Source organism: Centroberyx gerrardi, chromosome 23, assembly GCF_048128805.1.
Source record: "Centroberyx gerrardi isolate f3 chromosome 23, fCenGer3.hap1.cur.20231027, whole genome shotgun sequence".
Classification (NCBI taxonomy): Eukaryota; Metazoa; Chordata; class Actinopteri; order Beryciformes; family Berycidae; genus Centroberyx; species Centroberyx gerrardi.
Window position 1 is genome coordinate 2,131,573 of NC_136019.1, and position 144,179 is coordinate 2,275,751.

At 38.8% G+C, this 144,179-nt stretch overlaps 8 protein-coding genes across 8 annotated transcripts in view; 5 read left to right on the forward strand and 3 right to left on the reverse strand.

The window, feature by feature from the left end:
• Window positions 1–5,555: 5,555 nt before the first annotated feature.
• Window positions 5,556–20,023, forward strand: LOC139922549 (uncharacterized). Its single transcript, XM_071913062.2, has 12 exons — window positions 5,556–5,724; window positions 8,539–8,726; window positions 10,440–10,580; window positions 12,924–13,062; window positions 14,191–14,368; window positions 16,380–16,521; window positions 17,751–17,897; window positions 18,265–18,317; window positions 18,428–18,508; window positions 19,014–19,052; window positions 19,518–19,628; window positions 19,856–20,023. The coding sequence occupies exons 1-12, from the start codon at window positions 5,602–5,604 to the stop codon at window positions 19,903–19,905; spliced, it is 1,392 nt and encodes a 463-aa protein (XP_071769163.2). The 5' UTR covers window positions 5,556–5,601; the 3' UTR covers window positions 19,906–20,023.
• Window positions 20,024–23,739: 3,716 nt separating this feature from the next.
• On the forward strand, window positions 23,740–62,628 carry LOC144537888 (butyrophilin-like protein 2). Its single transcript, XM_078281793.1, has 13 exons — window positions 23,740–23,972; window positions 36,797–37,132; window positions 37,860–37,925; window positions 38,213–38,299; window positions 44,258–44,392; window positions 49,036–49,371; window positions 50,055–50,117; window positions 50,405–50,500; window positions 50,684–50,707; window positions 59,924–60,259; window positions 60,963–61,028; window positions 61,310–61,426; window positions 61,610–62,628. The coding sequence occupies exons 1-13, from the start codon at window positions 23,822–23,824 to the stop codon at window positions 61,732–61,734; spliced, it is 1,938 nt and encodes a 645-aa protein (XP_078137919.1). The 5' UTR covers window positions 23,740–23,821; the 3' UTR covers window positions 61,735–62,628.
• A 3,125-nt stretch (window positions 62,629–65,753) lies between these two features.
• On the reverse strand, window positions 65,754–70,137 carry LOC139915728 (low affinity immunoglobulin gamma Fc region receptor III-like). The gene is made up of 5 exons (XM_078291855.1): window positions 70,091–70,137; window positions 69,368–69,634; window positions 68,141–68,389; window positions 67,187–67,291; window positions 65,754–66,623 (listed from the first exon to the last, which is right to left on the reverse strand). The coding sequence occupies exons 1-5, from the start codon at window positions 70,119–70,121 to the stop codon at window positions 66,565–66,567; spliced, it is 711 nt and encodes a 236-aa protein (XP_078147981.1). The 5' UTR covers window positions 70,122–70,137; the 3' UTR covers window positions 65,754–66,564.
• A 5,367-nt stretch (window positions 70,138–75,504) lies between these two features.
• LOC139915725 (butyrophilin subfamily 1 member A1-like) lies at window positions 75,505–80,057 on the reverse strand (the record flags this gene model as incomplete). Its single annotated transcript, XM_071904425.2, has 5 exons — window positions 79,865–80,057; window positions 77,986–78,333; window positions 76,538–76,748; window positions 76,043–76,107; window positions 75,505–75,581 (listed from the first exon to the last, which is right to left on the reverse strand). Coding segments are annotated over exons 1-5 (750 nt in total), but the record flags the coding sequence as incomplete, so codon positions are not given.
• An 8,518-nt stretch (window positions 80,058–88,575) lies between these two features.
• LOC139915726 (butyrophilin subfamily 3 member A2-like) lies at window positions 88,576–92,531 on the forward strand. Its single transcript, XM_078281794.1, has 4 exons — window positions 88,576–88,684; window positions 89,307–89,648; window positions 90,896–91,174; window positions 92,362–92,531. The coding sequence occupies exons 1-4, from the start codon at window positions 88,576–88,578 to the stop codon at window positions 92,529–92,531; spliced, it is 900 nt and encodes a 299-aa protein (XP_078137920.1).
• A 12,532-nt stretch (window positions 92,532–105,063) lies between these two features.
• On the forward strand, window positions 105,064–108,345 carry LOC139920343 (butyrophilin subfamily 3 member A2-like). Its single transcript, XM_078281795.1, has 4 exons — window positions 105,064–105,160; window positions 106,253–106,594; window positions 107,180–107,467; window positions 108,179–108,345. Exons 1-4 carry the CDS (start codon window positions 105,064–105,066, stop codon window positions 108,343–108,345), a joined length of 894 nt encoding a protein of 297 aa, XP_078137921.1.
• Window positions 108,346–135,960: 27,615 nt separating this feature from the next.
• LOC139916181 (butyrophilin subfamily 2 member A1-like) lies at window positions 135,961–142,523 on the forward strand. The gene is made up of 6 exons (XM_078291579.1): window positions 135,961–136,045; window positions 137,107–137,224; window positions 137,799–138,140; window positions 139,252–139,530; window positions 139,631–139,750; window positions 140,357–142,523. Exons 2-6 carry the CDS (start codon window positions 137,116–137,118, stop codon window positions 141,118–141,120), a joined length of 1,614 nt encoding a protein of 537 aa, XP_078147705.1. The 5' UTR covers window positions 135,961–136,045; window positions 137,107–137,115; the 3' UTR covers window positions 141,121–142,523.
• A 714-nt stretch (window positions 142,524–143,237) lies between these two features.
• LOC139912378 (Fc receptor-like protein 5) overlaps window positions 143,238–144,179 on the reverse strand; it is a 4,645-nt gene continuing 3,703 nt past the window's right edge. Inside the window, exon 8 of the mRNA XM_078281796.1 lies at window positions 143,238–143,309. Within this exon, the coding sequence (XP_078137922.1) occupies window positions 143,281–143,309 (29 nt within the window). The 3' untranslated portion in view covers window positions 143,238–143,280. The remainder of the gene's footprint in view (window positions 143,310–144,179) is intronic.

Here is a 144,179-nt window from a genome sequence, read left to right on the forward strand (position 1 = left end):
ACCACCTGTCTACAGGCCCGGACTGGCTGCCTGGCACTTCTGGCAAATACCAGATGGGTCGCCTCACTTTTGGGCCGTAGCACCAGAGGAGAGAAGAAATAGGAGAAATTGAGAGTTGGTCTAGCTGATAAACTTTCCCAAGTTTGGCTGCTTCAGTCCCACCTGAATCCCCAATGAAGATGGACCGGCTGATTGACAACTGAAATATGAATATGATAATTGACCTGAACAAATTATAGCCAGAGGTGTTAAGATGTATGGCACGGTGTATGTCACAGTGAATTACAAAAAAATATATGCCGGCACTCCCCTTATTCACATTTGGCCCGTAGCTATATCGGCCGGTATCAGCAAATCATTAAGTATTACATTTTGAATTTCTACAGTGAATTAAAGATACTAGGAGATATTGCTGATGTTCAAAACATACACTTATTTCATCAAGGAGACAACCATTTCTATTATTAGAGTCAAAAATAATTGACCATCCATACTAGCAGGGGGCGATGAAGACAAGGCGACATGTGGTCTCTTGCTATTAAACTGGCACTCCATGTTGCCTGTGGACTCACACAACAGACACAGACACGGATAGAAGAGGGAGTTAGACAGAAAAAAATTAGAGAACAGCCTAGTTATGCAGGTGGCAATGAATTCAGTCAAGCGATATAGCCTACTGCTGTGTTAGATTAACCAAATAGGCTATTCTAAAGAAACAGAAGACTGTTAGGTTATATTATCTGATTGAATATTTGATGGTAGCACAAATTCAGCAAGCACTAGACATTTTTGGGAGGACAAACACTGTTATTCATTTATTGTCCGGTTCTTTCATCAGCATCTCTCTCCTTTAAAGATTTACGTTAGGATCTACTCTTCAATTCGAAACCCATCCAACAAGAAACATTTAGTTGTGGCTCGCTTCCCTCATTCTTGAGACTTACTGACGCTCTGAACTGCACTAGTTTACTTTTTAAGTCTTTTATCTTTTGTATCTCTTGTCTGTACTTTTGCACTTTTTAATTACATTTTTTAAAAATCTTTTACTGTATTTTTTATTACTCTGTAAAGCACTTTGAATTGCCTCAGTGTATGAAATGTGCTATACAACTAAAGCTGCCTTGCCTTGCCTTGCCTTGCCTCTACTAGCCGCCGAGAGGGAAAAGCAGGCGGGCAAGAGGGGAACATGAGGGTGTTCCGGTTTCCGTCACGCAGTGCCCCCTGGGTAATGTAGTTTATTTAGGGCCATGATTGCCCAGAGGTCCTGATTGGGAGAGGGTAGAAAAGAGTACCGGCAGCGTTTGAGAAGTGCCGGTGCACAAGAAAAAGTCACGGTAGGCCAAAGAGTAAAATGCAGAAGTGCCAGCACTGCTTAAAACATCCTGAACTGGCAGATTTTTTTTTTTTATCAACACCTTTAATCCTTTGATGAATACACAGGCTGCATTTAAAAAACAACAGAGTAAAGAATAGATTTAAACCCTCAAGAATTAACAGCTTGTTTTTTTCTAGGAGAAAAGCATGGGCACCCCCTTGACATTCAAAGCTCCCCTCTCATTGGCTCACTTACAGAAACAAATGTGAGCCAAATGTGAATATTCCTTAAAAAATGACTGAAAGTCCTTTTGTAAACCCAGCAAAGTTCTGGAAGGTTATAAACTCTACTAAGAAGAAGAGTTTTATCTCATTCATTCATTTTGGCACTATTTTAACTAATGAAAACCATATCAGTTCAGCTTTTAATAAACACTTTGCTGCAATCGGTCACTTGCTTGACAAACTGTATTGGAACTGCTCAGTCTGTGGATGCTCCAGGGCCTTTTCCTCAGGTTGCGTGGACTCCTTGTCTTGTAGGCGATTCCCCGAGTTTTGATTTTTGTCGTCTCACTCCCACTGAAGCTGCAGACGCACTTTTAAGAACAGACAATAAGAAATCAACTAGTGAGGACAGTTTGGATTCCGTGTTTTCTTAAAATCATTTGACTGCAGAATATGTTGCCCATATTTTCAATTTATCGATTGTATACTGTATTTATCTATTGTTATCTATTGTATGTAAAATTACCAAAGTCTGGAGAACGGCTCGTTGTTTTACCTTTGCATAAAGGTGAGGATAAGAGTGATCATAACATCTTTCGCCCTATTTCTAAACTGTCATGTCCGGCTAAAATCTTGGAATCGTTGGTGAGTGAACAACGCACCAATTATCTTTTCATAACGTCAGTCAGCATGTACCAGCTTCTCTTTCGGGTTTTTCTACAAGCCAATCACCCTATCACAGCTTTTAGCTATTGTGAGATTGAAAAGGTGGAGGCCATACTGTCTAGACTTGGGGTGATTTAAAGGAAACACTCCTTAAAAGACAGACATGCTGGAGCTGTAAACATGTGAAACTAGCTTTGGTTTAAATGATGAACATGACCTATCTATATTTTTGTAAATGAAAAGTAGTAGAGTAATGTTGCATCATTGTTGTGTTTCATCACCGTAATTAAGCTATTTTTAAATACTGATAGTGTGCCAGTGTTGAAAAACCAAACATTGGTAATGGTATTGCTGGTATTGCTCATCTATCAAGGGTTTGGCGATTTATGGGTTTGTGGGTTGCAGACTCCTAGAGGTTGTTGCACATAAAAGGTTAATTCAAATACCTCAAATGAAATAGTTTATATTTTGTGACAACAAATGCACAATACCTACCCAGGGCAACAGTTTTTGTTAACTAGGTATAGTAGCCCAATGCCCCGACATATGAGTCATATGCAAAATCTAGGATAATGCAGGAGGGAAGCAGGTGGAGACTGTGAGCGGGTCAGACTGGCTTGGCATCTAGACACAGCATACTTAATAGTGAGGTGTGTATCTGTGTGTCTGTGAGCGTGTGTTTTCTTGTATTTATATACTAAACGTTCTCACTATGAGGAAATCCTCCAGAGTCCATACACATCTCCCCCTTGATAACAGAGAAAGAGAACGACAGGTGACATGTCTGGATACGTCTGCCTACAATAGAAACATTGTGAGTGCGAGAAAGAAACGACAACACCATCGCCCCACCATGCCCTACTGCAGATTAAAGAAAGTGAAAGTGAAAGTAAGTTTCACTGTTGCAACCACACCCAGTGAGGCAGTGAAAAGTTACATTTAAATGCTACTTACACTACATGCAAACACATAAATCATGGTATAGTGGCCCTAAGTATATACCAAAGTCCAGTAAATCAGCCACATAACCAATCTGTGAGCTGTGCTACAACGGTTTAGGGTTACGTCAAAGCAGATAAATCACTCTTTCTATAATTACATGTTCATGGTGTGTCTACTCTTCTCTATTTTTAAAGCAATGACACAGTCATGAGTGATATCAATAGAAATTCTGCTGGAGCTCATCAAAGATACAGACTGTCAATTGACTGGCTACAGAAAACAACATGCCCTTGGTGACCATCCTGATACTTTAGGAAAGGAAATAAGCTGCTTTATTATCTCCTTCGTAGCAGCTTTGTCGGAAGATGACTTGTCTCTCCATAGCAGTAGTAAAATTTCCAGCAGCAATCAAAATCTAAAAAAATAGCTGCTGGTTATCACGCCTCATCACTTTATATACACTCACCGAGCACTTTATTAGGAACACCTGTTGTGCACCTGCTTATTCATGCAATTATCCATTCAGCCAATCATGTGGCAGCAGTGCAATGCATAAGATCATGCAGGTACAGGTCAGCAGCTTCAGTTCACGTTCACATCAAGCATCAGAATGGGGGAAAAAATGTGATCTCAGTGACTTCGACCGTGGCGTGGCTGTTTCTATTTCTGAAACTGCCGATCTCCTGGGATTTTCACGCACAGCAGTCTCTAGAGTTTACACAGAATGATGCAAAAAACAAAAAAACATCCAGTGAGCGGCAGTTCTGCGGCCTTGTTGATGAGAGAGGTCAGAGGAGACCGGCCAGACTGGTTGGAGCTGACAGAAAGGCAGCAGTAACTCAGATGACCCTCTTTACAACTGTGGTGAGCAGAAAAGCATCCCAGAATGCAACACGTCGAACCTTGAGGCGGATGTCACTTTGGTAGCCGGTTGACACTGAGCTGAAAGCTGATACCTACCCAGTAGTAGTAAGGTGTTCCTAATAAAGTGCTCGGTGAGTGTAGCTTACCTTATTAGGCTATAAGCAGATTCACCTGGTTGACAGGATGACAAACGATTCAAAATATACGACTCTTTTCCAATTAGGGCCGGGCAATATAGTTGAAATCAATATCATGATAATCAGAAGGATTTTTTTTTATATCAACATACATCACAATATGGCTCACATATGCAAAATCACATGTAATAATAAAGTTAATGTTGAACCGAATGGTAATGGTTCAATGGTGCAATAATATTATATTATAATAATATTCCTTAAATGTTTCATACCTCGTTTTTGCTATTAAAATTTGCTTGTTATCATCGGTTTAGACAGCAGAATTGTGCGCTACGATATCCCAAAGTCAAGTCAAATCAAGTTCATCTTTACTATCCATTTAGGAAATTCATCTGGTCTGGTGCACAAACATACACAGTACATACAGAGTAAAACATCAACAACAACATCAGCAAAAAACAAATGACAGCAGCTCTAAAAATACATTTTACAGGTCTAAAATAGCTAGTTAGGTCTCAAGTAGTTACGTATAGTCTAAAGCAAATAAATGGGTTGGTAGCAATAAAAATATTTGCACAGTGCAAAGCTTATGAGAATGCAAAACAAAAATCAGTACTGACTGTTGAATATATTAATGGCAGCAGGAACAAAGGACTGCTTGAACGTGATTTGTTTTAATGTTGTGGTGCAGTATTCTGCCTCTCTGACTCAAGATCAAATCACCATGCCATCACTATATAATTCCACTGAAAGACGATAAACGATAATATTGAATTATCACCCAGCCCTGTTTCCAACTGTGGGGTAATTATGGCCAAAGGTATAAGGGATTGTGATATGCAGGATGGGCTAATATCTCACAAAAGCAATGTTGCAGGGTCAATTTGTTGGAATTGATCGATCAATGTCAGCTGAGGAAAAATCTTCATCCATGAATGTGTGTTAAGACTATATAAACTGACTCTATAGCCTATGTTAATTATTAAATGATAAGGATAATATGATATTATTTCATATTTTGTGCTGGGTGTGCAGAAAAACTTTGATTGGTTATTGTTAGTTAGGATAGGCCCACTTCATGTATGTCTGTTTTTTGATGATAAATAAACCGTCCCAACTGGCCTCGACGTTCCCTCGCTCCCTCGTCTCCTCCACTGCATTCCTCCCCTCGCCTCCTCCTCCTAGTTACTGCCAGGTAGGAGAGGAGTGGTAGTGAGGGACGGGAGGACAGGAGGAGGAGGAGGAGGAGGAGTGCCAGTGTTTTGGGACACACCCATCACTGCTTTATTCATTGTTTGATTTCAGTGTAAAAGTGTTTGTCCTGTGTGAGAGAGCCAGATGGAAAGAGATGCGAAGCGAGAGAGAGAGACTGTCATTAAGAGTGTGTGTGTGTGTGTGTGTAAGTGTTGGGAGAAATCGGTCTGTGTGTAGAGAGACTACTGCAGTCACTATGTCTCTTTCTCTGCTGCTGCTGCTGCTGCTGCTGCAGGTGTGCGGCTCCCAGGCATCTCATTTCTTCGGGACCATGATGACTTTCAACCCCAAAAACGTCACCGCAGATGGAGCTGTCACGGTAGGTGCAATTAATAACTGAAGAGTATCACTCCAAACTGAGATAAAAAAAAAAAGGAATGAATAAATAACAAGACCTAAACTTACCAAATGATTGGTAGCACAAAATGAAAACAAATTATGGTATGTTTTTGAAGAATGTTTTAGTTTATGTAAATTATGTAACAGCCGTCAGGTCCGGAAGCAGGCTGTTCTGGAGTCTGCTTTAATTTTTGGTAAAGCCAAAAGATTGTAGTCTGTGGATCTGGCTCTAGCAGGAACATATTTTGGTAGGTTGTAATTTAAAAATAATTAAAAGAACATTAAGCCAGTGCAAGGATCTTAAAATGGGTTTTATATGTGCTCTCTTCTTTTTTTTTTGCCTGTTAAAGCTCTAGTGGCTGCATCTTATTGTCAAAATAATATTGTCAAATAAATCAAATAACTCAGGACTTCATGTACAGATACTGGAATTCAGAAACTCACATTTTCTGTAGTGCACAGGGAAGAGATTTTGTGTTACATCCATAATGACGATAATTGATAAGAAGGCAATACAAAGATGTGATTCCACAAATCCATCACTATTACATACAAAGTATGTTCATCAGAATCTATTTTAACATTTTTTTTTCTTTTTGGAATTGGGAACCTATACAGACAATTTACCTTCCATTTAAAGATTTCACGCTTTGTTTGACATAAAATTAACTGTTAAACATCCCGTTCGTGGATTTTGAAGCTTTTATATGCCCTAATAAAGTAAGTTGCGAACAAACGTCTTAGAAATTGAACTGCAGTGTGTTTGTTGCAAAATCATCACGTCATTACGCCGAATAGTGCACCTTACAGCCTCTAAGATCAGCTTTTTATCATCGTAAAATATTTTATAATAAAATAATTATAGTGAAAATAAGGGTTCTTGTGTCAAAATCCGACTTAGAACAGCTGATACACACTTTCATCACCAGTTTTTGGGCCGGTGGTGTGGGGAGCGAGAGAAAAAAAGTTGATTCTGATTTGTAGATTTTCCCACGCTCATTTTACCCCTCCCAAACCCTTATGCCGCGCTCATACCAGAATTTGCCCCCCATTTATTTCAATGGAGGAGGCCGCGAAATGCATTTGCTTCTGCCTAAAACTAAGAAAACAGAACACATTACATTACATCAGTTCTTATATCGCTGTGTTGGCTTCCAGTGTGCCATAGAATTGATTTTATGATTTATGCTCCAAAATTCATCTCTGACCTGGTTTTAGGAGATGAGTCAGTCAGCTGGGACTGGTCTGTTGGTTGTTTCCAAGAGTGAAAACAAAATAATAATAATAAAAATAAATCGAAAAACAAAATGGTGAAGCTGCTTTTAATTATTATGCTCCAAATTGCTGGAATAAACTTCCAGATGCCCTGAAACGGGACTCCTACTGCCGCCACTGTTCAAAGAAGGCCCATAACATTCTTTTTCTTCTTGGCTTTTTACTAAATCATCTGGTTGTGGCCTCGGTTTAGAGTTGGGCGTAGTGACTAGAATCATTTGTGGCCATGGTACAAAGTAAATACTGAAAGGCATGGTCATCTGAGGACAAATTGTACAGAGGGCTTTTCCTGTAAACATGAAAGTTTCAGGAACATGGAGGATTGTTTGTTCCAAGAGGGCGATTGATTGTTGTATTGGCATAGAGGGTTGTTCCTATGCCAGTGTATTTAATTGTATGTATAACAGGTATTATTTGCTTTATTATTATTTATTTATTAATATATATCTATTTTATTTAACCAGGTAAACTCCCGTTGAGATCAAAGGTCTCTTTTTCAAGGGAAACCTGGCCAAGATAGAAAGTTACAGACAGGAGGGCAACAAAATCTTAGAAGCTAAAGCAAAAGACAAACAGCTTACAACACAGAAAACAACAAAGGACCATAAAAGAGCAAAAGCTATGTACTAAGTGGGTCATAAAAAAAACAAAAAACAAATCACAAGTCACAAATTCTCTTAGTTTAAAATCCTTCTTTTTTATTATTGTCATTACCTATTTTATCTTTCTTTCTTTCATTTTAATGTGTTATTTTACATACAATATTCATTTTCTGTTTTAGCGAATCACTTTGAATTTGCCCCCTGTGTATGATGTGCTATGTAAAAAAAATGTGCTATATAAATAAAGTTTGTCTTTTTACTTTTACTCACGCTCTTTTTAATATAATGATATTCCATTGATGATTTACCAATTTACCAGCTGTGGCAACTGCAAAATCATGCAAAGAGACATTTGTATACAGCTGTGAGGAATGACAGAGAGTTAGGGCGGGAAGCATCAGTGGGAGGGGCTTATTTGAATATTAATGAGATATTGGTGGATATAAGTGGACGGACAGCAGTGGAGGAACATTCTCCGTCTCCTATGATGACGGTTCCTCCCTGACCACAGCTACATAAAAACAGTGTGTAAAACCTGTAATGACACTTTATTTTCTTTGTACGTCTTTTTTTTTTTGCTGCACTAAAGACACTAAAAGAATTTCATCAGTCTGGGTTTCAGTGGAGAGTTTTTGTGTCCCATGATGGTCTAAATGCGGGTTTTCTACCCAGAGAAGAATAGTCATTCTTAATACTTGAAATTTTTCAGCATGAAACTGTAATTATATAAAGATAGTGAATACTGAAATACAAAAATATCACCATCGGTATCAGCCTTATATTATTCAATCTGTTTTGTTTTAACTGCATCAAAGTGATATCTTTCCCAAGCTAACATCAGCTAACATCCTTGTATCATAAATTGTTATTAATAAGAATGATTTATAATGTATTCATATATTATTGTAATATTGCAGGTGGTCCTCCGCTATAAGCTTAGCTTTCGCTCATGCACAGACGACGACACATGGGACTGTGTCAGCGGGGATTGTGGGACTGAGAGTTTGTTGCTGGACGTTGTGGATCAGGAAAGCAGCGAGGAATGGTGCCAGATAGAGGGAGTCATGATTCGGCAGGTTTCCACCAACGCACCGTTTCAGCTGCGGTTAGTGCTCCATGACACGGCAAAAAAATCAGCTCAGTAAATTGGTGCTGCCGGGTGAAAATCTTGTATCTCCAAAATGTCAACTGTTCAGGAAGAAAAATAAACTTGTTTTTAGCTTGACAGCCAACCATTTTTGAATTTATCCAAATGGCTGTGAAAGGGTTTCCCAAGGGTGGTAAAAATTTCTCATCCCATAGAGGAACATGTGATTCTTCAATTGATGTTAAAACATGCAAATCCCCCAAATTGTTTCTGGGGATTTACATGGGATTCTGGGGTTTTGAGGTTTTCCTCCAACAGCACTGAAATACTACTTTGATCTGGTCTTCTTATATAATATTGTGAAATGTCATTCATAAATGGATTGGGCTACTGCCACCATGTTTAGAGATGAGATACATTTGGTCCCTAAGTTAATGAATCAGTTTACACCCCATCATGCAATAGAGTTCAGATACTTGTTCTGGTGGCTCCTGGTGGACCAATGACTTATTAACCCACTTTATGTTGGTATTTCCTATATTTTGTGAATTACCTGTACTATGCACCTATATACATATACAAATAAAGTTTATTATTATTATTATACACTGAACAAAAATATAAATGCAACACTTTTGTTTTTGCTCCCATTTTTCATGAGTTGAAATAAAAGATCTAAGACTTTTTCTATGCACACAAAAGGCTTATTTCTCTCAAATTTTGTTCACAAATTTGTTTAAATCCGTGTTAGTGAGCACTTCTCCTTTGCCAAGATAATCCATCCACCTGACAGGTGTGGCATATCAAGATGTTTATTAAACAGCATGATTATTGCACAGGTGTGCCTTGGGCTGGTCACAATAAAAGGCCGCTCTAAAATGTGCAGTTTTATCTTGAAAAAAGACATTTATTAGGCACTGGACTGTGGATCTCACATGACTAGGGCTACAGATATGCATTTTTTGAAAACCAGTCAGTATCTGGTGTGACCACCATTTGCCTCATGCAGTGCAACACATCTCCTTCACATAGAGTTGATCAGGTTGTTGATTGTGGCCTGTGGAGTGTCGGTCCTCTCCTCTTCAATGGCTGTGTGAAGTTGCTGGATATCGGCAGGAAGTGGAACACGCTGTCGTACATGCCGATCCAGAGCGTCCCAAACATGCTCAATGGGTGACATGTCTGGTGAGTATGCAGGCCGTGCAAGAACTGGGATGTTTTCAGTTTCCAGGAATTGTGTACAGATCCTTGCAACACGGGGCCGTGCATCATCATGCTGCAACATGAGCTCTGGTGGACATTCCTGCAGTCGGCATACCAATTGCACGCTCCCTCAAAACTTGCAACATCTGTGGCATTGTGTTGTGATAAAAACTGCACATTTTAGAGTGGCCTTTTATTGTGACCAGCCCAAGGCACACCTGCACAATAATCATGCTGTTTAATCAGCATCTTGATATGCCACACCTGTCAGGTGGATGGATTATCTTGGCAAAGGAGAAGTGCTCACTAACACGGATTTAAACAAATTTGTGAACAAAATTTGAGAGAAATAAGCCTTTTGTGTGCATAGAGAAAGTCTTAGATCTTTTATTTCAACTCATGAAAAATGGGAGCAAAAACAAAAGTGCTGCGTTTATATTTTTGTTCAGTATACATATACATTACATGCATACACACAGGTTCTGAGCGAGACAATAATAAACTCATCTCTCATGAACTTCGCCAAAGGTTGGATGGTGGAGACTGGATAAGTAACATCCAAAATGGCGTCAGCAGCTGGAGAGCCTTGACTCTGGTGGACCTGAGGATCCGGTCCGACACCGACCGAGTCAACAGATCGCCTCAGACCACCATCCTGCCGGCTCTGCGGTGAGCCTCTTCACTACTCTTGTTTTCTCTTGTTGTTGTTCAGCATTTTACATTATATGAATTCAAGAAGTGCTACGTGCCGTATTTTAACATCAATAAATCATTACTACATAAATTTTGAGACATTAATAGAATTACCGTAAACAAATGAGACCATTGATTGTTTGTTTCTAGCGGCCTCTCCATTGCATTTTACATTGTGCATATGGTAATGTTTTTCCCACTGGAAATGACAAATTAAAATTTAACACTGAAATACGAACTGTCTCCTAAAAAAACAATGAACGCTCCCCCCAGAGAAAGCTGGACTCACCAATGGTAGATCTTTGACATCTGTTATTCCTTTAGTATTAGGAAATATCACTGCCTGACCATGTTGGTAAACATGATTGTGCAGTTTACTGATGACATGTTAATATGATTTCTCTTGCTGGAGTGGATAGTGGTTAGTGGATTCCAGTTCCACCAGTGCATGTGTTTTTGCACAGGCTGGCCCCAGTGGAAACTGCTCACAGTTTTTTTGTTGTTGGGGGATATGAAGAGCTGAATTTTCCTACAGAACCACACACATACTGGAGTTTTCAAGTATCACAACTGCAAATGGCATGAATACCAAGGCAGTTCCTCCATGTCTAGCCACACAGGAAGCATGAGCCAAGCCTTAGACAGAATATTGGTCCTGAATGCTCCCCTGCTGGGATGTTTTTAGACATTGTGATAAGTTCATAGTGATTTTAGTTTGGAGGTTGTTTCCTGGGGATGACAACACAACCTCAGATCAGTCCTCTGTCTAACAGGAAAGTCTAAAGCCTGCAGGATATATTACCCTAACCAGATTCTAAATAATATAGACTGATTATGAGAAGCCTCACCTGGCCTCTAACTGCCTAGATCCTAAAGCCTACCCTTCTAACCCCTTAGCTTTTCACCAGCAATCAGCCTAGATACTAATTTCACCGTAGTGCTATTTTCTGTGAAACGCTGTGGGTGTGGTTGCTAGTGCTATGTTCAATAGATTAGTATACTTTAACCCATTAGGATACATTTAGGGGACCACTTGTCCCACTCCAGACTAGAGTAACCTTTAAGAACCTGGTTGTCGACAAGACTTAGAGTTTACTAAGTAGTTAAACCTACCCAAAAGGTAAATAACTCAAACGAGTGCATAAAATTAAATACAAATCATTATTGGAGAGTGATACCTCCTACGGTATCAAAAGGTGATCCAAGCAAGGGAATACCTTTCAGGGTATTAGAGAGTTAACCCTTTAGGCACCGGTCAGCTCCTTGGCCCATGCAATGTGATAGTTTATATGATAGCAAGGTCAGGACTGTTACCTATCATCACCACCTATCTTCCAATGATAGGTCTTTCTCATGTATTTCTATTACTGGTATATCATTCTCCTCCCCTGTTCTTGATCAGCCTATTCTTGAGGTCTCCCTCACCTGCTCCCCCATTCTGTCTCTTACTCCTAAAATCCTCCCTGTATTGTTCTGGCCTGGTTTCAATCTCAGACAGGCATTGCCCGGTCTACACAGTAGCTTACCGGAAGTTGTTCTTTGGAGAAGGTACGGGCAGAAATTTTCAGCTCCCTCCAGTTCCCAGCCCCCTTCATGCCTCATTACACAAGCTTTACACCTAAAATCCTCCGTACTGTTCTATATTGGCCTGGTTTCAATCTCCGGGAATGATCTCAGATAGGCATTTTCCATACTCCTCATTGCCCTTTCTGACAGAATGGGTCCTATTTGGTTAGACCGTGTTTTCTACTTCTAGCCGGACCGTCACTGCCCTTTCTGACAGACTGGGTCCTATTTGGGTAGACGATGTTTTCTACTCATAACCGGAACCTCATTGCCCTTTCTGACAGACTGGGTCCTATTTGGGTAGACGATGTTTTCTACTCCTAGCTGGAGGCTTTCTGACAAACTCAGCCTTAAAAGCATTTCTGACTGCATTTCTGTATGTATAATAGCGTCTCTTGTTCCATTCACGATTCCCCCATTTCTCCTTGCCCTGTGTGATTCATGGCAGTTATATCCATATGTTCCTATTTCTCTCTGCATCTGGTTAGTGCTATAAGTCTCTCTCTGCACTGCCACTCTATCCTGATGTTCATCCATATCACACACTACCCTCTCTGGTTCTGCTGAAGGGGACCTCATACCTGAGCCAGTGCTCCCATTGGACCCAGATTTTCGACAAGGGCAATTTATTGCCACTATTATAATCATTAAAACCACATGATCAAATGCTGACTCTCTGAAGCTATGTTATAATGAGTAGCATACATGCCGTTCCCCCTGTGATGTCTGTTATTCTCTCTCTTTCTCTCTCAGAGTTCCTTCAAACTGTCAGAGAGATTTCAACCTGTTGGCGTTTGACCCTGATGGAGACGAGGTTAAATGCAGATATGGAAATACAGCAGAGGACGAGTGTAGTCCTTGCACACCACCGTCTGTTCTGAGCATCTCACAAGTGAGTAGCCATTGTCCACTAAAACCCTTATCCAACCCTTATCCAAATATACATATACATATATATATATATATATATATATACATATATTCCACAGTAATCAAAAAACAACTTTTATGTCCTTCCCATACAAAGAAAGCTGCTGTGCAAATTCAACAATGTGTGCACATACTGTATACATGTATTGATCTGTGGAAGTATTATGCATTTGAAGTTTCAAACAATAAAATGTCCACCATTTTGAAAAAAAAGTGACACCTACCCTGATAAAATAATTGTGGCTATTAAAGTAAAGCTCTTAGAGCAACTGGGGTTGTAATTGGGATTTCAAAAGTTGTTAGCTATTCAAAGAAGTTTGCTCACAAAATATTTTTGAGAATGGAATCATCTATGTTTTTGAACTACTAAGTGCTAAATTTAAATATATAGGCTACAGTATATTTTCCTAACAATGGATATAATTTTGGAATAAAACCCTTCATAATTGTCACAGTTTGTTACAGTAGCAGATTTTGGAAGATGAATTTCACTTTAACAGAATTTGGAATGTAAAATTAGGATTTAAAAATGGATATGTAGCAATTCAGAAAATTAACTCTTAAATAAAACAAATGCAGTAATATTAAACCTGCAATAAGCGATTTCAGACCCTGTAACCAATCCTGAAACTAACGTGTGCTACATGGAGATTTCCGTGAGACGTAATGATATTAAACAGCCACACACACGGACCAGCTGTGTTGTTTTCACCTCTTTCCTAAAGCTTGTTGTCAAAGTCGGCCTGAGAAAAGGCGAATCGATAAACCGAGCGACTAAACGTTTTCAACTAGTAAACTTGCTACCTGCCTCTTCACTTGTCATTGTGGGACATGTAACCTTCAACGTGAGAAAAATCTGGCAAAGCGAGACTGGTAACCGGAGATATTTCTCCGTAGGTGCGTTTTAGCCATTAGCCTTTTGCAGATTATACATGTTTGTCTTTAAGGGCTGCCGTCGCCCAGTAGCTTTGCTGTGTGTGTTTACAAAATGTGTTGAGGTCTCTATCACCCTTTAGTGGTCTAAAAAAAATCGCTTAGTGTAGCTTTAAATTATGTTGAACTTATCTCTTTTTTTTTTTTCTTTTTGCAGCCTTGTACTTTGTCATTTCACACCACCAGCAGCAGTAATGAAGGTCCATATGCGATACAGTTAGTACTGGAGGACTTTCCCAACCAGGCTATCTCCCTCACTCAAACCAATGGTTTGGAGACAAGGAGAACTACTGACGACGCTCTCAGCAAACTACCTGTCCAATTCGTTGTCAAGGGTAGGATATCTCTCACAAACTTTTTGGAGATTGCAGTTTTAGCTATACAAACATTTCTCGAAGGCAGAGCTGCTCTGGAGGCAGAAATAATCTCATTGGTTGAGTTAAACAAATGGGCGGAGCCAAAGAACCACAGTTTTGTGGAGTATTCGAGTTGGCTAACTGGCAAACTCGAATGGCAAAGAAGGAACTCTAGTCGAACTATGAGAAGGGTCCAACTGCAGAGTCTGCTGACGGACACGTTCTCTCCGTCACCAGACCAACCAATCAAATTCCAAAATGAGACATCTTCTTTGTGAGTTCCACGAAAGAGAACAAACAGTGTTGCATAGAACAATATCCTATATACTGCTGTGGTGTCCTACAATTTGCTGAGGTAGGTTAGCTAATACTTATAATACACTAAACTGACACAAAACTCATTACATCCATATTACTTTAGACAAGCCTATATCATTTATCAAGCAAAGGTAATGTAATGTTACAAACTACTACAGTTAAGGCAAAGTTTAGCTGAGTCATTGCAAGGTAAAGCAGCCTTCATCTATTATAGCATATAATCTCAAAATAACATATTAGAAAAGTGTAGCTAAATGTCAACCAAAGACCATAGCACACTTGGCTGTAAATTTTGACAGAAATGTCCTGACATTACCTTTTTTCGGATGTGCATGTAGATTATCCAAAACATAGGTGATATTTCCATTGATGTCGATGGGTAGTCTAGCTAATTGGCTAATGTAAGATGATAGCTAACACTTCAATCAGGAGAGACAAGTGAATGAAGTAAAGATAATTGTTTATTATATTATAACAGATGATATAGTGAAAATTAAGACTTGACAAGAAAGTCTTTGGCGCTTACACTCTACAGGGAGATTTTGTAATCGAGGGGCAGCAGCCCTGAGCAGCAGCAAGATAAATCCCCCCATGGAGTCCAGACACTGGTGGTGGTGGTGCTGAAGACTCTGCTGAGACTGATAGGCTGGTGAGGCTGATGAGTGATGAAGCTGATGAATCTGCGAAGACTGGGCGGTGACGGGGAGGTGGAGGGGTGCGCATAACAGCAGCATGAACGGACTAAAGCGGAGAGAGAGAAACATATTTAAAAAGACAGCAGCAAGATGATAGGCTAACGATGGAGGTGTGTCGCTGTGCTATTGGATAGATGTGACCAGCTGATGTGAACAGCTGATATCTCAATTGACGGCCCAGGAAAAGACAGCAAGGAGATAATGAGTGAGCATGCGTGAGAGATGTGAATTGCAGAATGGTATGAGAAGTAAAACTACAGCCTAAGCATGCAAAAGATATTCTTCCAGACTGAACCTTTGCTAAAGCTCCATTTGTCTCACTCTTGCTGAAGGTTAGTGTTCGGTTAGGGTTATAACAGTTAGATTTAGTTGGGCTATCTGTGAAGATGCCCATTATTTGTCTCGAATTATAGAATATATTTTATCAAAAGATAGCTAGCTAATTCAACTTGTTAAAAAATGGCCAGGTTTTTTTTATTTCTGCACCCTTTGGTAGCTATAGTATCTGTAATCATCGGTATTGACAGAATTTGATTTGAAATAGAAGGACAACATCTTGTACTTCAAAATGAAGCTACTAATAAATTACATTTGTCAATAGTTTTTAATAGCTATAATTTTCTGTAGGAAAATTAAATTCAATTAGTCTAGCAAGTAGTTTTGTGACTTTCAGTAGTCAAATGTACATGTATACTGGGGAATTGAAACAACGTTGATTGGCTGGTCTGGTGGCGGAGAATGTTGATTGGTGGGTCTGGGACGAATATCCCAAGATGGAGATGTAGCAACAGTGTCTACATGCTACGGTAACATTAGCTAAGTTAGCCTAGGTTGTTCACGTGAGTCTAATCCCCTCCCCAAAATAAAAGCGCTTCTCAGACTTGCGTGCAACATGTGCAAAAAGCAAAAAGCGTCATCTGAACACACCCTAACTGTGCAAGATTATACAAAAATTGTATTTTTCTTCATTGTTCCAGTGGACTCTGCAGCGCCATCTTGTACAGAAGGACATTATCTGCCCAAGTTCCTGCCTCCAACCCCAGCCGACAGAGCTCACCTCTACGCCCCTGTCAATGAGTCCCTGGAAATCACTATCAACGCAGAGGCAACTAACTCTCAGTGAGTAAAAAGCAAGCAGACAAAAAACATTCATTCATATTAAAATACCATAGGCTATAGATGCCCTGTGTACTCTTCTGAGGTGCTGGTTAGGGAAGAAATAATATAGGAATAATATGAATAATTATCCATTTAAAGACAAAGTATTTTTGTATGTGAGCTGCCAATAGCCGATATTGCTGATAAGTAGGAGTTCAAGTCTCTGAAGGAGCTTCCATTCAAACCCACACTAATTAAACACCTTTAGAGTTAGCAGGGTGAAATATTTGGGCTAAATTACTGGCTGTAAATGAAGAATTAGGCTAATTTCCAAGAAAATATTATTGAATACAAACTGTGCCAAGAAAATCAAATTTCAATGCAGGTTTTATGGACTGTTTTTCTGTAGCTGTGGTCAGGGAGGAACCTCCATGATATCAGAGGTGGACGTCACTGACTGGCTGATCTCTAAAAAAATATATAAAAAAAATTAATGCATAGCTTCAATAGAATCTGGACGTCTGTCTTCAAACACATCAATTTGCCATTGAATTAATGCCTCATGCACATACAGCCACAGTGACACACTGATCCTGAACATACAGTAGTTGTACATTAATTATTATTACCATTAATTACTTATTACTACCTCTTTCCATCAAATTCCCTACTTCAAATTTTATAGCCAGAAACGACTACGCTGTACATTAGGCTACATTCTTGTTTCTCTGTCTATTTGTCGGTCTGACTTTGTCTGTCCCCATCCTGTCTGTCCTGTTTTCTGGTCTGTGTGTCTGATCGGTTTGTCTTCCTGTCTGTCTGTCTATCTGATTGGCTGATTGACAACCTGATTGACGACACATGGGGTAGGGCAGGTTTGAAATTGAAAATAATGACCTGTTTTTTTCTTTCTTGCAAGCTGTTTGTTTTTGTTTCTGATTGTTTATTCTTTGTTTTTTTTTTTTGTATTTCTTTTCTCTGAGTAGCGGCATCACTTGCATGGTGAAACTGAACTTACAATACAAAAAGTAAAAGAAGGCAAGCCAATTGACCTATCAGAAGTCAGTCATACAGCTGTCATGAGTGAAAAAAAGCACTGATCCCCCCCACCGCCAAAACAACAGAAAAGCGACACCCTTGTTGCACTAGAATTTAGATTTAGACTTAATTTGTGAAGACTGGAATATTCACCACAATGTTTTGGGAAATGCTGGTTTAATTTGGCATGCCCTTCCTTCTGTTTGTTAAAGGGTTTCGGAGATACTGTACAGCGCGCCACAGAACTCAGTAAGCCAGCCTGGATCCGTAGCAGGACAGTTCATCCTGTCTTGGACACCGACTGAGGGGGAAGAAGGAGAAGACCATCCCATCTGCTTTGTCGTCCAGGCAGTTAACGAGTCAGTCTCTTGTTACTCCACTTTATTAATTAGAAGTATTGTAACTATAGTAACACTGTTGATGTACTTCATGAAAATCTCCAGAATGCATGATCTTACAAGGCTGTAATATCACAATGCAATTACAAAGTGTGCAACGTAATTGTTTGCACTTGCGTTGTTTAGATCTATAGTATGAGGCATTAAGACACTACTTGAAGAGTATATTTCCGAAATGGTTTCCTAAATGACCTTAAATCTCTTAAAATGTTATCCATCAAGGAAGTTACATCATTTGCTTCATTTTTGTGTAATTTTGTAACAATTTATTTTTTACTTTAAGATCAGTATCCCATTTTATAACCAAGCTCTTGATTTATGTCCTCAGCCCAAATAAGTATCACTCGGAGCTACGATGTGTGATTGTAAGCGTTATAAACCGTGAGTACAGTCACTTCCTGGTTTCACCATATTTAAATATCAATTGTTGATTTCCTGGATTGATAGTGTTAATGTGAAATAAATCTCATGTTTATGACTTATGTTTGCAGAATCAACAACCACGGCCCTACCTTCAACTTTTCCTCCTATAACTACAGCTGGCATAACAACTAGAGCAAATACCACACAAGGTACAACCACAATTCCCTCTATAACAACTATACAACTAATCACAACAACCATCGCTACAACTACTAAGTATGAAAATGGAAAAAAATTAAAGATATTGAATATGACATGAGTAGTGACATGTTAGAAAATTAAGAGTTTGGTTCCAAAATGAGATATCCAGTATTTGATAAACTCACACCTGATCTTACAAAATTATTAATAGCATGAAATTAAATACATTTGTGGTAGTGTTTTTAAAAATTGTAAGTGAATGAAGTCCTTGGTTGACAAAATTATAACACTTTTAAAGACTAACGGTGAATGTCAGGTGATGGCAAAATACACATGTAGCATTTTGGAATAGAATACTCAAATATAATCATCTGCATTTTTGAAAAACTGAGCACATCAGGTATCATTCTTTCCCCAGAATGGATATAAGGTGTTTTGGAATGAAATCCTTCAATGATAGCCTGTGTGTCTGAATTAAACCAACTTGAACACTTTTGTCTATGTCATTTTCAGTCAACCTGACGGATGTGCTAGATGAGTCCAGAAGACCTGGTAAATATCTTCAGTTGTTCTGTAGAAAACATAAGTAGGCTACAATTTGTTTACGGTCCCATGAAGTGCCTGATGTTTCATTCTTTCTGAATACAAGAAGAGGATTGTGTGAAAATGTGCAACTGCAGTGTGAAGATGCATAGTTTGCATTGAAAGCTTCACAATCACAGAACTTTAACTTCCTTTCATTAGTTGATTAAGTTAGATGCACAGATATGGAGGAGTGACGTGTGTCAGCCCTCACTGACTCACCTGAATTTTCCTCTTAATGCCCACAGCACTGTGACAATAGAGCCATGGGACGAAAGAGATACAAATATTGACAAAACACAAGCACAAATAAGCAGCACACTAAAGATGAACTAGCAAAATTTAACGAACGCGTTATCTTGGACACATGCCTGCAGTGCAGCACCTTGAGCTCACTCCGCTTCCCAACTAAACATCTTGCTTATATACTTTCAGATGGTAAAAACAGCGATGTTGGCAAAGTCATTGGCATTGTCTTTGCCGTTGGCATTGCCATCGCTTTGGTTGTTGGAGGAGTATTGGCTGCGAGGAATCATGCAAAGACCCGTAAGTCACAGGTTTCTGTTCCGCAACTTTTTATTATTGACATTTAACCCGTTATCATAACAATTACTGTCTTGTGGAAATATATTGAGATGTGTTTGTGCTTTAACCACCTCCTTAGCAGTATACCATCTACTCCTCAGTACTATACAACCACCTCCTCAGTGGTTTTCCACCTCCCTTCAACGCTATAAACTCAGTATAACAAACTGTTTTCTCTGTTCTCACAGAAAGTGCTGTGCAACAGGCAAGACAAGAGATGCAAAGACTGAGAGCCTAAGCAACAGAGGGGGATGAGGAACTCTGCACTTCAGCTGCAAGCAAATTGAGAAAACAGCTGCAAAATGTATAATTATTTTCTACTACCAGAGAAATATCCATGAATTATCCATTTAATAAAGACCTTTTAACTTTTTCAATTAAAGAGTTGAGTTCCTTCTTCATTGATGAAAACTGAAAGTTTGGCACAATAAATAGAGATCATAGAATATCCTGATTATTGTGAATAGAAACATACATAAGTCAAAATAGTGCATTTCCACGCATGACAGATGCAGGTGGGTCTGGAAAAATTGATACTTTGCCAAGAGCCATTTTCAGCAGAATTAAATCACTTTCTATACCACAAAGTAAGGTGATTTAGGCTTAGGAATGCCATATGTTGAGATGATGATAAGATCCACGGTGGGGCTGCTCTAACCGCTGCCCAAGGACGGCGTCAACAAGGCAGGTGGATGAGCTGGCCTTAATGGTTGCTGCTGAGGTTGAAAGGGCTGAGTCTGCTACGAGGCTGGCCCTGACTGTAAAGAGGCAGAAGAGCAAGGAACATCCTCGTGTACCAGCTCTGATGGTTTCAAGTGACAGAGCCTAGTGACAAGTCTCTAAGATCTCGGCCTGAAGATGATGAATCAGAAGGTAAAGTGACAGGCAAGTGATGAGACCGTGAAGACTGTCCTGAATGTTTATCTAGAGCTGGACGGCCTGTCTGCAGTTGGTCTTCATCCTGGCTTAGTGAGAAAGGCTGCTGCCCCGAGAGGTCCAGGACTGGCAAGGTACATTGCTGTTACTGTAAGTCTCTATATGGTGAACCAGAGAACCAAACTAACCCTAACCCTAACCCTAACCTCCATCTGACAGGAGCAGCAGGTTCATTGCTGGCTGCTACACACAACCTAGTTTCATCTAAGTGACAATGTATACATGCTGTACATACTCCGAAACCCGTGACCATGGCAGTTTTCTTTCTCTTGCTGTGGGGCATGAGCTCCCTCAAGTGAAAGGACTGTGACTTATGGGCCTTTGGTGTTGCTGCTACAAAGTCGTAGAAGTCTCAACCTTACATTGATAAAGAAAAGGGGCTATGACATTGGCCTCCCCCCAATTTGATCTCAGCCAGATGGAGCTGTCGTTTCCACTCTAGGTCCTTTGTCAGAGCTTCTCTCTCCTCCAAGGCATAACGAGTCCTTCAGTCCTGAAGTCTACACCTCTCATTGGCTTCCTTGTCCTCACTTATCTGATGCTTGAAGATTATTCTGCTTTTTTGTAGAGCCATAGCCTGTGCATCACTACAAAATAGAATGATTGGTGAAATAGCCTATTGAATAAAAAGGTTGAAAGCCAAATTCCATAATTACAGGTGACATTTGCCTATTTGCTGCAACTCTACAGACTATGTAACCCTAACCCTGACCTTCACCTAACCCTGACCCCAACCCTAAGATTAACCCTAACCCAGACATTGAATATCTGTGGAGGAAAGTGTGTGCCTGATAGTGACCAGTTGCTGGTTGTATCCAAGCTGACCTGATTTCCAATTAGGCAAATGAAGCTTGCAATTTTGAAAATTTATTGCAAACAAGGGTAAAAGCACCTTTTTTTTTTACTGGGATATTACTCAGTAATTACTAGTCATTCTAATGCTATAACTAATTATTACATCCGTTTTACTCATTGCCTGTAATTTAAAAGGGTTACCTGACTGTCAAGTGGGGTGTGTGTTGATATGATTTCTACAAAGGAAATAATGGTATACATAACTTATTAATTGGCAATTAATTCGAAGCACACAGGAATTAATGACAAAACTATCAATATCACTACAGCTAATACCAGTACAGTGATAATTGGAGCAATTTATGTAAATGTCCACTAGGGGTCAGTTTAAGACCATAAATGAACAGTGTAGGCTCTGAAGCTCTGTGAGCAGTATTGGTATGACAGCATGGAGTTTATGGAAATATGTCATGGTAAATGCAGTTACTAACAGTAATGTCATGCTATACAATAGAAATACATTTACATAAACAGTAAGAATGCATCTATTCCTTCTTTTAATCGAACATTGTTCAAAGACTAACATTTGTTTAAAAAAGTGCTATAAAAATAAAGTTTATACTTCTCATTATTATTATTATTATTATTATTATTATTATTATTATGTGTAGCTGATATGTGATGCATGATGACGTGATGCCCAGTGCATTACAGCAGGGAATTATACTTAATATTTATAGACTACATTCCACAATATTGCCAATATCACCTGAAACTCAATAGATTAATAACACATTATAGTTACTTGATAGAAAGTTGAGTATCAGTGTTCGACCATCCAAATAAAGTGTGACCAAAGATTTTTCTATTTGGTAGATTTATTCAAGTGAGAGTAGTAGGTGACAGTCTATCATCTAGATACCAAATTGAGACTGGAACCCACAGGATAGAGTAATTAGTCCAGTTTTGTTTTCCATCATGACAGATGATGTCTATTCAAGGGTTGGCACAGCCATTAGATGATACCTTTACGTAGATTTTGAGGCTTTATGGAAAAGAGGGAGAAATGTTGAATATATTGTTGAAAAATTACAAAAATCATTTGATAGTGTACAGGACTAATAAATGGGGGCATAAATTCACAGAGGAGAAGACACAAACTCTATTTTCATCTGACGGAAGACAGGATGTTTCTACCAAATAGAAACACTCTGCCAGTGGGTGGGTGAGATCATCCCACTTGTTTCCAACGCAGTTTCACTTGTTTCAGCAAGTGTCGGAAAGTGGATATTAAGGATTAGATCTGGTGACTCAAGACACTGTCGACTCAAGACACTGTCAGGCAATTGGTGAAAATATTAAATCTCCATAGAGAGCAACTGAAATCATACATGTTAAAATCATAGTTAAACTACCCCTCACACACTTTTGCCTATGCAAACTTAACAAACCAATGAAAATAAAACTGGATTAAATTACAATACCATCTCAAAATTATGAGATCTTTTCTCTGAATTATGAGTAAAAGTATAATTAATTCAGGAAAAAAAAAAAGAAACTGGGATGTTTTTTGTTTTTTTTCAGGTGAAAACAACCGCAACCTATCAATGAATTAACAACCAACTTCCTTGATTGACTCACGTCAGCCTGACAAAAGTGTTATGACTCTGGTCATTTGTGTTGTTTGTGTGGGTTAACAGCTCTCTTCTCTCCTCTTCAATGTGTGCATTCCAGTGTGTGTGTGATGAGATTCAGGTGTTGGTGTTCTCCTGGATTGGCTTAGGGGACGGGATTGCTGCTGGCTGATTGGCTAACGTGGATGATTTAAACCAGCTGATGCCAACCTTCCTCCCTCTTGCTTGCTCCCATTTCCAACAATGGAGGCCGCCCTGCTGAACCTTTGAGCTGTGTGTTTCTGTAGCTGGTAGTATTGTGAGCAGGCCTAACGTAGTGGGTTCAGATGTAGAAATCTCTGGTAAGATGTGTTTAGATAGTTTGTAAACCTGTAGATCTGTATTTACTATGCACTGTGAATATTCTGCTCCAAAGTAGCAGTTTTCTTTTTGTAAATCTTTTTTCTCCTGTTTTTGGTTAGGAGTTAGGTTAAAGCCTTGTCTTTTGTTTAAACTTTATTTCTTTTGTTAGGGAAGTTTAAGGTTTGAAATTTAGAATTGTTTTGTTTGTTATTTTCAGCATTGCTCAGCTCTGAAGCCTTAAAAAATAAAACTGCTACATTGTGAACTTTGGTTGTGGTGTAGCTGAACATTCTTGGAGTGGGAGGAGGGTGGGGCACTGAACGTGTTGTGTCCTGGTTTCCAGGGGTGTAACAAAAGGAAAAGTGAAATCTGTCTGTCGCGGCAGGTTGGCATGCAGAATGGATCTGCTTAGTTTTTGCCGCTGATAACATTAAAACACAGTATTTCATGTTTTTATCACTTAAAAAAAAAAAAAGATTGCCGACTACACACAGTAGGTTGGTGAGAACTTCATCTTTCATTCAGTTTTCTGATTTGATAATGAACGGGAAAGTGGGACTGATCGTGCTGATTATTCTCAATGTCACACATGGAGCAGGTAAGCCTACATTCATTATATTAATTATCATGATGGAGTTGCTTCCACATTGAAATGGCTGATATTCATTTCCTCACTATGTTATTTTAGTATTTCTTGCTTGATTTTTTTCAACACATTGTGTTGTCACACCCCTATGCACATTGTGTGTACATTTTGTGTGCAAATGATTTAATGGGCCTAATTTCACAGGATTCATCTTAAATAAGTAGGAATATCTTGATAAGCTTTATTTTTCCTTGTCATAAGAGAATATGAGTCTCTTTGGATCTTTTAATTTAACCAACAAAAACCTCGCCTCTGTCTCCTGGCAACAGGATAAACCTAGACAAACCAGGGTGCTAAACCTGTATCTTGAGCATGTGAATGGATGATGGGAGAGAATGAGATCCTGGCTGATATTTAATGGCTGATATTCACCTGATAATCAATTGCAGCATCACTGAATTCAAAACCACAGATTCCTCAACTCTGTATGCAAGAAAGTATTTAAATGTTTTAAAAGTAGGTTGTCCTTTTTGTACGCTGGTACAGATAAACGGGTTAAGGTGATTTGTTCATCTCCAATTGAGGCACAAGTCGGCAATGACGTCATTCTGCCGTGTCACCTGGAGCCACAGTTGGATATGACGACTGGGACAGTGGAGTGGAGCAGGGCTTGCACGGCTAATGCAGCCGCAGCCTCGGCCTCTCTCCGCTGCATTTCTCGGCCGTATACTCTGGCTCGAATAAATACAGCTGAATATCCGAGTCAGCTAAAACACTGTAAAAAGCATCCTCTGCACTCCTATTTTCGGATGCCATTTTCGCTGTTGGAAACGTAGTTAGTTTGCAATACAAGCGAAGAGAACAAGGAAGTTTTGTTTTTGAGCGGCATCTAGAGCACGCCCCCTGGATACCCAGCCAGAGGCGGAGACTAGAAATCCAAGCTGAAATAGCCTGTAGTTTTTCAGAGAACCAATGACGTCACTGGTTCACAGAAGAACAACACATTTTGAAGCTGTGCCCCAGAGACACAGAGAACATTAAAAAAAAACTGTTGTTGTTCACACTGTATCCCTAATTTGGATAACTCTGAAGTCTTCTAGCTTTTAACCTGTGTATTAACATGTGGAAAGTACACCGTAATACTGTGATAGTAAGTAATATGTTTCTCAACCAGAAAGGTGGATCAACGTTATGTAACTGCAGGCTAGACTCTTGTATTGTATGTAAATTTTGTGGTACATTTTGTGAGCAAATCAACTTCACAGGCTGCATCTAAAATGAGTAGTAACATCTTGATATGCTTTATTTTTCCTTGTCATTAGAGAATAAAGGCCAAATTATACTTACTATACTTACATACTGTGTCAAAACAGTAGGCACGTCACTTTTTAGCCATCATAGTATTCTTACCTGTTGTGTTTTAATGTATTTTGTCATCTGTGTGTCTTGGCTGCTATGATGACTCAATTTCCCTTCTGGGATCAATAAAGTTTTCTATCTATCTATCTACTGTTGCTATAACAGCAATTTGATGCAGAAGTATAATTTTCCCTTAATTGAGTCTCTTTGGGGACTTGAACCAGCAAAGGCTTAGCTGTTGTCTCCTGGTAAACAGATAAACATAAACATCTAAACATAAAAACACAAACCAGGAAACTGAGAAAGTATTTAAATGTTTAAAAAGCATCTTACAGATGACTAGATGGAGGCTGTAAAAATCTGGTCTAAATGTAATATTTGTTTCTGCAGGAGAGCTACAGGTGATTTGTTCACCTCTGACAGAAGTGGCAGTAGTCGGTGATGACGTCACTCTGCAGTGTCACTTGAATTTCCCCTTAAATGTGACAAGTCTGACAGTGGAGTGGAGTAGAGGTAGCATGAAAAGCATTGTCCACAGTTGTCGAAATGGAAAGGACTATCTTGATGATCAGATGGACGAGTTCAAAGGAAGAACATCTGTCTGCCATGGACAACTGAGCAGAGGAAACCTTTCACTGAAACTGTCAAACGTAAATCGGTCTGATGCAGGAGAATACAAATGCTTTGTTCCAAAACTGGAGTGTCAGGACAACATGAGTAATGTTACCCTCATTGTTGGTAAGCACAGTGGAGCATACTGCTGGTTCAGATTAATTTTGCTTTTGTAGGAACCTCATGTTCAATTTTGAAATATGTTGATGACTATACCAACCATTTAAAAAAATGGACTCTGACACAAATGATTGGTGATGATTGAAGTTATTAGTCATGTTAAGACCCTTTCTTCCAAAACTTCTTAGAAAATGAGATATCCACCATTTGATAAACTGACACCTTCTTTTACAAAATCAATGATAGCATGGAATTTATCCTACTATTTTTAAGATTAGTAGGTGACTTAAGTCCTTGGTTGACAAAGACTTACAGACTTGATCCTTCGTATTCCAGAGATATTTAATGATGAACTTCAGGTGATAACAAAACGGATATAAAGGAGTAGAATTCCTCAAATGCATTCATGTGCATTTTTTGAAAAATTCAGCAAATTGGATATCATTCTTTCCCCAGAATGGATATAAGGTGTTTTGAAATTAAACCCCGCAATGGTAGTCGTGTGTCTGAATCTAGCTAAATTGAACACTTTTGTCTGTCATTTTAAACAGTCCCAAAAGTAACAGAAGACAAAAGCAACAGGACGGAGGAGCAAGATGAGTCCAAAGAAGCAGGTAAATATCCTTTTAGCTGTTCTCTAGAAAACAGAAGTAGGCTACAGATTCTTTACAGTGTTTGATCTTTCAAGAGGATTGTAGGAGTTGTGTGAAAATGTGCAGCTAAGGTGCGAAGATTCATAGTTAAGTTTTCACAATAACAGAACTTTAACTTTGATTTGTGCTCCTCAAAGACAGCCGTTGTTGTGTGTGCATCACAAGAGACTGACAATCTGCAAATTCCAGTTGTTAAATGTGCGCTACTCAATATTTTCATTGTCATTTATGATTGGAAAAATCTTTTACTGTGTCCCCAGCTTTACTTCCTTTTAATAGTTGATGAAGTTAGATGCAAATTCGAAGAGTGCTGAAGACTGCGATTCATAGGGGCTGGACACCAGGCTAACAGGCTGCAGCAGCCAGTAACTTAAGAACATTTACTCTCAGATAGCCTAGGTACTCTCTTTAATCTTAACTTTACTGGGATTTAATGTTATTTCCAAAGGGAAATTCTTAGAAAACGTTATAATTCTAAGAATTTTCTTAGAATTTCATCACTAGGACTAAACTCTTAGTAGGAAGCTTTGTGAATACTGCTACTCTACAGAAACTAATTAAAACGTCATGGAGGGACATTTTATGCACTGAAACATTTCAATTTTAAAATTCAAAACAGTAGTCAGTTGATGATGCTTGGCCTGTCTTGTGTTTACCGGTACAATAATTACAAGGTGGACTAACATAATGTAACTACAAAGTGTACAAATTAAATTGTTTGTAGGCCTATTCACATTGTGTTGTCACACCCCTATGCACTTTGTGTGTACATTTTGTGTGCAAATGATTTAATGGGCCTAATTTCACAGGATTCATCTAAAATAAGTAGGAATATCTTGATAAGCTTTTCCTTGTCATAAGAGAATATGAGTCTCTTCAGGTCATTTAATTTAACCAACAAAAATGTAGCCTCTGTCTCCTGCAACAGGATAAACATAAACAAACCACAATGCTAAACCTGTATGTTGAGTGTGTGAATGACTGATGGATGATGGGAGAGATCCTGTCTAATATTTAATGGCTGATATTCAGTTGCCGCACCACTGAATTCAAAACCACAGATTCCTCAACTCTGTAATTCAATAAAGTATTTAAAAAGCAGGCAAGCTGTCCTTTTTGTACTTTGTTACAGATGAGTCATGACTACAGAGGCTTTATTGGGTCTAAATGTAAAATTTGTTTCTCCAGTAGAGTCACAGGTGATTTGTTCATCTCAGCCAATAAAGGCAGCAGTCGGTGATGACGTCATTCTGCTGTGTCACCTGGAGACTCAGTGCAATGTGAAGGAACTGACAGTGGAGTGGAAGGTCAATAACAGCTTTGTCCATGTTTATCGAAATGAAAAGGATGGTGCTGATACTCAGGATGATCGATTCAAAAAAAGAACATCTCTCTTCCATGAGGAAATGATCAAAGGAAACATTTCACTGACACTTTCCAGCGTAAATCACTCTGATACAGGAACATACAGATGCTCTGTTCGAGGACTGCCCGGTCAGGCCAAGAAGTGTTATGTTACCCTCAATGTTGGTAAGCACAGTGGTTCAGATTAATTTTGCTTTTGTAGGAACCTCATGTTCAATTTTGAAATATGTTGATGACTATACCAACCGTTTAAAAAATTGGACTCTGACACAAATGATTGGTGATGATTGAAGTTATTAGTCATGTTAAGACCCTTGCTTCCAAAATAGTGACATCTTAGAAAGTGAGATATCCACCATTTGATAAACTGACACCTTCTTTTACAAAATCAATGATAGCATGGAATGTATACACATTTGTCATACTATTTTTAAGATTAGTAGTGACTTAAGTCCTTGGTTGACAAAGTGATAAGACTTACAGACTCGATCCTTTGTATTCCAGAGATATTTAATGATGAACTTCAGGTGATAACAAAATGGATATAAAGCATTTTGGAGTAGAATTCCTCAAATGCATTCACGTGCATTTTTTGAAAAATTCAGCAAATCGGATATCATTCTTTCCCCAGAATGGATATAAGGTGTTTTGAAATTAAACCCTGCAATGGTAGTCGTGTGTCTGAATCTAGCTAAATTGAACACTTTTGTCTGTCATTTTAAACAGTCCCAAAAGTAACAGAAGACAAAAGCAACAGAACGGAGGAGCAAGATGAGTCCAAAGAAGCAGGTAATTATCCTTTTAGCTGTTCTCTAGAAAACAGAATAGGCTACAGATTCTTTACAGTGTTTGATCTTTTCAAGAGGATTGTGGGAGTGAAAATGTGCAGCTAAGGTGCGAAGATTCATAGTTAAGTTTTCACAATAACAGAATTTTAACTTTGATTTGTGCTCCTCAAAGACAGCCGTTGTTGTGTGTGCATCACAAGAGACTGACAATCTGCAAATTTCAGTTGTTAAATGTGCGCTGCTCACTATTTTCATTGTCATTTATGATTGGAAAAATCTTTTACTGTGTCCCCAGCTTTACTTTAATAGTTGATGAAGTTAGATGCACAGTGCACAGATACTGAGGACTGTAGTGTCTCACTGTGATGATGGAGATAGAATATTGACAAGACACAACACAGGCACAAGAAGAAAGAAGCAGTTATGAAATATGATTATTGTCATTTTTTTTTGCACCATACTTAAAATTACAGCAATCATTGCACCTTTTCTTAAATCACAAGTGGCACACTAAAGATGAACTAGACAAATTGAGTAAACAGGTTATTTTGGAAACAAATCTGCAGAGCAGCACCTTGAGCCCAACCTAAACATCTTTCTCTATACTTTCAGGTGGTAAAAACAAAGTCACTGGCATGCACAATCAACCTGTCATTGTCATTGTCATTGTCGTTGTCCCTGCCGTTGTCCTTGCCGTAATTATTGTTGCTCGAGTATTGGCTAGTATGAGACCTGGAACGACCCGTAAGTCACCAATTTTTGCTCCCCAAATGTTTTTTATTGGCATTTAACCCCATTATCATCCCGATAACAGTGTTATTGAAATATACTGAGAAATGTTTTTGAACACCCTAAACACCTTAGCACTAGGCCTATATATCCCCTCCCTTCAGTAGTGTAAACTCAGTATAACAAACCGTTTTCTATGTTCTCACAGAAAGCGCGCGGCAAGAGGCAACAAGTGGAAATGAGGAGGACGACTCACTCGAGAGGGAAAATCTGACGCCCCGAGCAACTCCCGCTGCAAGCAACTTGATACGTCGCCAAACTAGTTCTGAATGAAAACCTGCAGATTTTCATGGCACATGGTTGCCTGTATCCTGGACTCATTTTCCTGCAGCGTTTATGCTATCAAAATGAATTTGAAAAATTATATATTGGGTAAATGTTCTACATAAGGCTTTAAGTAAAATAATTTTAACCTTTTCAGAAATAAAGCTTTAAAAATTGATATGATTGAGATGATAGATTTGCATAACAAAGTGGCAGGAAGGAAAACTACCTTAAATGTGGAAAGTAGTAGTGACTGTTCCAATAAGAAAGGTAAGGATCCAACAGTATCAAATAGCATTACAAGTAGGCCTAGAGGTAGGTGAAATGCATTTGGTTAATCTAAATGGACGTATAGGCCAGTGACGTGCACCCAACTAGAAAGGTATACTTCATCTATGCTGGGAGAAAGAAAGACAAGTTACAAGAAGCTACAGACTAATTGCTTTAACTTCCCACATAGGTGAACAGGAAAGAATGATAATAGATAGGTTATCTCATTATTTAGAAATCATCAGTCGTTTGTCTCAGCACCAAATACCAGCAAATACCAATACAGTGAAGTTTGGTGTAATTTATGTAAATGGCCACTAGGGGTCAGTTTAACACCATAAATGCGCATTGTAGGCTCTGAGGCTCTGTGCACAGTACTGGCAGGACATGTGTCTGACGATATTACTAGCTCAAGTGAGTCAATTAGTAATGAGATGTTTATCTGGTACAGAATGGGGAGCTGACAGATTGATTGGCTTTAAAAACAATCTATTTTGGCCTAATCAGTGTTAGACTATAAATCAATCAACACAAGTGCGTGCACCAAACTAGAAAGATATATCAAACCCCCTTTTGAACGGCTCGGTGCATAGCAGGAAGAAATTCTTCTTTTGTTTGTACTGTGTCGCTGGCCCATCGCTAAAGACGTGCAGCCGTTGCACTTGGGGGAACTTCTCCTTTACCATCTCCATCACCGGGTCCAGGTGTGCCCAGATGGCCGGTGGGTCATGCCTCCGAGAAGGGGAGATGGAACAAAAGCTCAGAGGGGACTGCGATGTGTACAGCACACCGGTGTGGAGGGTGGCTTGCTGATGGGATCCCCCAAAGTGGACAGACTGGACCTCATTTGTGTACTTGCACACATAATTCTCACTTAAGTCAATGTGAATGAGGCATTCGTTGTCCGTGAGTTTCTCCCTCAGCTCCCTGTACGCCCTGTATTGCCACCGGATGTTGAAAATATGTTGACGAAATTTTGCCATCCGATTTTGGAACTGTTCTACTGCTTCGTCCTCTGTCAGCATTATCTCTTTTTTGACTGTCACAGTGGACTTTTTTTCATCTTTATTGACTTCAGTAGACCACTGGGTGAGAGTAATAGAATTTGTTGTTGTGGGCCTAACCAATGAAACAGCAGTTATGTGGCACTCTCCACAAACACCATAGGCACAATCCTTCAAATTGGGATCGCAGACGATGGTATCTGCCATCTTTAGTGGACAGAAGCCCACTACTGAAAAGGCTAGTAGACATGAACTGCAGGTTCTCATGCCTCTTGCACTTACAGGTTTCCCTGTCAGCTTCAGTTGATGCTACAACCCAAAATGGCCTTTCACTGCAGAAAAAGGAGTACGAAACCTGGTGTGTACTTTCAGAGACAAATTTCATGTATATGTTTTTAACGGTGTCTGTCAGCAACCTCTTCTGCATTTTTTTTTCTGAAGAGTGACGGTTTGCTTTTTGCCAGTTGTCATTCGGCTAACGTCGTCTCACAAGTAGTACACTACTACTGCCTGTCTTTTGGTTTGTCTCTGCTGTGTTGTCCTCTGGTAGATGCAGAGGTTTCCTTGCAGCCGTGCTCTTTTCTTTGAGAAGCCCAGGGTTTGCTGAGCTAACCTCTGAAGCCTGTATTTCTTAATTACATTCCCCATGGTGGCTCTAGCAAGCACCTGCTTGTCTTTTTATTTTCTTGTATTGTGGTGCTTCTTTCTTAGTTCTTCAACCACAGAGGCATGTAGCAGCAGTTTTCTGCATGAGCTGGGAAGGACAGGATGCTTTAACAACTGGTTAAGTTGTGTGCGAGATGACTGGGTTTGTCCCTTTGTCTGACTTCTTTGCCACCTCTTCTTGTATTTCTCTTTTTTCTACTTTTTTCTTTAGCCAACACACACATTTTATCTATAGCCGCTTTTCCACCGCATGGTACTGGCATGGGCGGATATTTCATTTCACTGTTGGGGGGGGACAATAAACAGAAAAATTTCTCAAGAGCAATTCCTGAAGGGGACACCAAAGGTGCCGCCAAAAGTACTGTTGTATTAAATGTATATAGAGGTCCATTATGAAACATTTCCATAAGCACTTCATTCCTTTCTTATGAAGATTTTATCAAATTGCCTTTGATATTACTGGGGTCTTTCTACTTGGCGTTTCGGTGCACTGAAAAATGATCGGATGTCTGTTTTTCTTTTCTCTGCCATTTTAACTGACCTGGCTGGCTGACAAATAGACACACACACACACACACACACACACACACAGCATGTAGGTTATTTACAGTAGTAGGTGAGATGCAACACCCATTAACTGAACTAAAGCTAATATATGCCTAATTAGATTTTGTTTTCCCGAAAAAGCAGATCTCTAATGTTTTGCTGTCAATGTGTAAAAGTCCAGAACGCTATGAAGCCTGCCAGAAACGTACTTATATTTAACATAATGTTTGTTGTAATTATGTCTTTTTTATTAATTAAGTCTTCATTTATTTCCAAAATTATGAACAAAATAACATAGTGGCAGCCATTTTACATGCAGTAAGAAAAAAATAATATACTTAGAACCTAATTACATAGGGTAAGTTAATCTTAAATATTATATTATAGAAATATTACTGTTACCATCTACAAAAGATAAAGTATTTTGGTATGAAATCCCGCATTTTAATTTAACCAAGTATCCTGTATCATAAATACATGTCTGGCATTTGTAACAAACCAAACCGCTTGAAAATCGGTCGAAAATTCAGTGAGTTATGATGATTTTAATTGTGGATAGACCTCCTGTCTCCATACACATACATGCATTAGGAGACGCGGCTCCGTACCAACACGTTGACGCACAAGATTCAACCGCAAGGTAACGGAACAAAATGTAGTCTGGTTACAGTTGTGAATGTGTTTTATTCTATTGAGTGGTAGAAGTAAAGAAAAATGTCTGACACATCCTTTGTTTTAAGTTAACCTTTGCAAAGTAGCTTCTTACTGGAGGTCAGCCACCACTGACACACTTCCAGAGATCCTCCACAGACACTCGTACCGAGGGCTAATGTGCGTGTGTGGGGGTTCGGGGAGGCAGGTAGGCAGTGGACCAAACCACTGTGAGGCATATGAGGGGGGACTCAATCTTTCGAAACTTAAAAACGCATTGTTTTGCGTCTATAATTATCACAAGTGCTTTCAATGCATATTATTATATTATTTAAAATTATATAGTTATGTTTACAATGATATATTGAGGGGGACAACTCTCTGTTAGTCCCAGGAAGGGGGGGTCCGGACCCCCCTGTCCCCCCCGTGATTTCCGCCCCTGATACTACTGCAGGTAAGACGGCTGTTTATTTGAAGTTTGTGTGTGTCTTTTCAGTTGGGAATGTATCTGGAGGTAGGCTCCTGCACAGTGTGGTTATAACTTTTTCATGTGCTGTCCTCTGGTCTACTGGTGATCTATACTAAACAAAAATATATGATCAACTCTATGCGAAGGAGATGTGTCGCACTGCATGAGGCAAATGGTGGTCACACCAGATACTGACTGGTTTTCAAAAAGTGCATATCTGTAGCCCTAGTCATGTGAGATCCATAGTTCAGTGCCTAATAAATGTCTTTTTTCAAGATAAAACTAGAGTGGCCTTTTATTGTGACCAGCCCAAGGCACACCTGTGCAATAATCATGCTGTTTAATCAGCATCTTGATATGCCACACCTGTCAGGTGGATGGATTATCTTGGCAAAGGAGAAGTGCTCACTAACACGGATTTAAACAAATTTGTGAACAAAATTTGAGAGAAATAAGCCTTTTGTGTGCATAGAAAAAGTCTTAGCTCTTTTATTTCAACTCATGAAAAATGGGAGCAAAAACAAAAGTGTTGCGTTTATATTTGTATTTTCACTACTTTATTACTTTGCATCGTACGGTATTGAATTAGGCTATACAGATGTGTTCGTCGGTTGTTGTCTACTTTGTAATTTGTTGTGGTGTATAGGCTGTGATCCTTTTTGGCATTGTGTGTGGCGTGGTGCAGCATAGTTGGGAATTGACAGAGGGATACTCAAACTCCGCCTATGTTACCTGAACCTCATAACAAAACAGAAAGAGAAAGTGGTTTCATCGCCGGCAGCAGTGTGGAGAATGTCTCCAAATATAAATTAAACATTTAACACCTTTTTAAATATTTAAAAAAGCAGATTACCGACTACACAGGTGGTTGGTGAAAACTTCAGCATCTTTGATCCAGTGTCCTCTTTAGAAAATGAACGGGAAAGTGGGACTGATCGTTTTTGTGCTTGTTTACTCTACCACAGACGGGACAGGTAGGCCTGATTATAATTAACTTATATTAATAACGGACTTGCTTCTACACTGACATGACTATGTCCATTTGCTTACTACTTACTGGTCATGTATTTCTCAAGAACTTTTTCTTTTTATCTTTGTAGAGCTTTCTGCAGCAAACATGTCTGTTATTTTTCCGCCTCTAGATTTTTAATTTTTTTGCGCTTTTGTTTATCCATTTTGACGCCCTCATCCATCCACAGATTGTTGGCTCTGAGCCACGGCATCTGACACGAGAAACAGAGGACAGAGAGGACAGAGAGGACAGAGGGGGAGGGGTGGGGCCTAGTAAGAGATGTGATTGGGCCATCCCAGTGTCAGTATAGAAAATGAACCAATGGGCCGCTGTCCCTGCTTTATGGGCCGGTCGTTGGCCAAAAAAAAAAATATATTTTTTAAATTAAAAATTATAAATGAAATTATATTGGCCCCAAGGTGCGTCCAAGGTGTGTCGGCCCACCGGGAAAATGCCTGGTATGCCGGATTACCAGTCCACCTCTGGGTATCAACATTAGAAAGGCCAGTGGGTTTTGTGGCTCTAAGGGAAAACGAACAAGTGGAGCTAGGGTGAATATAATTAAAACCACTTTATCTGCTTCCTCTGCTCATTTCGAAAATCTAACAACACTGGGGCCGCATTGACAAACACTGTGAAGATACTGTCAGAGATACACTCCTCTTAACTTCATTAATTCCCTGTAAGTCCCAGTTAAGGGCAATGATGCTTTGTGAATTGCTTTCATCTTTACAAAGATTTACTGTTATTTGGAAGGGAGAAATTCCTTGAAAACGTCATAATTCTAATTTTATTAGAGTTTCATGACTAGGACTAAACTCTTAAGCTTTGTTTGGCCACTGGTTAAGTTAAGTTTGATTTTAAGTTTCATTTTATTTGTCATATGTAGGTTAACACAGGGTCAACAACACAATGAAAAGTACTGGACGAGAGTCAGGTCAGCTCAGCAGATAAGGCGACACGATAAACACATTTTTTTTACAAAATATAAGCAAAATACTAACAAAATATAGCAAAATACAAAAAAAATCAAAATATTAACAGAATATATACAAAATACAAAAATAGCAAAATATTAACAAAATATATACGCAGCAATGTTGGTGTGGTGTTGATGTTGGTGTTGCAGGAACAACAGTGCATTTGCGTATGTGTGTGTGTGTGTGTGTGTGAGTGTTTGTGTATGTGTTTCTACAGAAACTCATTAAAAATCAATGTCGAGTTGGGTGTGTGTTATGATTTCTATAAAGGAAATAATGGTATACATAACTTACAATTTGGCAGTTACCGGGAAGCACACAGGAATTAATGACAGAACTATCAATATCACAGTCAATATCAATATCAGATTGTAGGGGCTCCGAAGCTCTGTGAGCAGTACTGGTATGACAGCATTGAGTTTGTATATGGAAATGTGTCATGGTAAATGCAGTAACTAACAGTAATGTCATGCTATACAATAGAAATAAATGTACAGTCAGTGATACACACCAGAACGCAAAGGGAGAAGAGTTAAAGTTTACATCTATTCCTTCTTTTAATCTAACATTGTTCACACATTTTGTAACGTTTGTTTAAAAAGTGCTATATAAATATAGTTCAGGGAGGGACATTTTATAAACTGAAACATTTCAATTTTACAATTCAAAACAGCAGTCAGTTGATGGTGCTTGGCCTTTCTAGTGTTAATCTGTGTATTAATGAAAAGTAGACAATAATATTGTGATAGTACTTAATATTTCCCAACCACCTAATTTTCAAAGATACAGAGGTGGACCAACCCAAATGTAATAGTCTGTAGGCTTACTCACATTGTGTTGTTACACCTTTGTATGTATATTATTTAGCTATGTTTTGTGTACAAATCATTAAATATGCCAAACTTCACAGGCTGCATCTAAAATAATAGAAATATCTTGACAAGCTTTACTCTTTCTGGTCGTAAGAACATATGCAAGTCTCTTTGTGTTCTTTAATTTAACCAACCACAACTTGTTGTCTCCTGGCAAACGGATAAACAAACAACAAACCACAATGCTACACCTGTATGTTGAGTGTGTGAATGACTGAGGGATGATGGGAGAGATCCTGTCTGATTTTTAATGGCTGATATTCAGTTGCTGCACCACTGAATTCAAACCACAGATTCCTCAACTCTGTAATTCAAGAAAGTATTTAAAAAGCAGGCTGTCTTTTTTGTACTTTGTTACAGATGAGTCACGACTACAGAGGCTTTAATGGGTCTAAATGTAACATTTGTTTCTCCAGAAAATCCAAAGGTGATTGGTCACCCTAAACCAATAGAGGCAGTTGTCGGTGATGACGTCATTCTGCCGTGTCACCTGAAGCCCCCGTCAGATGTGACGAATCTGACAGTGGAGTGGAAGGTCAATGGAAGCGTTGTCCACGTTTATCGACATGGAGGAGACAGCCATGATATTCAGGACAAGCGATTCGAAAACAGAACATCTCTCTTACCTGAGGAAATGACCAAAGGAAACATTTCACTGAAACTCTCCAGCGTGCAGCTGTCTGATACAGGACATTACAAATGCTTTGTTCCACACTGGAGAGACAAGAAAGGTTTAGTTGACCTGACTGTTGGTAAGCACAGTGAAGCTAATCCTGTGGTTCACATTTTCCAGAATTAAAGTCACAATGAAATGATATGGCTGCATTTGTACTGAAACAAAAAAGTCAGATTTTTAACCCTTCCGACACAGATCTGGCCTTTCTGCTGCTGCCTGCACTATATTCCAATTGTTTTTGTATGTGTAGCTAAAGAATGTTTTGCAGCATTTGAAAAATTGGTCTCCTACTCTGTCAGAAATGATTGCTGGCCATAAAATTCACTGTGGAGCAACATTATTAAATCCTTAAATCCCTTGCTTTCCAAATGGGGGCATCTTAGAAAATTACAAGTTTCATTCCAAAATGAGATAGTCACCATTTGATAAACACCAGCTCTTGCAAAATGATTGACAGCATGAAATTAGCAATTATAGTATTGTTATATAATAGCAATTTGCAGTATTGTTTTTAAGAATTGTAGCTGACTTAAGTCCTTATTTGACAAAGTGATAACACTTTTACAAACTCAATTCCAGAGATATTTAATGACGAACTTCAGGTGATGACAAAATGGATATAGAGAATTTTGAAATAGAATTCCTCAAATGCATTCATTTGCATTTTTGAAAAATTTAGCACATCGGATACCATTCGTTCCCCAGAATGGATATATCGTGTTTTGGAATGAAACCCTTCAGTGATAGTCTGTGTGTCTGAATTTAGCCGAATTGAACACTTTTGTTTATGTCATTTTAAACAGTCCTAAAAGTAACAGAACACAAAAGCAACAGGACGGAGGACCGAGATCATGAGAACAAAGAACCTGGTAAATATCCTTTTAGCTGTTGTCTAGAAGACAGAAGTACAGATTCATTACAGTCCCATGAAGCATTTGATCTTTCATTCTTTCTGAATACATGAAGGGGATTGTGGGAGTTGTTTGGACATGTGCAGCTAAGGTGTGAAGATTCATAGCTAAGTTCTCACAACAATAGGAATTTAACTTCCTTTTAATAGCAATCATTGCACCTTTTCTTAAATCACTATCTTGGAAACAAACCTGCAGTGAAGCACCTTGAGCCCAACCTAAACATCTTTTTTATATACTTTCAGATGTTGAAAAAAAGTACATTGTCTTTGGCGTCATTGGCATCCTCCTGCTTGTTGGAGTAGTAGGCCTATGGGCTGTGAAGAGACGTCGTAAGTCACATATTTCTGCTCCCCAACCTTTTATTATTAACATTTAACCCCTTATAATCCCATTTACTGTATTATTGAAATATATTGAGACATGTTTGTGCTATACCCACTTCCTCAGTAGTATACCACCTCACTTTGACAGTGTAAACTCAGTATAACAAACTGTTTTCTATGTTCTCACAGAAAGCACACAGCAAGCGGAAACAAGCGGAGTTGCGGTTGACCCGCATGAGATGGACAATATGATGCCCCAAACAACTGAGACGCCCGCTGAAAGCAACTTGACAAACGAGTTTCCAGAAGTCTAGTTATTTTTAATCACCAGAGAAACGTCCAGCCACTGTTCCTCGTCTGTCGGTTGGCTGCAGCTGAAGTTTTGGCCAACATCGTCAGTCCATGGCCAGTCGTGTTCTCACATACTGAAGCAGTTGGCCGTGTTGCATGACTGGATATTCAGAGCTGGACGTGGAATAAGGACAAGTCTGAAGCAGAGCTGCAGTACTTGAGTCCAGTCTCGGTCCAAGTCTGGGCTCAAGACCACTTTCTTGATGTTTTGTATTTGTCTCAGTCCAAAGCCTATTTTGGATGTTGATTCGACTTTTTAACACCTACATAAAAAAATTTCAAACATGTTTTTCTCCACCTTTGTTATTTTCTCCCCAGCATTACAAACAGTTTCAGGGAATTTGGAAAGACATGTATTCTGTCTTGATTAGGACTCTGTTAGCTCTGTTCTTGGTTTTGACTCCGTCTTGACCTCTTTGGTACTTTTCCCTGTATTGAACTCGACTGCAACTGGTCTCCAAACTGACTTGGATTCCACTAAAGTGGTCTTAACTACAGCCCTGATCTGATGTTATTATTATTGGGCCTACGACTGTTAGTGCTAAAATCCTTTTTTGTCTTTTAATCACCTGAAAACTGTGATCCATGCTTTTATTTTGCCCCTCCTTGGTTATTGTAACTCCCTGTAAACCTGACTTAACCAGCAGATGAAATCCAGTTAGGAAGCTGTTCACACGACACGATGGGACAAAGATGTGTGTCACACACATGAAGATGAGGAATCACACGCATTCTGTCATTCAAAACATTTTCCCATTCATTGTTCGTTGAAAACAATTACAAAATGGGTGTCTGTTGTTTCTTGCTTCATGGCACTAATGTATTTAAGTGACTATCAAGGCTGTGGGATCTGGTGAGTTTGCAGACTGTGACATCACACTGACACTGTGAACACTACAACGTATTTTTAATATTTTTAATAAACTGATAATAAATTGTAAAATTAAAATTTTAACTGTAAACTTTTAACTGAATTGTACTCAATACTCAGGTATTAATGAAGACTTTGACCCCATTCCTATAAATGTGAAATGGGTTTTATCTTGCTTTGGGTTTATCTTGTGAATTTTATTTGATACTCTACATTTTGTCTTTTTTGTTTTTTCTCTGATTTTTATGTGTTGTGTTTTGTGTTTAGATTCTTTATTAGATCTTATGGCCTTTCACGTAGTCTGATAACAAGTAGGTGACAATATTTAATTGGGCCATAATTATGTGTTGCCACTTCCTTCCAGAGTCTATTTATGTGGCTGTTTTTTTTTGCACTTTTTTTGTTGTTGCATTAACTCTGTGATGAATGCACGGCCTGATGAAAGATGTTGGATTTTTATTGTTTCAAGATGAAGTAGCCATTTAATATTTTATATTTTTACTTTTTCACTTCCAGAACAGTTGTCTTGGTTATTTCTTCAATGATAAAAGTATTTTTTATTGTCTGCAATCATTTGCTTGATCTTAGTGTGTTTTAAGGATGAATATAAGAATGCCACCGAGACGTATTCCAGTAAATTAATTGCGCAATAATAGTGATTCTGATTATTTTCTTTTCTGTATCCAGTTTTCCCCAATCAGGATTTATTTTCTCATGAATGTGAAGCTGTGTGTCATGTTGTAAATTTAATGAAAGGAAATTGCAGGCTGTGACACCAGACTGACGTGGTAAATGTTATGACAGTGTTGCTTTTAAGTTTCTTTTTCACCGTCTTTTCTTCCGTTTTTCACACATTTCTATGAGTCACAATCTTAATTTATGTGGTTTTTTTAAATGATGTTATTAGTTTCTGCGACTCTTTATGTTGCTCTTGTTTGTGCTTGTGCATACATCGGTGAGAAAATAAGCATTGTATACTTTTCTGAAAATATATATTTTTAAAGTTTTTAAGCTTTAACAATTGAATAGTATTGAATATTCATTTGTAGCAGTCTTGTTTGATATTAAGAAGGCTTACAGCATGATGTGGAAGAAGGAGCTGTCAATAAAGCTAAAAAACCCTGGAGTAGGAGACTGAATATTTTACTGGATAAGGGATTTGGTAACACTTTACTGGGATAGATATTAAATGAAATGGCACTTGCCTATTTACTGCATCTCTACAGACAATATAACCATAACCCTGATGTTAGCCTAACCTTAACCTGACCCAAACCCCAACCCTAAGATTGACCCTAACCCCAGACACTGAATATCTGTGGAGGAAAGTGTGTGCCTGATAGTGACCAGTTACTAGTTGTATCCAAATTGGCCTGATTTCCAAAATGAGGCTTACTTCCAATTTTGAAAGTGTATTGCAAATAATGCAGAATCATAAAACAGGGCAACTGATACATGTGGTGTATGTTGGTGTGATTTCTATAAAGGAAATAACAGTACACACAACTTACTATTTGGCAATTACTTAAAAGCACACAGCAATTAATAACAAAACTAGATGGCACTACCTTTGCCAATGCTATGCAACTTTCAATATATGCCAGTTCCACATGTCCAAAAGTTAATCGTTTCTTCCATGCCACATTACCAATTTGTTTCACATCAGCAGGTGATGTGTGTTCAGTAGTCATTAGTGCTGCCCTTCTACCACTGGACCAGGTTTTGGAAACTGGCAAGTTGGTTCTGGAAATGAGCTCTCCAGTGCCTCCATGTTGTTTGACTGGACCAAATAATGAAGGGTTGCCCTCGTTTTCTGTCTGCTGATTGGCCACAAAGTTGACGGTAATGTGAATCGTATACGCCTTTTTGTGACAAGCCACGCCCACTGCCACACACCCCTTTTGCCAATTAGTGTAAAAAAGTTGATTAGTAATTCTTTGCCCCATGATCAGCATTTGCATAAAGTTTCATGGTCTTGTGTGAATCCATTTGGAAGTTATACGTGCCTTGTTGATTGATTGATTGGCTTTAAAAACCAATCTAGTTTTGCCTAATAAGATCAGTGTTAGACTATAAATCTACAACACCTCTCAACACCTGTGCGTGCACCAAACTAGAAAGGTACTTCATCCATGCTGGAAGAAAGAAAGACAAGTTACAAGAGGTTTTGGTTGGATTTGGGAAATAGATGCTCAAGAAGTAGGGCTAGAAAAGAAATAGGTTTAATCATCACTGCTGTGTTTTCTGCGATTCTGCCGTCGTTATTACCATATCCTGCTGTAGATTTAGTTAGGTTGAGTTGGTTGAGTCTGTCAAAAAGATATGGAGCGATAACAAGTGTAACCATATATTCATTTTTTTTTCTAACTGCAATGGTTTCCTTACATCTTCACAGATCCAGTGACGGCAAGTAGGGACAGCTTTTGTTGTTGATGACTATGATATGATCTGCTATTCCTTTGCTGATTTCAATGTGTCAGTGTGCAATGGGCAGAGGAGACGAGGCCCGCTCAAGTCTTCATTTGTTCTGATTGGTGTCACGTTGACCGGATTTATCGAGATCAATACTATCTCTAAATTATGAGATATTTTCTCCGAATTATGAGAAAAGGTGTGATTAATTAGAAAACAAAAAACTGGGGCTGTTTTTTTCCAGGTGAAAACAACACGTAACCTATCAATTAAGAACCGACCACTCCTTGATTGACACTCCTCTGTTCTGTCAGCCTTGAAAATAAATAAATAAATAAATAAAAATGAATAGCCCACTCACGGGGCCCTACAAAAAAAAAAAAAAATTTAGTTAGGGATATAATAGGGATAATAATGTCAAACGCGGCGGAATTATAAATGCAATGATATTTAACATTAATAGTCATGAGATAGCGACTAAAGAGCCACAACATTACTTCAAATGTCAAGTGCACATATTGCTACAAAATGTAGCAAGGCGATATTAAACTCAGCATGTAAATGCAGTTAAAAGCAGTAGACCTCCACAAACCACACTCATCAAAATAATCTCAATATTCCCACAAAAGTGGCTCAACTTCCTCCTGCTAGAGAAAACATGACATGACAAAAAAAGTCATATCTCAAAATATCATCTATTAATATTTCTTATACATTGACCTGGATAAATACTTGATTCTAATTGGCTGAAGGGGTGTTGAGTAATTTCAAATACCACATGACTCTGACATAGTCCTTATCACCCCTTATGCAACGGAAATATATTTTCCATGTATGTGTTGAGATGATGATAAGATCCACGGTGGGGCTGCTGTAACCGCTGCCCAAGGACGGCGTCAACAAGGCAGGTGGATGAGCTGGCCTTAATGGTTGCTGCTGAGGTTGAAAGGGCTGAGTCTGCTACAAGGCTGGCCCTGACTAAAGACTGTCAAGTGGGGTGTGTGTTGATGTGATTTCTATAAAGGAAATAATTGTATACATAACTTATTAATTGGCAATTACTTCGAAGAACACAGGAATTAATGGCAAAACTATCAATATCACTACAGCTAATACCAGTACAGCGATGGTTGGAGCAATTTATGTAAATGTCCACTAGGGGTCAGTTTAAGACCATAAATGAACAGTGTAGGCTCTGAAGCTCTGTGAGCAGTATTGCTATACAATAGCAATAGCAATTTTATTTATATAGCACATTTCGTACACAGGGGTAATTCAGTATGCTTTACATAAATGAAAGCAAAAAGGAACATCCATATATAAAATATAATTAAAATAAAGTACAAAGTACATAAAATAGTAATTAAAAAGAGAGTAATATAATTAAAAGATAAGTAATAAAAAGAAAATATAAAGTACATAAAATAGAATAAAAGCATAGTGGAAGTAGCCTCGACTGTGTGTTTATATCTTTTGGAACACCGAATGGAGAACCATAGAGCAAAAGCCCGCCAATAGAGCCCAGCCATAAGCCGAGACGTCACAATAGAGTGCAAGTTTTAGAGCTCAATCGTAGGCACATGAAAAGAGAAATGTTTTTAACCTGGATTTAAAAATTGCTACATTTGGGGCACGTCTAAGATCTTCTGGCAGTTATGACAGCATTGAGTTTATGGAAATATGTCATGGTAAATGCAGTTACTAACAGTAATGTCATGCTATACAATAGAAATACATTTACATGAACAGTAAGTAAAGTATGCATCTATTCCTTCTTTTAATCGAAGGAATGTTTCAGGATGTTTCTACCAATTCTACCAGTGGGTGGGTGAGATCATCCCACTTGTTTCCAACGCAGTTTCACTTGTTTTAGCAAGTGTCAGCATTTTGAAACAAGGTAGAATAAGGTAGATCACTCCACTGGTATAAAAAAATGGCACTCTATTACAGAAAATTGATGATGGAAAAGTTCAAGTTTGTTTCTCCAGGATCAGTTGAGCCAGCATGGCAGGATTCACGGATAATAAGGATTACATTTGGTGACTCAAGACACAGTCAGGCAATTGGTGAAAATACTGAATCTCCATGGAGAGCAACTGAAATCATACATGTTTTTAACATGTATGACATAGTTAAACAAGTTAAACTGGCCCTCACACACTAATCCGGTTGTGTTGGGGCTTTCCGCCTGATCAAAACAAGCTGCCAACTTCCTTGACTGACTCACCTTTAGCCATAAGAAAAACAGATAGAGAAATCTGTCTGTTGGGGCAGGTTGGCATACAGAATGGATCTGCTTAGTTTTTGCCGCTGATAACATTAAAATACAGTAGCCTATTTCACATGGTTTTTTTTATCACTTAAAAGGCAGAAAACTTCATCTTTCATTCAGTTTCCTGATTTGATAATGAACGGGAAAGTGGGTCCGATCGTGCTGATTATTCTCACGATTGCCCACGGAGCAGGTAGGCGTTCATTCATTATATTAATTAATTATCATGACAGAGTTGCTTCCACATTGAAATGGCTGATATTAATTTCCTCACTATGTTATTTTAGTATTTCTTGCTTGATTTATCTTTAGCAGGTAATTTAATCGTCACGAAATGTGAAATGTGAGTGAGAGACATATATGGCAACAGGAAATGGCGCATAGGCCTGTGTCGATTAGACGGGAAGACATGTGATTGAATGACAGGAATTTATGTGGCTCAGGTGTGCGAGTCACATCTAAAACACCAAGCACAGCATTTCATGACAGGTGGGCCTATTCTGGTTTTACACAACATAATCTGTGCGTCAGAAAAACGTGCACAGACTGCAACAGTATAACATTAAGAACTATGATTAAAAAAAAATCCACAGTGAATTTCTATGGGGCCTTTGGGCTCTTTACCTTTGTTGGGCCACGGGTGGACCAACAAATACCCTTGTATGCACGTTCTATAGGCTATACATTATCTGTGCAAATACTTTAGGCAAATAGGCCTAATTTACAGGCTACATCTAAAATAAATAGGAATATTTTGATAAATATATGAGTCTCTACGGGTAGCTACTTAAGCAATATCACACGAGAGGGAGTGCTGTTATAGGCTACAGTTCTATAAACAAATTGAGACAACAACAAGCAACACATCAACTGTCTATAGTCCAACACCTGTAAAGCGGAGTGATGCATGCAAAAAATGTCAGCGCTGTTATACTGTATATGAGCGCTCCTGTCCAATCAAATTACTCGAACAGCACAATTATATAACAGTTAGTTATATTGCGGAAATACTATCAGATAGCATACTCTCTATAATATCAGTGAGGTGTGGCTGACCCAGTTTTGACGCTCTGTTTTTCCATGTGATTGTAAAAAGAGAGAGAGGACAGTCAAACTAGATTATTTTAGTTCATTTCAAAATAAAATACTCAAACAAAGTAGTCAGATTCCTCTTCTCTCTGTGACTGGATTTGTTAGTTTACGTTGATCCAGTTTCTGTTGCTGATGGAGAGACACATAATCTGTTCTGTAATGGATGTAATATGTATGGATGTAATATAAAATGTAATATCACCTTGCTACAAAATGTAGCAAGGTAATATTACATTTTATATTACATATATTACATTGATATTACATTCAGCATGTAAATGCAGTTAAAAGCAGTAGACCTCCACAAACCAGAGACTCATCAAAATAATCTCAATATTCCCACAAAAGTGGCTCAACTTCCTCCTGCTAGAGAAAACATGACATGACAAAAAAGTCAGCTCTCAAAATATGATCTATATTTAACACTGGCCTGAATACTTGATTCTGATTGGCTGGAGGAGTGTTGATTAATTTCAGATAACCACATGACTCTGACACAGTAGTCCTTATCACTGGTCTAAATTAAAGCACCATGTTGAGACTTGCTTACGAATTGAATATTATTGTGTACAAGGGTACCAGTGAGGAGATGGGCATCACTTTTATGGGATCAACACCAGCTTTAGCAAAACCAGAAACACACTTATTTTAACTTTCTTCACCCTCTAATCACCTGAACTCTGCTGGCCGTATCTCCTGATCTGAGACGGACCTTCCTGCCTCCATCTGGCTCTGTTAGAGTAGTGCATGTATTCAGAAGTTACAAGACTGATGACTGCCTTTTTAAATGACTATATTCAGATTAATTCAAGGATAATATACATTACTGCAACATATATAGGCCTAGCTAACGTTACAGTCAATCAAACAGCAATAGACAGTTACACATTCCTTCACTCTAGCAAACTTTACACTATAGTAATTCAACACATTCTCATTCCCAACCCATCCTATATTGAAGCTTTGAAGAGTTAAAGTATTCATCTATTCGTTATTTTAATCTAACATTGTTCAAATGTTTGTTTAAAAAAGTGCTATAAGTTTATTCTTCTTTTTCTTCTTACCATTGTAATTGTTTTTATCATTGTTTGTTCATGCATGATGACGTGATGCCCAGTGCATTACAGCAGGGAATTATACTTTATATATGTATAGACTACTTTTCAAAATATTGTGAGTATCACCTGAAACTCAGTAGACTAACAGCAGTCACTATAGTGATACCATAGGAGATAGAAAATACCATAAATTACAAGAAAGTCACTATAAATTAATCACTGTGAACCACAGACACTCAATAAGTTCCCACAGGAATGTTATAGTGATACCACAGGAGATACAAAAAAAAAAACATAAAGTACAATAAACTCACCATAATTTCACTGTTGAGTACCGCAAACACACTACAACACATCTGCACGAATAATACAGGAATATGATTATAGAATTTTTGTCAGCAGAGTTTTATTAGGCCTATAGGACATTTAATGAAAAAAGAAAATTATTATAATGATGATTATAGCTGTATTTTGACGATCCAATCATCTCTTTTATTTTATGTATTTATTTATGTATTTATTTATTTATGCTAAATGAAAATGTAGTGTATCCTAAATACATTTTAAAAATGATTTATTATAATTTAGTGTTGTTTGTACGCAATACCTGTTGCAAATAAATACAAAATACCTGTCATTATACATTTAAAAAAAAAAACCACCATTCCAAAAATATTAAAAGTATAAATGAAAAAACAAACAAAAAAAACCCACTAAATATTTGTAACCAAAAATAAATAAATAAAAAGTACACTAAAACTACCGAACCCACACTGAAAATTAAGTAAAACTAAACTGAAAATGAAATGGGGGGGGAAAAAATCGGTAGCCTATAAAAATAAAAAATGTTGAATTTTTATTCTCATGTCTGGGCTCCTTTTTATCTACTGTTGTTTCATGATCTATTTACTTAATACTTTATTGTATTTATCTATCTTATTTTGTTTTGAAAAGCACTTTGTAGGCATATCAGTTATTTAGAAAAGTGCAATAGCTATTACTGCTATTGCTGCTGCTACTACTACTACCATTATATAACCTTTTAGGTTTTCCGGTGAAACACGTTTACACATCTGAACCTACAATGAAACAGAAAGAGAAAATGGTTTAATCGGCAGGGCATAATGGAGAATGTCTGTGCTCAGGTTTCTGCCGCTGAAAACATTACAATTCAACATTTTTTTTAATATTTAAAAAGTAGATTACCGACTATACAGGTGGTTGGTGAGAAATTCAGCATCTTTGATCCAGTGTCCTCTTTAGAAAATGAACGGGAAAGTGGGACTGATCGTTTTGGTGCTTGTTCACTCTGCCATCGGCGGGACAGGTAGGCCTAATTATAATTAACTTATATTAATAACGGACTTGTTTCTACACTGACATGACTGATGTTCATTTGCTTACTACTTACTAATAGGTAATTCATTTGTCAAGAACTTTTTATAACTTTAGAGCTTTCTACAACTTCCTCCTTTCTGTTAAGCGTGTTTTTTTTGTGTTTTTTTTAATAAAGAAGGAAGCACATGGCATGGAAATTATGTCGATTAAGTTGGATGGATGACGGATGATTTTAACATGTCCTTCCGAATTATCTTGATTTTTTATTTTGACATTCACGCCTATTTTGACAGCCAGATAAGAAACTTAAAAGCTATAGTTATAAGTTAAAACCCATAACACTCAGCCGTAAGGTATCAAGAAAGTCCAGTGGGTTTTGTGGCTCTAAGGGAAAGCTAACAAGTGGCGCTAGGTTGAATATAATTAATATAACTTTATCTGCCTCCTCTGCTCATTTTGAAAATCTAACAAAACTGGGACCGCAGTGACACACACTGTGAACATACTGTCAGAGGAACACTCCTCTTAACTTCATTAATTTCCTGCCAAGTCTCACAATGATGCTTTGTGAATAGCTTTTAACTTTGATTATTTAATGTTATTCATAAGGGGGAAATTCTTAGAAAACGTCATAATTCAAATTTTCTTAGAATTTCACCAGTAGGACTAAACTCTTTGAGAATATGGCCGCTGGTTTCTACAGTAACCCATTAAAAATCAGGGAGGGACATTTTATAAACTGAAACATTTCAATGTTAAAGTCAGTTGATGGTGCTTTCTAGTGTTAATCTGTGTATTAATGAAAAGTACACAATTGTGATAGTACTTAATATTTCCCAACCACCTAATGTTGAAAGGTGGACCAACCCAAATGTAATAGTCTGTAGGCTTACTCACATTGTGTTGTTACACCTTTGTATGTATATTATTTAGCTATGTTTTGTGTACAACTCACTTCACAGGCTGCATCTAAAATAATAGGAATATCTTGACAAGCTTTACTCTTCCTGGTCGTAAGAAAATATGCAAGTCTCTTTGTGTTCTTTAATTTAACCAACCACAACTTGTTGTCTCCTGGCAAACGGATAAACAAACAACAAACCACAATGCTAAACCTGTATGTTGAGTGTATGAATGACTGAGGGATGATGGGAGAGATCCTGTCTGATTTTTAATGGCTGATATTCAGTTGCTGCACCACTGAATTCAAAACCACAGATTCCTCAACTCTGTAATTCAAGAAAGTATTTAAAAAAACATGCAGGCTGTCTTTTTTGTACTTTGTTACAGATGAGTCACGACTACAGAGGCTTTATTGGGTCTAAATTTGTAAAATTTGTTTCTCCAGAAAAGCCAGAGGTGATTGGTTCACTTCAGCCAATAGATGCAGTTGTCGGTGATGACGTCATTCTCCCGTGTCACGTGGAGCCCCAGTCAGATGTGACGAAACTGACAGTGGACTGGAAGGTCAATGGAAGCCTTGTCCACGTTTATCGACACAGAGGAGACAGGCCTGATATGCAGGACAAGCGATTCGAAAACAGAACATCTCTCTTCCATGAGGAAATGACCAAAGGAAACATTTCACTGAAACTCTCCAGCGTGCAGCTGTCTGATACAGGACATTACAAATGCTTTGTTCCACACTGGAGAGACAAGAAAGGTTTAGTTGACCTGACTGTTGGTAAGCACAGTGAAGCTAATCCTGTGGTTCACATTTTCCAGAATTGAGTGAAACGATATGGCTGCATTTGCAATGCAACAAAAAAGTCACATTTTTAACCCTTCACAGATGTGGCCTTTCTGCTGCTGCCGTGCACTATATTCCAATTGTTTTTGTATGTGTAGCTAAAGAATGTTTTGCAGCATTTGAAAAATTGGTCTCCTACTCTGTCAGAAATGATTGCTGGTCATAAAATTCACTGAGGAGCAGCACTGAAGTTATTAGTCATCTTAAAGTTTCGTTCCAAAATGAGATATTCACCATTTGATAAACACCAGCTCTTGCAAAATGATTGACAGCATGAAATTAGCAATTATAGTATTGTTATATAATAGCAATTTGCAGTATTGTTTTTAAGAATTGTAGCTGACTTAAGTCCTTATTTGACAAAGTGATAACACTTTTACAAACTCAATTCCAGAGATATTTAATGATGAACTTCAGGTGATGACAAAATGGATATAGAGCATTTTGAATAGAATTCCTCAAATGCATTCATCTGCATTTTTGAAAAATTTAGCACATCAGATACCATTCGTTCCCCAGAATGGATATATCGTGTTTTGGAATGAAACCCTTCAGTGATAGTCTGTGTGTCTGAATTTAGCCGAATTGAACACTTTTGTTTATGTCATTTTAAACAGTCCCAAAAGTAACAGAAGACAAAAGCAACAGGACGGAGGAGCGACATGAGTCCAAAGAACCTGGTAAATATCCTTTTAGCTGTTGTCTAGAAGACAGAAGTACAGATTCGTTACAGTCCCATGAAGCGTTTGATCTTTCAGTCTTTCTGAATACATGAAGGGGATTGTGGGAGTTGTTTGGACATGTGCAGCTAAGGTGTGAAGATTCATAGCTAAGTTCTCACAACAATAGGAATTTAACTTCCTTTTAATAGCAATCATTGCATCTTTTCTTAAATCACTATCTTGGAAACAAACCTGCAGTGAAGCACCATGAGCCCAACCTAAACATCTTTTTTATATACTTTCAGATGTTGAAAAAATTGACATTGGCATAATCATTGGCGTTGTCATTGGCGTCCTCCTGCTTGTTGGAGTAGTAGGCCTATGGGCTGTGAAGAGATGTCGTAAGTGACAGATTTCTGCTCCCCAACCTTTTATTATGAACATTTAACCCCTTATCATCCCATTTACTGTATTATTGAAATATATTGAGACATGTTTGCGCTATACCCACTTCCTCAGTAGTATACCACCTCACTTCGACAGTGTAAACTCAGTATAACAAACTGTTTTCTATGTTCTCACAGAAAGCAGACAGCAAGTGAAAAGAAGTTGAGTTGCGGTTGAGTTGCATGAGATGGAAAATCTGACGTCCCAAACAACTGAGACTCCCGATGCAAGCAACTTGACAAACGAGTTGCCAGAAGTCTAGTTATTTTTCATCACCAGAGAAACGTCCAGCCACTGTTCCTCGTCTGTCGTTTGGCTGCAGCTGAAGTTTTGGCCAACATCGTCAGTCCATGGCTGACGATGATGGAGCTGGACGTTTCTTACCTCTTTCAATGGAATAAGGACAAGTCTGAAGCAGAGCTGCAGTACTTGAGTCCAGTCTCGGTCCAAGTCTGGGCTCAAGACCACTTTCTTGATGTTTTGTATTTGTCTCAGTCCAAAGCCTATTTTGGATGTTGATTCGACTTTTTAACACCTACATAAAAAAATTTCAAACATGTTTTTCTCCACCTTTGTTATTTTCTCCCCAGCACTACAAACAGTTTCAGGGAATTTGGAAAGACATGTATTCTGTCTTGATTAGGACTCTGTTAGCTCTGTTCTTGGTTTTGACTCCGTCTTGACCTCTTTGGTACTTTTTCCTGTATTGAACTCGACTGCAACTGGTCTCCAAACTGACTTGGACTCCACTAAAGTGGTCTTAACTACAGCCCTGATCTGATGTTGTTATTACTGGGCCTACGACTGTTAGTGCTAAAATCCTTTTTTGTCTTTTAATCACCTGAAAACTGTGATCCATGCTTTTATTTTGCCCCTCCTTGGTTATTGTAACTCCCTGTAAACCTGACTTAACCAGCAGATGAAATCCAGTTAGGAAGCTGTTCACACGACACGATGGGACAAAGATGTGTGTCACACACATGAAGATGAGGAATCACACGCATTCTGTCATTCAAAACATTTTCCCATTCGTCCAGAACGGTGCACCGTGAAAACAATTACAAAATGGGTGTCTCTTGTTTCTTGCTTCATGGCACTAATGTATTTAAGTGACTATCAAGGCTGTGGGATCTGGTTAGTTTGCAGACTGTGACATCACACTGACACTGTGAACACTACAACGTATTTTTAATATTTTTAATAAACTGATAATAAATTGTAAAATTAAAATTTTAACTGTAAACTTTTAACTGAATTGTACTCAATACTCAGGTATCAATGAAGACTTTGACCCCATTCCTATAAATGTGAAATGGGTTTTATCTTGCTTTGGGTTTATCTTGTGAATTTTATTTGATACTCTACATTTTGTCTTTTTTGTTTTTTCTCTGATTTTTATGTGTTGTGTTTTGTGTTTAGATGGATTAAAGCTTCTTTATTAGATCTTATGGCCTTTCACGTAGTCTGATAACAAGTAGGTGACAATATTTAATTGGGCCATAATTATGTGTTGCCACTTCCTTCCAGAGTCTATTTATGTGGCTGTTTTTTTTTGCACTTTTTTTGTTGTTGCATTAACTCTGTGATGAATGCACGGCCTGATGAAACATGTTGGATTTTTATTGTTTCAAGATGAAGTAGCCATTTAATATTTTATATTTTTACTTTTTCACTTCCAGAACAGTTGTCTTGGTTATTTCTTCAATGATAAAAGTATTTTTTATTGTCTGCAATCATGCGCTTGATCTTAGTGTGTTTTAAGGATGAATATGAGAATGCCACCGAGACGTATTCCAGTAAATTAATTGCGCTGAACAACAATAGTGATTCTGATTATTTTCTTTTCTGTATCCAGTTTTCCCCAATCAGGATTATTTTCTCATGAATGTGAAGCTGTGGGTCATGTTGTAAATTTAATGAAAGGAAATTGCAGGCTGTGACACCAGACTGACATGGTAAATATTATGACAGTGTTGCTTTTAAGTTTCGTTTTCACCGTCTTTTCTTCCATTTTTCACACATTTTTATGAGTCACAATCTTAATTTCTGTGGCTTTTTTAAATGATGTTATTAGTTTCTGTGACTCTTTATGTTGCTCTTGTTTGTGCTTGTGCATACATCGGTGAGAAAATAAGCATTGTATACTTTTCTGAAAATATATATTTTTAAAGTTTTTAAGCTTTAACAATTGAATAGTATTGAATATTCATTTGTAGCAGTCTTGTTTGATATTGAGAAGGCTTACAGCATGATGTGGAAGAAGGATCTGTCAATAAAGCTAAAAAAACCCTGGAGTAGGAGACTGAATATTTTACTGGATAAGGGATTTGGTAACACTTTACTGGGATAGATATTAAATGAAATGGCACTTGCCTATTTACTGCATCTCTACAGACAATATAACCATAACCCTGATGTTAGCCTAACCTTAACCTGACCCAAACCCCAACCCTAAGATTGACCCTAACCCCAGACACTGAATATCTGTGGAGGAAAGTGTGTGCCTGATAGTGACCAGTTGCTAGTTGTATCCAAACTGGCCTGATTTCCAAAATGAGGCTTACTTCCAATTTTGAAAGTTTATTGCAAATAATGCAGAATCATAAAACTGGGCAACTGACACGTGGTGTATGTTGGTGTGGTTTCTATAAAGGAAATAACGATACAGACAACTTACTATTTGGCAATTACTTAAAAGCACACAGCAATTAATAACAAAACTAGATGGCACTACCTTTGCCAATGCTATGCAATTTTCAATATATGCCAGTTCCACATGTCCAAAAGTTAATCGTTTCTTCCATGCCACATTACCAATTTGTTTCACATCAGCAGGTGATGTCTGTTCAGTAGTCATTAGTGCTGCCCTTCTACCACTGGACCAGGTTTTGGAAACTGGCAAGTTGGTTCTGGAAATGAGCTCTCCAGTGCCTCCATGTTGTTTGATTGGACCAAATAATGAAGGGTTTCCCTCGTTTTCTGTCTGCTGATTGGCCAAAAAGTCTGACGGTAATGTAAATCGTATACGCCTTTTTGTGACAAGCCACGCCCACTGCCACACACCCCTTTTGCCAATTAGTGTAAAAAAGTTGATTAGTAATTCTTTGCCCCATGATCAGCATTTGCATAAAGTTTCATGGTCTTGTGTGAATCCATTTGGAAGTTATACGTGCCTTGTTATTAGAGGCCACCCGTGCAAAAATGTAATAATGTAACTTTTGGAGTTATCCTGCTAACAAAGATACAGACAGAACGGGGCGAAAACATAACCCCCGTCCAACTCCACTGGCGGAATTAACTATCAATATCACAACGGCAAATACCATACACTGATGTTTGCGTAATTTACGTAAATGGCCACTAGGGGTCATTTTAACACCATAAATGTACATTGTAGGCTCTGAGGCTCTGTGCGCAATACTGGCATGTAGCACAAGTGTCTGACGATATAACTTGCTCAAATGAGTCAAGCAGTAATGAGATGTTTAGCTGGAACAGAATGGGGAGCTGACAGATTGATTGGCTTTAAAAACCAATCTAGTTTTGCCTAATAAGATCAGTGTTAGACTATAAATCTACAACACCTCTCAACACCTGTGCGTGCACCAAACTAGAAAGGTACTTCATCCATGCTGGAAGAAAGAAAGACAAGTTACAAGAGGTTTTGGTTGGGTTTGGGAAATAGATGCTCAAGAAGTAGGGCTAGAAAAGAAATAGGTTTAATCATCACTGCTGTGTTTTCTGCGATTCTGCCGTCGTTATTACCATATCCTGCTGTAGATTTAGTTAGGTTGAGTTGGTTGAGTCTGTCAAAAAGATATGGAGCGATAACAAGTGTAACCATAGTATTTTCCTTTTTTTTCTAACTGCAATGGTTTCCTTACATCTTCACAGATCCAATGACGGCAAGTAGGGACAGCTTTTGTTGTTGATGACTATAATATGATCTGCTATTCCTTTGCTGATTTCAATGTGTCTGTGTGCAATGGGCAGAGGAGACGAGGCCCGCTCAAGTCTTCATTTGTTCTGATTGGTGTCACGTTGACCGGTTTTATCGAGATCAATACTATCTCAAAATTATGAGATATTTTCTCCGAATTATGAGAAAAGGTGTGATTAATTAGAAAACAAAAAACTGGGGCTGTTTTTTTTCCAGGTGAAAACAACACGTAACCTATCAATTAATAACCGACCACTCCTTGATTCACACTCCTCTGTTCTGTCAGCCTTGAAAATAAATAAATAAAAATAAATAGCCTACTCACGGGGCCCCACAAAAAAAGATTTAATATTTAGTTAGGGATATAATAGGGATAATAATGTCAAACGCGGCGGAATTATAAATGCAATGATATTTAACATTAATAGTCATGAAATAGCGACTAAAGAGCCTACAACGTTACTTCAAATGTCAAGTATTATTGTGTACAAGGGTACCCAGTGAGGAGATGGGCATCACTTTTATGGCATCAACACCAGCTTTAGCAAAACCAGAAACACACTTATTTTAACTTTCTTCACCCTCTAATCACCTGAACTCTGCTGGCCGTATCTCCTGATCTGAGACGGACCTTCCTGCCTCCATCTGGCTCTGTTAGAGTAGTGCATGTATTCAGAAGTTACAAGACTGATGACTGTCTTTTTAAATGACTATATTCAGATTAACTCAAGGATAATATACATTACTGCAACATATATAGATAACGTTACAGTCAATCAAACAGCAATAGACAGTTACACATTCCTTCACTCTAGCAAACTTTACACTATAGTAATTCAACCCATTCTCATTCCCAACCCGTCCTATATTGAAGCTTTGTCAAATCCCTTGGCGTCAGTATGTTGATGCACACAGTACCCTTTCGGTCTGTATAGTAATGGGTTGCCACAAAAGGTCTAGCCTGGTAAAAGCCTTTTTTTACTGGGATATTACTCAGTAATTACTAGGCATTCTAATGCTATAACTAATTATTACATCTGTTTTACTCATGATTTAAAAGGGTTACCTGACTGTCAAGTGGGGTGTGTGTTATGATTTCTATAGGCCTAAAGGAAAAAATGGTATACATATCTTACAATTTGGCAATTACTGGGAAGCACACTGGAATTCATGACAAAACTATCAGTATCACAACAGCAAATACCAATAAAGTGATGGTTGGCACAATTTACGTAAATGACCACTAGGGGTCAGTTTAACACCATAAATGAAGATTGCAGGGGCTCTGAAGCTCTGTGAGCAGTATTAGTATGACAGCATTTAGTTGAAATATGGAAATATTGCATGGTAAATGCAGTCACTAACACTAATGCCATGCTATACAATATAAATAAATGTACAGTCAGTGACGCACACCAGAACTCAAAGGGAGAAGAGTTAAAGTATGCATCTATTCGTTATTTTAGTCTAACATTGTTCAAATGTTTGTTTAAAAAAGTGCTATAAGTTTCTTCTTCTTTTTCTTCTTACCATTGTAATTGTTTTTATCATTGTTTGTTCATGCATGATGACGTGATGCCCAGTGCATTACAGCAGGGAATTATACTTTATATATGTATAGACTACTTTTCACAATATTGTGTTCACCTGAAACTCAGTAGACTTTTTAATGACACATTATAGTTACTTGATAGAAAGTTGATAGGCTGCAGATCACGCCATCTACTGGTGGGTTGGAGAAACAGCAGTTGTAAGTCCCCTTATAGTGATACCATAGGAGATAGAAAATACCATAAAGTACAAGAAAGTCACTATAAATGAATCACTGTGAACCACAGACACTCAATAAGTTCCCACAGGAATGTTATAGTGATAACAATGGTATCACAATGAATGTGATACCACAGGAGATAAAAAAAAACAAAACATAAAGTACAATAAACTCACCATAATTTCACTGTTGAGTACCACAAACACACTACAACACATCTGTACGAATATTACAGGAATATGATTATAGAAATTTGTGTCAGCAGAGTTTTATTAGGCCTAAAGGACATTTAATGAAAAAACCAAATTATTATAATGATTATAGCTGTATTTTGACGATCCAATCATCTCTTTTATTTTATGTATTTATTTATGTATTTATTTATGCTCAATGAAAATGTAGTGTATCGTAAATACATTTTAAAAATAACTTATAATTTTGTGTTGTTTGTACGCAATACCTGTTGCAAATAAATACAAAATACCTGTCATTATACCGTTAAAAAAACACCACCCTTCCAAAAATATTAACAGTAGAAATGAAAAAACAAAAACAAAAAAACCCCACTAAATATTTGTAACCAAAAATAAATAAATAAAAACTAAAACTAAAACTACCGAACCCACACTGAAAATTAAGTAAAACTAAACTGAAAATGAAATGGAAAAAAATCGGTAGCCTATAAAAATAAAAAATGTTGAATTTTTATTCTCATGTCTGGGCTCCTTTTTATCTACTGTTGTTTCATGATCTATTTACTTAATACTTTATTGTATTTATCTATCTTATTTTGTTTTGAAAAGCACTTTGTAGGCATATCAGTTATTTAGAAAAGTGCAATAGCTATTATTGCTATTGCTGCTGCTACTACTATTACATAACGACGACTACTACTACTACAACTATAGCCTAACCAGGTTTTCCGGTGAAACACGTTTACACATCTGAACCTCATAACGAAACAGAAATAGAAAAAGGTTTAATCGGCAGGGCATAATGGAGAATGTCTGTGCTTAGGTTTCTGCCGATGAAAACATTACAATTCAATATTTGATTTAATATTTAAAAAGTAGATTACCGACTACACAGGTGGTTGGTGAAAACTTCAGCATCTTTGATCCAGTGTCCTCTTTAGAAAATGAACGGGAAAGTGGGACTGATCGTTTTGGTGCTTGTTCACTCTACCACAGACGGGACAGGTAGGCCTAATTATAATTAACTTATATTAATAAGACTTGTTTCTAGGGATGTACCCGAATCCGAATACGTTATTCGGGAAAGCACAAATAATGCGATGGAAACAGATATTTCTTTCACCTGAGGTTGTTCGTTATTATTCGGGAAAAAAAAGCCATGATTGACATGTCTGTGCGTCAGCCATTATGTTTCTTCAAATCGATTCACATCATTGTGGATGGCCACAAGATAAAAAATGTCCATTCTGTTTGCAACATAGGACTTTGATTTCACTAACTAGTCATTTCATTTAGGAGGTCTGCAACCCGACCCGAACCCGACGGGATCCGAGACTGTATGTCGGGTATTGGCCGGGTCGGGCTTGGGTTTTAAATAAATAATTTGGGCTCGGTCGGGCTCGCTTATTTTTTTTTCATGCATGGAAAAAACAATGTTATGCTCCTCGCTTTCACCTGAAGCTCTGTGTCACACAGGCTGGGCACACACAGCACCCCTCCCTCTGCTGAGCGCTGCTCTCTCTCTCTCTCTCTCTCTCTCTCTCTCTCTATCTCTCTCTCTCTCTCTCTCTCTCTCTCTCTCTCTCTCTCTCTCTCTATCTCTCTCTCCTCTCCTCTCCACTGGTGCTGAAAGATGCACAGCAGGTACAGTAGGCCTAAGGGGAAAAAAATAAAAAATAAAATAAAAAAGGCAAAACAAAGTTCCTGTATTACTGTTATATAATTACTGTAAAGTAGTAATTCACGTTTCCGTAGCGAACTGCAGTAACGTTAACACATCAAGAAACGCGAACGCAGCATAATTGGAATTTAAGATTATTCCCAATTTATAAAACATTTTTTTTCAGTTTCTGGTTGTTCTGAACTGTCTGAATTTTTTTTGGGGGGGGGGGGGGGGGGGGGTCAGACAGTTCATAAAAGTTAGTTTAGTTAAAAACAAAAATAAAAAAGGCACAAAAATTGCATTGCCAATGAATATTAGGTTAGAAAATACAACATTTGCCCGATTTAACGTGACTTCCGGTATAAACCACGCCCATTTCCGGTCTTCTATCCGAATACAGAGACAGATCATTTTGTTGGTTGAACAGATACAGATACAGATACAGATAATGACGTCTCTACACCTCTACTTGTTTCTACACTGACATGACTGATGTTCATTTGCTTACTACTTACTAATAGGTCATTCATTTGTCAAAAACTTTTTATAACTTTGTAGAGCTTTCTACAACTTCCTCCTTTCTCTTAAGCGGAACACTTGTTTTTTTTTTAAATAATGAATGAAGAACATGGCATGGAAATTATGTTGATTAAGTTGGATGGATGACGGGTGATTTTAACATGTCCTTCCGAATTATCTTGATTTTTTATTTTGACATTTACGCCTATTTTGACTGCCAGATAAGAAACTTAAAAGCTATAGTTATAAGTTAAAACCCATAACACTCAGCCGTAAGGTATCAAGAAAGTCCAGTGGGTTTTGTGGCTCTAAGGGAAAGCTAACAAGTGGAGCTAGGGTGAATATAATTAATATAACTTTATCTGCCTCCTCTGCTCATTTTGAAAATCTAACAACACTGGGGCCGCAGTGACAAACACTGTGAACATACTGTCAGAGGAACACTCCTCTTAACTTCCTTAATTTCCTGCCAAGTCTCACAATGATGCTTTGTGAATAGCTTTTAACTTTGATTATTTAATGTTATTCATAAGGGGGAAATTCTTAGAAAACGTCATAATTCTAATTTTCTTCAAATTTCACCAGTAGGACTAAACTCTTTGAGAATATGGCCGCTGGTTTCTACAGTAACCCATTAAAAATCAGGGAGGGACATTTTATAAACTGAAACATTTCAATGTTAAAGTCAGTTGATGGTGCTTTCTAGTGTTAATCTGTGTATTAATGAAAAGTACACGATAATATTGTGATAGTACTTAATATTTCCCAACCACCTAATGTTCAAAGGTGGATCAACCCAAATGTGATAGTCTGTAGGCTTACTCACATTGTGTTGTTACACCTTTGTATGTATATTATTTAGCTATATTTTGTGTACAAATCATTAAATATACCAAACTTCACAGGCTGCATTTAAAATAAGTAGGAATATCTTGACAAGCTTTACTCTTCCTGGTCGTAAGGAAATATGCAAGTCTCTTTGTGTTCTTTAATTTAACCAACCACAACTTGTTGTCTCCTGGCAAACGGATAAACAAACAACAAACCACAATGCTAAACCTGTATGTTGAGTGGATGAATGACTGAGGGATGATGGGAGAGATCCTGTCTGATTTTTAATGGCTGATATTCAGTTGCTGCACCACTGAATTCAAAACTACAGATTCCTCAACTCTGTAATTCAAGAAAGTATTTAAAAAAACATGCAGGCTGTCTTTTTTGTACTTTGTTACAGATGAGTCACGACTACAGAGGCTTTATTGGGTCTAAATGTAAAATTTGTTTCTCCAGAAAATACAGAGGTGATTGGTTCACTTCAGAGAATAGAGGCAGCAGTCGGTGATCACGTCATTCTCCCGTGTCACCTGGAGCCCCCGTCAGATGCGACGAATCTGACAGTGGAGTGGAAGGTCAATGGAAGCTTTGTCCACGTTTATCGACATGGAGGAGACAGCCATGATATTCCGGACAAGCAATTCGAAAACAGAACATTTCTCTTCCATAAGGAAATGACCAAAGGAAACATTTCACTGAAACTCTCCAGCGTGCAGCAGTCTGATGCAGGAAATTACACATGCTTTGTTACAAAATGGAAAGGCAAGAAAGGTTCAGTTAACCTGACTGTTGGTAAGCACAGTGAAGCTAATCCTGTGGTTCACATTTTCCAGAATTGAGTGAAACGATATGGCTGCATTTGCACTGCAACAAAAAAAAGTCACATTTTTAACCCTTCACAGATGTGGCCTTTCTGCTGCTGCCGTGCACTATAATCCAAATCTTTTTGTATGTGTAGCTAAAGAATGTTTTGCACCATTTGAAATATTGGTCTCCTACTCTGTCAGAAATGATTGCTGGCCATAAAATTCACTGAGGAGCAGCACTGAAGTTATTAGTCATCTTAAATCCCTTGCTTTCCAAATGGGGGCATCTTAGAAAATTACGAGTTTCGTTCCAAAATGAGATATTCACCATTTGATAAACACCAGCTCTTGCAAAATGATTGACAGCATGAAATTATAGCAATTTGCAGTATTGTTTTTAAGAATTGTAGCTGACTTAAGTCCTTGTTTGACAAAGTGATAACACTTTTACAAACTCAATTCCAGAGATATTTAATGATGAACTTCAGGTGATGACAAAATGGATATAGAGAATTTTGAAACAGAATTCCTCAAATGCATTCATCTGCATTTTTGAAAAATTTAGCACATCGGATACCATTCGCTCCCCAGAATGGATATATCGTGTTTTGGAATGAAACCCTTCAGCGATAGTCTGTGTGTCTGAATTTAGCCGAATTGAACACTTTTGTTTATGTCATTTTAAACAGTCCTAAAAGTAACAGAAGACAAAAGCAACAGGACGAAGGACCGAGATCATGAGAACAAAGAACCTGGTAAATATCCTTTTTGTCTAGAAGACAGAAGTACAGATTCATTACAGTCCCATGAAGCGTTTGATCTTTCATTCTTTCTGAATACATGAAGGGGATTGTGGGAGTTGTTTGGACATGTGCAGCTAAGGTGTGAAGATTCATAGCTAAGTTCTCACAACAATAGGAATTTAACTTCCTTTTAATAACAATCATTGCACCTTTTCTTAAATCACTATCTTGGAAACAAACCTGCAGTGAAGCACCTTGAGCCCAACCTAAACATCTTTTTTATATACTTTCAGATGGTGAAAAAATGGACATAGGCAAAATCGTTGGCATTGTCTTTGGCGTTGTCATTGGCGTCCTCCTGCTTGTTGGAGTAGCAGTAGCAGTAGGCCTATGGGCTGTGAAGAAACGTCGTAAGTCACAGATTTCTGCTCCCCAACCTTTTATTATTAACATTTAACCCCTTATCATCCCATTTACTGTATTATTGAAATATATTGAGACATGTTTGCGCTATACCCACTTCCTCAGTAGTATACCACCTCACTTCGACAGTGTAAACTCAGTATAACAAACTGTTTTCTATGTTCTCACAGAAAGCACACAGCAAGCGGAAAGAAGCAGAGATGCGGGTGACCCGCGTGAGATGGACAATATGATGCCCCAAACAACTGAGACTCCCGCTGAAAGCAACTTGACAAACGAGTTGCCAGAAGTCTAGTTATTTTTCATCACCAGAGAAACGTCCAGCCACTGTTCCTCGTCTGTCGTTTGGCTGCAGCTGAAGTTTTGACCAACATCGTCAGTCCATGGCTGACGATGATGGAGCTGGACATTTCTTACCTCTTTCAATGGAATAAGGACAAGTCTGAAGCAGAGCTGCAGTACTTGAGTCCAGTCTCGGTCCAAGTCTGGGCTCAAGACCACTCTCTTGATGTTTTGGATTTGTCTCAGTCCCAAGCCTATTTTGGATGTTGATTTGACTTTTTAACACCTACATAAAAAAATTTCAAACATGTTTTTCTCCACCTTTGTTATTTTCTCCCCAGCACTACAAACAGTTTCAGGGAATTTGGAAAGACGTGTATTCTGTCTTGATTAGGACTCTGTTAGCTCTGTTCTTGGTTTTGACTCGGTCTTGACCTCTTTGGTACTTTTTCCTGTATTGAACTCGACTGCAACTGGTCTCCAAACTGACTTGGACTCCAGTGGTCTTAACTACAGCCCTGATCTGATGTCGTTATTACTGGGCCTACGACTGTTAGTGCTTAAAGTGTCTTTTAATCACCTGAAAACTGTGATCCATGCTTTTATTTTGCCCCTCCTTGGTTATTGTAACTCCCTGTAAACCTGACTTAACCAGCAGATGAAATCCAGTTAGGAAGCTGTTCACACGACACGATGGGACAAAGATGTGTGTCACACACATGAAGATGAGGAATCACACGCATTCTGTCATTCAAAACATTTTCCCATTCGTCCAGAACGGTGCACCGTGAAAACAATTACAAAATGGGTGTCTATTGTTTCTTGCTTCATGGCACTAATGTATTTAAGTGACTATCAAGGCTGTGGGATCTGGTTAGTTTGCAGACTGTGACATCACACTGACACTGTGAACACTACAACGTATTTTTAATATTTTTAATAAACTGATAATAAATTGTAAAATTAAAATTTTAACTGTAAACTTTTAACTGAATTGTACTCAATACTCAGGTATCAATGAAGACTTTGACCCCATTCCTATAAATGTGAAATGGGTTTTATCTTGCTTTGGGTTTATCTTGTGAATTTTATTTGATACTCTACATTTTGTCTTTTTTGTTTTTTCTCTGATTTTTATGTGTTGTGTTTTGTGTTTAGATGGATTAAAGCTTCTTTATTAGATCTTATGGCCTTTCACGTAGTCTGATAACAAGTAGGTGACAATATTTAATTGGGCCATAATTATGTGTTGCCACTTCCTTCCAGAGTCTATTTATGTGGCTGTTTTTTTTTTTTTCACTTTTTTTGTTGTTGCATTAACTCTGTGATGAATGCACGGCCTGATGAAACATGTTGGATTTTTATTGTTTCAAGATGAAGTAGCCATTTAATATTTTATATTTTTACTTTTTCACTTCCAGAACAATTGTCTTGGTTATTTCTTCAATGATAAAAATATTTTTTATTGTCTGCAATCATGTGCTTGATCTTAGTGTGTTTTAAGGATGAATGTAAGAATGCCACCGAGACGTATTCCAGTAAATTAATTGCGCTGAACAACAATAGTGATTCTGATTATTTTATTTTCTGTATCCAGTTTTAACCAATCAGGATTTATTTTCTCATGAATGTGAAGCTGTGGGTCATGTTGTAAATTTAATGAAATTAAATTGCACGCTGTGACACCAGACTGACATGGCAAATATTATGATAGTCTTGCTTTTAAGTGTTGTTTTCACCGTCTTTTCTTCCATTTTTCACATATTTTTATGAGTCACATTCTTAATCAAGTTTTTTAAAATGACGATTATTAGTTTATCCAACTCTTGCTGTTGCTCTTGTTTGTGCTTGTGCATATATAGGCATCGGTGAGCATTGTCTACTTTTCTGAAAAAGATATATTTTTAGAGTTGTTAAGCTTTAATAATTCTTAAGCTTTAAGAATTGAATACATTGTGTTTGAGTGTGTGTATGTGTGTGTGTGTATTTGTGTGTATGTCTCCTCCCTTACAGAGGTGGTGCTATATTTATATTTTGGGGAAAAAAACATTGCCTAACAATTATCATTTAATATCTCTGAAATCTAGAGGATCCAGTTTGTAAAAGTGTTATCATTTTGTCAACCAAGGACTTAAAATACCCTTCTTCCATTTTTAATTTTGAGCCACCAATCATTGGAATATGTGTCACTGTGTTTTCAAATGGTAGATCCTCTGTTCTCATTCTTCAGTCTAGTTTGCATGTTTTCCACACTGACACATCATCAGCCAATGCCTTAAAAAAGAAAAAGAAATCATGGAGTCTTAGTGCCCATAATTCCTGGCTAAGCCACGCCCCTGCAGAAACCCATGGCACTTTTTCCGCAGAGGGATTCAGGGATCCAGAATCTCCCGCACCCCAGACTGACCAGGACGTAGGTAGAGGAAGTTTCTGCTCCAGCCCAAATGTCCAAAATCACAGGTGAAATTTTGAAGCCAATGCAGAATAGGCAGGAGAGAGAGTCCCTCTGTTGCCCTCTGCTGGCTGGCTCCGGCACAACTCATAACTCCACTCGCCTCAAGTCACAAGTCATTGGGTGCTTTCCTGTTACCCTAGAAATGCTTCCTCCTTTCCTTCCTGCTTTTCCTAGCTTGAGAGAATTTTCATCTTCATTTCACACCACAACATAATCCTGAACTGCTTGTACATGCACATGACAAATAAAGTGCAGACTTAAACTGTTATGCCGTGCTGTCACCTAGAGAGAGTATTTCCTGTAGAGACCTGATGGCAGAATATAAACACAAACACTGTGTCCTTACATAAAACGTAATTCTGCAGAACATCAGGCATATTTTGCTTATCAGCCATATCCCCATCAATTCATAAATACAAGCTTAGTTCAGCCTGCTCATAATTTCACCATTGCACCATAGTCTGGAAATCGTAGGCTTAGGGTAGGTTTACACTACTGCTTTCTAGTAATCCAGTATCTCATTATATACCTAGAAAAGTAGAGATAGCATAGTAAATTCTATTTACATTCATATTTGAGGTCTATGTGTTGTGTGAGTCTGAGACAGAGAAAACAACAGAGAACACCTTCTCTCAGCAACCAAACCACAAGAGTTTCCAACCATACTGCAAACACAAAACAAAACAAAAAATGTTATTTAATCTTATATTCAGTCTTAAAATCTTTCTTTTCTTAAATGGGAAAATCGGCGTGAGATTATTTCACCTGTTTCCAATGCACTTAATCTTGCTTCAAAATTTCTTGTTAGTTGTTTTACATCATTTATTGAGGTGGACTTGTCACCTGCAGTGCTACTGTTGGGCTGCTGTGGGTTTGTCATGTCCCCTCTTCATTTCCACTTCTGAGAAATGCCCGTCACCTAGTTTCATTACAGAAAAACTCACCACAGAAGCCTCGTGAATCACAACCGACCTACTTAAATAGTTCAACCTAGCAAAACAACAACTGTTTGATTTAACAAATCAATGATGTTGAATGCTGAAATGTTTGTGCTCTTCGTCTCTGTAATTCACATTCATATAGTGCAGTGGTTCTCAACGTGGGGTCCGGGGACCACCAGGGGTCCTTGAGGGGGTTCCAGGGGGTCCCCAGCAAATTGATGAACAGTTAAACTTCAGCATTATTTCATTTACAAGAAGTTAACAAAATTAGAGAATGTAGAAGAATGACTGTTTTGATCATAGTTTCTCTGTTATCTCTCTACCTACAATACAGATAGTCATGGGATTCTGGACAAAATCATAGCTAACAATAAAAATATTCTCAGATTTGGGTCCGAGAGACAAAATCTCATCAAACGGGGGTCTGTGGCCCTAATGTGGACTACATTAGGGGTCCTTGATATGAAAAAGGTTGGGAATCACTGATATAGTGTAACAATAAATAAAAATGGGAACAATAAAATGTGCAAAAGAATAAAATACTAAAATACAAATGGACAGAAAACAAAAAAAAGTAGGAAAGTAGCAAAAGTGCAATTCAATCAACACATATCAACACAAAAGGTTCGCCCGCACATTTGTTTTTTTACTTATTTTCTCAGAATTGCAAATGTCAAATGGAAAAAGACGGATGTTTGAGACAAAAAATTCACACCTCACCTTGTCGCTTGCACGATGAAAAAAACTTCATACCCCAAACCACAAACACATACACACACTGTTAAGCGAGAAGCTTGTGTAATAACCTCCATTTCCTTTTTGCACCTAACAACAAAAACATAGCATAAATATTCCACACAAGCATGTTTTCTCTATCAGTATCAATGTACAATAAAGCTTACATTTACATGATATTGACATTTTAGAGTGATTAAGATGACTCTCTTATCCAAAGTGGATTACACCGAGATCGCTTTCTGTATCACCAACATTTCAAGCAACCAACTGGGAACTGATGGAATGATGATCGAGTCTGATTTAATTGGGTTTAATTGAATTAATATGGTGTCACGGGTAGCTCATTAGTCAGTTAGCATAAGAAGACATCAGCATATGGTTTTTCAGCTGCTCTGCACATTTTCTTTTGAGTTATAAACTGGATTGGCTTATCAACACCGTTAACGCGTCTTGGACTGTTGGAACATGCTGCCATCAAACACAGTGGATAATTCAACTCAGTGCTGGTGGTGACACTGGATCCTCAGAGCAGCTTATGTTGTAGGTTGACGGCTTCTGAACGCCAATGGGATATGCATGTTGAAAAGTGCATGCGAAGAGACTCCTGCATACTGTCTATACTTGCAAAGTAAAACATTTTATTGAAGACTTACAACGTTTTGCTTCTGGGACCTTCGTCAGGCAAGGCATGAAAAGTGGGTCCATAGTGCTATATAGCTATTTCCATAATGACATCATCGTTGCCTCTTTGCTCCGCATCCGACTGAGCTGGTGGTGAGCAGAAAGAGAGGAATCAAGTTATTGAAAACAGCTGTATGGATGACAAAAGAGTGGCTTTCCAGTGATATAACAAACCCTCTGATCCTCTGCTATTTCCTGTGCAACAGTGGTTGTGAACAGCTGATTGTGTTTCTAAATGGACGACTTGGCTGTCTCAAAAGAATTCAATAGACATGGCTAATTTCTGTGCTGTTTTTGACTGGGATCATCACTGATGTGCACATTAACAGAACCCCTAACCCTGAGACCCTCACCCACCCCCCTTTACTGTAATATCCAAGCAAGGTTTCTGAACTTGTGCTCATCCTACACCTTGCCTTTTTCACTTCAGTTCTTCAGTCGAAGTTACTTAGCCAGAAAAACTCCACCGATTGAGATTTAGCTCAACCACTGAGATTAAAGATAATGCTTACTAAAACTCCATTCTACCAAGGGACAGCTACAGATCCGGATCCCATGTATTGGTAAAAACGGTCTACCATACAGCAAACCACAGTACACTTAGACGGGTGAAAGATTATGCTGTATGGACACTTCCAGGAGTTTCCTACCTCTTTTCCTGTCTCGGTATATGAGTCCCAGTATGATGGTTGTCAGCAGGTAAGGAGTTCCCACAACTAGATGACACATCAGTCTGGGGAGAGACAGGAGGGGAGCTGGAGACGAAGTTGGAGTTGGAGTTGGAGATGGAGATGGGGATAGGACTAAAACTGCAAACAGAAATACAATCAACTCTTACCCATTGAGCTAATCAGGTTGTCCGTAAGATGCGAAAGCTGGCAACATTCACATGAATGGTTTATTCAAGAAACCCTTTATGCGATATTTTTTCTACTAAATAACCTCAAGGAGCATACTGGCTCCTTTTGGATCTTAGAAGAAGTCCCAGTAATCCATGAGTGTTTAGAGTGTAGAAAATGATTGGACTTCCAGCAACTGGTATTTAAAATGTTGGTGGTGTGTACACACAGTTACAGCAATGATACAGGGCACCATTTTAAGGCAATGGACATTAATGGTGTGGGGATGAAGATGAAGAAACTGGACAAAATCAGTGTGGATAATGTCAATAAATATAATGCAGGTGTTTGAACAAAACATTTTCTCTAAGGAGCAGGCTAAACTTTTCACGAAATGAAAAAACAAATAATATTTTCGATGACCATGCATATTTGAAATCATATGATGAAACTTCAAAGGGTTTCATCATCCCAAGGGTCAAAGCATTTTCTCCACCCATGGACAAACATGCAATCCTTCAATCCAAGTGAAAATGTAGACATTGTAAAAATAGAAGGCACTAATGAAATAAAGAATAAAACTGCAAAAAAATGCGATCAATCATAGTTAGTAGCTAGGTTGTACATACGTATCGCCTCAAAATGTTGCCCCCATACCATCACCTTTAAATGACATGTTAATACATAATATATTATTGCAATAAAATATTCAAATATTTCACAGAATCTATCAGTTATAAAGTAACTGTAGCCTACTTTTCTCACACTTTGTTTGGACAGCCAGCCAGCTCTCAGGTGACTCTCCCAAATGAGATTGACACTTGTAGAGGCCCTCGTCAGATTTAGAAACACTGTGGATGGTCATCTCTCCTGCAGAGCCGGTCCCAATGAGGAAGCCATCTTTATAGAAATCAGCTGGGAGGTTGGAGGGAGTCGTCTGGGTTCGACAGCGCAGAGTCACAGCATCTCCCTCCATCACAGGACGGACAGGACTCTCCAGGATCACTGCACGGTCTTATGAAAAATATAAGCTCAGATGGGCTATCAAAATAATAATACGGCAATTCTGTAGATGCAATGTTGCAGTTAAAGAGCTTTAATTTGCAGTTTGTCTTCCATACCCACTACAACCACAGACATAAATCCATGTACACAACTAGATGTAAATAATAGGCTACAGACAACAATAAAGACATCAAGTGGTTTAAACATTAATTTCAACAGCGTAAAAGCTATGTAGTTAGGTCTAATGCAATTCCCCCTATCACTTTTAAAATGTTATTATTAGCTAGCTAAAATTGTAGTTTGGTTGTGCTGCATTTGTTTCATGGGTCCTTCAGCAAATTTTCCCATCTATGAAATCGGCACAGCATGCTAATAGTTATTTTACAGAAGACTTTACACCTAGTTGGCATCAGGTGTACGTTTAATGTTGCAAGTTATGTCTCCGCTGCAATGATTTCAGTTGGTACAACCATTAAAATTTTAGTAATTCCTAAACTCGAATTTGAACATAAAGCAACACTATGCAAATGTGCATGTTGGTGGCCCCAAATGGCAGCAAAAGGTAACTGTTTGAAAATTTGAACTGCAATTTTAAGAAATCCTGTAAGGTGATGTCAGTAAACTGCACACGTTCATGTTTACCAACCAGCCAGTCTGTGATGCTTTATACCAAAGGAAACCACAGCGACGAGAGAGGAAAAGATCTAACGTTGGTGAGTCCAGCTTTCTCTGCTGTTTAGGAGACAGTTTGGATTTCACCCTTAAGTTTTGAGTCATCACAGATTAGTGAACATACCTACAACAGTAACAATTTAATTTGGGCAAATAAGGTGAAGCTAAGGAGTCTAAATTAGTGGAGATGGGTCACTCTTGTTTTTTGCAGCCCCACATTGAGATTTAGACTGATAAGACAGCTTTAAGTTTAACTGGTGCAACAGGCTGCAGAACCTTAAATGTCACAGCTTTCTCTGGTATTGTGTACTGTACCAGTGACAGTGATGCTGACAGAGTTGCTCCTTTCCCCCTCTCTGGACTCGCACCAGTACACCCCGCTGTCTGATGGGTAAGCGTTTCTGATGGTGCAGGCCGAGCCCGAGGAGGCGACGCCCCAGCCTGAAGAGCAGAGTCTGACGCCGCCGTCCGACGTGTTCCTCCTCACTCTCCACCCGCTGGAGTTCAGCCGATCTGAACAGCTCAGAGACACGGAGTCGTACCTGAAGAGCTGAGAGCTGTCGGGACTGACATGAAGACAGGCTGGACGGGGGAAGAAAGACAGAGGGAAAGGAAGACAGGGAGGGAGAAGGAGGGGAAAGAAGTTCAGGGAGGGAGAAGGTAAAGGAAAGAAGGAAAGTAAGGAAGTAAGAAAGAAAGAAAGAGGGAAAGAAAGATGGGGAGGAAGAAAGAGGGGAAGGAAAGAAGGAAAGGCAGACAGGGAGGAAGAAACAAAGACAGAAAGGACAGGGGGGAAGAAATACAGAGGTAAGCAAAGGAAGAAATAAAGAACAAGCGATGAAGGAAGAAAGAAAAGAGACAGCAATATAGGAATCGATGAAGAAAGAAAGAAAGCAATCAGCAAACAAACTGCCAAAGAATCAAAGAAAGTCTACAAAGTGCAAATGAAAGACTAACCAGTGTGACCTCATATCCAAAAAGACACAAAAGTCCATCAGCATATAAAACACTTTAGTAAATAAAACACTCAGTACTCACACAGCAGCAGGCAGACCGGTGTGAACTCCATCCTGTCTCGCTGCTGACTGAGACAGTTTGATCTCAGCACTTCCTTATTTCAGAGAACAACCTTAAAGGGAAACTCCCCCCGCCTCAGAGACTGTTACATTGTTATTCATCATTAATCCGTGTTGTTAATAATAATCATAATAATCATAATAATGATCCGCTTTATATGTAAGGCATGTTCAATGTATTATTTCAATGAGTTATTTTATAATTTACCTTTTCAGTGTACCCACTTTCCCTCAAACCTGCCTCGTCTACTTCTACTTCAGTTAGTGATTGCCTACATTTCCCAGAATGCCTTTTGACGACCAACAGAGACAGGTGAACTTGTTGCATTCAGCTGTGGGTTATATGTGTAGGTGGTGAGAGCGATAGTGACAGTAAGAGGAAGAGAGCGATAGTTTTTCCAGGTGAGAAGGGTCAAGAGTCCCGCCCCTTACTCCAAACCCCAACCTGTCTCTCCTGCTGCAGTGCATGCTGGTCTCTCTCCTGCTCCTGCGGGTGGAGAAACTGGTCTCTCTCCTCTTCTACGATGGATTTCTCCCTGTATGATTGTTGAACGTCTCTCGGTGCAAAATGGCGGCTCTAGAAAGAAGCCCTCGCTCTTTGATTCTGAGGGACTGACACCAAAACCTGACGTTTACCGCTGATGTTTTACATCCTGAAACATTTTCTCATATCAAACTCCACTGTAGCTGCTGGAAACATCTGGAGATGACGTCACCTCGTCTACATCTACGAACAACAGCGGTTTATTTGGAGAAAATAAGAGACGGCAGAAGAAATTGTCTACATTCAGTGTCCTCATAATTATGATATAATTATGTTGGGCCAGTGCATAACACCAAAGCAGTGACCGTTTTACTAATAAATATTTGTTCTCAGTACTGCGAGTGTTGCTGGAATTTACTCTTTTCCAGTGTTACCTTCCCATTCCATGCACCTTGTCAGTGGGTGAAGTTGTACAGAATACGTTTTCACCTTATGGAAATTACACCACAAGGATTTCTCAGATGGGGTTCCTCGGGACAAAATCTTATCAAATGGGGGTCTGTGGTCTAGTGTGGATCTATTTGGGGGGTTTCTTGACGTGAAAAACTCTGGTAATCCCTGTTGTAATTTACCAGGATGATATACTGCAAACTCCATGTCCAATTTCACTGGTCGAATGCTTTTTAAACTTCTTTCAAAACTTGGTAAGTGTTATCTCTCACCCTTTTTGTTTAGTTTTATTCAAAGTGATAATAGACAAGATTGTTAATTTTCTTGATTTTGGCGACACCTCTGGTGATCAGCGGCCATTGCTTAAACATCTGATCAAAGCAGTCGTCCTTATACATTCTCTCAGTGTGCTAATTTCTAGTGAGTGAAATAATATTGAAATGAAGTTATTCCTTATTTTCCTGGGAACCCTCTGGAGCCCCCATCAAGGACTCAAGGGACGCTTTTTAAAACTTTAATCTGGATCAGAACTATACAGATTTTCTGATTCCTTCTTTTCACAGTCCAGGGGTACACTGATCTTGCTGATTTTGAGTACGTTTTTCCAATCAATCAATCAATCAATCAATCAATATCAGATAGGGTCATTCTGATGAAGATAACAGACATGAGGGAACTAGATTAAAAAGTGTAAGACAGTGTGTATGTACCTGTTTTTATTCACTTTATCTGTACACGTATACAATGCATGAGAAATACAAAATTAAAAATACCATTGGATGGCAAAAATAATTCAAAACAAAATTTACCATTTTTCTACAAACAGTTTTTATTCATTAATTCAAGGACACCAAATAAAAGGTTCACAAGAGCAGCTGGTCCATCCTGCTGGTGATTTGTATGATTTGTACATTTAATAAAATGTAAAAAAAAAAAATAAATCTACATTCAGGATGTGCAGGCCAGCTGCATCAGAAACTCATCCATCAGTTTTGAAAAACACAATTTTCAGATTTCCTCCTATTAGAAAAGTTTTGAAAACTGGGCACTTGTGGATTTAGGACTGGCACTTTGGTAAATAATATCAAATAAATTATGTAGTATTACCATTTGTTCACCAGGGGGAGCTCTAGACCCGTTTCTGGGTCTAAGAGTGGCTTGCATCAACAAGGACTAACTTTTAAACTGCATTTAATCATGGTTTATCAGTTAATTGTTTCACCAAACTTTAAACCTAATTAAAGACTAAGCAGGGTTAAATTTAAAGCTGAGACTATCACGGTGTAAAGAAAAAAAAAGAAAAAGAAAAAAAGAATTGTAATAATGTAAACAAAGAATGCATTTTGGTATGATCAATAACTTACAACATGTGCCACGATTACAAAGAAATTTCAAATTAACACAGGAATGCCCTAAATTAAAGCCCCATTTAAGATTTTTTAATATTGTAATGCATTATTGTTTTGTATATGTGCAATAGTTTTCAAGAGAACAATACTTTCCACTTTTTTGCACCTTTGCAATAAACCATATGGTTTATTGTGATTTCCCTTACAAATATGACAGTGTGTAGCCCATAATATCCTATATGTTTAGTGCAGAAACACCATAGCAATGAGTGCTGAGCAACAAAGATGGAGACTAAATATAAAATACAACACCAAAGATATCGCCAAAACTTCGACGATATCTTTGGCAAAGCTTTGGTGATTCAAAAAAAAAAAATCAGTAAACGACTTCTTGAAGAACCGTATGTTAGAGGTTTGAGGAAGCTCCATCAGAGTTCAGGTTCCTCAATGCCCTTTTTTCTTTTTAACCAAACTTGATAAAAATGAAAAGCGTGAAGCTGTTATTGCCCTTCTTCTGTAATATTTTGAAATTGCAATGGCCAAACTACATCTGCCAACCTTAAAGTCACAATGAAACAGCATTTTGAGAGCATCTTGCTTCTTTAATATGATGTATTTCCTGTTGAAACAGGATGTTGGGGGCAGGCCATAATGCAGGGAGGGATCATTCAAAAGTGTAAACCAATGAGAGATTAGTTAGGAAGAGAAAGGCAGTTTTATTGGATGGAGTTTTTATTTACGCCTCTTGGTGCAGCATGATGTCACCACTAATCTCTATTGTTTTATCTTAGTACCTCTTCTTTTTTCTCTATTGTTTTATCATTATCTTAGTTTATCTTAGTACCTCTTCTTTTTTCTCTATTGTTTTATCTTTATCTTAGTTTATCTTAGTACCTCTTCTTTTTTATTATCTTATTGTACTTACTGTACTTGTTTTCCTTGGTACTGTCTGCCAGTTGCTGCTGTGGCACCTGAATTTCCCCAAGGTGATTAATAAAGTGCTATCTTATCTTATCTTATCTTATCTTATCTTATCTTAAAGATTTTCCATTTTCCAGGAAGTTAAAGTAATGAGATTTCGATATAAAAATAAAATAAAAAAAATCTTGGGAAATTTCTGGGCATAAATTGTCAAATAGCTGTGTGGTATGATAGAATTAGCTAAAAAGGCCAAAAAGTATTTTTTCATTTCAGTGGGATTTTAAAGACACTGCAGGAAGTAAATCTTTTTTTTGCATTTAGTGTTGAATTGGTGTATATTATGAATTTAAAAATTAGCCAACAAGGTGAAAAAGTCATCTTTCATTTCATTGTGACTTAAAGTGCTTCGTTAAAGGGAATGAACAAAATATGATCAATTCATACATGAGCAGTAACCTGTTGTCAGAAAAAAATGTATATCTCCAACAAGTAAGTTTTTCATGGGTGAAGAAAAGAGATCTTATTATCTCACTGACGCCCATGGATTATTGGGATTAAATAATAGAGTTTTAACAATGGCCCAAGGGCGAAGAGCTTCACTCAACACGTAAACGTTCAATTCATGTATGAAAAACATCAAAATTTCTATGACAGCTGTGAAACAGACGACTCCGATTTTCAGTTGCCTTCATTGCTTTTTGGATGAGTAAAGAAGGTACCTGTTTGGACGTAGTTCATCACATTTCTACTCTGTTATTAAAACCTCTGACTCTGGGTCTGATTCAGCCAGGACACTGAAGCGATTATTAGAGGAAAATGAAAATGAAGAATGCCTCGACGGACGCATGGACACATTAGGCCGAAGCCCAGAGAAAGAGACACTCCTAGAATGAATACTAGGATTGGATTTTTGCTCTGAAGGATTGTCTGAAACTGAATTGGAAGATGCAGCAGCACCTTTGGAAATATTGTGAGTGCTGTGATTAGGATTGTTGCTGTGGGGTGGGTTGCTATGTGTTGGATCGTTGCGGTCTTGTTTTGCACTTTTGTCGTGGGATGGGCTGCTAGGTGTTGGATTACTGTCGTGCATTGGGAACTCAGGTTTTGGACCCTTGTTCTGGGGTAACTTGATAGGTTTTGGATAGCTGCCGTGGGGCGAGGCCCTTGGTTTTGGCTTGTTGTCATGGGTTAAGTTGTCTGCCTTTGGACCCCGGTCAGGAGGTGGGTTGCAGGGTTTTGGACTGTCCAGTGGGGATTTGGTAGTGATATGGCTGGTAGGACTACGGTCAATTGTAGGCTGGTCATGCTGGCAAACAGCACAATGCTTCCTCTCGAAAGACTGTAGCCGGGCCAGTTGTTCAGTCAGTCTGCAGATGGTCTCATCTTTACCACAGATGATCTCATCTTTACCACACAGCTGGGACTGAAGATTAGCCACTTGGCCATTCAGTTGCAAAATGTTGTCTCTCTTCTGTAGGAGTGACTGATCATCTGTAGTGCTGTTCTCTGTACTTTCATCTGATGGGTGCCTGCTCAGTGGTAGTTTTTGTTTGTCTGTGAATACAAGAAAGAGGAGCTGTTACCACTTGCTTCAGTCCTGACATCTATTAAAAGGTATGAGCCTGATGAAGACCGTTTGGTCGATACCTGTTGGTCATTTTTATTGTCTTACTGCCCATGTAATAAAGGCTTTTTATATTTTTTGGTTTTCTGTTTGGATAACTGTTTTTTACATTTCAACTTTTTACCAGCAAGTAAAAGAACCAAAGTTTTCTGTCATCTATTAAAATATGTTTTTATAATTCTTTGTTATTTTTTGACAGTACAACATTTCAAGTCCAAAACTCCAAACAAAGATGAAGGGGTTGAAATGAAAAAAATGACTACTTGTAGCTACCTAAACAGCAGGGTGGTAAATTAATCCCACTCAACAAATAAATGTTGGTAAAATTTGACTGGTTAAGTTTGTCTGTTCTACCAGCTACTCCAGCAGGTAACCAGCCATCATTTGGAGGTATTTACTTGATAAAATAAAAGTGGGTGATGAATTTGGGGATTTATCAGCCACCTTGGCCTGTAGACAAAAAAGCTAGTGTCCATCCCTGCTGAAGACACAGAAAATATTACTGACTTACCAGACTTGTCTGCTCTCCTTTTCCATGCAACAAATGCGGGCAACACCAATACGGCCAAAACAGGTATGACAACGCAGAGGACAGTGTTTTGTGTGCAGGACTTCATGCAATCAGCTGAAATGACAAAAACCCACACCCAGAACCTTAAGGTGGACACAATATGAAACAAATTAAATTAATATGAATAACCTCTTCGAAGACATATCCTGTATCATTACACATAATCTATTGCCAGGCCAGTATTGCTTTGATCCTTGCACTCTGTACTTTTTTGGTGCCTGAATTTTTGGCAACTGAAGAATTGAGCTTATTCTACTGTCACACTCATTGTCTCTCTGGATAAGAAAGTCAGCTAAATGTTGTAAATATAATGTAATGTGCTTAAAAGAGATGCCTCATACATGCATTTATGTATATATTCTTTTTTTTTGTAACTGTAGGATCAGACAGTCTAAGCTGATGTGGTTGGCGGTGTGACAGCTAAATGTTTCAGGTGTAAATGTGAATGTGAATCAGGGAGGCGCTTGTTTTAATGCAGCTGGTACATGACGGGTTGTTAGTATATACTACCGTACCTGGTATTTCAATCTTTGTGTCCACAGTCCGGCTGGTCGTCTGCTGACGAACTCTACAGGTGAACCTGTTATGAAAAGGCATCAGACAAATGAAACAGTGAAAGTGCCACGGACTCATTTATATCCACTGCAGTTAGATTTTCATTTGCACATGATGCACTTTTTGTACTACTACTGAGCCCCTTTAGTTTTTTCAGCCTGAATTCAAAATGGATTTAATTCAGATTTGTTGTCAACCATCTACACAAAATAACCCAAATAAATGGGCGTTTTCTCGGGAATTAATGGCAGCCACCCGGGGTCGCTAGCTGTCACTTTCCCTCCACACTGATTCACCTTGTATGCATTAAAGTAATAATCTGTCACATTTTCAAATAAATGCTTGTTTTGCTGTGCTTTATCACCGATTGATATAACAAAAGATTCAAGATGGAGAAAAATAACATGAATCTTTCAGATTATCACCTTAAGGTTAATAATGAAACTGAGTTTAACCTGTTGGTAGCAGTGGGTTGCACAGTCACTGTGCTTCTCAGTGTGTAACAGTCACTGCCATCCAACTCTCTCCTTGTGGGTTCAGCAGTGATGTGGTTTCCCTGATCATCCAGCCACGTAATCTCAGGCTCTGCTAACGAGCAATTCACCTCACACTGGAGAGTCGCTCCACCACTGTCGATTCCAGTGATTGAGATTATTGGCTTGGACACTGAAAAAAACAAAAACAAAAAAAGAATTACACAAAACGTGACCTTTCAACTATGGCGTTCCATTCAACATTTGTCAAAAATTAGTAATAGTAATAATAATAATGATATGACTGACTTAAATGCTCAACATTTCTACACTACTGTGAACACAGATGGAACATTTGTTCATTATTTGTTCACGTTTTGTTTTTTTAACTCTTGTTCGGGTTTTGTTTCTGAGTTAACTTTATTACATTGTAATTATCTATGATGTTTGTTTTGTTATGGGAGACACTCCATATGGTCTTCCTTGCTCATCATGATTATGATCACTTGCTGTGTTTGTTTCTGACAGTATATATTATGAGTATTTTGTATGAACTACACTTTTGTGCTAAACCCCCCCCCCCAAAAAAAAACCCAACAACTCATAATTAAGCTCACAGAGTCATAGAGAGATACCATGCAGGTGAAAACAGGCCTCACACAAAGTTATTCACCTCTACCACACCCCACCATGTTGGAAGCGCGACAAAAAAAATCAAGAATTGCAATGTGATTGCCTCTTCCTCATTATACTTTTATATATAGGCTACTTTTATTTATACTATACTTTTTTGTTCATCAAAATGTTGTATATATAAAATTGTATATTGTATCCACATATTCATGATCTTGTCTTGAATGCTACTTTATTCATGTGTGTGTTTTCTTTTTTAAAACAATCTTTTGAGGTAAAATATTTAAAAAGGTAGATAGTAATCTACTTTCTATCAGTTTTACCAGCTAGTATGTCAAATCTTTGATGCTCAACTGTTAACTGAGCTGACTCTTCTCAAGCTACAACTCAGAGTGTTTTGGAGTAGAGACTAGGGCTAAAGACAAGACAGTTTACTGTGTCACAGTAACCAAATCCACCTTATCACACTATTCACTTTTACTGAGAACGTTACTGAATGGATCTACAGCCACACCACAACAAGCTTTGTCAGACAATTCCACAGTGTTATTTGCAAAAACATTTAACTCAATTTGTATCCATTTCTATAAATCATGTTTTTTTCCCCAGGTAATATCAACCAAACAAATGCATTGTCATTTGCGACAAAACGGATTTTGGATTCAGAAAGTAGGTTATGTGAAGCATTACATTCAACAATCAGTTCTTTGTGTTTTTCAGGAATGGCATTTATCTGTTTTTGCAAATAAATGTATTTATATAAATGTTTTGCAGTTGAAGAGTTTGACTTGACGTACCCACAACGAGATCAATGACTTGTGTCATCTGCTTCTCTGGGAGCGTGAGGCATCGGTATTTCCCCGCATCAGAGAGCTGCACGTCGGAGAGTCTCAATGAGATGTTTCTGTTTTTCAGTTCTCTCATGAAGAGGTGTGTTCTGAACTCGTAGGCCTGATGCTTCATCGCGTGCGTCTCGCAGCCATCTCGGTGAAGATAGACAACGTTTTGGGGTTCCAGGCCTTCCTTCGTCCACTCCACTGTCTCATCGCTTCCACCAGATTTATACAGACAGGGCAGAGTGACGTCTTCACCAACAAACGCGAATACTGTCTCAGGCGAATCATTCACATTGGATTCTCCTAGGACTGAAACAAAACAAACAAATAAACAAACAACTTTGTTATACGCTCCAGATCATTAAAAGCATTAATGATCCCAGTCAAACTTAGGCCTACTTCACACTTATTTTTATTGAGTGCAGCTTGTTTAATGTGATTATCGTGGAAGTGTATCTTTACTGTTGACTGTAACTGAGTGTTTTTTTTTTATTGCAACACAACAAATTGCCTCAGAGGATGTTTACGTTAATTCCCAACATTGTTTTCCTTTTCATTATTGGTATTGTTTCATTATTGTAATTTGTAGAGCAGAAACTCTGAGCTTCACATCCAAGTAAAACATGACAAATGGCAAACAGAAAAGAAAAAAAAACCATCTGAATAAAGTCAATGACACAACAAAGAAATGTCTCTGCGAAGATACACACATACACACACACACACACACACACACACACACACCTCGACGGCCTGTCACACATCACAATACTTCCTGAAAGTGTTGCTGTAGACTAACTCTCTCTCATCATCTTGGCGTTTTGCCTCCTATTTTGCAATACTGTACATTCCCCAAGCCTGACTGGACCAGCTGCAGCGTGAAATACCTGTCCACCATTTTCTAGATGACAAAAACTGTAACAAATCCTTAAGAGGTATCACTGCTGCGTGGTGAAAACCTTGTAACTCCATTTCTGGTCTTGCTGTCTCTCTTATACCCCTTGTAACACATATGTTTGTATATATTATATATGCAAGTCTGCTTATTTAGGCAACTCTGCAAGTCTTGACTCTGAAAATAACACTTTTTTTTTTTTTAGGAAAGAGTGCCGCAAGTTCACAAGTACTGACTGAATGGTCCGGGAACAAACACAGAAGTTTTGAAATGTGTGGCATTCCTATTTAAGAACACATTAAATATACATGAGCCTGAGAAATGAATTACTACTTCCTTCATCCCTGAAACATGAGCTATGTGGGACTTTGATAGCAGCAATATGTCAGATATTGTGTAACTTAGTTGTTTTTTGTACATTTCCACTTGATCACATGAGCACCTTACAAGAAGTGGTTAAGTATTGCATAGTAGATTTCACCAGAATATGCTGTTGTATGCTGTAAATGTAATTTCACACATTCAGTCGGCTCTACCAGGCAACACAAAGGACCAAATAGTTTTAAAATGCACACACACACCCCTCCCGCCGCCACCACCACACACACACACACACACACACACATACACACACACACACACACACACACACACAAATAACAAGGAAATACAGTAGGCCTATAGCCTTCATATCAGCCTTACAAACCGACAAAACATTTCTTGCATAGTTTACTAGCATACATAATCTATGGGCCTAAATTTTAATGTCGTTTTTTTCAGCAGAGAAAAATACATTATAGTGCTGATTCTGTGACATAGGCTATCTACCAAAAAACAATGAATGGATTTACAAGGATAGGTAAAACTGATTTGTCTGATGTCAGTTATGATGTAAATCACCACAAATCTGATGTAAACGATCGACAGTCACTCGACTTGGCCTACCTGCACACGCACAAAACAGACTAACAGCCAGCAAAATGCGTCCAAACATCCCCGAAACACGTCTGATCCTCACCGCTTGGAAATGTTCACACTAACAGCGTCTGGGAATAATCTCGAATAGATATCTGACGCTGCAGCTGGCTCTTTAAAACATTAGAACCGGTTCAAACAGGTTAGCCGTGCCTCCGTGGGCTGTTCATTCAGAAGTGATTTTGAACTTTCGATTTCGTTTTTAATTGTGCCGGGTCACACTCCGCCCACACAGCCCCCCTCCTTCAGACAGAAAATACGACAACAACTCTGAATTTCATATATCACTAATACGACACATTGACTATACATGACGCTTGTATGAACATTTATGATATATATCTTATCAGAAAAGACATTATTGTTTTGTTTTCCGGGGAAGGATGTCCGTGCACTTCCGTTCACCGTTTCCATGGATACGACGCATTCGAGACCAGCACGTTATTGTTGAATGCCCAAACATGGTAGCGCGCACACACACACACACACCGGTGACGTATCTGTGACGTTATTAGAATTTTTTTTTTTTTCTAAAAGACGGGAGACATTTAGAAGAAGGTTATTTAGGCTATTTGTTTTTGTGTGAAAACAACGAGATTGAGCTAAATTTAAACTGTCAGGCAAACAAATATCTGCATTTGCTGAACACGTGAGAAAAAAAGCAGAGATCACACACACACACACACACACACACACACACACACACACACACAGTACGAGTGTGTTTATTTCAGACACACCTGTCATGTCCAGCTGCCATGAAGAAATATATTAACTAAGACAGGAGGCTATTTCTGTACCTCTACTGAAAGGGCAAGAGTCACAAAGTGTATTTAGATTTTGAGTTCCAGTTCAAAAACATGTGTATCAATTAAAAAAAAGAATAATAAACAATATGTTAATAATTAATGACTTTACAAAAATACACTATCTGGTTAACCTCAAAACTTAGTCTATGCTAGATATACTTGAAAAAATATGTTTCAGATATTTTTGCATTACTGGGCAGCATTAACTGAAGTGAGCCAGGAAAGAAAGGGATGGCATGCAGCAAAGGTCATGGGCTGGACTTGAACCCATGACCTTCACTCCTGTGGCTCCTGACTCTGACCTTTTTCAAGCTTCACTTGTATCACATTTGTGTTTCCATCTTTTTGTTTTGTTGTTCTTAGTTCCTCCCTATGACTTTTCCCCTCATGTTAGTGAAAGCCATGATACACAGCTTGGCTCTTGCATTGATGGTTTCTCCTTATATACTGCTTTATCGGCATGACAAGTATTCTCATACTGCCAAAGCATCAAATTGTGTAATGATTTAAAAAAAAAATAAAAAAATACAGTAGTAATAATAGGCTAACAATAATGAAGAACAACCAAATTGGGAAACACATACAATATTAAAAGAGAAAGATGTGGCAAACAAACAAACAAATTAATGAACTGATTTGCCAAGAGTCAGTCATTGCCGCTCCTTTTATGGCAGGCTGTGACATATTTTGCTGGTAATATTGCACATTCATTTTTCTCACCTAATATATAAGGGATTGCCTGGGCATTATTCAAATTTACTGGATATTTGAATACTTTTTCAAATTTGGGGTTGTATTGTATTCTTTTCTGATGTCTATTATGTCTATGATATTTGTTGCAGCTGGTAAAAGAAGTGCAGTTCTGTCCCCTCTGTCCTGTACTGCAGTGGGAACACAGACAGTCCTCTCTGGGCAGCAGGAGGCTTTAACTCACTCACTGTTATCCCGTCTGCCCCCTAGTGGCCGGTAGAGGCATTAACTCAGTCACTGTTATCCCGTCTGCCCCCTAGTGGCCGGTAGAGGCATTAACTCACTCAAAATTAGCCTGTCTGCCCTCTATGGCCGCATGGAGGCATTAACTCAGTCACTGTTAGCCTGTCTGCCCCCTAGTGGCCGGTAGAGGCATTAACTCAATTCAATTCAATTCAATTCAATTCAATTCAATTCAATTCAATTCAATTCAATTCAAGGTGCTTTATTGGCATGACAGTTCACAAACAAACAATATGCCAAAGCATGTAATAAGAGATTAATCATCAATAAAATTATTAAATAACAAAAATAAATAAATAAATAAATAATTAAATTAATAAATAATAAAATTAAGTAACAGAAAAATAATTCCATCCCCTCCTATTTATTATTATTTATTTATTTATTATTTATATAACTCACTCACTGTTATCCCATCTGCCTCCTAGTGGCCTGTACAGGCATTAACTCACTCACTGTTATCCCGTCTGCCCCCTAGTGGCCGGTAGAGGCATTAACTCACTCACTGTTATCCCGTCTGCCCCCTAGTGGCCGGTAGAGGCATTAACTCACTCACTGTTATCCCGTCTGCCCCCTAGTGGCCGGTAGAGGCATTAACTCACTCACTGTTATCCCGTCTGCCCCCTAGTGGCCGGTAGAGGCATTAACTCACTCACTGTTATCCCGTCTGCCCCCTAGTGGCCGGTAGAGACATTAACTCACTCACTGTTATCCCGTCTGCCCCCTAGTGGCCGGTAGAGGCATTAACTCACTCACCGTTATCCCGTCTGCCCCCTAGTGGCCGGTAGAGGCATTAACTCACTCACCGTTATCCCGTCTGCCCCCTAGTGGCCGATAGAGGCATTAACTCACTCACCGTTATCCCGTCTGCCCCCTAGTGGCCGGTAGAGGCATTAACTCACTCACCGTTATCCCGTCTGCCCCCTAGTGGCCGGTAGAGGCATTAACTCAACATTTACTGTATTTTATTATGAAAATACACAACACTTCAACTAATGCTCTTAAAATATTGAGATTTGGAAACATCGCTCATCTGGACATGTAAAGCAAACCGTTTGGTTGTTCTGTTATTGTTCTAAAACAATAAAAGTACAACAATTTGTGTTATTTAACCAGTATGTGTCTGATTACTTTGTTGAAATTTTAATCAGGCCACGATAAACTTAGAAAACTATAAATATTACAGTTTTTTTTTTATTAGGGGACAAACAGAAAATATATTGTTGTATTATGTTGATATGTGAAGCTTGACCTTATAATTGAATCTTGAGCTTATTATTTTTGACCTTTTAATTTTTTATACTCTTACACTGTCACATATTATCAATCTGTCATGTTTGGTGCATCCCAGGAGTTATTTGGTGATGAAGTGTTGTAATTGACGTTTTTTGTTGTATCAAGTTTCCCTCAATCTGCCTGGACTACACACTAACAAACCCTAACCCTACACTACATTTCCCAGAATGCCATTCAACAAACCCCAGAGAAAAGGAGTGAACTTGTTGCTTTCAATCAAAGGTGGATGTATGTGCATAGAGATATAGCTAGCCAAGTAGTTTGTGAACAATGGGCCGTGTTTCTGATTGCAGCAGCACCACTAAACACAACATGTCTTGTTGCATTGCATTCTGGTCTATTGAGGCTACTGTTAGTGGAGAAATTGGTATCTTTGCCTCTTCTACGATGGATTTCTCCCTCTATGCTTGTTGAACATTGCCGCTAAATGGCAGCTATAACTCGCTGGACAACAACTGGGCTAACAAACCAAAAATATTGTAGATGGGCGGCTTTTTGGCTAATGTTGATGAAGGTACTTTTTTTGAGCATTTAAATGTTACAGTTATTTCACTTAGCGTTACCTCCACGTGTGAAATGCAGCAAAATAAAATATATCAGTCAAAACATACTCAAGTAAAGGTATTACTGACTTAAAAAAATACCCCCAAAAAAAGAACAACTATACAAAAAGCCACTTAATTACTGTAATAACACTGAAAATGACTTGTTATTTCCACTCTTGCACACATGACACATTCTTTAAACTAAGTCCCTCCTTCAGTCAGGTCTCTCTTTCTTCAGTGACCTGTAACACACACAGGATACACACACACACACAATAACTGTCAAATTAGCAAGCACTGCAAAAAATATCCATGGTAAAAATATTGGATTGAAGGACAATTTCTGCACAATTGGAGTTTTTGCTCATTCCCAGCATTCCTTTACTGTTCTACGTCACCGCATATCGTTTTCCAGTTGTTATCACATTATGAGATAGCCTATTTTATATTTTTCCCTAGTCTTAGTTGTTTTTCAAAGTAAATATTTACTTTTAAAATAAGTAAATAAGCCGTAAAAACTGTAAAATCTAGCTATATTTTCAGTTTAATTTTATGGACTACAGCTGGCATTTATAGTGCTTTTGAAGGACAGCAATTGGCCTCCTCATTTTGAGAGGCACAAGAATCAGGCCTGCGACCAACATATTTTTGTATAATAAAATTTTGTGAAAAGAGACGCTGTTTAAAAGCTCAGTATTACCCTCAGTCTCACCTGCTAGATACTAGAATAGATGCAGACTGTTAAAAGCGGGTCGGTTCCTGCTGAGGGAATCGGCCTCACGAAGGAGCTGGACACTCCTGGTTCTGCTTTGGAAACAAATTGAATTATCTCAGCCTCCATGGCTAGAGAGATTGATTGTCCACATGTAAATTAAAATCACCTAAAACAACTCTTCACAAAATGCAAAACTTGGCTCAAAACTTGGCTTGCAAAACTTGCATATATCAAAGAATGAAGGAGATAGACACACCAGATATTCAAGCATAGTATATAGCGATTGTGAAACAGGGATAGAGGTTTAGAAGTAATGTATAACTCAAAACGTATCTTTAGGCATTTGATAACTACTTGCTACTTATGACCTTTCTGAGCATAGTAACCATGTTGAACTTGTGCAACCAGCAGCATCAATACATTCATCACTGGAGAGACATCACAAAGATACTTTTATATGTAGATAAAAAAACAAAAACAAAAAACAATACACTCACTCACAAAAAACCTCTCAGGCTTTCCCAACTGGCTCTCACTGTTTTACCTTGCAACTCTGTCATACATAATACTGGGATATGTGTTAGATCTATTGTGTGGGTGCTGTGACCTCTGACCCTTGTACGCAACTAAATGCCTGAGATGTAAATGTCAGGAATGAAATGAAATGCAGCTTCTCCTGGAGGCTGATGGATGTTCTAAAAAATGTCTTTACTGGTACAGAAAAACCAAAACGCTTTTTGGCAGAAAGTCTTGATGAGGGTTAAAAACACAATGGATGTGCTGAGTTCTAAAGTGTGAATGTAAACACAATTAATATAATTTGACATATTCACTCGTACCGGGAATTTCTTAAATTCCATGCAGTAGTTACTATCAGACACAGAGATGGAGCCAGACACCCAACAATACACTTTCAATTCAGTAATCAAGCAAGAGATTTGCCCAGGATCTGTTAAACATTATCTTGTTGCTATCAGTACCAGCACTTCTAACTGCTGATAAGCCTCATTTTGATTGATCATATTGCTTTGATTACTTTCACCTTCAAGCGGCCTCCTTTTTCATTGTTTTCTGATTTGTGAAACAGAGAAATGAGGAGAAAGAGAGACTCAGTACTCACACAGTCTGAGGCAGAGAGCTGTAACCTCCATGCTGTCTTGCTGCTGACTGTTATAATTTTACAAACATTTCTCAGAGGTAGAGCTGCTCTGGAGGCAAACAAATCTCACTAGTTGAGTTAAACATTAGTGGGCAGAGCCAAAGAACAACAGTTTTTCTGTCCAAGTCACCAAGACTGAAACCTAGGTAGAGGTAAGAGGAGCTGAGAATGCTGGAAAGAAGCAGTCGTTTTAGCAGAAGAGCATTATTGATAAAGTAATATTTGAAGGAAAGATAAAACCAATTCATCAACAGAATCTTTATTTCATTCAGCCGTCTGTACATTGTGTTTTCATAACGTAAATAGCTTTTTTTAAAAACTGTTTTTTCCACCCTGAATACCTGGGGAAACAATGAATGTACTTGTATTTTTGGGGTAAATGGTCAAAATTGAAAGATGCTGAATATCAGCACAAAATATCCGCTATTGGCAGCAATACAAAGATATTGGTATCAATATTGGACTTGTAAAAATCTAAATCGGTATTTTAGTATAGACAACATTGATACAGACTAAAATCTAATACACACTCGCATTAATCTAGGCTGAAGCAGACAGACAAAGTAGACACACAGTTCCGCCCAGTACAGATAACCTTGAGCGTTTTTTTAATTTTATTTGAGGACTTTGGTCGTACCACCTGCTTTCCTCTGGGGTGAGGTGACATGCAACAGGTATATATATATTTTCTTTTAATTGTTACCTATTCTTTTTTTTAAATTAAATGTTGCCTATTCTAGCACTGATAAGCTTTTTTCTAATAAATTTTAATTAAAAAGAATACATCATTGCCTATATAGAATAAAAAGTCTGCCATCACAGCTGGAAATCTCTCATAAGTGTAGCTGAAGTGAGTGTCTTATTGTAGTCAAAATTTTATGCAAAATGTATCTAAAATGTAGTAATAAAGTAATAATTTAAAATTTCAACAACCCTTAAATGTCTTTTGGAAACAGCCAATGTTATTTTGAACACTTGAACAAGAAGTCCTTTGTTCCCTGCACACCAAACTCTCGGTTATTATGGATAATTTATAGGAGAGAGGGAACTTGCATTGTAACTTAGAAACAGTGGATATATTTAGTGTAACATCTTAAACAAACCTGTCAGCTTAAATAAAAATAAAAATAAATTCACAACTAAAAGTTATTGGCAACAAATGAAAGTGAAACTAATTCTAAAACATTATCATTCACAGTGAAGGGCATACATAGCCTATATGTATACAATAGAGGAAACATTATTGATAATTATTATTATTATTACTATTATTATTATTATTCAATCTTGTAAAAGTGTAAGGTTTGAAATAAGTCACCTAAGTCACGTTTGGATTCACACTCCATAATTCAAACAAAATTGTGTGATCTACTCACCCTCACCCTACTAACCCTTAAACCAAAACACCAGTAAAGTTTGTATGTCAATATAACACACAGCAAGTTAACAAGCGCTGCTTCATGTCAGCCTTGTCCAAAACAACCAATATAACCAGGTCCTGGTTCTTTAAACTTCCAAAAAGCCAACAAATTACCATAACATGGTTCCAAACAGCTTGTGCAGAGTCCATATTCTGAAGCTAAAAATTGCGCTTTGGGTCCAAGAGACCAGTGTTTACCTCATTCTCTCTCTAGATTTTCCTAGAAACTTCACCGCTGTTCTAGTGACATGAGGGTGAGAAAGGAGTTTTACATTTCCACGAAGGTCTAGGGGTGTAGGAACAGTAACACAACCAACAGTGGAGAGAAATAGACATGACAAAAACAATTATGGTACAGTTCAATTAGTGGTGTTTATTTACAATGGTGCCAAGACAAGTGCTAAATGTGCGCAGTGATTATTTACAGCATTTACATGACCATTGAAGAAAGAGTTAAACAGGGAGGGGAAAAGGACTATCGGTGGTGCCAAAAGAAAGAAACAAAACAAAATCAGGCTGACCTGACTAGTAGGGCTATCTTATAAAAACAACAACAAATGAAAAGAGTGTGAAAGAGAGTGGCACTCACCTCTGGTCAGGTTAACAGCAGCACTACTACGTGAGAATGTACAGGGTACCCTGTCTTACCTTGCCCCTTTCCCAACTGAAACAGTAGTTCAGAAGATTGTTCTGAAACAGCTGCCAACAAGTTAAAGGAATAGCTCACCCAAAAAATGTAATTCCGTCATCATCTACTCACCCCCATGCCAGCTGAAACTCGGGTAAAGTTTGTGAGTCCATGCAACAGTCCCTGAGCATCACAGCGGAACTGCGTAGCGGCCTTCTCCAAAACAACTGAAGTTGCTGGGGTCCTGTCTTCAGAGTTCAAGCATATTCCACGTCTCCTGAATCCAAGTGTCCCAAAGATTGACATTTACGCCATTATTTAGTTGAAATCTCCACTCTACCTGTTGTTTTAAAAAAAACGTCACATTTGCACACACCCTGGCCTCGAAAACTACATAGGTAAGACTAGCTCGAATGACCAGAAAACAAGACTTTCAGTTTGGGCGTTTAGCCTTCAAAATAAAAGCGTGAAATCCTGTTTTAAACCAATAACTTTGTATTTAATCATCAAATTCAATAAGTGTGCACCCATATTAATGTTGGAGAAGGCTGCTAGGCAGTTCAGCTGTGAAGCCCTGTGACTGTTGTCACAGGGAGTGAGTATACTACTGACTGAATTTTCATTTTGGGTGAACTATTCCTTTAACACACAGTCTATACACAACAAAGGGAGAAGGAGAGTTCTGCTTCTGTCTGATACGGGTGACCTTTTATACATGCAGGGAACCTGGGATTGGACCACCAATTATCCCATCAGGGTTGGAATGTTTGGATTGGACCAGGCAGCATTCAAACGTACCAATCAGACAGCCAGAAATGGGGAACTGCAAGTGCCTCTTTGGTCTGGCGCATAACAGGAGTAAATTTTCATTTTGTGGTGAACTAGTCCTTTAAGGTCTGAACCTCTAACCATCCTTTGGCTTAGTTTGAGTAGTTATACTTCCATTAAGCCTGATCAGTAACGACTTCATTTTGAATGGTTGATTGGATACTTTGGATTTGGATGATTGATGGATGATTTGGATTTCATTTGCATAAATACCACTGTATTTTTTCTATGGTCTTCCTGGAAACTCACATTTTAAAACTGGTGTATTTCAATTTTCAGAACTCAAGGATGCTTCACCTGAAGGACGGACTGTCCCTTAAATCTCAGCTCAGTGTCTTCAGTGCCTTGGCTTTCCATCACACTGTTGTTGTCCTTCTTCTGACACACTCTTGTGGAGGTAACTTACACACAAAAACATCAGTAACACCATGGTGTGTGTTTAAAGGTTAAAGATTGTGATTAGGCTTTTGATGTAACATAATAGAAGCTTGTAGAGTGTGGGCAGGGATGGGAGCGGGACAAAACTTTTAGGGTGCGGGTGGGAGCGCGGGTCCGAGGCCAGTTTAGTGCAGGAGTGGAAGTATGATGAAATATTGCAGAAGCGGGCTGGAGCTGGGATAAAAAGACCTCAACTGTGCACGTTCCTTGGTCCATGACTGTTTTGCCCCACTCCTGATTGTCCTTTGGAAATTGAACATTTAGGCCAAAGATAGTTTCTTTCACTTCTCTGCTTTTGCTTTTTACAAGTTCCTTTTGTTTGTAATGTAAAAACTTTTGCGACAACTGCACATTTATTATTTGTTTGTTCCATCTCTCTTAGCGTTCGTTCCGTCTCAGCAAAACCCCTTTCTGGTTTTCAGTAGATGTACAGCGAATGCAGCAGCCATGACCAGCACTTCACTTTTCATCTCTATTCAAAATAAGTAGAAAAAGAAGCCGGTGCTGTTAAGAGTTCTTGGTGGACGAGTTTAGTCAGTTCTCACTGCAGGTATTAAAAACATAGACATATTTCTTCTCAGGTCAGCCCCAGGTGATTGGTGCAACTCAGCCAATAGTGGCAATAGTTGGTGATGACATCGTTTTGCCATGCCACCTGGAACCTGCCATGGATGCTGTTGCCATGACACTGGAGTGGACGAGACCTGACCTGAACCCCAGATTTGTCTATGTGTGGCGTGACGGTCGAGAACTTGTGAATAAAAAACACCCGTCCTACGAGGGAAGAACGTCGCTGTTCATCGACAAACTGAAGCACGGAGACATTTCACTGAAACTCTCCAAAGTGAAACTCTCTGATGAGGGAAAATACAGATGCTTCATTCCCTCATTGGATAGAGACTCTATTGTTGAGGTTGTTGTTGGTAAGTGGGCATATTTTCGAAATGCATGTATTTTTTTTTTGTTTTTTTTTAACTTTCATCAACTATTCATCCAAGGAGAGGTTTTGCTTGTCATAGCCCTGCTTCACATTGATAGTTACAGCCATTCACACTGGTAGTGGACTGGTAAATTCACAGTCTTCTATTTCTATTCTCCTCTGGGGCAGTTGGGGGTTAAATGCTTTTTCAAGGGCAGCTTGACGGTACAAAACAACATTACGCTTAACTTTATCTGCCTGGATTTTCCCAGCTGGTGTATTGCATCCGGACCTTCCAGTCACAAGCAGGGATCTAGATAAACAAGACTAGGTAGACCCAGTGCAAGCCGAGTATAATATAGTACTTAGTATAATACATGTTCTTTCCTGCCCTCTGCATTGTAGTGATATATTTTAAGTGTGGTGACCTGCAAAAACCCTTCACATGGTGAAAATCTGACATGGTTAATTTGTGATATTTTGATTTTGAGTTTTTTAATCTGTTATGTGTCTAAAACTAAAAAGTGAGGCGTTCCACCAAGTTAGTCTACAGGAGAGTGTAAGGAACAAACACACCAGCACTGAAAATAAATACAATATGATTTGTTTTCCTCAACAACATACTTGGTCACTTCTTTACAGCAATCTGAAATCATAGGTTAATTTGTCAGTTATCTGTGCCTTGTAGTATAGCTTTTTATTCGTTTTTGCAATAAGTTGTTAACATCAGTAACGGGGAATAATGCAAGTGGATGTCGCGATCATCTGTCTGTGGACATGACCGATGGATATCTACGACCAGCAGCGAGCTGTAGCTTTGTTCATAGTAAGTGACTCTGTCCTACTGCTTGTTAGCTAACACTCCTAATGAGCAGGTTACTGTCAAATGTAATGTAAAAATCCCTTGTGCCACAATCCAGGGCAACCATATTGACCGAGAACTGGTAACTATAGAGGACATCCGGCTACCCTGTAATAAATCTGCAGAATCATCAGACAGGCAGCACCTTTCACTAGTTACCTAATCTAAATGTTACAGGATTGAGTGTGTGAGTACAGCTTTGTAACTGGGGTTATCAAATGCAGCTAAAGTTGTATACACTACCCTGCACCTACGCTCAGGATTATCTCTAGTTCCCAACATTACTCAATAATTTTTAAACTCACTATTGATTGTGTGCCGTGCCAAGTATGATTATTCCATTTCCATTGAAACCATTGTTTGAAATTTCTCCTCCTACTCATCATTAGGTGCTGTCTCCTCTCCTGTCATTGGGATTACCAAAAACAGCAGTGGAGTGGTTTTAGGGTGTGAATCTAAAGGCTGGTACCCAGAGCCTGAGGTGTTTTGGCTGGACGGTGAGGGAAACATCCTCTCTGCTGGACCTACAGAGACAGTCAGAGGTCCTGATGGCCTCTATACTGTCAGCAGCAGAGTGACTGTGGAGAAGACCGACACCAACAGGTTCACCTGTAGAGTTCAACAGCAGAACATCAACCAGACCAGGGAGAAACACATTCATGTTCCAGGTACAAATGTTTTCAGAGTTTATGATGTTGGACACTTTATTAGCTTTAAACAGCTGAGGTTTGGTTCTTTAAAAAGTCCATGCTGTTCTGTGTTTTCTCATTTCAGATGATGTCTTCATGGTCTCGTGTAGTTGTTCTGCTGTTTATATCGCCATTGGCTCAGCTGTTGCCTTGTCTGTGTGTATTTTTGCAGTTGTCTTAGTTCCGTGGAAATGGAGACAAGGCAAAATTAGTAAGTCAATTTTTTTTTTCTTATCCTTTTTTAATGTCAAGTTACTATCACAGCTGTTTCATGGTGATACATTTAATTTTATTAAATTAGTATTTTATTAATTTATATAAAACAGGACTCCCCTTGCCTCTGTGATGATAAAGGAGTTGGATGGTCTATCTAAACATGGTGAAAGTATCAAAACGCACGGTCGCCAACTAAATCCACACAATCCATATTAGAAAAGCGAGCCTCTAAACGAGCCGTTTGGACTTCCGTAACTTTGTGGCGTCACAAAGGTTCGCTCATTATCATTTCTGTAAGAAATAAGAGACTAACAAAGTGTTTTTTTCAAAGCGGTCGAGCGGTCGTCATCGTTTATTACCAGAGAGTTTTCCCTACCTGTAGCCGCCGGGCCGCGGCGTCTCACGTTTCACTCTTGAAACGGTTAGCCAATCGGAACAGAGGGGTCGTTAATATTAACGAGCCTTAAAGACACGATGACAGAAACAACCTGTTCTTGGTAAGGCTCAGAGAGATGCTGGAAAATGTAAAAATGGATTGAGAGTGTTTTTGGTACATGGCACCACACAAATGGTTTTTAATGGACCTCAAGACAGAAAATAAAACACTGGAAAGTGTAGAATATGGGACCTTTAAAAGTGTTTGTATTTTATAAGGTTCTAGTCAATAGAAAAAATGTAATAGTATTCCATGTTGAATTTTACTCTCATGCAATCAGCCAGTTTGTCAGAAAAAGTGTTTCCTTTGTAAAAAAAATAATGAATGGGTAACACTTTACAATATAATTCATTCATTCATTCATTCCATCCACCATCATATTTCTGTTGTGTTCCTGCAGTTGTCCTCCTCTTCCAATTTCACACGTTTTTCTATATAAAAATGCAACATTGCATAAACACAGCAAATCTGAACATCAACTTTAACACTGTTCCCTGCTTCTGTTTGCACACAGAGACCAAGATGCACCATGAGGAAGGAGAAAGGAAGCAATCTTTAAGTAAAAACACAGAACCTCCACCAGATGGAACCAGGGAGGAAGGAAGGAGGGAGACAAAGACAGACCTCAAAACAAGCAGAAGAGCAGAAAGCAGAAAAACAAAAATTCAGGAGACAGAGATTTAGGCAGAGCAACAGTTTTAAAAGTGAAACATCTAGAAAGTCAGGAGGAAATCACAGAGCAGCTGGAGAAATCCCACGTAGATTTCAAAAAGAGAGAAGCAGGGCGTCAGGAAGAGCTACAGGAGAAAGATAAGGTCATTGAGCAAAGAGCTGGCACTAATCAAACAGAAGGAAGAGGAGGAAATCTGAATGAAAAAGGAGAGAAAAGAGAGAAGGGCCCAAGTGAACAAGTGTATTAAAAAGATACTAAACTAAATGTGTTGAAAGTATATTTAGACTTTCATGTACTAACTTAAGGTGTACTAATAGTATACTGTAATTATGCTTCCGATAACTGCTCTGAAGTATACTTGGAATACACTTGTGATAAAGTTGTAGTATACTTTTTCAAAAAACATTTATGGTTGCTGCCCCCTCTGCTTGGAATACCTTCCAAAAGCACTTGAAACTTAATGAACTGGTAACTTGGTGAATTTAAAGAGACTGTCAGGTCTCTCTGGAACATGACTCTATTGGAAATTGGCAATGCTTTTGGTAAGATGTTTACTTTTGGTCTATTGGCCGAACAATTCCAACAATTCGCTCCTGCAAGACTTCCTCCTGATGCTCAGTGAGGCCAGACAGGCAAAAGGTCACAGGTCATTGCTTGCCTACACAGTCTTCCGCCACTCGACTCACGGGCTCCCCCTCCTGGACACGAGTTTCACCTCGTCCTTCCCACCATTTTAATCCCACTACATCCCATTTTAGTAGAAAAGTTCATTTTAGCAACCTCATTTATGTTCCCCTAAAGTCTACATGCCAGTCTGTAAACTCCACTACCCCTCAGCTGGATTAAATATGGCAGCTTTTAACGTAAGGTCTCTTAGAAGTAAGAGTTTACTGAACATGAGCTTGACTTTCTATTTATGACAGAAACACGGATCTCAAACAGAGAGTATATTAAGGTCATGATAAACTTAGAAAACTAAAAATATTTCAGTAGTTTTTTTTTTTTGTTAGGGTACAAATAGAAAATACAAATGTGACATTTTGATATGTGAAGCTTGACTTCATAATTTTCATGTATTATAAAATTAAAATGAAGATAAAGTTGCTTTTTATAGTTGTGAGCAGCCAGGACACCCAACAACTCAGGAGGTGAGAATCATGTCGGTCGCATAGATTCTCCCTCCACTGTCCCCCCAAATGCATTACACTATTAACTGCAAATTGTTATAATGTTATGCTACCAATTCAGAGAGCTGGTTCAGAAAGATGCACCACCTCTGTTCTTGTAAACCGCATCCTCAGATGTGTGAACAGGCAGAGCAGAGAGAACAAGGTGGTTTAACTGTTGCACTCAAACAGCACGCTCTTAAAAATAGAACCTGATACAGTGCAGTATTTAGATGAAGGCTGATGATGTTGATGAGAACCATGCAAGTCCATTTTGAAATGCTTCGAATCAGATCAATTCCTATTCACTGAGGTACACTGTCATTAACTAGGAATGTACACAATGTTTACTGTCTTCATAAATATACACAACATGTACTGTCTTTAAATATGAATGTACACAACATGTACTGTATTTTATTCTGAAAATGCACAGTACTCCAACTAATGATCTTAAAATAATGAGATTTTAAACCATCAGTCATCTGGACATGTACAGCAGTCTATGTTCTTCTGTTACTGTTCTAAAACAATAAAAGTGCAACAATTTGTTAATCAGTCTGAAGCTTAATGGAAATCATCTTTGTACCATGAATTCATCACCATGTATCATCAGAGCTGAGTGAGAAACAACATTTAGTAGTCAAATAGAAGTAGCCTATACTGTCACTTTGTTGAAATAAACGTATAAGAAAACTAGAAATATTACAGTGATTTTTTTTTATTAGGGGACAAACAGAAAATACAAATGTCACATTTTGATATGTAAGCTTGACCTTATAATTGAATCTTGACCTTATCATTTTTGACCTTATCATTTTTTATACTCTTACACTGTCACATATTTTCAAGTCTGTCATGTTTGGTGCATTCCAGGAGTTATTTGGTGATGAAGTGTTGTAATTTACTTTTTTTGTTGTATCAAGTTTCCCTCAACCTGCCTGGACTACACACTAACTAACCCTAACCCTACACTACATTTCCCAGAATGCCATTCAACAAACCCCAGAGAAAAGGAGTGAACTTGTTGTTTGCAGCAGCACCACTTAATCATAACACAACATGTCTTGTTGTTGCATTGCATTCTGGTCTCTCTTCTGCTCCTGTGGGTGGAGAAATTGGTCTCTCTCGTCTTCTACAATGAATTTCTTCCTGTATGATTGTTGAATGTCGGTGCAAAATGGCAGCTCTAGAAAGAAGCCCTTCAGCGAACGCGTCGGCTAACTCAATCCAAAAATATTCTAGCTGGATGCTGTACTTTTTTTGAGCATTTAATGTTACAATTATTTTATTTAGCGTTACCTCCACTTGTTTGTGCAGGAGTGAAACGTATCAAAATAAAATATATCATTCAAAACATAGTCAAGTAAAAGTGAAATTAAATACTGACTTCAAAAAATGCTCAAAAAAGTACAAGTCCACAAAAAGCTACTCTAATTACTGTAACAACACTGAATGTGACTTGTTACTTCCACTCTTGCACACATGACACACATTCTTTAAACCAAGTCCCTCCTCCCTCCTTCAGTCAGGTCTCTCTTTCTTCAGTGACCTGTAACACACACAGGATACACACACACACACACACACACACACACACACAATAACTGTCAAATTAGCAAACACTGTAAAAAATATCCATGATAAAAATATTTAAAGAACAATTCCAGCATGATTGGAGTTTCCTAGTCTTAGTTATTTTGCAAAGTAAATATTTACTTTGAAAATAAGTAAATAAGCCATAATTGTGTCAAATCTAGCTATATTTTCAGTGTAATTTTATGGACTATTGCTGGCATTTATAACATTTCTGAAGGACAGCAATTGGCCCTGGAGAGGCGCAAGAATCAGGCCTGCGACCAACATATTTTTGTATAATAAAATTTTGCGAAGAGACGCTGTTAAAAAGCTCAGTGTTACCCTCGGTCTCACCTGCTAGATACTAGAATAGAGGCAGTTCTGGGCCGTTAAAAGCGGGTCGGATCCTGCTGAGGGAATCGGCCTCCCGAAGGAGCTGGATACTGCCGGTTCTGCTTTGGAAACAAATGATAGAATTTGTGAATATATATGAGAATAAATAACTTGTTGAGCAGATTCTACTTTGGTGTATAAAATCCTCCATGGTCGAGCCCCTCCTCCTCTAAAGGAGTTTATAAAGAGAAACACAAACAGGACAACTTTTTTTGTCAGTCAGATTATTCATATCGAGCTTAGCAGACCTGGAACACGATACCAAGTGTCATAAGGGATTTGCCAACACTTAGTTCATTTACCAAACATTAAAAAAATGGTTACTGGATAATCAAAACTGCTCCGATAATTTATCATAAAAAACCTCTGGATGTGTTGTCTGTATGTTATGTGTTTAGGGCTTGTGTATTGTGTAGAGTGAGTTTTAGGTAGTATGTGCTGTTTTTTGTACTTTGAATTAATTTGAGCGGTTATGATGATGTTTTTATTTTTTTTACTGTGACATCAACCTGCCAAGGGACAACAGATGCAAATTTGCATGGTGGCTAAATCTGGCATATTTACATTTGGTTTTAAATGTTAATTAATATGCACTGTCCCTATTAAAATAAATATACCAATAAACCAATATTGTCTGTAGCAACGTTCATAGTTCTTATGGACGCCAGGAAGACAGCTCTGGCAATAACTAACCGATATGGGAAAAAATACTTAAATAAATGATACTAAAGTATTGGAATAACACAGTAACCATGTTGGAAAGCTTGTGGAGTCTCACCCAGGCTAAAGGTGTAGTTAACAGGAGGCAAGGATTCATCCTCATCTGAAACAGAGAGAGTCAGTGAGTGGATAGATGCAGTTTATCACATATATAAATAAATAAATCACATCCATTACAGAATCCAGTACATATTTTATGGCTCTCCGTAAGCATCAGAAACTTGTGGAGCCATTCACAGTGAACGGTCAGCCAGCTGAGAAGAGAAGCGGAATCTGGCTTTACTTTGTTTGTGCACTATATTTTGTAATTTTCAATTATATCAATCTAGTTTGAACTCTGTACTACTCTCTTCTCTTGACCTTCAAACTATATGACTTCTTGTCCTGTTTAAGGCATGAACTTGTTGCTACAGAGTCTAGAGAGGGGCCCTTCTACCTTTTTCTGTCTGTGGTTTTCTCGTGTGGTTTGTGTCAGTGAAGCTCAAATTATCACCATCATCTGAAGCACCTGAAACGAAACACAGTCCAAGACAGACTGAGACAATGTAAAACAAACTATTTAAAAATATTTGACAAATGTCAGTGCAGTGACTCAGTCTCTACAACTTTTTCTGCTTGTGACACCAAAGCTTTGTCTACTCACAGCCGTTGTAGCAAGGCATGCTGGGCCATGAACTTTGACACCAAGTGATTTATATTTCTTTTACCTTTTACCTGATCAAAGGTGCTACATGAAGCGTTTTGTTTTTCTCAAATTGAAGACCACATGTGCTTCTAAAATTCTCCAAGAACTAAGTCACAAGTTGTAGTATCTCAGACTTGCTGTGGCCTTGTGCTCCACACAAAGTGAACACAAGTCAAGTCACACTAAAGTAAAAGTAACAAGTAAAGTACCTCTCTCCTTCCTGTGTTTTGTGACGACAGCATATGTGGTGTTGTGAGGAATAGATACACTGGCCTCTTCAGAGACTGAAATATCAAAAATAATAATAATCAATAAATAGAAAATTAGTGTCACCCTTTTTTGACAAACGGTAGATGCTGAAAGGTATATTCATAAGTACACACACACACACACACACACACACACACACACACTTTACTTCTTAACAGTCTTAAGATTGTATTATTCTTTACACAAGTGAAACAATCTGCTAATGAGATAATTTCATGTGCTTCCAATACAAATCAACTTATTTCAAGAATTTTCTTAATTCAAGTGACATGATCTTGATACTAGTGGATTGATCTGCCTTATTTCAAGATACTGAAACTTGTCTCAAGAGGTGAAACATTGTTGGAAACAAGTGGAATTGTCTCACCCACTGGCAGATTTTCCACGCGTTTTAAAGGGACAACAACAGGTTTTTACTGTCCCATACCACAAACATAATACAGTATATCTTTTGGGATTGATAAGGTTGTTGATCAGCACCAATAACTCAACGATTTCTTAGCCAGGTGCTGAGATTTCTGGCTTTCAAAACTAACTTTCTGACCTGTACTCTGTTATGGAAAAAAAAAAACACCTTTGCAGTTTCAAGATTCTCCAACTTTTTATCTTTTTCATTAGCTAGTTTACATCTCTACATTGTGAAAATATCGAGGAAGAGACACGTTCTATCCATACTGTTACAATACTGTTTCAATAGTGTTGCAATAGAGGTCGATATATGTCAGATTACTTTAAGAAAAACAAGATTTTAAGACATTTTTGCAGGGTTTGCTAGGTAGGAAGGTAGGCTAAGATCATTTTGATGATAACGACAATATACCGATGTACCGATACATGTTCTGTGTTCCTCACCTGTTCGATGCTCCAGGCCTGAGTCCGATCCGGGCGTTGGTGTCTCTGAGGAAAAGCAGACCAATCAATAGAAAAAACTGAAGAAGAGGAATTTAATGCAGATATTTCAAAAACAATGCAGCTAATATAGCATGTAACTGGTGTAAATTGTCTGTGTTTTGTGACAACACAGACTGCAGATGAGCTACACCACTCTGTCAGCCTGTATTTCAACCAAAAAAAAAACCCCTCTGAATTAACAAACAAACATTGTTTTTGCGACATGATACCTCAATGAAATAAACACATTTTTTCAAGGAAAAAGACGCCACAGTACCGCCCACACTGTTTGATTGACAGGTGATCTCTGGGAAGTGCAGTGCAGAAACACCACAGCAGTGAGCGCTGAGCAACAAAGGATGGAGACTAAATAATCATAATAAAAAAACATAGGACCTCGGGAATTACAGTACTCTTATAATCTCTGTATCTCCTCCAGAAGAGCGGCCGACCCACCCCAAAGACAGTGGATAGCAATACAGGAGGAGAGGATTGATGGAAGGAGGGCTAACCCTAACCCTAGAGGTAGCTGCCTGTGTCTGGACTCTGTTGGAGGGACGCCGCACCCTAAGCATGATGGGAAGTTAACTGCTTTACTATCTTCCTGTGTGGAAGAACCTGCTTTCAATATACTTTGTATCCCTGATTACTCAAGTGTTTCCTTTACTTTGGCACTTAGTTATATACACTGTATGTTAGCGGGTAGTTATTTTTCTGTACCTCTGTGTTTCCCACGGTGCAGTAGTGCCACCATCAGCACCATACCCACCAAGAAAATGGTGAAGGCAGTCCATATCAGGAGGAGGAGCCGAGGGGAGCGATGGGGGGAAGGATGAGTCTCTTTGTGAAGCGCTGGAAAGATTAAAGACAAAATGATAGGATATCTGCAACACGCAACTTATTATAGATTATCAGTCTGTGTTCATGCCAAAACCCCGTTTGACTGAAATAGTTTTTTTCGATGATGTTGGCACGTTTTGGGGCGTAAACCAGTTGCTGTGGGCGTGGCCATAAGGACTTTTTGGATAAAGTTGAAGAAGTGCAACAAAGAAGAATTTGGATTGATCTGTTTTGAGATTGCAGAATACATTTGAGCGCAAAAAATTGTGTTGCAGCTTTTCTCACACTATATACCCAAACTGGAACAGCAAGCGGATTAACATCAGTTACAATACATGCTTCTACCAAGCATCAAAGGATAGTGCTTGACATAACGATGGTACGCCATATCATCTGTCATCTGCATGAAACACCCGCCATGCAAAAAGCAAAGTATCGTCTTAATTTTGTTTGGAAACACTGTTGTCTCACCTCTCACAGCCAGTCGGCTCTCTGGTGATTCTCCAACACCAGAGATGCTGCACTTGTAGAGTCCTTCATCAGACTTGGAAACACTGTGGATGGTCATCTCTCCTGCAGAGCCGGTCCTGATGAGGAAGCCATCTTTATAGAAACCAGCTGGGAGGTTGGAGGGAGTCGTCTGGGTTCGACAGCGCAGAGTCACAGCATCTCCCTCCATCACAGGACGGACAGGACTCTCCAGGATCACAGACCCAGCTGGACAACATGTGTTTTATAAAAATGTATTTTATGTTAAACATGAGTTTTATACACAATCTTGCTGTCACATATAATATAAAAAAGGTTATCAATCATTTATTCGGGATAAAAGTTATAGTGCAGTGTAAGCATAAGAATGTAGCGTTAGGTACAGTAGTATGAAGCAAAACATACATTTTACGACTTTCAGTTATTTTTTTATAGGTGAGAAGTAGCTGAAGGTTTCTTTTTACAAACTGAGATGTCCACCATTTGAAAGATGCGACAGCTAGCCTTATAAAACGATTGCTGGAAAAGGTTAAAACAGATCATGGTGGTTTTTTCAAGGATAATAAGCCATTTAACTCCTTGCTTGACAAAATGATAACTCTTCTCCAGACTGACTTCTTTATATTTTAGAGACACTGAATGATGGACTCAACATTCCCCCCCCCCCAAAATGTATATATAGTGTCTTTGGAGTAGAACAAGTTATAATAAACATACCAGTGACAGTGATGTTGACAGTGTTTCCTCTCTCTCCCTTTCCAGTCTCACACCAGTACTCTCCACTGTCTGTTGTATAGGCAGATTCAATAGTGCAGGACCCTTTTGTCATCTCCCGGTTGGGACATCTGCTAATTACTCCCTTGGTCTTCCTCATAACTCTCCATCCAGTCGAGCCATCAGACCCCTCACACTTAAAAGAGACAGACTCATATTCAAAGAGCTGAAGTCTGTCAGGAACAATACGAGGATCTGAGAGAGAGAAACAGAGAGAAAGAGAGACATTAAATTAAGAGATTTGAAATACATGACATCTACTCTAACAAAATGATAGATACTCTAGATTTTATAGATATTGAATAATGAACTTCAGTATTTTGTTGTTTTTTCATTAATCGATATAAAATGTTTGGAAAAAGGAAGTCAAGGCACTCTTCTTTGGTGATGAAGGCACCTATGACAAAACACGTAGGTTAGCCATAGAAAAATGAAGTATTTTTTTAACGTTTGCACACAAAAGATGAGTACCTGGCTAATTTCTAAGTATTCCTTGACCCTTGGCCCCTTTAGAACTGAACTCTTCACAAAATGCAAAACTTGGCTCAAAACTTGACACACCAGATATTCAAGCACAGTATGTAACGACTGTGAAACAGGAATAGAGGTTTAGAAGGTTTGAATCAGCCTGGCTTTGGTCTGGGAATGGAGAGAAGTAATGTATAATTCAAAATGGATCTTTAGGTATTTGATAACAACTTGCTACTTACCAACTTTCTGAGCATAGTAACCATTTTGAACTTGTGCAACCAGCAGCATCAATACATTCATCACTGGAGAGACAAAGGAAGAGTATATCGCAGATAAATGCTTTTATATGTAGATATAAGTCTTTTTACTAAAAGAACAATACACTCATACACAAAAAAACTCTCAGGCTTTTCCAACTGGCTCTCATTGTTTTACCTTGCACCTCTGTCATTTATAATACTGGGATATTTGTTAGATTTACTATCTGGGTGCTGTGACCTCTGACCCTTGTACTCATTAACACTGGCTGCTTGTAATTTTCTTGGAGGCTGATGGATGCTCTAAAAGCCTCTTTACTGGTACAGAAAAACCAACGCTTTGTGGCAGAAAGTCTTCATGAGGGTTACATGACAAAAACACAGTGGATATCCTGAGTTCTAAAGTGTGAATGTAAATACAATTAATATCAATTTGACGTATTCACTCGTACACAGGAATTTCTTCAATTCTATGCAGTAGTTACTTTATCAGACACAGAGATGGAGCAAGACACCCAACAACACACTTTCAATGCAGTAATCAAGCAAGAGATTTGTCTAGGATCTGTTAAACATTATCTTGTTGCTATCAGTACCAGCACTTCTAACTGCTGATAAGCCTTGTTTTGATTGATCACATTGCTTTGATTACTTTCGACTTCAAGCGGCCTCCTTTTTCATTGTTTTCTGATTTGTGAAACAGAGAAATGACGAGAAAGAGAGACTCAGTACTCACACAGTCTGAGGCAGAGAGCTGTAACCTCCATGCTGTCTTGCTGCTGACTGTCTGAGCATCAGACTGAATAACAGCTGAGATCTAATGTAGGTGAGAACCTCCGCTTCCTGTGGAGATTATTTCTGGTGTAACCGGTAGCAACCGCGTTGAGCGCTCTGAAGTAAGAGCGCTCAACTTGTATGTAAGAACATTTTAAAATCTAACTTGTGTGGATGGTTCTTGCATGAGGCCCCTTGGCTGTTTGGGGGATTGAACTTTTTGGTTATGGGGCGGTCTCTTTAACCCTGCTATCCAGCTTTCCATGGTTGCCTTGGTGACGGTGGAGCTTAAGGTGGTTCAGTAGTCTATATCTCACCATGGTGACATTATTTAGGATATTTTTACACAAATATATGCAGACAACACATACTGTAGACAACCTGGCCAAACTCCATCTGCCACCCATGTTTTCCTTTCTTCTCTCTCTCTCCTTTCTCCCCTACTTTCTCAGTCTTTTCTCACTACCAACCTCTCTCTCTATCTCTCTCTCTCTCTCTCTCTCACTCACCTTAGAAAGAGTTGATAGATGTTATCAGCATGAATAAAAGGTCCTACTCTGCCCCCTGCAGTAAATCAGCCGACCTATCTCATGAACGTTTCCTTTTCCTGGGTTGCCAAGACGACAGAAAAATATTGTTATCTCTCATGTATCAGGGGCTACAACTGGTGAGGTGTCCAAAGTTCAAGTTCAGCTGTTTATTAAGTGGCTCACAAAGACGTTGAAAGTAGGAAAGAGGTGCCATCAGTTGCTGCATTGTTAACAATATTGTTAATTAGGGTTAATGATTGATATATCAATTTGCCATCAGTCATGTTTGTCCACCTCTGACATGATGGAGGTTCCTGCTTGACCACAGCTACAGAAAAACAGACTGGAAAACCTGACATTTGACATTTGATTTCTTTTGCAAATTTTTTTTGGACTCCATTCTCTTATTCTTAATTTAAAAGCCTCATGTCTCCCAGAGTTTATGTACCGCTGAATAGGTGTGGTGGGTCACTCTGCCTTAAAGAGCTGCTGACACTAAAATAATTTCATTAGTCTGGGTTTCAGTGGAGAGTTTTTAGTGTCCCATGATGGTCTAAATGCTGTTTCAGAGGCTTTTCCACCCTGAAAATAATGAACTGTTGGGGAAACACTGAATACTTGTACGTGTTTTGATATTCTTTTATTCAGCACAAAATATCTGCTATTGGCACCTTCAGTACAAAAATATGTTTATTAATAGTGGCCTTCAAAAACCCATGTCAGTCAAATCCTGTTTTTATAGACAAGAGGCAAATTGAAAAGCATCCTCACAACAGAGTTAATTTATGATATAAGCAAACAGACATGCACAATTGTAACAATGTTGATATAGCTAAAATCAATTAGACATGCACACTTACATCATTGTAGTTTATAGACCCAAATATAAGACATATACACTTACAACATTGATATAGACCAAAATCTAATAGACATGCACACTTATTGTTATTATAGACTAAAATCCAATACACATGCAGTTTAATCTAGGCTGCAGCAGATAGGAATTACAAAGTAAACACACCCCCAGGTGACCAGGGTGAAGGGAGCCTACATTTTTTTTGTTTTGTTTGAGGACTTTGGCCATGCTGCTTATTTTCCTCTGAGGTGACGTGACTTTGATACATGCAGCAGGTAGGCTATGTAAACTTTTTAAAATTAAATGTTGCCTGTTCTAGCTATTCTAAGCCTAACTTTTAATTAAAATAAAATAATAATCGCCTATTTTATGAATAAAAGCAGGTCTATCGTCACAGCTCGAGGTTTCCTCTCAGTAACAACTATTTTTTCATAGGTGTAAGTGAGTGGTTTATTGCACTCAAAATTGTATGCGAAATGTAGGCTATATGAAATGTAATAATTTAATACTTTAAAAATTCGATCGCCCTTAAATACCTTTTGGAAACAGCCAGTGCTATTTTGAGCGTTTGAGCGTGACGTCCTTTGTTTCTGAACACCAAACTGTCGGTTGCTGTGGATTTACACGTCAGTAATTTATGGAAGAGAGGGGAGTTCCTTTGTAACTCAGAAACGGTCGGTTATAAATCAGTGTAGCCTAATATCCAATCTTAAACAAACCTGCATGGCAGCTTCGAAACAATTTTTAAATTCACAACTATCAGTCATTGGCGACAAATGAAAGTGAAACTAATTCTAATCCACCATTATCATTGTGAGGGTAGCCTATACATAGCCTATGTATAAGCCTACAGTAGTGGAAACATTCTTCTTCTTCTTCCTCTTCTTCTTCTTCTTATTATTATTATAATTATTATTATTATTATTATTATTATTATTATTGTTATTACTATTATTATTATTATGGATGCACAAATGGAATTACCGGTATGCAGTGACCAAAAAAAATGTGTTAAACAAATCAAAACTATCCTTTATTTTAGATTCTTTAAAGTAGCCGCCCTTTGCCAAAGGCAATGGCTTTGGAAAGAAATTCATATATATAGGATCAACTTCACTATTTATATTTGTCTAAGAAACACATTTCAAGCATTTGAGCATAAACCTTAGATCAAAATGGCTTAATAATGAAAAACATAGTACATTCAATCAGGTGTGTCCAAACTTTTGACTGGTAGTGTACATTAAAAGTTTTTTTTAACTGAGGGCAAGCAGGTAGGAATCTAAGAGAGAGAGAGAGAGAGAGAGAGAGAGAGAGAGATGGACAAACAAGCAGCTACAGGACGGACAGACAGGATCGTCACATTACATTTTACCAGACTTTCTCAAAATCCAATTCAAGAGCTTCATTCCAAAATAAGACAGAAAAAACAACAACAACCCTATTCTGACAAAATGATAGTTGGCCTACATTGTACAAAGACCTTCAAGCATTTTAAGAGTAAAATCATCTGCAATTATAGTATTTAAAAACATTAAGCATTAAATGCTAAGAAAATAAATGGTGCGGAGTAAAAATTCAATTAGCTTCCTTTTTTGTGGTAGAGCTAGTTTGCTCTCATATACCTTGATGTCTGAACCTCTTAACTATCCTTACTTTGAGTAGGTAATTATATTGGCTTAAGCTTATTAAATTTGCTCAGTAATGACTTCATTTCTGAGTTGTTGAAGAGTTGACTGTTTTGTATAAATAGCACTTCAAAAAGCATGTTTTCTTCCATAATATTATGCTCTTCCTGGAAATCAACATTTTACAACTGGTTTATTTCAGTTTTCAGAACTCCAGGATGCTTCAGCTGAAGGATGGACTGTCTCTTAAATCTCAGCTCAGCTTGGTTTTCCATCACACTGTTGTCCTTCTCCTTCTAACACAGTCTTGTGGAGGTAACTTACACACAAAAATATCAATAATGCCTTGATGTGTATTTAAAGGTAAAAGGTCATGATTAGGCTTTAGATATAATATAGACTAACTGAAAAAAATGAGATCTGTAATTGTTGTTACGTGATAAACTATCCACTTCTGTACCAGCGATGCTTTGGTAAGGTGATGAAATTTGAAGTCATTTTAATGAGTTTCACTACCGATGCTTTTACTGCTTTTGGGCTTTGTAGAGCAGCATAACAGGGTATCTTATGTAATGTATTTGCAGAAAAATAACTAATTATTCAACCAGCCATTGAAAGAATAAGCCTACTCTAATGCTGATATTGTGAACCCACCAGAACCTCTCTTTACAGCGCTGGCTCCTTCTTCTTGCTATTTTCAGTGTTAAAGACACACTGTTGTGTTAAGTATTTAGTTGCCATATCACAAACTGGTAGGCATTAACATTTCAGCAGATTGGAGTTTTAGTTTTACAAACATTTCTCGGAGGCACAGCTGCTCTGGAGGCAGAAATAATTTCACTGGTTGAGTTAATCCTCAGTGGGCAGAGCTAAAGAACCACAGTTTATCACAGCGCAAATTAGCTAGCTGGCAAAATATATAAAAAATATATATAAATGACAGTGACATTCTGACATCAATCATAACCATGGTATTTACAAACTTGGAATGTCAGCAAGGCTAACTAGCTAACCTACCTCTTGCTTTTTTCACTGGGTTTCAGTCAAATGTTACTCAGCCAGAAAAACTGTGGTTCTTTGGCTCCGCCCATTGAGGTTTAACTAAGCCAATGAGATTATTTCTGCCTCCAGAGCTCTGCCTCTGAGAAACGTTTGTATGACTTACATGCCAGTCTGCAATATTTCAACTTTTAGGAAAAGAAGATCACACTTTAAACATGTTTTCAGTAGCACATCAAATGCAGTAGCCATGACAGCCACTTCGCTTTTCATTTCCATTCAGTATAAGTAGAAATAGAATCCAGCATTGTAATGACAGTTTCTTGGTGAACACACAGCCTGATAACGACAAACCAGTTCAGTCAGTTCTCATAGCGGGAATTAAAAAACAAACCTATTCCTTCCCAGGTCAACCTCAGGTGATTGGTCCACTTCGGCTAACAGTGTCAATAGTTGGTGATGACATAATCTTGCCATGTCACCTGGAACCTGCCACGGATGCTGCTGCCATGACAATAGAGTGGCTGAGACCTGACCTGGACCCCATATTTGTCCATGTGCGGCATCACGGTCAAGAAATTCTGATCAATAAACACCTGTCCTACGAGGGAAGAACATCACTGTTCATCGACAAACTGAAGCACGGAGACATTTCACTGAAACTCTCCAAAGTGAAACTCTCTGATGAGGGAAAATACAGATGCTTCATTCCCTCATTGGACAGACAATCTATCATTGAGCTTGTTGTTGGTAAGTGGGCATATGATCATAGTGCATGCTTTTTTTTTTTTTAGATGCAAAGCACCTCATGGATCCAGAGAGTAACTCACTCACATATTCTTTCATTATTATTATTATTATTATTATTATTATTATTATTATTGTTTTTTTTTTTTTTTTAGATTAGATTATATTTCAAATTAATTTTTTAGTACAGCCTTGAGGGTGTCCACACTGCATTTCACTGCATATTTTGGATGAGTATGTGACAAATAAAGCTTTAGAATCTTGAATCTTTGAATCTTACTTAATTCATTCACTTGCTCATGGTTAGCCTATCTGTCCCCTAGTGGCCATTAGGAAGATGCGTCCAAGCGCACCGCTGCCACGTCACAGTTCTAGACAAACACAGTTCTGCAGTTTTATACAATTAGGTAAAGTGTAGATACAGGCACAACACAACCAGCAGATCTGTAAGTGTTCATTATCAGGTAGACACATTATCAGGTGGTTCTCTCAACTTTACTGATTTGATGATTGTATGCCGTACCAAGTATCATTATTCCATTTCCACTGAAACCATTGTTTGAAATTTCTCCTCTTACTCATCATTAGGTGCTGTCTCCTCTCCTGTCATTAGCTTAGCAGGACTTAACAAAGCCAGCAGTGGAGTGGTTTTAGGGTGTGAATCTAAAGGCTGGTACCCAGAGCCTGAGGTGTTTTGGCTGGACGGTGAGGGAAACATCCTCTCTGCTGGACCTACAGAGACAGTCAGAGGTCCTGATGGCCTCTATACTGTCAGCAGCAGAGTGACTGTGGAGAAGACCGACACCAACAGGTTCACCTGTAGAGTTCAACAGCAGAACATCAACCAGACCAGGGAGACACACATTCATGTTCCAGGTAAAAATGTTTTCTAAATTCATGATATGGACACTTTATTAGCTTTAAACAGCTGAGGTCTAGTTTTATATGAATGCTGTTCTGTGTTTTATCATTTCAGATGATTTCTTCATGGCCCCATGTTGTGCTGCTGTTTATATCAGCATTGCCTTGGTTGTTGTCCTCGTGTGTGTTTTTGTAGTTGTCCGTGTGTGTAAATGGAGACGAAACAAAATCAGTGAGCCACAAATAATTTTTTCTTCTCTTAATGTCAAGTTACTGTCACAGCTCTTTGATGTTTATAGTGATATAAAGGGTTTCATTACAAAACATCAATAAAAACATTAACCCCATGTTCATTGTTCAGTATTAAGACATGTCTGTAGTATTATAATTATTAAAAAGCTTTAATTGAGAGTTAGGTTATTATGTGTGGAAAAAAAAATTCTTATACCATCAGCGAATTTGTCAGAAAATGTGTCACTTTTTTAAAATCATTTAATTTTTGAACAAAATATTTCATATGTACCTTACTTACAATGCAACTAGATGTCTTCCGTTATGTCATTTTAATCTAAAAATGTTTTTAGCTTCACCACCACATTTCTGTTGTACTTCTGCAGCATTGTCTTCTTCAATTTTATACATTTTCTTTTACAAAATGGCAACATTGTATAAACACAGCAGTTTTGAACATCACAAACATTGTCTCTTGCTTCTATATGCACACAGAGACCAAGATGCACCATGAGGATGAAACTGAACAGAGAGACGGAGAGAAGATTTTGAAGCAAGGAGAAAGAAGCAGACAACAGCTCATGGCAGAGGATGATAACAAGAAAAATGCACAACTTGAGAAGAAGAAGAAGAAGAACAACAACAACAACAACAACATGTAAATGAGGCGATCGATGGGACATAACAGAGAACAGGAGGACAGTCTGGAGGTAATGGCAGAGGATGAGAGGAAAGATAAACTCTATCCTGGAGAACCCCTCTCACCCTCTATACGACGAGCTGATGCTGATGATGAGCAGCTTCGGCCACAGGCTCCTCCCCCCCCCCACCCCCTTCCAAAGACCCTGCCCATCACCCATAACCTGCACTAGAACTTGCACTAACCACAATCACAATCCCCGGACTCAAATTGATCACACCGGATAAAACCTCTCAGACACTTTGGAAATTTAGACACTTTTTAATCATTTTTATATTTATATATATATATATATTGTTACATTGTTTATGTATATTGCTTATATCCTTTCTGCACTATTCTTATTCTATTATTTTTTTTCTTTGTTCTGCTACTATACTGTACATTGCTGCTGTGACACATGGATTTCCCCTATCTTATCTTAACAGAGAAAGGCTCAAAGTGCAGGAGGTAGTGAGAAGGATGAGAGCGACAGGGCGCTTCAGAGCATTTGTGTGTGTGTGTGTGTGTGCATTATGTGTGTCTCATAAATAAAGTGGGTGGCCCTCAACCCCCTTTTTCCCTGTCATTGTTACTTCTGCCATGAGGTAATGTTTTCACATTACACACGTCTGTGTGTTTGTCCGTCCGTCTGTCTGTTAGCAGGATATCTCAAAAAGTTGGGCAGGGATTTGCACAATTTGCTCAATTTGGTATGAAGGTTGGTTATGGGCAAAGGAAGAACTGATTAACCTTTTCATGATTGGCCAAAAGGGGGCGTGGTGGTGGGCGTGGCTTATCACCAAAAGGTGCATAACTTCCTTGCGGGGTGTTATGTGTTAGGCGCAAACCCCCAGGAACAGCTCTGGGCTGTGCGGCGATTTTGGCGTAGTGGCCAAGCTCGGTATTGCAAGTCACGTGACGCCATGGGGTCCAAAAAGACTTTTTCCCATAGAGATACATGGGAAAAGAAACGCCTGTAAAACTCTGGGAAAATTTTTCTGGGTATCGCACAAAGTCAAAATGGAGTCTTTGAATGATCAATTTTTAAATCATTGGGTCCATTTTTCTTTGGAAGCCACCATGAGCCGTATCAAGCTGAATTTTCTGGAGCTCCGTGAACGCGCCTCTAGGCCACGGGAACGCTCCGTGCGCATTCACTGCTTCTACTTCCACTGTTGACAAGCTATACAGCTAGCTGACTGTTAGCGGAGGCTTTTAGCTGTATGTGATCAACCTAGATCACATTAAACTCAACCTACACGTCCGCCGACACTTAGGTTTAACAGGCAAGACTTAAGAACAATAACGGATGGTTTCTATTTTGTTTTTGTTTCTCTCTTGATTAAATAGGTCGCTTGCAAGCTAGCTAGCTAACGTTATAACATTGCTGTAGTTAACCAGCTACATGTAGCATAAGCAGTTTTATGCACCTACTTACTATTATATATGTATTTACATCTCGAAATTCTCAGTTTACAGACTATGCCTATGTACTTTTATTTATCCTATTAAAGTTATGAATGTATTTGGACTTTGATGGTTGTTCTAATTTCTTTTACTGTCTGTAAATTTATAGTTAGATGTCCAATTTGAGTTAACCTGCTTGAGTTACTGATAATGTCTATTATGTAAATGGAATTGAGTCTTCTTCTAACCAGGTGTGTTTCTGGGCACTGCATAGGGAGATCAAGCTTATAGAAATTTTGCTATGACAGAGTCTAGACAGTATAACACTTGCAAACTCAAGTAAACCTTTGTGTGACACCAAACAAACCTAGAATATTCCCATTGATAATAATTTAAGATTTTTTTTTTCACTAGCAAACCTTGCATCTAAGTTGCAGAATGCAAACCTATCTTCATGCACTGTTTATATAGGACTGTTTGATCAGAGTACTAATATTTCTCATGACTAAATGTTGTGCGGTGACCCACCTTTGATCCAGTGTAGTTCAGTCCCATGGATTAAATCAATACATGCAGCAGAATAATAATGGCTACAAGTAATACTATCTCTACACTGAGGCAACAGCATGTTGGTTAACTTGGACTATGTGGTCTAGATGTGTGGCTTTAGTCAATATTGTCAGAAATTACTCACAAGGAAGAGACATTAAAAAAATGTATCAGTGTATATTCTGTAAGACTTGTATAAATAAAAACACTGTTAGTAACATAATATTGATATTTGTGACTAGAAAAACATAATGCTGGTAAAATGTAATAACCAAGGTAAGATGGAGAAAAGTAATTTGAGGCCAATGGACTACAGAGTGATGACAAATAAGACTTATTTAAGAGATGATCCAAGACAAACTGTTATATGTAAACATTTATTTCAAAATACGTTCCATTCTACATGTTCCATTTTATATGGGTGAAACATTCTCAGGAGTATCAAGCATTACAAGACAAAAAAAAACAACAACCCACAATCATCTTTGAACTGGAACACTAGTTTATAACAGGTGGATATTTAGAGAGCCTCGGTCCACAGAGGGCAGCTGTAATATGTCAGTACAAGGTAAGATTCAGTAAAAGCAAAGGGTTAAGAAATCTAGTAAAGAAAGAAACTAGTGAAAAGGTCAGAACACATCATAAATAAGTTAATTTCTTTGGGAGCATTTTCCAGAGAAGTGTCAGTGGTTCTTGAAGAGCAGGAGTTTCTGTAACAGAAGAAACTGCAGTTAGTATCTGCGGCTCAGTGTCTTACAGAAAACAGTTGGCATACATCATGATGATGATTACAGCACAGGGTGAAATGTATTTCATTTGTGAAGCACTGGCTCCAGTAGAGGTGAAAAAGTCGCTACCAAGTCATTACTATCTGTGACCGATGTGAACCAGCTCTCGTCGAAAATGCTCTAAATTAAGTTCATAATAAATGTCCTCACCTGGTTAAGCAAGTAAACCCTTGACATGGACCTGGCTAGCGATGTGTGGCATGAACTTGACTCCCTGTGAGAAACACAAGACAACGTTCAACACAACAAGTGGAGCAACACGAGTGGAGCATAAATCACAAATGCAAAGTTTAGTCTATGAATAGTACATTTCTATCTTTAACTAAGTTAACTTGTTTGATGTTAAACCATGGATATGTTAGCTGACTCTAGCCTCTAGACTCTTAGCCGTCTCGTTATGCTAACAGTTATTACCAACGTTAGCTTAGCTCAACTTTATCCAGACTGAATCACTTCACATCGGATGTAAGATTTATACAAATAAAGCAAATGTTCTGTGATTGAATAAATGATAGAGTCATACCTGGACGATGGTTTCCCCGAGGAGCCGAGTCTGCAGCAGCATCAATATATTCATCACTGGAGAGACAAAGGAAGAGTATATCGCACATAGATGCTTTTATACGTAGATACGTGTCTTTTTACTAAAAGGACAATACACTCATACACAAAAAAACTCTCAGGCTTTTCCAACTGGCTCTCATTGTTTTACCTTGCACCTCTGTCATTTATAATACTGGGATATTTGTTAGATTTACTATCTGGGTGCTGTGACCTCTGACCCTTGTACTCATTAACATTGGCTGCTTGTAATTTCGGCGATCGAGTAATTTGAGGCAACTAAATGCATGAAATGTAAATGACAGGAATGAAATGAAATGCAGCTTCTCTTGGAGGCTGATGGATGCTCTAAAAGCCTCTTTATTGGTACAGAAAAACCAACGCTTTTTGGCAGAAAGTCTTCATGAGGGTTACATGACAAAAACACAATGGATATCCTGAGTTCTAAAGTGTGAATGTAAATACAATTAATATCAATTTGACGTATTCACTCGTACACAGGAATTTCTTCAATTCTATGCAGTAGTTACTTTATCAGACACAGAGATGGAGCCAGACACCCAACAATACGTTTTCAATTCAGTAATCAAGCAAGAGATTTGTCTAGGATCTGTTAAACATTATCTAGTTGCTATCAGTACCAGCACTTCTAACTGCTGATAAGACTCATTTTGATTGATCACATTGCTTTGATTACTTTCGACTTCAAGCGGCCTCCTTTTTCATTGTTTTCTGATTTGTGAAACAGAGAAATGACGAGAAAGAGAGACTCAGTACTCACACAGTCTGAGGCAGAGAGCTGTAACCTCCATGCTGTCTTGCTGCTGACTGTCTGAGCATCAGACTGAATAACAGCTGAGATCTAATGTAGGTGAGAACCTCCGCTTCCTGTGGAGATTATTTCTGGTGTAACCGGTAGCAACCGCGTTGAGCGCTCTGAAGTAAGAGCGCTCAACTTAAAATCTAACTTGTGTGGATGGTTCTTGCATGAGGCCCATTGGCTGTTTGGGGGATTGAACTTTTTGGTTATGGGGCGGTCTCTTTAACCATGCTATCCACCTTTCCATGGTTGCCTTGGTGACGGTGGATCTTAAGGTGGTTCAGTAGTCTATATCTCACCATGGTGACATTATTTAGGATATTTTTACACAAATATATGCAGACAACACATACTGTAGACAACCTGGCCAAACTCCATCTGCCACCCTGCAGGGCATCCAGCACTTAAAAGAAACAGGCATCATGTTTTCCTTTCTTCTCTCTCTCTCCTTTCTCCCTTTCTCTTTCAATCTTTTCTCACTACCAACCTCTCTCTCTCTCTCTCTCTCTCTCTCTCTCTCTCTCTCTCACTCACCTTAGAAAGAGTTGATAGATGTTATCAGCATGAATAAAAGGTCCTACTCTGCCCCCTGCAGTAAATCAGCCGACCTATCTCATGAACATTTCCTTTTCCTGGGTTGCCAAGACGACAGAAAAATATTGTTATCTCTCATGTGTCAGGCGCTACAGATTTGATTGCTGCTGTAGTATTTTATAACAGTGGTAGTCAGTTACTTTACAACTGGTGAGGTGTCCAAAGTTCAAGTTCAGCTGTTTATTAAGTGGCTCACAAAGACGTTGAAAGTAGGAAAGAGGTGCCATCAGTTGCTGCATTGTTGCTGCATTGTTAACAATATTGTTAATTAGGGTTAATGATTGATATATCAATTTGCCATCAGTCATGTTCGTCCACCTCTGACATGATGGAGGTTCCTGCTTGACCACAGCTACAGAAAAACAGACTGGAAAACCTGACATTTGACATTTGATTTCCTTTGCACATTTTTTTTTGGACTCCATTCTCTTATTCTTAATTTAAAAGCCTCATGTCTCCCAGAGTTTATGTACCGCTGAATAGGTGTGGTGGGTCACTCTGCCTTAAAGAGCTGCTGACACTAAAATAATTTCATTAGTCTGGGTTTCAGTGGAGAGTTTTAATGTCCCATGATGATCCAAATGCTGTTTCAGAGGCTTTTCCACCCTGAAAATAATGAATTGTTGGGGAAACACTGAATACTTGTACGTGTTTTGATGTTCTTTTATTCAGCACAAAATATCTGCTATTGGCACCTTCAGTACAAAAATATGTTTATTAATAGTGGCCTTCAAAAACCCATGTCAGTCAAATCCTGTTTTTATAGACAAGAGGCAAATTGAAAAGTATTCTCACAACAGAGTTAATTTATGATATAAGCAAACAGACATGCACAATTGCAACAATGTTGATATAGCTAAAATCAATTAGACATGCACACTTACAACATATAAGACATATACACTTACAACATTGATACAGACCTAAATCTAATAGACATGCACACTTATTGTTATTATAGACTAAAATCCAATACACATGCAGTTTAATCTAGGCTGCAGCAGATAGGGATTACAAAGTAAACACACCCCCAGGTGACTGGGATGAAGGGAGCCTGCATTTTTTTTTTTTTATTTGAGGACTTTGGCCATGCTGCTTATTTTCCTCTGAGGTGACGTGACTTTGGTACATGCAGCAGGTAGGCTATGTAGACTTTTTTAAAATTAAATGTTGCCTGTTCTAGCTATTCTAAGCCTAACTTTTAATTAAACTAAATTAATAATCGCCTATTTTATGAATAAAAGCAGGTCTACCGTCACAGCTGGAGGTTTCCTCTCAGTCACAACTATTTTTTCATAGGTGTAAGTGAGTGGTTTATTGCACTCAAAATTGTATGCGAAATGTAGGCTATATGAAATGTAATAATTTAATACTTTAAAAATTCGATCGCCCTTAAATACCTTTTGGAAACAGCCAGTGCTATCTTGAGCGTTTGAGCATGACGTCCTTTGTTTCTGAACACCAAACTGTCGGTTGCTGTGGATTTACACGTCAGTAATTTATGGAAGAGAGGGGAGTTCCTTTGTAACTCAGAAACGGTCGGTTATAAATCAGTGTAGCCTAATATCCAATCTTAAACAAACCTGCATGGCAGCTTCGAAACAATTTTTAAATTCACAACTATCAGTCATTGGCGACAAATGAAAGTGAAACTAATTCTAATCCACCATTATCATTGTGAGGGTAGCCTATACATAGCCTATGTATAAGCCTACAGTAGTGGAAACATTCTTCTTCTTCTTCCTCTTCTTCTTCTTCTTATTATTATTATAATTATTATTATTATTATTATTATTATTATTATTGTTATTACTATTATTATTATTATGGATGCACAAATGGAATTACCGGTATGCAGTGACCAAAAAAAATGTGTTAAACAAATCAAAACTATCCTTTATTTTAGATTCTTTAAAGTAGCCGCCCTTTGCCAAAGGCAATGGCTTTGGAAAGAAATTCATATATATAGGATCAACTTCACTATTTATATTTGTCTAAGAAACACATTTCAAGCATTTGAGCATAAACCTTAGATCAAAATGGCTTAATAATGAAAAACATAGTACATTCAATCAGGTGTGTCCAAACTTTTGACTGGTAGTGTACATTAAAAGTTTTTTTTAACTGAGGGCAAGCAGGTAGGAATCTAAGAGAGAGAGAGAGAGAGAGAGAGAGAGAGAGAGATGGACAAACAAGCAGCTACAGGACGGACAGACAGGATCGTCACATTACATTTTACCAGACTTTCTCAAAATCCAATTCAAGAGCTTCATTCCAAAATAAGACAGAAAAAACAACAACAACCCTATTCTGACAAAATGATAGTTGGCCTACATTGTACAAAGACCTTCAAGCATTTTAAGAGTAAAATCATCTGCAATTATAGTATTTAAAAACATTAAGCATTAAATGCTAAGAAAATAAATGGTGCGGAGTAAAAATTCAATTAGCTTCCTTTTTTGTGGTAGAGCTAGTTTGCTCTCATATACCTTGATGTCTGAACCTCTTAACTATCCTTACTTTGAGTAGGTAATTATATTGGCTTAAGCTTATTAAATTTGCTCAGTAATGACTTCATTTCTGAGTTGTTGAAGAGTTGACTGTTTTGTATAAATAGCACTTCAAAAAGCATGTTTTCTTCCATAATATTATGCTCTTCCTGGAAATCAACATTTTACAACTGGTTTATTTCAGTTTTCAGAACTCCAGGATGCTTCAGCTGAAGGATGGACTGTCTCTTAAATCTCAGCTCAGCTTGGTTTTCCATCACACTGTTGTCCTTCTCCTTCTAACACAGTCTTGTGGAGGTAACTTACACACAAAAATATCAATAATGCCTTGATGTGTATTTAAAGGTAAAAGGTCATGATTAGGCTTTAGATATAATATAGACTAACTGAAAAAAATGAGATCTGTAATTGTTGTTACGTGATAAACTATCCACTTCTGTACCAGCGATGCTTTGGTAAGGTGATGAAATTTGAAGTCATTTTAATGAGTTTCACTACCGATGCTTTTACTGCTTTTGGGCTTTGTAGAGCAGCATAACAGGGTATCTTATGTAATGTATTTGCAGAAAAATAACTAATTATTCAACCAGCCATTGAAAGAATAAGCCTACTCTAATGCTGATATTGTGAACCCACCAGAACCTCTCTTTACAGCGCTGGCTCCTTCTTCTTGCTATTTTCAGTGTTAAAGACACACTGTTGTGTTAAGTATTTAGTTGCCATATCACAAACTGGTAGGCATTAACATTTCAGCAGATTGGAGTTTTAGTTTTACAAACATTTCTCGGAGGCACAGCTGCTCTGGAGGCAGAAATAATTTCACTGGTTGAGTTAATCCTCAGTGGGCAGAGCTAAAGAACCACAGTTTATCACAGCGCAAATTAGCTAGCTGGCAAAATATATAAAAAATATATATAAATGACAGTGACATTCTGACATCAATCATAACCATGGTATTTACAAACTTGGAATGTCAGCAAGGCTAACTAGCTAACCTACCTCTTGCTTTTTTCACTGGGTTTCAGTCAAATGTTACTCAGCCAGAAAAACTGTGGTTCTTTGGCTCCGCCCATTGAGGTTTAACTAAGCCAATGAGATTATTTCTGCCTCCAGAGCTCTGCCTCTGAGAAACGTTTGTATGACTTACATGCCAGTCTGCAATATTTCAACTTTTAGGAAAAGAAGATCACACTTTAAACATGTTTTCAGTAGCACATCAAATGCAGTAGCCATGACAGCCACTTCGCTTTTCATTTCCATTCAGTATAAGTAGAAATAGAATCCAGCATTGTAATGACAGTTTCTTGGTGAACACACAGCCTGATAACGACAAACCAGTTCAGTCAGTTCTCATAGCGGGAATTAAAAAACAAACCTATTCCTTCCCAGGTCAACCTCAGGTGATTGGTCCACTTCGGCTAACAGTGTCAATAGTTGGTGATGACATAATCTTGCCATGTCACCTGGAACCTGCCACGGATGCTGCTGCCATGACAATAGAGTGGCTGAGACCTGACCTGGACCCCATATTTGTCCATGTGCGGCATCACGGTCAAGAAATTCTGATCAATAAACACCTGTCCTACGAGGGAAGAACATCACTGTTCATCGACAAACTGAAGCACGGAGACATTTCACTGAAACTCTCCAAAGTGAAACTCTCTGATGAGGGAAAATACAGATGCTTCATTCCCTCATTGGACAGACAATCTATCATTGAGCTTGTTGTTGGTAAGTGGGCATATGATCATAGTGCATGCTTTTTTTTTTTTTAGATGCAAAGCACCTCATGGATCCAGAGAGTAACTCACTCACATATTCTTTCATTATTATTATTATTATTATTATTATTATTATTATTATTGTTTTTTTTTTTTTTTTAGATTAGATTATATTTCAAATTAATTTTTTAGTACAGCCTTGAGGGTGTCCACACTGCATTTCACTGCATATTTTGGATGAGTATGTGACAAATAAAGCTTTAGAATCTTGAATCTTTGAATCTTACTTAATTCATTCACTTGCTCATGGTTAGCCTATCTGTCCCCTAGTGGCCATTAGGAAGATGCGTCCAAGCGCACCGCTGCCACGTCACAGTTCTAGACAAACACAGTTCTGCAGTTTTATACAATTAGGTAAAGTGTAGATACAGGCACAACACAACCAGCAGATCTGTAAGTGTTCATTATCAGGTAGACACATTATCAGGTGGTTCTCTCAACTTTACTGATTTGATGATTGTATGCCGTACCAAGTATCATTATTCCATTTCCATAGAATCCATTGTTTGAAATTTCTCCTCTTACTCATCATTAGGTGCTGTCTCCTCTCCTATCATTAGCTTAGCAGGACTTAACAAAGCCAGCAGTGGAGTAGTTTTAGGGTGTGAATCTAAAGGCTGGTACCCAGAGCCTGAGGTGTTTTGGCTGGACGGTGAGGGAAACATCCTCTCTGCTGGACCTACAGAGACAGTCAGAGGTCCTGATGGCCTCTATACTGTCAGCAGCAGAGTGACTGTGGAGAAGACCGACACCAACAGGTTCACCTGTAGAGTTCAACAGCAGAACATCAACCAGACCAGGGAGACACACATTCATGTTCCAGGTAAAAATGTTTTCTAAAGTCATGATATGGACACTTTATTAGCTTTAAACAGCTGAGGTCTAGTTTTATATGAATGCTGTTCTGTGTTTTATCATTTCAGATGATTTCTTCATGGCCCCATGTTGTGCTGCTGTTTATATCAGCATTGCCTTGGTTGTTGTCCTCGTGTGTGTTTTTGTAGTTGTCCGTGTGTGTAAATGGAGACGAAACAAAATCAGTGAGTCACAAATAATTTTTTCTTCTCTTAATGTCAAGTTACTGTCACAGCTCTTTGATGTTTATAGTGATATAAAGGGTTTCATTACAAAACATCAATAAAAACATTAACCCCATGTTCATTGTTCAGTATTAAGACATGTCTGTAGTATTATAATTATTAAAAAGCTTTAATTGAGAGTTAGGTTATTATGTGTGGAAAAAAAAATTCTTATACCATCAGCAAATTTGTCAGAAAATGTGTCACTTTTTTAAAATCATTTAATTTTTGAACAAAATATTTCATATGTACCTTACTTACAATGCAACTAGATGTCTTCCGTTATGTCATTTTAATCTAAAAATGTTTTTAGCTTCACCATCACATTTCTGTTGTACTTCTGCAGCATTGTCTTCTTCAATTTTATACATTTTCTTTTACAAAATGGCAACATTGTATAAACACAGCAGTTTTGAACATCACAAACATTGTCTCTTGCTTCTATATGCACACAGAGACCAAGATGCACCATGAGGATGAAACTGAACAGAGAGACGGAGAGAAGATTTTGAAGCAAGGAGAAAGAAGCAGACAACAGCTCATGGCAGAGGATGATAACAAGAAAAATGCACAACTTGAGAAGAAGAAGAAGAAGAAGAAGAAGAAGAACAACAACATGTAAATGAGGCGATCGATGGGACATAACAGAGAACAGGAGGACAGTCTGGAGGTAATGGCAGAGGATGAGAGGAAAGATAAACTCTATCCTGGAGAACCCCTCTCACCCTCTATACGACGAGCTGATGCTGATGATGAGCAGCTTCGGCCACAGGCTCCTCCTCCCCCCCACCCCCTTCCAAAGACCCTGCCCATCACCCATAACCTGCACTAGAACTTGCACTAACCACAATCACAATCCCCGGACTCAAATTGATCACACCGGATAAAACCTCTCAGACACTTTGGAAATTTAGACACTTTTTAATCATTTTTATATTTATATATATATATATATATATTGTTACATTGTTTATGTATATTGCCTATATCCTTTCTGCACTATTCTTATTCTATTATTTTTTTTCTTTGTTCTGCTACTATACTGTACATTGCTGCTGTGACACACGGATTTCCCCTATCTTATCTTATCTTAACAGAGAAAGGCTCAAAGTGCAGGAGGTAGTGAGAAGGATGAGAGCGACAGGACGCTTCAGAGCATTTGTGTGTGTGTGTGTGCATTATGTGTGTCTCATAAATAAAGTGGGTGGCCCTCAACCCCCTTTTTCCCTGTCATTGTTACTTCCGTCATGAGGTAATGTTTTCACATTACACACGTCTGTGTGTTTGTCCGTCCGTCTGTCTGTTAGCAGGATATCTCAAAAAGTTGGGCAGGGATTTGCACAATTTGCTCAATTTGGTATGAAGGTTGGTTATGGGCAAAGGAAGAACTGATTAACCTTTTCATGATTGGCCAAAAGGGGGCGTGGTGGTGGGCGTGGCTTATCACCAAAAGGTGCATAACTTCCTTGCGGGGTGTTATGTGTTAGGCGCAAACCCCCAGGAAGAGCTCTGGGCTGTGCGGCGATTTTGGCATAGTGGCCAAGCGATAGAGATACATGGGAAAAGAAACGCCTGTAAAACTCTGGGAAAATTTTTCTGGGTATCGCACAAAGTCAAAATGGAGTCTTTGAATTATCAATTTTTAAATCATTGGGTCCATTTTTCTTTGGAAGTGAGGTGACCCACCTTTGATCCAGTGTAGTTCAGTCCCATGGATTAAATCAATACATGCAGCAGAATAATAATGGCTACAAGTAATACTATCTCTACACTGAGGCAACAGCATGTTGGTTCACTTGGACTATGTGGTCTAGATGTGTGGCTTTAGTCAATATTGTCATAAATTACTCACAAGGAAGAGACATTAAAAAAATGTATCAGTGTATATTCTGTAAGACTTGTATAAATAAAAGCACTGTTAGTAACATAATATTGATATTTGTGACTAGAAAAACATAATGCTGGTAAAATGTAATAACCAAGGTAAGATGGAGAAAAGTAATTTGAGGGCAATGGACTACAGAGTGATGACAAATAAGACATTTTAAGAGATGATCCAAGACAAACTGTTATATGTAAACATTTATTTCAAAATACGTTCCATTCTACAAGTTCAATTCTATATGGGTGAAACATTCTCAGGAGTATCAAGCATTACAAGACAAAAAAACAACAACAACCCACAATCATCTTTGAACTGGAACACTAGTTTATAACAGGTGGATATTTAGAGAGCCCCGGTCCACAGAGGGCAGCTGTAATATGTCAGTACAAGGTAAGATTCAGTAAAAGCAAAGGGTTAAGAAATCTAGTAAAGAAAGAAACTAGTGAAAAGGCCAGAACACATCATAAATAAGTTAATTTCTTTGGGAGCATTTTCCAGAGAAGTGTCAGTGGTTCTTGAAGAGCAGGACTTTCTGTAACAGAAGAAACTGCAGTTAGTATCTGCGGCTCAGTGTCTTACAGAGAACAGTTGGCATACATCATGATGATGATTACAGCACAGGGTGAAACGTATTTCATTTGTGAAGCACTGGCTCCAGTAGAGGTGAAAAAGTCGCTACCAAGTCATTACTATCTGTGACCGATGTGAACCAGCTCTCGTCGAAAATGCTCTAAATTAAGTTAAAAATAAATGTCCTCACCTGGTTAAGCAAGTAAACCCTTGACATGGACCTGGCTAGCGATGTGTGGCATGAACTTGACTCCCTGTGAGAAACACAAGACAACGTTCAACACAACAAGTGGAGCAACACGAGTGGAGCATAAATCACAAATGCAAAGTTTAGTCTATCTAATGTCTAATCTAATGTTAGCGAACATTTCTATCTTTAACTAAGTTAACTTGTTTTATGTTAACCCATGGATATGTTAGCTGATTCTAGACTCTAGACTCTTAGCCGTCTCGTTATGCTAACCGTTATTACCAACGTTAGCTTAGCTCAACTTTATCCAGACTGAATCACTTTACATCGGATGTAAGATATATACAAATAAAGCAAATGTTCTGTGGTTAGCTGTTCTTGGCTAACCAATTGAATAAATGATAGAGTCATACCTGGACGATGGTTTCCCTGAGGAGCCGAGTCTGCAGCAGCATCAATACATTCATCACTGGAGAGACAAAGGAAGCGTATATCGCACATAGATGCTTTTATACATAGATACGTGTCTTTTTACTAAAAGGACAATACACTCATACACAAAAAAACTCTCAGGCTTTTCCAACTGGCTCTCATTGTTTTACCTTGCACCTCTGTCATTTATAATACTGGGATATTTGTTAGATTTACTATCTGGGTGCTGTGACCTCTGACCCTTGTACTCATTAACATTGGCTGCTTGTAATTTCGGGTATTATCGAGTAATTTGAGGCAACTAAATGCCTGAAATGTAAATGACAGGAATGAAATGAAATGCAGCTTCTCTTGGAGGCCGATGGATGCTCTAAAAGCCTCTTTATTGGTACAGAAAAACCAACGCTTTTTGGCAGAAAGTCTTCATGAGTGTTACATGACAAAAACACAATGGATATCCTGAGTTCTAAAGTGTGAATGTAAATACAATTAATATCAATTTGACGTATTCACTCGTAAACAGGAATTTCTTAAATTCCATGCAGTAGTTACTATCGGACACAGAGATGGAGCCAGACACCCAACAACACACTTTCAATGCAGTAATCAAGCAAGAGATTTGTCTAGGATCTGTTAAACATTATCTAGTTGCTATCAGTACCAGCACTTCTAACTGCTGATAAGCCTCATTTTGATTGATCACATTGCTTTGATTCCTTTCGACTTCAAGCGGCCTCCTTTTTCATTGTTTTATGATTTGTGAAACAGAGAAATGACGAGAAAGAGAGACTCAGTACTCACACAGTCTGAGGCAGAGAGCTGTAACCTCCATGCTGTCTTGCTGCTGACTGTCTGAGCATCAGACTGAATAACAGCTAAGATCTAATGTAGTTGAGAACCTCCGCTTCCTGTGGAGATTATTTCTGGTGTAACCGGTAGCAACCGCGTTGAGCGCTCTGAAGTAACAGCGCTCAACTTGTATGTAAGAACATTTTAAAATCTAACTTGTGCGGATGGTTCTTGCATGAGGCCCATTGGCTGTTTGGGGGATTGAACTTTTTGGTTATGGGGCGGTCTCTTTAACCATGCTATCCACCTTTCCATGGTTGCCTTGGTGACGGTGGATCTTAAGGTGGTTCAGTAGTCTATATCTCACCATGGTGACATTATTTAGGATATTTTTACACAAATATATGCAGACAGCACATACTGTAGACAACCTGGCCAAACTCCATCTGCCACCCATGTTTTCCTTTCTTCTCTCTCTCTCCTTTCTCCCCTACTTTCTCAATCTTTTCTCACTCCCAACCTCTCTCTCTCTCTCTCTCTCTCTCTCTCTCTCTCTCTCTCTCTCTCTCTCTCTCTCTCACACCTTAGAAAGAGTTGATAGATGTTATCAGCATGAATAAAAGGTCCTACTCTGCCCCCTGCAGTAAATCAGCCGACCTATCTCATGAACATTTCCTTTTCCTGGGTTGCCAAGACGACAGAAAAATATTGTTATCTCTCATGTGTCAGGCGCTACAGATTTGATTGCTGCTGTAGTATTTTATAACAGTGGTAGTCGGTTACTTTACAACTGGTGAGGTGTCCAAAGTTCAAGTTCAGCTGTTTATTAAGTGGCTCACAAAGAGGTGCCATCAGTTGCTGCATTGTTGCTGCATTGTTAGTGCAGGCTTTAGGAAACAGACATACACACTCACAATATTGTTAATTAGGGTTAATGATTGATATATCAATTTGCCATCAGTCATGTTCGTCCACCTCTGACATGATGGAGGTTCCTGCTTGACCACAGCTACAGAAAAACAGACTGGAAAACCTGACATTTGACATTTGATTTCCTTTGCACATTTTTTTTTGGACTCCATTCTCTTATTCTTAATTTAAAAGCCTCATGTCTCCCAGAGTTTATGTACTGCTGAATAGGTGTGGCGGGTCACTCTGCCTTAAAGAGCTGCTGACACTAAAATAATTTCATTAGTCTGGGTTTCAGTGGAAAGTTTTAATGTCCCATGATGATCTAAATGCTGTTTCAGAGGCTTTTCCACCCTGAAAATAATGAATTGTTGGGGAAACACTGAATACTTGTACGTGTTTTGATGTTCTTTTATTCAGCACAAAATATCTGCTATTGGCACCTTCAGTACAAAAATATGTTTATTAATAGTGGCCTTCAAAAACCCATGTCAGTCAAATCCTTTATAGACAAGAGGCAAATTGAAAAGCATCCTCACAACAGTGTTAATTTATGATATAAGCAAACAGACATGCACAATTGCAACAATGTTGATATAGCTAAAATCAATTGGACATGCACACTTACAACATATAAGACATATACACTTACAACATTGATACAGACCTAAATCTAATAGACATGCAGACTTATTGTTATTATAGACTAAAATCCAATACACATGCAGTTTAATCTAGGCTGCAGCAGATAGGAATTACAAAGTAAACACACCCCCAGGTGACCGGGGTGAAGGGAGCCTGCATTTTTTTTTTTTTATTTGAGGACTTTGGCCATGCTGCTTATTTTCCTCTGAGGTGACGTGACTTTGGTACATGCAGCAGGTAGGCTATGTAGACTTTTTTAAAATTAAATGTTGCCTGTTCTAGCTATTCTAAGCCTAACTTTTAATTAAACTAAATTAATAATCGCCTATTTTATGAATAAAAGCAGGTCTACAGTCACAGCTGGAGGTTTCCTCTCAGTCACAACTATTTTTTCATAGGTGTAAGTGAGTGGTTTATTGCACTCAAAATTGTATGCGAAATGTAGGCTATATGAAATGTAATAATTTAATACTTTAAAAATTCAATCGCCCTTAAATACCTTTTGGAAACAGCCAGTGCTATTTTGAGCGTTTGAGCACGACGTCCTTTGTTTCTGAACACCAAACTGTCGGTTGCTGTGGATTTACACGTCAGTAATTTATGGAAGAGAGGGGAGTTCCTTTGTAACTCAGAAACGGTCGGTTATAAATCAGTGTGGTCTAATATCCAATCTTAAACAAACCTGCATGGCAGCTTCGAAACAATTTTTAAATTCACAACTATCAGTCATTGGCGACAAGTGAAAGTGAAACTAATTCTAAACCGCCATTATCATTGCACAGTGAGGGTAGCCTATACATAGCCTATGTATAGGCTACAGTAGTGGAAATATTATTTTTATTATTATTATTATTACTCAATCTTGTAAAAATGTAAGATTTGAAATAGGTCACCTGAGCCACATTTGGATTCACACTCCATAATTCAAACAAAAGTAATTTGTCTATGTACACTAAGGGAACGACCTGCAGTGGAGGGTTGTTCAGTATTGTCCCCTGATACATTAGTCAACATAGTGGATGTAGATGAGATTAAAGGAATAGTTCCCCCTAAAATGAACATTTTGTCATCTACTCACCCTCATATCAGTCAAAACACTGGTGAAGTTTGTATGTCAATATAACACACAACGAGTTAGCAAGTGCTGCTCCATGTCAGCCCTCTCCAAAACAACTGAAATTACCGAGTCCTGGGTCTTTAAAGTCCCAAAATGCCAAAAAATGACCATAACTTTACTCCAAACAGCTTGTGCAGAGAGTCCAAGTATTCTGAAGATGAAAATGATCGCCTGGATTTTCCTAGAAACCTCACCGGTGTTTCTACTGACATGAGGGTGCATAGATAAGGAGTGAATTTTCATTTTGGGGTGAACTAGTCCTTTAAGGTCTGGAACCTCTAACCATCCTTTGGCTTAGTTTGAGTACTTATACTTCCACTTAAGTTTTTTAAGCCTGCTCAGTAATGACTACATTTTGAATGATGGATCAGATATTTTGGATTTCATGATTTGGCATAAATACCACTGAATTTCTTTTTATGTTCTTCCTGGAAATTAACATTTTACATTTATTTTAATTTTCAGAACTCCAGGATGCTTCACCTGAAGGATGGACTGTCCCTTAAATCTCAGCTCAGTGTCTTCAGTGCCTTGGCTTTCCATCACACTGTTGTTGTCCTTCTTCTAACACACTCTTGTGGAGGTAATTTACACACAAAAACATCAGTAACGCCTTGGTGTGTGTTTAAAGGTAAAATATTGTGATTAGGCTTTTGATCAAGAGCGGCAAAGAGTGGAATTTAAGCTTTTAGAGTTTGTGCAGGGATGGGAGCGGGACAAAACTTTTAGGGTGCACGTGGTGTCGGGGAAAAATGATCCCCTCAGTACCTGGATTAATATGCTGATTCAGATGTCTCTGTGAATACAAGTCTTTATTCTTTACACATGTACATGGAGAGAGGACTCTTACATGAGAATCATGCACTGGTAGAGAAGTCAAATGTGCCAAGTCCGCCCGCAATGCCCTTCCGTGAGCCACGTCATCCAACGTGTTTGTGTGTCAACTCCCGTTTTGGCTAAAATATCTGAAATAAACCAACATCTTTACTTTTTCTTAACATAGATCACCTAGATGCAGTTTAATTACTAGTTCGGCTGTACTATATATTTGATATATTCAGTAGATATATCTTTTTACGAGCACTTTGCAAACCGGAAGAACTACAACTGTGGTTTCAGCGATAGTAGCGTGCATAGCAACCACCATAGCAATGAGCCTGAGTGAATCTTCGTAATAACTAACAAACTAAACATCATATACATTCACTGAACGAAGATTATGAAAATAAAATGCACATTTCTCGCTAGAAATGTTATCAAAACGCATTTTAATGCCGAAACTATCTTAAAATATTGCATTTTCCACTGATAATAAAAGGAATGTCAGCCTTTTTTTTTTTTCGCTGCAGAGAGAAACTTGACAGTCACGTGACGTGGACGCAGACCAACATAGCCAGTCTCTGCGGTGATCCAGCTTACCAATAGATGATAACAGCCTACTGAGCCAACTAGGAGATAGAGTAGGGCCATACTACCTCATATCTATGGTCCCGATGACAACTGATAACGGCCATTTAATCGGCTGATAACATCCGAAGCGGGTGCATTAAGAGAAGTGCTTGATATTAAAAAGGTATTAAAAAACAGACCTATTTCTTCCCAGGTCAGTCTCAGGTGATCGGTCCAACTCAGCCAATAGTGGCAATAGTTGGCGATGACATCATTTTGCCATGCCACCTGGAACCTGCCATGGATGCTGTTGCCATGACACTGGAGTGGACGAGACCTGACCTGGACCCCAGATTTGTCCATGTGCGGCGTTATCGTCAGGAACTTGTGGATAAAAAACACCCGTCCTACGAGGGAAGAACGTCGCTGTTCATCGACAAACTGAAGCAAGGAGACATTTCACTGAAACTCTCCAAAGTGAAACTCTCTGATGAGGGAAAATACAGATGCTTCCTTCCCTCATTGGATAGAGACTCTATTGTTGAGCTTGTTGTTGGTAAGTGGGCATATTTTCATAGTGCATGTTTTTTTTTTTTTTTACTTTATTCTTCCGAGGAGGGGTTTTGCTTGGCATAGCCCTGCTTCACATTCATAGAGTTACAGCCATTCACACTGAAGCAGACCACAGTCTTCTATTGTTGGAAACTGTGAAGCTCCACTGGGGCTTGAATCATTTTTCAAGGGTAGCTCCACAGTACTGCTCCTAGTGTGTGTATAGGATGGGTCAAATGCAGAGGACAAATTTCCTCACGGGGATAATAAAGTATACAAATACAAATACAAAAAATACTTGTTAAGGGAGGAAAGAGCATTATGCGTTAACTTTATCTGCCCCGATTTTCCCAGCTGGTGTAGGTATTGCATCTGGACCTTCCAGTCACAAGTAGGGATCTAGATAAAAAATACAACAAACAAAAATATTAAAGACTTTAAAATGCACTATGTAATGTAAAAATCCCTTGTGCCACAATCCAGGCCAACCATTTTGACCCAGAAATGGTAACTATAGGGGGTATCAGGTTACACTGTCATAAATCTACAGGATCATCATCAGACAGGCAGCACCGTTAGTTATCTAATCTAAATGTTGCAGGGTTGAGTGTGGGAGTACAGGTATATGTAATTGGGGTTATCAAATACAGCTGAAGTTTTCTACACTACCCTGTACTTATGCTCAGAATTATCTCTAGTTCCCAACATTACTCAATAACTTCTAAACTCACTATTGACCCACTATTGTATCTCAACAACAGGCAAATAAGATGGCTGACACTTCTGGCTTGAAACAGCCTACTTAGGAGTTGAGAAAGTGAATGATCTCAGTCATAAAATAGACTTAAGGGAGATTTATGGATAATTTTGAAGACAGCATCTTTGTCAGAGCTCCTAATTATCTCGATACTGATTATTGACAGATTGACAGATTTGTAGAGGTTAGCAGTTCACAGATTAACACATTTACCGTCCAATGCAAGAACATATGCAGAGTTTGCAAGTATGCATGATTTGCTATGATTTACCAGATTTAATGCGTATCTGCATGTGTGCATCATTAGGTAGTCACATTATCAGGGGGTTCTCTTCACTTTACTGATTTGACAATTGTATGCCGTGGCAAGTATCATTATTCCATTTTCATTGAAACCATTGTTTTGAATTTCTCCTCTTACTCATCATTAGGTGCTTTCTCCTCGCCTGTCATCAGCTTAGTAGGACTCAACAAAGCCAGTGGTGGAGTGGTTTTAGGGTGTGAATCTAAAGGCTGGTACCCAGAGCCTGAGGTGTTTTGGCTGGACGGTGAGGGAAACATCCTCTCTGCTGGACCTACAGAGACAGTCAGAGGTCCTGATGGCCTCTATACTGTCAGCAGCAGAGTGACTGTGGAGAAGACCGACACCAACAGGTTCACCTGTAGAGTTCAACAGCAGAACATCAACCAGACCAGGGAGACACACGTTCACATTCCAGGTACAAATGATTTCTAAATTCATGATATGGAGACTTTATTAGCTTTAAACAGCTGATGTTTAGTTCTTTATAAATGCCATGCTGTTCTGTGTTTTATCATTTCAGATGATTTCTTCATGGTCCGATCTCATTCTGCTGTTATCACTATTGTCTTGGCTGTTTTCTTCATGTGTATTTTTGCAATTGTCTTTGTTGTGTATAAATGGAGACGTAACAAAATGAGTAAGTCCAAAATAAATTTTCCTTCTACTTTTTTAATGTCAAGTAACTATCACAGCTCTTTGAGGATTATAGTGATAATTTAAATTTATTAAAAATTTCATAAGGTTATAGAAAAAATTAAAACGTAATGGTATTACATGTTGAATTTTACTCTCATGCCATCAGTCAATTTATCAGAAGAGGTGTTTCTGCTTGTAAACAGTTTATGTCTCATTTTGGAATGAAATGCTTCATATGCTGTAATACCTTCCTATAAGGCAAGGAAATGTCGTCTATGCTGTCATTTTAATGTAAAATCTTTCATGTTTAATGTAATCATGTTTTTAGCTTTGCCATAACATTTCTGTTGTGTTCCTGCAGCTGTCTTTTTCCAATTTCTCACCTTTTCTCTACAAAAGGCAACACTGCATGAACACAGCAAATTTGAACATCAACACTGTTTCTTGCTTCTATATGCACACAGAGACCAAGAAGCACCATGAGGACGAGACTGATCAGAGAGAAAGACACAAGACCAAATCTGGAAGTGATGACACAGAACTTCAAGTTCTGATTGATGGAGAAAGAGACAGAGAGCAGCTCATGGCAGGAAGGGAGGCAAAGAATGATCTGGACAACAGAGAAGAGGAGAAAAAGACTAAATCTATAAGTAATGGCGCAGAACTTCGGTTTATGGAAGGAGAAAGACACAAAAAGCAGCTTGTGGCAGAAAGGGAGACAGAGAAGACAGACCTCAAAATACATCAAGAAGCAGCAGGGAGAGAAAACCAAGAGCTCAGACAGGAGACAGAGCTTCAGGAAGAGCAACAGCAGAAAGTAAAACCTCTGGAAGTCCAGGAGGAAATCAGAAAGCAGGAACAAAGTCAGAATGCAATCAGGGAGCAGGTGGAACATCATGAGGCAGCTGGGGAGCAGGACAAAAATCAGGAGGCAACCCGAAAACAGGGGGAAAGTAACGAGGCAACTGGGAAACAGAGGGAAAGTCAGAGCGCCACTGGGAACAAGGGCAAAAGTCAGGAGGCAACTGGGAAACAAGGGCAAAGTCAGCAGGAAACCGAGGAGCAGGGGAAAGGTCAGGAGGCAACCAGGGAGCAGGATGGAACTCAGGAGAAAACCAGGAAGCAGGGGGAAAATCAGGAGGCACCTGGGAAACAGGGGGGAAGTCAAAGCACCACTGGGAACAAGGGCAAAAGTCAGGAGGTAACCGGGAAACAGGAGGAAAGTCAGGAGGCAACTGGGCAGCAGGGGAAAAGTCAGGAGGCAACCAGGGAGCAGGATGGAACTCAGGAGAAAACCAGGAAGCAGGGGGAAAATCAGGAGGCACCTGGGAAACAGGGGGGAAGTCAAAGCACCACTGGGAACAAGGGCAAAAGTCAGGAGGTAACCGGGAAACAGGAGGAAAGTCAGGAGGCAACTGGGCAGCAGGGGAAAAGTCAGGAGGCAACCGTGGAGAAGGGGGAAAGTCAGGAGGCAACCGGTAAGCAGTGTGAAAGTAAGGAAGCAAACGGGGAGCAGGGGAAAGATCAGAAGGCAAACGGGAAGCCGGGGGAAAGTCAGGTGGCAACAGGAAAAGCGGGGGAAAGTAAGGGGGCAACTGGGAAACCGGGGGAAAGTCAGAGGGCAACTGGGAAACTGGGGGAAAGTCAGAGGGCAACTGGGAAACCAGGGGAAAGTCAGGAGGCAAAAGGGAAACCGGGGGAAACTCAGGAGGCAACGGCAAAGCAGGGGGAAAGTAAGGAGGCAACCGGGGAGCAGGGGGAAAGTAATGCAGCTACCGGTAAACAGGCTGAAAGTAAGGAGGCAACCTGGGAGCAGGGGGATAGTAATGTAGCTACCGGTAGACAGGGTGAAAGTAAGGAGGCAACCGGGGTGCAGGGGGAAAATACACAGGGTGAAAGTAAGGAGGCAACCGTGGAGCAGGGGGATAGTAATGTAGCTACCGGTACACAGGCTGAAAGTAAGGAGGCAACCGTGGAGCAGGGGGATAGTAAGGAGGCAACCGTGGAGCAGGGGAATAGTAATGTAGCTACCGGTACACAGGCTGAAAGTAAGGAGGCAACCGTGGAGCCGGGGAATAGTAAGGAGGCAACCGTGGAGCAGGGGGATAGTAAGGAGGCAACCGTGGAGCAGGGGGATAGTAAGGAGGCAACCGTGGAGCAGGGGGATAGTAAGGAGGCAACCGTGGAGCCGGGGGATAGTAAGGAGGCAACCGTGGAGCAGGGGAATAGTAAGGAGGCAACCGTGGAGCAGGGGGATAGTAAGGAGGCAACCGTGGAGCAGGGGGATAGTAAGGAGGCAACCGTGGAGCAGGGGGATAGTAAGGAGGCAACCGTGGAGCCGGGGGATAGTAAGGAGGCAACCGTGGAGCAGGGGGATAGTAAGGAGGCAACCGTGGAGCAGGGGGATAGTAAGGAGGCAACCGTGGAGCAGGGGAATAGTAATGTAGCTGCCGGTACACAGGCTGAAAGTAAGGAGGCAACCGTGGAGCCGGGGAATAGTAAGGAGGCAACCGTGGAGCAGGGGAATAGTAAGGAGGCAACCGTGGAGCAGGGGGATAGTAAGGAGGCAACCGTGGAGCAGGGGAATAGTAAGGAGGCAACCGTGGAGCAGGGGGATAGTAAGGAGGCAACCGTTGAGCCGGGGAATAGTAAGGAGGCAACCGTGGAGCAGGGGAATAGTAAGGAGGCAACCGTGGAGCAGGGGGATAGTAAGGAGGCAACCGTGGAGCAGGGGAATAGTAAGGAGGCAACCGTGGAGCAGGGGAATAGTAAGGAGGCAACCGTGGAGCAGGGGGATAGTAATGTAGCTGCCGGTACACAGGCTGAAAGTAAGGAGGCAACCGTGGAGCCGGGGAATAATAAGGAGGCAACCGTGGAGCAGGGGGATAGTAAGGAGGCAACCGTGGAGCCGGGGGATAGTAAGGAGGCAACCGTTGAGCCGGGGAATAGTAAGGAGGCAACCGTTGAGCCGGGGAATAGTAAGGAGGCAACCGTTGAGCAGGGGGATAGTAAGGAGGCAACCGTGGAGCAGGGGGATAGTAAGGAGGCAACCGTGGAGCAGGGGAATAGTAAGGAGGCAACCGTTGAGCCGGGGAATAGTAATGTAGCTACCGGTACACAGGCTGAAAGTAAGGAGGCAACCGTGGAGCAGGGGGATAGTAAGGAGGCAACCGTGGAGCAGGGGAATAGTAAGGAGGCAACCGTGGAGCAGGGGAATAGTAAGGAGGCAACCGTGGAGCAGGGGAATAGTAAGGAGGCAACCGTGGAGCAGGGGAATAGTAATGTAGCTGCCGGTACACAGGCTGAAAGTAAGGAGGCAACCGTGGAGCCGGGGAATAGTAAGGAGGCAACCGTGGAGCCGGGGAATAGTAAGGAGGCAACCGTGGAGCAGGGGGATAGTAAGGAGGCAACCGTGGAGCAGGGGAATAGTAATGTAGCTGCCGGTACACAGGCTGAAAGTAAGGAGGCAACCGTGGAGCCGGGGAATAGTAAGGAGGCAACCGTGGAGCAGGGGGATAGTAAGGAGGCAACCGTGGAGCAGGGGGATAGTAAGGAGGCAACCGTGGAGCCGGGGGATAGTAAGGAGGCAACCGTTGAGCCGGGGAATAGTAAGGAGGCAACCGTTGAGCAGGGGGATAGTAAGGAGGCAACCGTGGAGCAGGGGGATAGTAAGGAGGCAACCGTGGAGCAGGGGAATAGTAAGGAGGCAACCGTTGAGCCGGGGAATAGTAATGTAGCTACCGGTACACAGGCTGAAAGTAAGGAGGCAACCGTGGAGCAGGGGGATAGTAAGGAGGCAACCGTGGAGCAGGGGAATAGTAAGGAGGCAACCGTGGAGCAGGGGAATAGTAAGGAGGCAACCGTGGAGCAGGGGAATAGTAAGGAGGCAACCGTGGAGCAGGGGAATAGTAATGTAGCTGCCGGTACACAGGCTGAAAGTAAGGAGGCAACCGTGGAGCCGGGGAATAGTAAGGAGGCAACCGTGGAGCCGGGGAATAGTAAGGAGGCAACCGTGGAGCCGGGGAATAGTAAGGAGGCAACCGTGGAGCCGGGGAATAGTAAGGAGGCAACCGTGGAGCCGGGGAATAGTAAGGAGGCAACCGTGGAGCAGGGGAATAGTAATGTAGCTACCGGTACACAGGCTGAAAGTGAGGAGGCAACTGGGGAACTGGGGGAAAGTCAGGTCACTTTTAAACAGTGAGGGAGGAGCCGAGCTGGTTTAAAAAATATTATAAATGACTTGATGGCCAGGGAGGAGCTTCGTTCAAGAACAGGATTTGACAACAAGCTTTAGAAAAGAGGTGAAAACAACAGCATAGCTGGCCTATGTGTGTGGATATTGGTTTATATCATTATGTCTCAATGAAATCTCCACATAGGTCTCATTACAGGTTTAGCCTTTGCATTATTTCTGGGTGATAATTCACATAAAGCTCTCCTGCTCTTTATCTCATATGTATAATGTGACATTGGATTACCTAATATTATTGTATAGTGTGTGTGTGTGTGTGTGTGTGTGTGTGTGTTTTTTTAATTTTATTACATTTTATTTTTTAAATAAACATACTTATTTTTATTTTTTTTGTTTACTTTTGTATTTTTTCTGTCATGATGGATTGTATTGCTTAGTGTTATTCCTTTGTCAGAATTGTATATCATGTTACTTAATAAAGTTTTGGTGTGTGAATAAATGAATCATGTAGTGGGAAAACTGTAAATAGATTGAGAAATAAACTGTCATCATGATGCTTGTCCTGAAATCTTTTCTTCAGACCGATTTAACCCAGTAAATATGCTGCATATACCAACGTCTTTTCCCTGGTGGGGTGGAAAGGCATTTAGAGCATGTGATATTTAGACCATGGACACTAAAACTCTCCATTGATACTAATGAACTTCTTGTAGTGGGATGGCAGCTCTTCTTTAATTCAGTGGTAGAGGAACCAGCAGCATATAGATCCGTGTGGCTTTGTTTTCTATGAACTGACCAAGCATGTGCTGTCTGCAACTGTACTGTGCAGACAAAATATATAGACAACCTGACCAGACTCCATCTTCCATTCTCTCTCTCTCTCTCTCTCTCTCTCTCTCTCTCTCTCTCTCTCAGATGTTATCAGCATGAATAAAAGGTCCTACTCTGCCCCCTGCAGCTGACCTATCACCTATCTCATAAACACTTCCTTTTCCTAATATAGGGGCTATCGATTTGATTGCTGTTACAGTAATTTAAAATAGTGACAATCAGTTACCTTGAAACTGGTGACATGTCCAAGTTCAGCTTTTTATTGGTTAAGTAGCTCACAAAGACGTTGAAAGCAAATTAAATGTGGAACAGTGTATCAACATTGGTAATTGGGAATACAATGATCCTTCAGTTTGTCAATATACTATGTGGATATTGGCCTTTTATTAAATATCAGATATCTTACAGTCAGTGTCGCCCACCTCTGATATGATGGAGGTTCCTCCCTGACCGCAGATAGAGAAAAACAGTCTGGAAAACCCATACATGACATTTGGTTTTCTTTACACATTGTTTTTTCATTTTTTCATTTACATTCATTTTCATTGTTCAATAATATTTTTGATAAATTTATTCTTCATTTAAAGGCCTTAATGTAACCCAGAGTTTGGTGGGTCACCCTGCCTTAAATAGCTACAAGCCTAAAAGAATTTCATTCAGCATTGACATTGTAGGAATATTTATCTTATCGTGCCACCTTATGAAAAGTTATAACTCTTTATGATCAGTGCCACTGTGTGAAAAGACTCATATTCCTTACATAAATATTAGGAAATTCCCTACACAGTGTAAAAGTGTCCAGATAAGCTCAGGTTGCAGGATCCAAGTACCGCGATTTCGCGTGCAAGTCGCAGTTGGGTTGTCCACACAGGAAGTGCATTTCTCCACGCCGGCCAGCAGCTCTCCTGGTCTACAGACTGCTTACATTGTGTTCCAATAGCCACTAAAGCTTCATCTGTTCACTGCTGTCGTTGTAGAAACACTGCTGACAGCTCACTGTACTTTTCCAAATCAAGGTCACGGTCAAGGTCAAGGTAAACTTTATTATCCCGCAAGGGGAAATTCATGTGGTCATACACGTCTCGTTTAAAACACAAAGGTACACTGTACATGCACTAACAAACACATACACAAACACACATCAACAGAATATCCTGAGCAATGCTGGCAATATAAAATATACATCATATACAATATACAATCTAAATATACAATATACACAATCAAAATACCCACAAACAAAATACAATCTAAATATACAATATACACAATCAAATACCCAGACCTAGTAATATAGGTACACATCTATCTCTCATTTACTAATCTAATTGCTGTAGGCACAAATGATTTGCTGTACCTTGTCGTTCTAATTTTCTGCTGCAGGATTCTGCCGTTTGACCTGCTACTCCTTCTGAATTTCAGGTGGAGAGGATGGGTAGGATCACTGAGGATCTGCTCAGCCTTTTTTAAAATAAGGTTGTTGTACAGCTGTGCTGCAGACGCCTGATCAACCCCAATGATCCTACTTGCTGTCTTGATCCTCCGCTGCAGTTTGGCATGATCTTGAACACACAGGGATGAACTTTATATCTTCCATCTTCTTCACTTTCTCCCTTTCTTCACAAACTCCCTCATATCAAAACTGTCACGTTTATTTGTTTTCTCAGCAAGAGTCGTGACTTGTGATCAGGCAATAATTAGGAAAGCCTAGGGGACCTAGATATCTCTCTCCCCCCTGTCTCTCCCTCTCTCTCTCTCTTTCTCTCTCTCTCCCTCCCTCTCTCCCTCTCTCTCTCTTTCTCTCTCTCTCCCTCCCTCTCTCTTTAAATAATGACATATAGGCCTAAATAAATTAAGTAGCCTATAAATAAACAAACCTAAACATGTATCCTTGTTTACTTTTGTGGTAATTCAATAACAGATGCAATTTTCAAAAGGCAATAAATCAAAATCAGATAGATCATCATCCTACAATGTGTTGCATTTAAAACTTGCATCCATAGTGTTTTCTATGGTGTTTCCTTGTAAAATGCGCGCGGAGAAAATAGACCAGACACCGAAACTGGCGCTCCAGATCGCGAGCCGCGAGCGGAGCTCCGCGCCGCGGCAGTGTGAACGGCCTGACCCATTAATATGGGAGCCGGACGGAAGCGGCCTCCGCTTCGGGGCCGTTCCGCGGGCCGTCCCGCGGCCCTTCCGCGTCCTGTGTGAACGCGCCGTAGAAGGCCGTGAATTGTGTTCGCTGCTGCAGAGGAAATAAAGTTCCTGTTTATGAACGTCACCTCGACGTCTCGCTACCAACCTTCATCAGCAGCGCTGGTCCGGACCGCAACGAGCCAAAACCGAAACCAGTGCGCTCCCAACTACGGTTCGGGTCCAGGAAGCTGGAAAAGGTAACACTCTCAACCACAAACATATTTTTTCATATGTAGGCAATGAGTCGCTTATTAGCCTACTCTCAAAATTTGTATACGAAATATTATGAATTATAGACTATTTCTTCGTTTAAAATTTCAAAAGCAGTTAACTTTTAAAACAGCCTGCAGGTAATTTTGACCGTTTTCACACAGTCTTTTCTTTTTTGAACACCAAACTGTCGGTTATTGTGGGTTTACACGTCAGTAATTTATTGAAGACATATTGGACTTGCATTGTAACTAAGAAACGGTGGGTTGTAATTGTTGTAATATCTTAAACCAACCCGGCAGCTTCAAAATACACTTTAAAGTAACTGTTTTTTTGTCTTTGGCCACAAATAAAAGTGAAACTAGTTTTCAGACAGATGACACACGCTGAAGGACATACATAGTACAGAAGAGCATTATTTAATTCAAATCTGTAAATAGGTTTGAAACAGGTCACTAAGCCACGTTTGGATTCCCACTGCAAGTGTTATTAAAATAAAAATAATTTGTCTATGAACATAAACACGGACATGAAAATGACGAAATGACCAGCAGAGGGGGCGGTTGAGTTCTGTCCTCTTACATTAAACCATCGTGGTTGTAGGTCTAGATGTTAAAGGTACATTCACAGTTGTATATTCACATTTTTTTTTAAGTAGTGGCAAGCAGGTAGTCATCTCTGAGAGAGAGAGAGAGAGAGAGAGAGAGAGAGAGAGAGAGAGAGAGAGACAGACAGACAGACAGACGGGGTCGTCACATTACATTTTACCACACAAACATAAGAACGGATGAACTGGGAAGACTATTAAAATACCTCTTACTTGTAACATTCATTTTCTCAAAATTTTATTCAAGAGCTTCATTCCAAAATGAGAGAGATCAAAAACAGCAACCCTATTCTGACAAAATGACTGTTGGCCTATAAGTAAAAAGACAGAGATATTTTGGATTTGATTATTTTGCATGAATAGCACTTCAAAAAACATTTGTCCTTTCATATTCTCTTCCTGGAAATTAACATTTTACAACTGGTTTATTTCAATTTTCAGAACTCCAGAATGTTTTACCTGAAGGACGGACTGTCTCTTAAATCTCAGCTCAGTGTCTTCAGTGCCTTGGCTTTCCATCACACTGCTGTCTTTCTCCTTCTAACACACTCTTGTGGAGGTAACTTACACACAATAAAATCAATAATGCCATGGTTTGGTGTATTTAAAGGTAAAAGGTCATGATTAGGCTTTAGATCTAATATAGTCTAATTTGAAGTCATTTTCATCAGTTTTCTGCCCATGCTTTTACTGCTTTTTGGCTTTATAGGGCAGCAAAACAGGGTATCTTAAGTAGGGTAATTAATTTGCAGTTTAACAAAACAAATTATTCAACCAGCCATTCAAAGAATACTGGCTTCTTCTTCTTCTTGTTCTTTTCAGCGTTAAGAACATGCTGTTGTGTTTAGCATGGTTTCAGTGGCCAAATCAACAAACATTAGGTTAACAATATTTCAGCAGATTGGAGTTTTTGGAGTGCAAATTAGCTAACTGACTTATTTTTTTTTTTTCAATCATTCATAATCCTGGCATTCATGATCATGGAAGGTCCGGTAGTTAACTCAAACAATGAGATTATTTTTGCACCCAGGGCAGCTCTGCCTCCCAGAAACGTTTATAGAACTAAAACACTAATCGTCAGTATTTCAAGTTTTCGCAAAATGGCGTAAAACTTCAAACCTATTTCTTCCCAGGTCAGTTCCAGGTGATTGGTCCAACTCAGCCAATAGTGGCAATAGTTGGTGATGACATCATTTTGCCATGCCGCCTGGAACCTGCCACGGATGCTGTTGCCATGACACTGGAGTGGGCGAGACCTGACCTGAACCCCAGATTTGTCCATGTGTGGCGGGACGGTCAGGAACTTCTGATCAATAAAAACCCGTCCTACGAGGGAAGAACGTCGCTGTTCATCGACAAACTGAAGCACGGAGACATTTCACTGAAACTCTCTAAAGTGAAACTCTCTGATGACGGAAAATACAGATGCTTCATTCCCTCATTGGGTAGAGACTCTATCGTTCAGCTTGTTGTTGGTAAGAAAGCCTGTGTTTATAGTGCATGTTTGTTTTTACCTTTATTCATCCATAGCAGGGTTTTGCTAGGCGTAGCCCTGATTCACAACCATTCACACTGGGAACTGACCAGTACAACCACAGTGAGCTGAGCTGAGCTGTCAGGGGGTTAAATGCTTTTTCTATTGGACCCTACCTTTTAAAATGGCAGCCGATGTTGATGAGGGAGGAAAGAACATTACTCCTAAACCTGTTCTGCCCGGACTTTCCCCGTCAGTCTGAGGATTTCAACGAGACCTGTCAGTCACAAGCATGGATCTAGAGTGAAATACAATAAACAAAATGAATGAATTATTAAAATGATTGAAGATCATGCTAAATAATTCTCTCTATACTGAGTATTGACAAATGTATGGATATTTGCAGATTTCAGATTTTGAAATTTACTATACTACAATTTACTTTAATTTACTTTACTAGAATATTTATCGCACTACTACTACTAGTAAATATCTAGCTGAAATAATCACTGAAAACAACCAACTACTTTATCATAAGATATTATTTAATATTGTTATTGGTAACATACTGGTAGGCTACCAGAAGATACTGGTCATCATTCTCGCAGTGTCAAAACAGAATGAAACAAAAACTGCCAAAGCTGCAAAAAATCAAATAAAAAAAAGCTTTCTGTCACATATTGACTAATAAACAGGAGCAATGCTGTATAATGATCCAAGCAGTACAGTTATGTTTGGTAATGAATTTCAAGGCTTTCAAACCAGTACCTGCATCCATGGCAGAGAGATAAACATGTCAGCATGTTCCACTGCTGCATGCAACATCTCTTTTTGGTAATATATTTTAACATTTTAGTAATTTTAATGATAATCTAGGCTAGAAAGATTCTGGTAATTGTGCTGTATGTTTTTATTATCTGGCTTTTATTGGGGACCGGCCTTTATTTGCGAACAACATTCCTCACTGTTTGTAGAGATCGGACCACTATTTGAGACCCGCTCTTTATTGGAGGTTTTACAATATGCAGTGTTAGCAAATGTGCAATGTTCGTATCGTTATTCCATTTCCATTGAAACCATTGTTTTAAATTCCTCCTCTTACTCATCATTAGGTGCTGTCTCCTCTCCTGTCATTGAGATTACCAAAAACAGCAGTGCAGTGGATTTAGGGTGTGAATCTAAAGGCTGGTACCCAGAGCCTGAGGTGTTTTGGCTGGACGGTGAGGGAAACATCCTCTCTGCTGGACCTACAGAGACAGTCAGAGGTCCTGATGGCCTCTATACTGTCAGCAGCAGAGTGACTGTGGAGAAGACCGACACCAACAGGTTCACCTGTAGAGTTCAACAGCAGAACATCAACCAGACCAGGGAGAAACAGATTCATGTTCCAGGTACAAATGTTTTCTAAATTCATGATATGGACACTTTATTAGCTTTAAACAGCTGAGGTCTAGTTTTATATAAATGCTGTTCTGTGTTTTATCATTTCAGATGAGTTCTTCACGGTCCCGCCCAGCTCTGCTGCTCATGTCACCATCGTCTTGGCTGTTGTCTTCATGTGTATTGTTGCAGTCGTCTTTGTTGTGTGGAGATGGAGACGAAACAAAATCAGTAAGTCACACATTTATTTTTCTTCTCCTTTCTTATTGTCAAGTTAATATCGCAGCTGGTTGTTACAGTGATATGAAGGGTTTCATTAGTCATTAGTCATTTTACTTCGGCCTGCTCCAATGTGAACCATACATATGCAAATTCACTCTCATTCATAAATCCAGTTGTCACTACCAAATTCTGGCAGTGTATGCGTAGCCAAAATGTGGCGACATTTTCCAGGAATAATTACACCACCAGAAAAAAGAGTCAAGAAGCTGTGGATGCAGAGAACATTAAAAAAGGTAAAAAGGTAAAAATTCTGAGTGGCAGGTAGAAATGTGTATCTACCTGCCACAGTGGCTGGTGGAGAAAAACGTTAATTTCAGACCCTTCATATTCTGTAAAACCTTCCTATACCTTCCTATAAGGGAAGTAAATGTCTTCTCTGCTGCTGTAGCCTATTTTACTGTAAAATTCATGTTTTTGGCTTCATCATCACATTTCTGTTGTGCGTCTGCAGCTGTGTCTTCAATTTCACACCTTTTCTCTACAAAAGGCAACACTGCATAAACAGCAAATTGAACTTCAACTTCAACAATGTTTCTTGCCTCTATTTGCACACAGAGACCAAGATGCACCATGAGGACGAAACTGAACAGAGGGAAAGAGAGAAGAAGACTGAATCTATAAATAATGGCACAGAACTTCAAGTTCTGATGGAAGGAAAAAGAGGCGGAGAAGAGCTTACAGCAGAAAGAGAGGCAATGAAGGATTTGGACAAGAAAAAGACAAAACTTGAGGAAGAGCTGCAGAAGAAAGAGGGCGAACGGAAAAATGCAGAAGAGGAGGTTGCTAGATCGATGGGAAGGAAGAGGGAACTGGAGGACCTGAGAAAGCAACTCGAACTCCTACTGAAGGAGGTAGAGACACAGAGAGAGGAGAAGGAGAAGAAGCTCCAGTCAGTGACTTTGCAACTAAGAAGGGAGAAAAGGGGTCAGGTAAAGGCCAACAAAAAGGATCTGGAGATGAGAAAGTCAGGACTTGATGAACAGCTACGGAGCACAAACAAAGAACTAGAGGTCAAAAATAGTGAAATTACTAGAATGACAGAGAAGAAGAGTAAAGCAGAGAACGAGATGGAGCAAATCAATGTGGAATTGAAGGAGACAGAGAAACAGAGGGATGAGATTGAGAGGAAGCTTCAGTCAGTCAGTAGAGAAGTAACAGAGAGAGAGACAGAGAAGACAGACCTCAAAATACAGCAAGAAGCAGCAGAGAGAGAAAACCAAGAGCTCAGACAGGAGACAGAGCTTCAGGCAGAGCAACAGAAAGTAAAACCTCTGGAAAGTCTGGAGGAAATCACAGAGGAAACACGTGCATTTCAATGAGAGAAGCAGAGAGTCAGGAAGAGCTACAGGAGAAAGATAAGGATGTTGAAGGACAAGCTGACACTACTCAAACAGAGAAGAAAGAGGAGGGAGAGGCCAGAATGAAAAAGGACAGAGAGAGAGAGAGAGAAGGGGGAAGTCACACTAATTCACACATTAACATATCAGAAAGTGAAAATGAGTTGAGCAGGTTGCTCATACATCCTAAAGTTTGAATTTCAGGTCAGCTTTCCCAGTGTTTATGTTTCAGTTCTCTCTCTGCTACACAAACGTCTATAATGGGATGTAAATAAGGAAGATTGATGTTAATTTCATGTTTCATGTTGATTTCAGAATCAGAATAACTTTTATCCACCAAGTCCAACAGGTGGACAAAGAGTTTGAGCTGGTTAACTGCTGCTGACAGATTACAAGACAGTCACACAATACAGGACTGACACTGCAGGACAAAACATAACAGGAGCTCACATGTAGTGGAGACAAGACCAACTGTAAGACAGCAGACTAAACATCAACACACTAGCAGGAAACATTCAGAGCTCCAGTGTAGCAGTTAGCATAGCTGTTAGCTTCTGTCAGTGTCTGTGTGCAGATCAGCAGGTTCAGTGTTTTCTATAAAGATGGATCCTTCATCAGGACTGATCCAACAGGAGAGCTGACCAACAACAGTTTTTACAAGTCTGTTGTTAAAGACTTTCTAGCTGCTGTGAGAAGTTAATACTGCGCTGATTTAGAGGAGGAAGGAAAAAAAGTGGAAATCAGCTCAAGAAGCAAAAAGCAGAGCAACAGGAGAGAGATCAAATCATAACAAAACTGCAACTAAGAAGACCATTTACAATCCCAATTTTGATGACAGTAGTTAAACTCAGTAATGCTTTTGGTTTTTATTGGAGAGTTTTTACATTTTCTTAAATTCCGATTGTGTTGCTTAGTGTTGCCTGTTTTGAATGCATTGTGATATTTTGATAATATCACTGTGCATGCTGCATTACCTTCTTTTATTTTGTATTGTCTCTAATCTATAGTTATATGTTAATACAGATTGTGTGAGCTACTGGACACCTGAATTTCCCAAAGGGGATGAATAAAGTATCTATCTATCTATCTATCTATCTATCTATCAACTTTTTCATTATTCATTGGTGAGAATTCACATATGGTCTGCTCTTTAGCTTATATGTACAATGTCAATATTATTGTGTGTGTGTGTGTGTGTGAGTGCTTTTAGTTTTATCATTGGAAACCTTTTAAATATTTCAAACTTAATTATATATTTTTTTCTAACAGTGGATTGTGTTGCTTAGTGTTGCCTGTTTTGAATGTATTGTGCTATTGTGATAATTAACTTTTGCACTACTGTTGTAGGTGACATAATTTTATTTTGTGTGTGTAAATAAACTCAATATTGGAATCATTGTATTTAGATGGATAATCATCATGTTTGAACCATTTCTGCAGCCTCTCTGCAGGAATTTCATCTGCACCAGTCCATGTGTTGCTTGATCCTTCCCATAATGTTATTTTTCTAGCTGCAGAAAACATTTAAGAAATCACAGTTTCAGCAACTGTTAACATCAAAAACAATGGAGTTGACCCTAGTCCTGGGTAGGTTTGGGCTGAATTGTAACAGACTTGTCAACACTAAAACAAACCCACAGACTCTATTCAGAGAGGTGTAGAGATGCTGTGGTTATTCTGCAGAGGGTTTGTCATGGTTATATATACACTTTATTTTGGTCTGTGAGTAGATTGTAAATATATAAACACTGGTGTTCTGAAAAAGTCAGCTTCAGTTTAGAGACGGTGTGGTTTGAAAACACTACAGATGTCTTTATCTGACTTGTGAGAATCTTCCGTTCTTGAAATAGTCACAGTACATGACAGAACTGCTTAGCCACTTAGAAAGATATGTTTCTAATTAAATACGAACATAATGAAACAAATCAAATAAAGAACATCTGTATTGGTGAGATAACAGACATGTATAAAAATTGGACATCAAAATCAAAATTATAAACCAAAAAAACAAAACAAAACATAATACATACAGATGAGAATATATTAAAAAAGCATGATGAGGGTTGAAAGCCTAGATTTTTTTTTGTGTTTTTTTTGTTTTTTAATGAACCAGGTTACATGGCTTCCTCCATTATGACATCATCACAGCTTCTCTTCTCTCCAACACTGAGCTGCAGAAACACAAATAGAAAAGTGTCTAACATATTGGGTTACGGTATTTTCCCATCGTTGCTGATATGGAAAAAAAACATACAATTTATCCAAAATGAATCCATAAATATTATCTTTACCTTAATTACTAACAGTAAAATCAATATGTATGCTAATGGTGGCTATTTTATCCCTTAAAGTCCACATTTTGCTTTAAATGTGACTTATTTTCAGTATAAAAAGCTTTAAATTTTTATATTCACTGTTATGAAGGCAAGGGGCTAATATCATTTTGTTTGTCTATGAAGAACAGGTATGAAACAAAACAAAAAAATGTTTATGATGAATTTTTTTGCTTTGACATTTAGCATGATTTTTATTATTGTTGGGTAATGTCAAAATAATCCATAATGGTCAGTAAGACATATATGTTGATTTCATTTTCATGTACATTACACTAATGTAGGCAACCAGAGAAGGTATTATGATGAAAATAATATATTTGATAATGACTCTCAAACTCACTCCCTCTTCTGTCTACTGCTGTGAGACAGATATTACACATCATGTTTAGTGATAACTCATTTCCACCTTTTTGGCTTGTTTAAGTTTATATGGATACCTGAAGACATAACGCCTCTTAAGTTACTCCATCAAACTTTATTAACCTGTTGTACTGCAAACTGCCTCATGCAGCCTTGTTGCTACAGAGTCTAGAGAGGGGCCTTTCTACCTGCTTCTGTCTGTGGTTTTCTCATGTGGTTTGTGTCAGAGAAGCTTAAATTATCACCAGCATCTGCAAAACAGACTTTTAGAAAATACTTCATGAATGTCAGTCCAGTAACTCAGTAGTTCTCAAACGTTTCTGCTTGTGACACAAACACAGTGTT

Coding starts and splice junctions, on each gene's coding strand:
- LOC139915728 (XM_078291855.1), bottom strand. CDS start 70,121: ATGGAGTTCACACCGGTCTGCCTGCTGCTGT. Junction 67,292..68,140: donor GCTGGCTGTCCAAACAAAGT/GTGAGAAAAGTA, acceptor CTTCGTCTCCAG/CTCCCCTCCTGTCTCTCCCC. Junction 66,624..67,186: donor ATACCGAGACAGGAAAAGAG/GTAGGAAACTCC, acceptor GCTCACCACCAG/CTCAGTCGGATGCGGAGCAA.
- LOC139920343 (XM_078281795.1), top strand. CDS start 105,064: ATGCTTCAGCTGAAGGATGGACTGTCTCTTAAATCTCAGCTCAGCTTG. Junction 105,161..106,252: donor TCTAACACAGTCTTGTGGAG/GTAACTTACACA, acceptor ATTCCTTCCCAG/GTCAACCTCAGGTGATTGGT. Junction 106,595..107,179: donor TATCATTGAGCTTGTTGTTG/GTAAGTGGGCAT, acceptor ACTCATCATTAG/GTGCTGTCTCCTCTCCTGTC.
- LOC139916181 (XM_078291579.1), top strand. CDS start 137,116: ATGTTTTACCTGAAGGACGGACTGTCTCTTAAATCTCAGCTCAGTGTC. Junction 137,225..137,798: donor TCTAACACACTCTTGTGGAG/GTAACTTACACA, acceptor ATTTCTTCCCAG/GTCAGTTCCAGGTGATTGGT. Junction 139,531..139,630: donor GAAACAGATTCATGTTCCAG/GTACAAATGTTT, acceptor TTATCATTTCAG/ATGAGTTCTTCACGGTCCCG.
- LOC139915726 (XM_078281794.1), top strand. CDS start 88,576: ATGCTTCACCTGAAGGACGGACTGTCCCTTAAATCTCAGCTCAGTGTC. Junction 89,649..90,895: donor TATTGTTGAGGTTGTTGTTG/GTAAGTGGGCAT, acceptor ACTCATCATTAG/GTGCTGTCTCCTCTCCTGTC. Junction 91,175..92,361: donor GAAACACATTCATGTTCCAG/GTACAAATGTTT, acceptor GTTTGCACACAG/AGACCAAGATGCACCATGAG.
- LOC144537888 (XM_078281793.1), top strand. CDS start 23,822: ATGTTTTTATCACTTAAAAAAAAAAAAAGATTGCCGACTACACACAGT. Junction 23,973..36,796: donor CAATGTCACACATGGAGCAG/GTAAGCCTACAT, acceptor TTGTTTCTCCAG/AAAATCCAAAGGTGATTGGT. Junction 49,372..50,054: donor TTTAGTTGACCTGACTGTTG/GTAAGCACAGTG, acceptor CATTTTAAACAG/TCCCAAAAGTAACAGAAGAC.
- LOC139922549 (XM_071913062.2), top strand. CDS start 5,602: ATGTCTCTTTCTCTGCTGCTGCTGCTGCTGCTGCTGCAGGTGTGCGGC. Junction 14,369..16,379: donor TGTCCAATTCGTTGTCAAGG/GTAGGATATCTC, acceptor TCATTGTTCCAG/TGGACTCTGCAGCGCCATCT. Junction 16,522..17,750: donor GCAGAGGCAACTAACTCTCA/GTGAGTAAAAAG, acceptor TGTTTGTTAAAG/GGTTTCGGAGATACTGTACA.